Raw genomic sequence first — 125229 nt, 5'->3', positions numbered from 1 at the left:
GCATCAGCTTCCCAGGGTATCTATAACAAGTATCTCACACTGGGTGGCTTCAACAGATAAGAGTTTAGTGTCTCACTGTTCTGGAGCCTAGGAATCTATAGTCAAGGTGTTAGTGGTGATGGTTTCTCTGAGGGAAGAATCTGTTCCAGACCGCTCTCTTTGGCTTGTAGATGGCCGTCTTCTCTCTGTGTCTCTTCATACCATCTTCTCTCAATGCATGTCTGTCCCTGTGTCCAAATCTCCTTTTTTTTTTTTTTTTTTTTAATTTTTTTTTCAACGTTTTTTATTTATTTTTGGGACAGAGAGAGACAGAGCATGAATGGGGGAGGGGCAGAGAGAGAGGGAGACACAGAATCGGAAACAGGCTCCAGGCTCCGAGCCATCAGCCCAGAGCCTGACGCGGGGCTCGAACTCACAGACCGCGAGATCGTGACCTGGCTGAAGTCGGACGCTTAACCGACTGCGCCACCCAGGCGCCCCCAAATCTCCTTTTTTTTAAATAGGACGTCAGTTATATTGGATCAGGGCCCATTCTGATGACCTCATTTTAACTTGATTATTTCTGTAAAGACTCTGTCTCCAGACAAAGTCACTTCTGAGGTACTGACGGTTAGGACTTTAACCTAAAAATGTTGGTGGGACACAATTCAACCCCTAGCACCAACTTATATTCTGATACATTTCAAAGTAAATTTCAGATACCAGTATATAGTCCCCTAAATTCTTCAGCGAGCATATCATAGAGTAGAATTCTATATATTTTATATTTTTAATACAAAATTTACATATAATAAAATGTTCAAATTTTTTAAAAATTTATTTATTTTGAGAGACACAGATGCATGTGGAGGAGGAAGGAAGGGAGGGAGGCAATGAGAGAGAGAGAGAGAGAGAGAGAGAGAGAGAGAGAGAGAATCCCAAGCAGGCTCCGTGCTGCCAGCATAGAGCTCAATGTGGGGCTTGAACCCATGAAGCCACAAGATCATGACCTGAGCTGAAACCTAGAGTCAGATGCTTAACCAACTGAGCCACCCAGGCACCCCAAAATGCTCAAGTCTTAAGTGTACATAGGGAGTTTTGACAAATGTAAACCCTAGTGTAACCGAAACTTCTACAAGATGTAGAACATTACCAACATTCCAGAAAGTTCCCTCATGCCCCTTTCCCTGCCTTCCCTACCCACATAAGTATATTTTAATTTTTAAATATATATTACCAGTTGACTTTCTAAAATGCTGGCAGAAATCTACAGCCCCACCAGTAATGGATTAAATGCCCATCACTCCACTTCCTCAGTTGTTACATTAGTAATAACAAGAGCTAACATTATGGGCTGCCTATTTTGTTCAAGACACCATTCCCAGCTTTATTTTTCTAAATGCTCTTTTCTTTCTCACAACAATCGTGGGAAGCTGTGAGTTTCACTCTCATTTTAAAAATGAAGAGACTTAGGCCCAGAAAGGCTTAAGGTGATACAACTAGTAATTTGGGATTTGAGTCAAGTTATTTTTGAAAATTGATACTCTTTAATCTATATTTTGCCAATCTTTAACTTGAGTTTCCATTACCTAATGAGATTGAAAGTTCATTGGTCCTTTGGATTTTCCCTTCTGTAAATTACCAGTTTCTGTCATTTGCTCATTTTCCTGTTGTGCTTTTGGTCTACTGCATCAGTTTGTAAGACCTCTCTGTATATTAAGGATATTAACTCTATAATATATCATCCTAAATATTATTGTATACTATTTCTTTTCATTTCTCTTATGGTGTCTTTGTCATAAACTAAAAAGAAAAAATTTATATAGCTAAATGGCCCATCTTTTTCTGTGTCCCTATATGACTATTGTGTTTTTAGTATTTTCTTCTAAAGGTTCTGTGTTCCTCTTATAAATCTTATTCCCCAATATTTTACAGTTTTTGCCCCTTTTGGGAATGGGTCTTTTGTTTTCATTTCTGTTTCTCACTGATTTTGTTGAGTACAAAGAAGAGAAAGTGATTTTTATGTATTTTTCTTATTATCTTATATCTAGTCATCATAACAAGTTATCAGTTAAAGAAGTTTTTTTTATTTTTTAAAAATGGAGTCCCTTGGGCCTTTTAGCTATAAAAGCACTGCAATTTCAAACAAGTTGTGTCTCTTCTAATATTTATGTGGGTTATTTAATGGGGGGGGCATAAGCTAATTCTCCCAAATAATATTTAATAATGTTGATCATAGCCTTGCCTTGTTCCTGGGTTTAATGGAAATAGCTTAGAATTTCAGTTTAGCATAAAGTTCACTATTGTTTTAGATATTCTTTTTATGTAGAAAACAATACATAAAATGTATGACATATATGCAAATAATAAAGCATTATAACAAAATGAATACCTGTGAACCCACCAACTACTTAAGAACTACAAAGTGGTTTTGGGATGCCTGGGTGTCTCAGTCGGTTAAGCGTTTGACTTCGGCTCAGGTCATGATCTCACAGTTCGTGAGTTCGAACCCCGCGTCGGGCTCTGTGCTGATAGCTCAGAGCCTGGAGCCTGCTTTAATTCTGTGTCTCCCTGTCTCTCTGCCCCTTCCCTGCTCATGCTGTGTCTCTCTCTGTCTCAAAAATAAATAAACATTAAAAAAATTTAAAAAAAAACTACAAAGTGGTTTTGATTTGTATTTCCCTGTTGAGGAGTGACATTGAGCATCTTTTCATGTGCCTGTTGGCCATCTGGATGTCTTCCTTAGAGAAGTGTCTATTCATGTCTTCTGCCCATTTCTTCACTGGATTATTTGTTTTTCAGGTGTGGAGTTTGGTGAGTTCTTTATAGATTTTGGATACTAGCCCTTTGTCCAATATGTCATTTGCAAATACCTTTTCCCATTCCATCGGTTGCCTTTTAGTTTTGTTGATTGCTTCCTTTGCAGTGCAGAAGCTTTTTATCTTCGTGAGGTCCCAATAGTTCATTTTTGCTTTTAATTCCCTTGCCTTTGGAGATGTGTCAAGTAAGAAATTGCTGCGGCTGAGGTCAGAGAGGTTTTTTCCTGCTTTCTCCTCTAGGGTTTTGATGGTTTCCTGTCTCACATCCAGGTTCTTTATCCATTTTGAATTTATTTTTGTGAATGGTGTAAGAAAGTCATCTAGTTTCATTCTTCTGCATGTTGCTGTCCAGTTCTCCCAGCACCATTTGTTAAGTGCCAGGCACAGTGGCTAAAATGAACAAATCAGGAGACTATAAATGCTGGAGAGGATGTGGAGAAATAGGAACCCTCTTGCACTGTTGGTGGGAATGCAAACTGGTGTGGCCACTCTGGAAAACAGTATGGAGTTTCCTCAAAAAATTAAAAATAGATCTACCCTATGACCCAGCAATAGCACTGCTAGGAATTTACCCAAGGGATACAGGAGTGCTGATGCATAGGGGCACTTGTACCCCAATGGTTACAGCAGCACTTTCAACAATAGCCAAATTATGGAAAGAGCCTAAATGTCCATCAACTGATGAATGGATAAAGAAGTTGTGGTTTATATATACAATGGAATACTACTTGGCAATGAGAAAGAATGAAATATGGCCCTTTGTAGCAACGTGGATGGAACTGGAGAGTGTTATGCTAAGTGAAATAAGTCCTACAGAGAAAGACAGATACCGTATGTTTTCACTCTTATGTGGATCCTGAGAAACGTAACAGGAGACCATGGGAGAGGGGAAGGGGAAAAAAAGTTACAGAGAGGGAAGGAAGCAAACCATAAGAGACTCTTAAAAACTGAGAATAAACTGAGGGTTGATGGGGGGTGGGAGGTAGGGGAAAGTGGGTGATGGGCATTGAGAAGGGCACCTGTTGGGATGAGCACTGGGTGTTGTATGGAAACCAACTTGACAATAAATTTCATATTAAAAAAAAAGAACTACAATGTAACCAATTTTATTTGCTCTGTCTCTTCTCTCTCTGGTAGCCTATCCCCTTCTTCCCCAGCTCCAAAAGATAACTCCTAATTTGGTGTTGCTTTCAGGAAATTACTCATTTAACTATGATTGTATTTCTTTATTCCTTATTATCAATTTAATTAGGAATAGATGTAAATATCTCATGTTTTTTCAGAATCTGTTGTCACAACCACTTGGTTTTTCTCTTCTGATTAATTGAAGCTAAACATTAATAGATTTCTAGATGTCGAACCTGTGTTCATATTCCTGGAATAGTCCCTCCTGAGGACTGTGATGTACTGAGTCTTTTTATACCAGTGAGAAGTTTTATTTGCTATTGTTGCATTTATAACTTTTATGTCTTTCTTTTTTTAATTTATTTTTAATTTTTTAAAATTTACATCCAAGATAGCATATAGTGCAACAATGATTTCAGGAATAGATTTCTTAATTCCCCTTACCCATTTAGCCCATCCCCCCTCCCACAGCCCCTGCAGTAACCTCCTGTCAGTTCTAGCAGTTTTTTGGTGGAATCTTTTTGGTTTTCCAAATAAAGTATCATGTCATCTGTGAAGAGTGAAAGTTTGACCTCCTCCTGGCCAATTTGGATGGCTTTTATTTCTTTGTGCTGTCTGATTGCTGAGGCTAAGACTTCCAATACTATGTTGAATAACAGTGGTGAGAATGGACATCCCTGTCTTGTTCCTGACCTTAGGGGGAAAGCTCTAAGTTTTTCCCCATTGAGGATGATATTAACGTTGGGTCTTTCATATATGGATAGCTTTTATGATCTCAAGGTATGATCCTTCTATCCCTACTTTCTTAAGAGTTTTTATCAAGAAAGGATGCTGTATTTTGTCAAATGCTTTCTCTACATCTCTTGAGAGGATCATGTGGTTCTTGTCCTTTCTTTTATTGATGTGATTAATCACAGTGATTGTTTTGTGGATATTGAACCAGCCCTGCATCCCAGGTATAAATCCCACTTGCTCATGGTGAATAATTGTTTTAACATATTGATGGGTCCCGTTGGCTAATATCTTGTTGAGGATTTTTGCATCCATGTTCATCAGGGAAGTTGGTCTATAGTTCTCCTTTTTAGTTGGGTCTTTGGTTTTGGAATCAAGGTAATTCTGGCTTCGTAGAAAGAGTTTGGAAGTTTTCCTTCCATTTCTATTTCTTGGTACATCTTCAAGAGAATAGGTGTCAACTCTTCCTTAAATGTTTGGTAGAATTCCCTGGAAAGCCATCTGGCCCCAGACTCTTGTTTTTTAGGAGATTTTTTATTACAAATTTGATTTCTTTACTGGTATGGATCTGTTCAAATTCTCTATTTCTTCCTGTTTTGGTTTTGGTAGTGTATATGTTTCTAGGAATTATTCCTTTACTTCCAGATTGCCCATTTTGTTGGCATATAATTGCTCATAATATTCTCTTATTATTGTTTGTGTTTCTGCTGTGTTGGTTGTGATGTCTCCTCTTTCATCCTTGATTTTATTTATTTGGGTATTTTACTTTTTCTTTTTGATCAAACTGGCTAGTGGTTTATCAATTTTGTTAATTCTTTCAAAGATCCAGCTTCTGGTTTCATTGCTCTGTTCTACTGGGTTTTTTTTTTTTTTTTTTTTTTTTTTGGTTACAATAGCATTGATTTCTGCTCTAATCTTTATTATTTCCTGTCTTCTGCTGGTTTTGCATTTTATTTGCTGTTCTTTTTCCAGCTCTTTAAGGTTTAAGGTTAGGTTGTATATCTGAGACTTTTCTTCCTTCTATAGGAAGACCTGGATTGCTGTTTACTTCCCTCTTATGACTACCTTTGCTGTGTCCCAGAGGTTTTGGACTGTGGTGTTATCATTTTCATTGGCTTCCATGTACTTTTTAATTTCCTCTTTAACTTCTTGGTTAGTCCATTCATTCTTTACTAGGATGCTCTTTAGTCTCCAGGTGTTTCCTACCTTTCCAAATTTTTTCTTATGATTGATTTCGAGTTTCATGGTGTTGTGGTCTGAAAATATGCATGGTATGATCTCTATCTTTTTTTACTTGTTGAGGGCTGCCCCAGTATGTGATCTATTCTGGGGAACATTCCATGTACATTGGTGAAGAATGTATATCTGTTGCCTTAGGATGAAATGTTCTGAATATATCTGTTAAGTCCATCTGGTCCAGTGTGTTATTCAAAGCCATTGTTTCCTTGTTGATTTTCTGTTTAGATGATCATTGCATTGCTGTAAGTGGGGAATTGAAGTCTCCTACTATTGTGGTATTATTATCAATGAGTTTCTTTATGTTTGTGATTAATTGATTTATATTTTAGGTGCTCTCACATTTGGAACATAGATGTTTACAATTGTTAGGTGTTCTTGGTGGATAGACCCCTTAATTATGATATAATGCCCTTCTTCATCTCTTGTTACAGACTTTATTTTAAAGTCTAGATTATCTGATATATGTATGGCTACTCCAGCTTTCTTTTGGTGACCATTAGCAAGATAGATAGTTCTCCATCCTTACTTTGAATCTGAAGGTGTCTTTAGGTCTAAATTGGGTCTCTTGTAAACAGCATATAGATGGATCTTGTTTTCTTATCCATTCTGTTACCCTATGTCTTTTGGGTGGAGCATTTAGTCCATTGATGTTTAGAGTGAGTACTTACAGATATGAGTTTATTGCCATTATGTTTCTTGTAGATTTGGAGATTCTGGTGGTGTTCTCTGGTCCTTTCTAGTCTTTGTTGCTTTTTTTCCCCATCTTTTGTCTCCCTCAGAGAGTCCCCCTTAAGATTTCTTGCAGGTCTGGTTTAGTGGTCACAAACTCCTTTAATTTTTGTTTGTCTGGGAAACTTTCAATCTCTGCTTCTATTTTGAATGACAGCCCTGCTGGATAACGAATTCTTGGTTGCAGATTTTTCTGATTCAGCACATTGAATATGTCCTGCCACTTCTTTCTGGCCTGCCATGTTTCTGTGGATAGGTCTGCTGCAAACCTGATCTGTCTTCCCTTGTAGGTTAATTTCCCTTGCTGCTTTCAGGATTCTTTCTTTGCCTGAATATTTTGTGAATTTGACTATGATATGCCTTGTTGATGGTCAGTGTTTGTTGAATCTTATGGGAATCCTCTGTGCTTCCTGGATTTTGAGGTCTGTGTCTTTCCCCAGGTTAGGAAAGTTTTCTGGCATGATTTGCTCACATAACCCTTCTACCCCTTTTTCTCTCTCTTCCTCTTCTGGGGCCCCTATGATTCTGATATTCTTCCTTTTTAACAGGTCACTGGTTTCTCTAACTCTTAAATAGTGCTCTTTTGCCTTAGTCTCCCTCTTTTTTTCTGTTTCATTATTCTCCATAAGTTTGTCCTCTATATTGCAGATTCTCTGTTCTTCCTCATCCATCCTTGCCACCATGGCACCCATTTGAGATTGCAACCCAGTTATAACATTTTTTATTTCATCCTGACTAGCTTTTACTTCTTTTATCTCTGCAGAGAGGGATTCTAATCTATTTTTGACCTCAACTAGTATTATTATTATCATGATTCTAAATTGTGGTTCACACATCTTGTTTGTATCTGTGTTGATTAAGTCCCTGGCTGTTGTTTTCTCCTGCTCTTTCTTTTAGGGTGAATTCCTTCATTTCATCATTTTGAAGGAAGAAAAGGAATTAATAAGGAAAAAAAATTTCAAGTTAAAAAATTAAAAACAACACACACATACACACACACACAAATCAAGTAAATGATGCTAGCTCCTAGGTGTGTTTTGGTCTGGTTATTGAAATGAGCTTGATAGATTAGAGAAAAAAGGGAAGAGAAAAAGAAAAAAAAAAAAGAAAAAGAAGAAAAAGAAAGGAAAACATTTGAAAATTTGTGAAATGTATACAATGAAATAGAATGATGGAAGTAAAATAGAATTTGAAAAGTTTACAAAAAAGAAAAAATATAGTAGAAAAAATAAAGGAAAAATATATACATTTTTTAACATTTATTTATTTCTGAGACAGAGAGAGACAGAGCATGAATGGGGGAGGGTCAGAGAGAGGGAGACACAGAATCTGAAACAGGCTCCAGACTCTGAGCTGTCAGCACAGAGCCCGATGTGGGGCTCGAACTCACGGACCGCGAGATCATGACCTGAGCTGAAGTCAGCCGCTTAACTGACTGAGCCACCCAGGCTTCCCTAAAGGAAAATATTTTTAATAAAAATTGAAAAGAAAAATAAATTTTTTCTCTTTATTCAAGAAAAAGAAAAGAAAGAAAAGAGAAAAAAAGAAAATTGAATAGATGGACCAACGAACAGACTGAATTACAATTGAAATTACATAGTTTTCCCCTAGAAGTCAAACTATGAAGAATTTTATAGTCCGTAAACTAAGCAGGTGGAGAGATCTGTGGTGTTCCTGGAGAGTAAGGTTGCTCAGTTGGGCGGGGCTTAGTGTAATGGCTCTGTCCTCCACTAGATGGCGCTGCTTAGTATACTGGGGTGGATCATTGTGGTGCTTGTAGGTGTGTATGCGCATGCGCGGGAGGTGCAAAAATGGTGTCACCCAGCTACCCAGCCTCCAGTATGGAAACTCTGTGCTCTCCTCCACCAGCAATCACACACCCGTCCTTGGTCTCCAGCTTTCTTCCACTGCCTGCTTTTACACTGTCCGTGACCAAGCCATCAGGTTGCCAGGCGGTCCATCCTTACTGAGTTTTATGTCAGATGCAGCTCTGTGTCCTGACCCCTCACTTCTGAGGGACTGCGGCTTTGACCCATTCTGCCGCTCTGCTGGGGGGTCTCAATGGAGCACTGGCCAGGTGCCGACCTCACCCAGGAACTTTCGCGGGACCATGCTGTTGCTGCTGCTGCCGCTGCCCAGAGACTGCAGTCGGGTGCCAGCCTGCCCCAGAAAAAGTTGACGCGATCGTGTAGCAGCAGCATTTCAGGGATTATGGAAAATCACAACACACACCTGGCACCAGGCTTCAGTTCCGACAACCTTGTTTCAGCACCAGCAAATGTGGTTGTGCTCCCAGGTCCACTGGGGCCTTTGCCTGCGGGCACACAGCCTCTACCCGATGTCCTCCGAGCAGGGAAACCACCTTTCCCCCATGTGGCCTGAAGACCCCAGACTTCACTCTGCTCCTGGGGATTCGCCCTTCTCACCAGACCACCACCAGGTATCGAGCTGCGCCATTTCAGACTGCGTTTCCCTTGTTTATAGTGTCTTCATGGAATTCAAACCCTCTCCTTTCTCCTTTCTCCCTTTTTGGTGGCTGTTTCCACTTTTTCACTTTCTCTCCAGCTGCTTTTGGGGGAAGGTGCTTTTCTCATACTATCTCAGCAAGGAAAAGCGGCTTCCTGCCCTCCGTGGCTTCTGTCTCCCCCAGTTCACCGCTCCGCACCACGTACCTGCTGGGTTCTGTGTTTCAGGTTGTGCAGATTGTTGTGTCAATCCTCAAGTCAGTTTTCTAGGTGTGCAGGATGGTTTAGTGTTGGTCTGGCTGTATTTTATGGACACAAGACAAAAACTTCTATGCTGTTCTCCCATCTTGGCTCCTCCCCCTATGTCTTTCTTTATAAGTGAGATTAGTCAATATTTTAATGTCATACTTTGGTATGAAGTTCAACTAGCTTTATTGGTTCTAAAATAAGTTAGAAAATTTCCACTTTTTCAATGGTCTGGAATATTTAAAATAACATAGAAATGATCAGGTTTTAAATGTTAGATAGAACTTGCCTGTAAACACATCTGGATCTGGAATTGTTTTTAATGGTACATCTTTAGTTGTTTTTCCAATTTGTTATACAATTATTGTCTGTTCAGATTTCCTTTCTCTCTTTCGGCCAGTTTTGGGGTTATTATTTGACTAGAAAAATCATCCACTTCCTTTAGAGTTTCAGCTATGTTGCACATAATATCAACTTACTGTATATATTGTATATCTGTGGTCACTTATATCCTTTTTTCCCTAGTATTGTGTACATTTACTTTTTCTGTTTTGTCCTTAATGAATGATGCAGCAATTCTTTTATTTCATGATTTTTTCCCTCTAAAAACCCCAGGGGCGCCTGGGTGGCTCAGTCAGTTAAGTGTCTGCCTCTTGAGCTGGCTCAGGTCATGATCTCATAGTTTGTGAGTATGAGCCCTGTGTTGGGCTCTGGGATGACAGCACAGAGCCTGCTTGGATTCTCTCTCTCTCCTTCTCTCTCTGCCCCTCCCCTGCTTGCACACACTCTCTCTCAAAATGAAGAAACTTAAAAAAAAAAACGCAGCCTTTTGGCTTCGTTTACTCTTCTAATTTATTTTTGCCGTTCTCTGTTTCATTAATTTAAACATGCATTGTTATTACTTTTTTTAACCTCTTTTGGTTTATTTGTTATATCCAATTTTTTAAGTTGAATACTTACCTAATTTATTTCCAATTTCATTAATAGTAAAAGGGGAAACTTAAGACCCTTAAAATTTCTGTAAGTAGATTTAGCTATGCTGGATACATTTTGATACGTAGTATTTTCTTTTTGATTATTTCCCATTTATAATTTAAATGTAGTCATTATTTAAGAAACTAATGACTGTATCTGAAATTATAAACACATACTTTACTTTCAGTTAGGTGTTACTGCTATTAGGGTTTTATTTGGGAAGGAGGCTATTGTTTATTGTTGATTTTTGGATTTTTAAAGATTCTGGTCAGAGAATATAGCCTATTACAAGCCTTATGTTTTGTAATTTTTAAATTTTTAAAAATATTTATTTTTGAGAGAGACAGTGAGATCGAGAAAGAGAGAAAGAGAGAGAGAAAGAGAGATAGTGTGAGCTGGGTAGGGGCAGAGAGAGAGGGGGACACAGAATCCAAAGCAGGCTCCAGGCTCTGAGCTGTCAGCACAGAGCTCAATGTAAGGCTTAAACTCACCAACCATGAGATCATAACCTGAGCCGAAGTCAGATGCTCAACCACTGAGCCATCCAGGCACCCCATGTTTTGTAATTTATTAAGCTTTGCTCTGTCCCAAATGCATGATGAATTTTTGTGAATGATTTTTTGAAGGTTGAATCAGCCTTGTGTTTTTGCGTTAAACCCTACTTTTTCATGATATACATCTTTCTATAAATTGTTGAATTTGGTGTCTAAATTTTTTGGGAAATGTTTGCATCTGTGTTCAGGAGTGAAATTTGTTTATGATGCTCCTTTCTTTTAATATTTCTGTCAGGTTTGGATATCAAGATTATATGCGAGTTGGGAAGTGTTCATTTTTTTTTTTATTATTCTTTGTGATTTTAAAAAGAGTCAAGTGTTTCTTCCATAAATTGTTGGTCAACTAGCTGATAAACCATCTGGAATGGGGGTTTTGCATGTAGAATTCTTCTTCTACTAATTCAGTTTCTTTAATTCTTACTTAGAATTATTTAGCTTTTCTTCATAATTTATTTAATTGAATTCTATTGATGGAAATGTTAATTGCTTTCAGTTTTCACTATTACAAGGGATGATGCAGTGAACACGTTTCTGCAAGTATTTTGCAAAGATACATATTTTTATAAGATACACTCTTATAAGAGGAATTGCTGGACCACAAAGTATGAACAGTTTTAGCTGTGTTTGGTTTGCTATCAGATCCTCTCCTGAAGAATAGCATTGGAGACAGAAATGCCCTCAGTGTTAGTTATTTATTGTGGGTAGCAAATTACCATAAGACTTGATGGCTAAAAATAATTATAAACACTTACTATCCTCACAGTTTCTGTGAGTCAGAAATTTGGGAATGGCTTAGTTCGGTGGTCCTGACTTGGGATCTCTCAGGAGATGGTCATCAAGATGTTAGTCTGGGCTGTGCATCTGAAGGCTTATGCTGAGTGTGAAGGGTCTACTTCCAAGATGGTGCACTCATATGGCCAACAAGTTGGTGCCAGTGCTTGGTAGAAGACCTCAGTTTCTCCCCCCATTGTGGATTCACCACAGACTGCTTGAATATTGTCACAACATGGCAGCTGAGTTCCCCAGAATGAGCGATGAGAGACAGACAGACAGACAGAGAAGGAAGCAGCAATGCATTTTGAACTGGCTTTAGAAATCACACACCATCTGCCACAGTCTATTCTTTAGAAGCAGGTCACTGATTGATTCTGGCCCACACTGAAGAGAAAGGGAATTAGACTCCACCTTCTGAAGGAACAAGTGTCAAAGAAATTGTGGGCATATTTTAAAACCATTATAGCCTCTCTGTAAGCCTAATTTAAGTGGATTGATCTCCTTGGCATAAGCCTTCAAAAAAATGTTTTTAAGGAGAAGTTCTCAGCCCATCGAAGGCATGGAGGCAAATGGAATCAGCGGGTGAGGGTGTGGAACTGGGCTACAAACTGTCAAGCGCCTGCTGCCCTTAGTGTCCAGTGTCCTCAGTATCCTGGCTACTATCCAGGTTCAAGATGTATGTCTTAATTATGTAAATGGAGCGATTATGCCATCAGGGGCTCTGGTAAGCTAATTACTAAATAAGAAATCGATGCTGAGGTCAAGATTAATGAATCCCAAGGCTCCCAACACTCTGACTGTAATTGCAGTATTGAGGATCTTATTTCCACAAACCATGCCAGGAATCTTGGAGAGAAGAGGGCCCTTCTTGCTGTGACTGATACATTGAAACCCTGTCCAAGCTTCCTCCTCTCATGTATGCCAGGGGCTGGAAACAATCTTTGGCACACCTCTCCCATCCCATGGCCACCTCTGCACTTACCCAGTCAGCCTGTAATAGTTCAGGCTCCCGGGAAGTGGCCATGTGGATTATTATGGCCAGTACCATTGGGGCGGGAGGGGCTTCAGCCAGAGCATCAGTTCTATTGGATGTGACATTTGCATTTGGAGGACTGCGGCAGGACGAGATGGTTTCACTGGGGCCCCTTTCTTTCCAACTCTCTTTTTTGCAGGAGATGTCTGATTGCCCCTGACAACAGACTAGACTGGACAGAGAGGTCCTCTGACCCGAAAGGCCCTGGAGGCACAAGAGCGCCTAGTCTCCTCATTGTCCACCCTTTGCCCTCCCCCACTCCCACATCACAGGGCTCTGGACTCTGTCTCTCTTGCTTTACATGGCTGTTTTCCCTTTAATTCCAAATTGTTTTGTCTTGCCCTCAGCTTTTATCTAGTGCTTGTAAAAGAAATAGCCATGTTTAATCTGGTTCTGCAATTATTATAAAAATACTGTTGAGGACCATGACTGGTACATCTGCAACAAGATGATGAGGGAGATTTGTCTGGTGTCCCAGAATTGTGGCTAAGGTCCAAACCAAAGCAGTGGACAAGAGGCACTGAGGAACCTCTTTGGAATTAAAGAGGGCTGTCCAGGAGCAGAGCCAATGCAATATGACAATGTGGTCAGCAATCAGAGGTTTAGGAAACAGCCTGATACCTTCAACCCACCCCTGTTCCTGAGCCCTGTTCCTGCACTCTTGTTTACACAGGGAGAGGACCAGGGAATGTAGAGGGGTGGCGTCACAGCTGCCAGCCTTCCAGTGTTCATGGTGACGGGCAATTCCCTTGTCTCCCCATTGGAAGACATGTTATCACAGAGACCATTGGTTACTCCTGGGCTAGAGATTTTTGTAAGAGGCCTGTGGAGGTGGTCCATGCCAGCAGAAGGAGAAGGGGGTGTAGAGGGACTACAGAAGGAGAAGGGGGTGTAGAGGGGCCAGAGGAACCCCCTCCCACTTTCACTCAGCCCTTGGAGAATACAGAGGAAGTCCATGGTATTTCCTGTGGCTACACCTGAAGGAGCATAGAATGAGGAGGGTCAGGAGCTGTGGGCTGCCCAGATGATTGTCATAACAAGTGAGGAGAGCCTTGATCCAGAAAGAGTTGAGGGCTATAGTCCCAACTGAAGGGGTACTTCCTCTCCAAGTGGGTCCTTGTATGAGAGGAGACCCAGCATTAATCCAAACCCCCACCCACCTTCCACATGGAGACCACAGCTTCAGTAGGTCCGCTAGCCTCACATGGGACCAGAACCAGGCCAAGATGGGAGATAGCTTCTCACCACCACCAGCCCTCGGCCATGCTGAGATGCCTCCTGCCTCCCCATGCCCCCTTCCTGCCCCTAAAGCCAAGAAAGCTGGACCCAAAAGAGGGAGGAGAAGGAGCAGAGGTGAAGGAAGACTCTCACGCCATTCATTCCACCTTGGGGTCCCTAGAGCCACAGCCTGCCTAGAGTTTAGGGGGTGGGGGAGGAAGGGCTTTGAATGGTTTTAAACAGACTAGACTGAGTTTTTTAATAACTGAAAGTGACAGAACATTCACTTTATGCCCAAAATATCATTAAGTGATGGGGAAAAGGGATTCGACAGTACACAGCAGAAAGCAGTGACTGGAAAAAATTAACTTTCGTGTTTATACCCCACTGAGTTGAGACTCTTCAATAACCCACTGCACATCATTCCAGTCAGTGCTCCCTGAATTAAGCCCTGTGCAGGGAAATTATTCTCAGAACTTTCGTCAAGGCTGTCCAGGGCACGAGGAAAAGCACACACATAACCTATGAAGTCAAGGTAAAATGGGAAGGTCTTTTGAAGGGGAAGTTTGGCAATAGGTGTCATAAGCCTTGAAAAGAGCATACTTCTGGCCCAGCCATTTTATTCTTAGGGATATATTTACTGATTGTTCAGTAACCTTTTATGGATACCAGTAATGAGCGGGGTGCTGTTCCAGGTATGTTGAGCAAGACAGACTGGATCCCCTCCCTCACAGACATTACAACTTGGTGAAAGGGAGAGCTAGGAAACAGGTCTGGCTCCTGCTCTAGCAGAGGGAAGACAGTGGCAGTGGCCACCACAAGAGGGACAGCCAACCCAATCCGTGGTGGTGATGGGGATGGCGGGGTGTTGGGGGAAGTTCATCTGAAGAAGTGATGCCTGAAAGATGAACAGGGATTAGTGAGGCGAGGGCTTGCAGGTGGAGGAAAAATGTTCTAGGGAGTAAGAACGTGCAAGAGGCAGAGAGAGCAGGGGTGCTGAAAACCTAAAGAAGTTCAGTTTGGCCAGAAGAGAAACAGGAACGAGGGGATGATGAGCCTGGGAGGCTGGAAAGGGAGGCGAGGGACTCTAAGGACATAATGCAGGGTGATGACACAGACTCACCGAAGCACCAGCTACGATTATGAGATCTGAGATCTGAAGCTCGGATGTCAAACAATAGCGTCCCGGCAACACCAGTATCCTAAAAACACTGCACAGCTGTAAAAGGGGTGTGGAGGAATATTTATTGGCATGAAAAGATGTTTATATTGTCAAATAAAATCAGGATGGGGCATGTTGGTTGCTCAGTCAGTTAAGCATCTAACTCTTGGTTTCAGCTCAGGTCATGATCTCGAGGTTCACGAGTTTGAGCCCCGCATCAGGCTCTGCACTGACAGTGTGGAGCCTGCTTGGGATTTATCTCTCCCTCTCTCTCTGCCCTTCCCCCAGCTCTCTCTCTCTCTCTTTCCTTCTCTCTCTAAGCAAACATAAAAAAAATAAGTATATAAATTTTGTATAGTATGTGTAATATGGTCTTATTTTTATTTTAAAAATTATACAAACATTCTGTGAAACATGTGTATTAACAGTTACTGGGATTGTAGGTGAATTTCATTCTTCTCTTTTTGCTCAATTGTAGTTTCTCCTATAGTTTATCTGTGTGCAGGAACTGCTACGTGGTAAAGAAGTGAAAGTTATAAGACAGAATCACTTATATGTAAGCTTAAAACATTGAGTGCCAGGAAAATCCTAGTCTCCATGTTTAAAGCATGAAGAAATTATTCCCCAGCCATGCGGCCCCTCCGTCTAAAGTAGACCCTTTCCTTTCTGTCCCTTGAATGCAGCCTGCTGTCTCCTTTCCATTGCCTTGTTCAGGTTGGCCCTTTCACCAAGAATTTCTTCTCCATACCACTTGTGGTCTATCCAAATGCTCCAGATCTGTCACAGCGCAGTTCAGGTGTCCCCTTGGCACAGGGCAACATGTGTACAGACTTTATAACATGTATATGGACTTCAGGTACTGCCCATGGAAACTTCAGGTACTGCCCAGTTGTGACTTCACCACTTCCTAGTTAAGTGATCTCAGAAAATTTACTTAACCTTTAAGAAATTAATTTTTTTTTCAGTGAGATGTTGTAAGGATTACAAAATATTATAATTCAAGTCCCTTAAATTACCAAGCACTACATGTATTCAACAAGCAGTTATGAAGAACCAAGCGTGCCGTTGACATTAAATTAGACATTACCCAAATGCTAGTTTTATTATAACACTCAATTATCAATAATAATCTTCCACGGAACTTAGCAAATAACATTCTGCTTTGTGCTTCTCATGTTTCACCTGTGAGTGTCTCGTTAATTCTTTTTTATTCTGTAAGTTAATTCTTTTGTGTTACCAAATATTTATCAAATTCCCTCTACAAGCCTGGTGGCGATTAACATGATGAGCAGGAACCTGACCTCCTACAGTTTGATGGATGCAATGGGGACCTTTTGAAGGCTTTAAGGAAAGCAGTGATTTGATGGGATTTGTGTCTTTAAACATACCATGTTTTTTCCAATTAGTTGAAACTTTCTTCCCTCCTTTACCTCACTGAGTCTTGCCATTCTTTATGTCTCGAATTGGATGTCACCTCCTCCAGGGACACTTTCCTGACCTCCAACTCTGGGCTTTGTGCCCTCAACATGCACCCTCTGTGCCCCAACCACTTTCATCACACTGGGTTGTAATTGTCTGGTTTCCGGTCCATATGCCCCTAGACCATGAGCTTCATGAGGCCGACAGAGCCCATCCCCACCTTTTCATACTTATATCCACCATGTCCAGCCAGAGCACAGGGTAAGTGCTGAGTAAGGGTTGCAAACATGGCAACCCTGGAAGAGGGATTCAGGGAGGTCATGGGAACAAGCCAGACTACAGTAGGAACAATAGTACGAAGCAAGAACAAAGCATGCGTCCTGGAAACAGTAACGAGAGGCACTTCCTTAGGAAATCTTACTCGAGAAGAGTAGAGCCTAGAAGGGCAATCACTAGAAGAGGACACAGGAGACTGAGGGTTTGTTTTGTTAGATGGGAGAGACTTAAGCGTGTTTAAACACTGATGGAAAGATCCGGAAGGAAGGAGATTAAGATACAGGAGATTGATTTAGTCAAGTATTGCTGCAATCATGCTGCATAATGAACAACCCCCACTCTCCGTGGCTTATGGTGAGAATAAACATTTGTTTGACTCACTCGTGTCTGCATCCCGTTGCAGGTCTGCATATTCGGGTCCACTCCATGTTCTTCCCATCCTCCTTGGGCCACGAGCCGGCCAGAGCACGTTCTCCTCCTGGTGCTAGCAGAGGCAGAGGTGGGGGGCGGGGTGGGGACATGCATGATCTCTTAAAACCTTGGCTCAGAACAGGCATGTTACCACTTCTGCCCACAATCCACTGTCCAAAGTCCACATGGCAACCTCGATCTCGCCATCAATAGGGCAGATATAAACAGTCTATCCATAGTGCACAGTGCAGGCTAGATTGTGAAAGGTGACAAGAAAGTGGAGGCTGAGAGGGCGAGTGTGCTGGCAGCCAGAGGTGCTGATGGAGCCAAAGCTGGGAAGGGGCCCAGGTGCAGAGATGAGAAGGCCAAGTCTGAGTGAATGTTTGCACAGTGGAGCCGTGCAAGCTGCTGACCAGCCCAGGCTGTGGCAGTGAAGGCTGTGGTTGAGAGGAGGTGACCGACACCAGCTATAGCTGAGCCATCCAAGCTCCGGGAGGCAGGTGATGAGAGCACCCAATGTCACAGGAAAACTAGAGACAGAAGGAACTGTGAGGCAGGATGTCTCAGGGTCCTGGAGAAGACAGGAGGACAATGGCGTGGGGACATGGGCTACCAGATGACAGGCAGTGTCTGGGAGCATGGAGAATGCCATCCCCAGCTCCAGACAGAGACATTTCTGGGTTGTGGAAGAAACAACAATTCCAAATGGAGAGCCTGCAGGGAAAGCAGCATTTGGGGAAAGAGCCAAGTTTCTGTTAAGTAGGAAAGAGAAGGGGCGCCTGGGTGGCTCAGTCGGTTAAGTAGGAAAGAGAAGAGCCATTTGGATGACAAGTCTGAGGGAACAGGAAAGTTTGTTTACCATGGTAGCTTCTACAGGAAACTATGGGGATGACTTCGCTGCAGAGGGAGCCCAAGGTAGGGGAGAGGGGAGACCCACCAAGGGTAAAGACAGCATGGAAGTGAAGCATGTCTTTCTGTCTGTCTGCTGGGGAAAGAAGGTGCCACATGTTTCTGAAAAGAGGGCATCCAAAGCCAAGAGAATTTGTTCCTAGGACTCTCATTGTGTGGGAAAAACAATAGATGTCCCTGGAGGATGAGCAGCCCTAACTCATTAGAAAAGCACAAGGCCCTTAAGAAATGTTTAATAGGGGTGTCTGGGGGACTCAGTCAGTTAAGCGTCTGACTTCAGCTCCGGTCATGATCTCACAGTTCGTGGGTTCGAGCCCCACGTCTGGCTCTGTGCTGACAGGTTGGAGCCTAGAGCCTGCTTCGGATTCTGTGTCTCCCTCTCTCTGTGCCCCTCCCCCACTCATGCTCTTTCTCTCTCTGCCTCTGAAAAATAAATAAAACGTTAAAAAAATTAAAAACAAAGAGAAATGCTTAATAAAATGAATAAATGTCAAACAAACAAAGAAGCCAATACTGGATTCATAAGACATCTTCTCCTCTATTAGAAAGGGCAGTGGCTCTAATCTTCTGCTCCAAGCAACGGAAAGGGTCCATTGCCTTCTGTGCCGCAGCAAACTGACCCCTGTTGCTCCCAAAGTTTGGAAATTCTCTGCCCAGAAATGCCAAAACTTTTGGCTATGGGTTTTGATTTCTCATTAACCTTTACAGGGCCTACCTTGATGATTAAATTACACATTTTCTTCACCAGGTCATCTCCAATTAAGACGATAATTAGCTTCCATGTTTTATCAAGTATTTCCCAGCCTGTCTATGAAAAGGAACTTAATGAAAACAATCAGGACATGTAATCACATTAACAAGGGGAAGCCCATGGGGAGGATTTGAAATATCTAACAGTAGACCAGAGAGGAATGGGACTTCACGGTAAACACAGACCCAGTACTGACTGCCACAGATCCAATGGCACTTGAAGGAGAGTATGGGCCAACTGGGAGTTTTCTAAGACTTTGAGCAAACTGGGCGCTTTTTACCTTGGCCGGTGTGTGAACCAGTGTGAGCAGTAGGTCTTGAGAGCATCACGGCCAACAACAGTAACAACTTCCACAACCACTACTATTTGTTGGGTGCTTATGTGTGTAAGGCATTGTACCAGGGGCTCTGTATGCCTTATGCTAATTCATACTTCCTGACCCCTTGGAGGTAAGCATAATGCTCAGCTATATTTTACTGATGAAGCAACTGGAGCTCAAAGAGGGGCAGTGACTTGCCTAAGGTCACGTGGCTGGTCAGGAGCAAAGCTGAGACTTGGATCCCCAAGAAGAGGCGTGCTCCTTCACGTGGCAGAGAGGTTCTGGCTACAGGGGCACCTGCCACAAAAATGGCCTGGACCAAAGGCCACAGCTCCACAGCACATATACTGCCTGTCGCTCTCTCCAGTTCTCTCCATGCCAGACCTCTCTGATTTATCATGATACTCTCTCCCATGGAGTGCAGATGTGGCCTCATCGTCTTCCTTCTCCATAGCACTCCAGGCAGCCACTAAATCAATCCCAAGTGGCAGGTGAGATGGAGTTTCTTTGCCACCCTTGGCATAGATGCTCTGTGAAAACATGAGTGACAAAGCACTGGGCATGGGTTTTGAGGGACCCAGCTTTGAATCCTGGTTCTCTCTATTCCAGCAATTCCAGAGCCCATTTCACCATCTGTGAAATCTGAGGGTTGTGAAGATCAAATGAAACGTCAGCGTGTGAACTGCCATGTCTGTAGCGGGGCAAGGCCCCGGGGAAGAGTTTGCTTCCTTCTTTCACAAGTGGTGATTGACACATTTAGACTTGGATCGGGGCAAAGATGGGTACTTAAAGTCTTAGAAAACTCCCTGGTGGAGAAAGACAATGACAGAGTAACCTGGATCCTAGGGAACACATGAAGAATCTCAAGGTCTAGGGGCAAGGTAACAAGTGACAGATATGTGGAAGGGCAGCCCAGTCAGGTGTAGAGAGACCCCATGGGATTCAGAGGCAAAGAAGCCAATCCTGGAGGCAACTGAGAGCCCCTGGGCCAGGCCCAGCCTAGATCCTATCCAAACCTATACCAGCCAAGGTGGCCTGAGGTGAGGCTTCAATAACCCTGGGATGAAGCATGTGTGCTAGACAAATAGGATGTGTCTTGCTTGGCCTTTTCATTATTTTCCATTTGGGCTGTGTTTGGTTTTCTTCTAGTTTTTTTAAGTGGCAAAATATCAACTTACTCTGTATTGATCAGAGGAGAGAGGGGGCTGTCCATGCTGAAAAGGAAGGTAGTGGGCGTTGAGTGGCCTGGATGCCAAGAGTCCTGAGGGCGATGACCATCTGGGGGAGATTAGGGGAAAGCCATGGAGTTGGAGAAGCCAGATAAGGGGGTGCCTCAAGGGTGTGGAGGGGAGGTGATTGGGGAAACAGTGGTAGACTCCAAGGGCTTCTCCTGCCTTTAATTTCAGTCTCCTGTCAGATTTAAGTAGAGTGCTATATGTCCCTCTTGAGTCTCAGTGTCTTGGTATCTCCTTTACCCCCTCCAGGTCAGACCTTGAGCTGATGAAGGTGGAAGAGGTCTAGAACCCCCAGAGGGAGAGGTTGGCAAGGCAAGGATCCCAGCCCAGAGCACCAGAAAGAAGGAAACCGTGGTTCAGAACTAGGTCCTAGTTTAGGGTGAGTGTGTGAGGCTCTTCTGATGGAAAGGATTGGAGGCTTTCTTGGGCCACCTCAAGTCAGGGTGTACATGTGTGTTTGGGTTGAGGGAAGGAGCGTTATAAAGAACATAGAAATAAAGCAATTAGAAATCTCAACCACATATCCAAGTCTCATGGATACCAAGGAGGGTGTAACAACCAGGCCTTGCATGAAGAGCAGCAGCTAAAGTCATGCTGGAGTTTGCGGAGCCGAGAATTACAAGACTGGGCCAAACCCAAGCAACTCCAGGGTTTTGGATCCTGCACGTCTGCTTCTTTGTGTTTATCTGCTTCTCAGGCTGTGGACCAACCCCCTCACTCTACTCTTATCTTTGGCTTACTTATAATTTAGTTCACTCATAGATGTCACTTACTCATGGTTGCTCGTGGTCCTTGCCTCTCCCAGTCTTCCTCTGTATCAGTTTCTGCCTGCACTGCCAACTGAAAAATTCTCTCTAGACCATGTCCTAGTCTAAATTCCTAATAGAGACAATCTAATTTCTCTAGTGCATCCTAATGGTCTCAGGTGAGAAAGAACTTTTTAAGTCAGGTGATCTCATGTATTGGCTGCCCTGAGTTGTCCCACTATGAGACGAATAGTTTCCCATTGAAGGCAGCCTGTGACGGTATAACTATGCATCTGGTCTGTGTCCTCTTTGTCCATACTGGAAACTCCCAAAGGGCAAGGCCTGGACACTGAGTAGTGCTCCATCTTGAGACTTTGCTCCTCCCTCCTATGTCAGTAAGGATGGTCCCTGAGGACTGGTGGTGGGAGCTGAGTCTAACAGTGGGCATCCAATGGCCCCATGTATGGAGAGCAAAGGGAGGTAAAGCCCTAAGGCCAGGAAGTCTCAGGCAGCGCTAGTCAGCTGAGGTCCACTCCAGTCTTTATTTGTATCTAGGTGTCTAGATAGGGAGACTGGGTACCACTGGATGGCATCTTACCAAATTTCACTTTGTACATTGGCAGAAGGAGACTATCCCTCATATAAGGGACATATAAATAATATGGCATCTTACCAAATTTCACTTTGTACATTGGCAGAAGGAGACTGTCCCTCATATAAATAATATCCTAGAGCCTTTAGGGAGGCAGGAAGCTTCTTCCCTCCACATTGGGTTATACTGCCTTTCAACTGTGCAACTGGTCTGCGTCTAATTTCTGTCCAGATTGCCACACTCTGGTCACCAAGCAGCGCTCAAGCTAAACTAGAATGGTTCCACGCCTCCACTGTGCCCATCCAGTTCCCACAAAGTCTCTGTGAAGTCTGAGAGGGCTGGGTAGCTGGTTATTGCAATGCTGTACCCTTGGCTTGGGAGGTTAATGCAACCAGAGAAAGTAACTAGGTGGAGACACTGGCATGAGCCAGAAGGTACAGTACCTTAGGCTGTGGATTATCTGGGGCTGGTGTTGGAACCTGCAGACCCCTTTTGAGGCCAACCTCACCACAGCTCAGGCCATCCCCTCTGAGGCCTTTTATGGGGCTCTAGGCCAGTTATGTGTCAGGGTCTTTAGTTGTGGGCAACAGAAACAGATCCTGGCTAGTTTAAACAGATCCTGGCTAGTGAGGAACTGAGTGGAGGAGAATGGGGGGCTCCCAGAACAAAAACTAAACTGAGAAGATGAGTGGTCACCAAGGCAGCTTCAGTGACAGAAAGGAGACACAAATGTCTTTTAGCAGGAGCTGTCTGACCAAGGCACCCAAACAGTCACTGCAGGGCACACCGGTCACCCCATGAAGGACTCCTAGAGATCTTACACTGTGAAGTCACAGCCCCAGGGCCAATGTTGAGATGAGAGCGTCCTGGTCACATGCTCATGCCCTGCCTGCCAGGGGATGGGGAGAGGAAAGACCCCTCCTTCAGCCTAGGAGTGAGACCCACGGTTGGTTGGTGGTCACATGGGAGATTCTCTTAAAGGGGGAGCAGGATTAGATGGTGGATAGCCAAAAATGGAGCCAAATTCCTGCACTGCCTTGAAGCTATCCACTTGAATCAGTTTGAACTGCTTTTTCGTGTCCTGAGCACTCCAACCCGTGTAGCGTTGTTTGGTCCTCTGGCGGGGCAGGGGGCAGAGGGGTCTGCCCTTGGTTCTCACGCCTAACTATGACTGGGTTCACCTGTCCCATCTTGCTCTCCACAGCCCCTGCCCTGAAACTTGGATTTGTACTTTGGGTGCCCCTCCAGGCTGAGTCTCAGCAGGAGACAGGCTACACACTCGAATGGGTTAATTTGAGAAGAGTTTAGGAAAGGAGACTGTTACAAAAATGGAGGTGGGGCTAGAGAAAACAGGGAGGATAATGCAGCCTCTCAGAACTAGTGATAATGGGACTCCATTACCACTTGGAGGGACTGAAGGTGCCAAGGGAGGGGGCAGTTACCAGGAGGGAGACAGAGGCAGAGAAAGAGAGAGTTGGGTGACAGACCAGAACACAGATAGTTGAGCTGGGCCTGGAAAGAGCAGTGAGGGGGCAGCGCAGGTCTGTGGGTCAGGGAGCAGTGTGGTCATGGCCTTGGACATGAATGTGGGACGTGTGTCTAACGGGCAATTCCAATGTGTGAGGAAGATGCCTCTGCTTGAAAGTAATCAGCGAAAGGGGTTTCTTCAAATCCATCCCTCAGTTTGGTCCTGCAGCCGAAGGACTGACGTCTACGGTTGTTTCTCTTCCCTCTTCCCGTGATGCCTCCTTCTCTGGAAGAAGGGGAAGGGGCCATTTCATCTTTCTCCAGCCTTATCTAAGGGCTTGCCTTGAATCGCTTCCCAGCAACCCAGCTCTCCCCTGGCTTTCCAAATCTTTGGGCAGATCCACCTGCCATCAGATCTGCCAGAGCCCAGGTGACAGACTTGGGGACCCTCTATGAGACCTTAGAGAGGCACCCCAGTCTTTCCCAATAGCCCCTTTCCCTCCCCCCAGGTGGGCCCCCAAATACTTGGTTTCTATAACTGTAATAATAGTCCTCCCTCTGAAAAACTTACCCGCTATTTATGCCTAATTATCACGCGGCACAATAATGATATATATAACACTTAATGTGTCAGGTTAACTGTGTTCAAAGTCTTGTTTCATTACAACAGCAAACTTGCTTGCTATATCATTAGTATTTAACCTCTCTGGGCCTCGGCTCCCACGTATGTAAAATGAGGGCTATTGATTAGATGAGCGCCTCGCCACCCATCTGGTGCTCAGAACGACTGGTTGGCGGTTTAGAAATACAGAACCCTAACCCCTGCCCCCTGAGTTCTGACCTAGTAGATCAAATCTATATTTTTCTGTTTCCCAGGTGTTTCTATGGTATCCAATTCAAGGACTGACATTTGGGAAACTCTGAAGCAGATAATCTCTGTGACCCTCTCCAAAACTCATTTATTCATTCATTGCTCATAGACTTCAGAGGGGATGCTAGCAGAGATGAGGCAGGACAGAGGCCAGGGACAGATATGGCAGACTTCTAATCCACTCTAACAGAATTAGAATTCATCTCAGAGATGACGGGAAGGCTTCGAGGGGTCTTAAGCAGGAGTGACACAATCAGATCTATGTGTTAGAAACAGCATCTTTGTGCATTGTGAAAAATGGGCTGAAGGTGGGAGGCCGGGAAAAGGCTTTGGTCATAATCTGCCCGAGATGATGATGGTGACCTGGATCAGAATGGTGGCAGCAAGTGGACAGATTTGGGTGGCATTCAGAACGTGGGATGGGCAGGACTCTGATTTCTTTTTTCCTTCACATCTGGGATGTGGGGATTATTGCCTTTTGGCTCTGCAAGGCTTTGCCCTTTCCTAAGCTAGAGAACTCTTCAACCACACACTCTCATTGTGTGGTTCTTGGTCAGCTCAATGACAAGCAGATGCCCCAGATTTTGACTCAAGAGCTGGTGACTCAGAGAAGCAGGGAGAGTGAGTGGAGCATCCATTCTAGAGGCTGCACAAGCTGCCACAACTTTCAGTTTCCAGAAGCAGTGTAACAGAGTGCCAGGGGGATGCCGGTGTCTGAGGCCTGTAGTGGTGGCTATGCCATCTGGTGCCCTGTGTTTACCTGCAATAACAGAGTTCTCACTGTACTGCTGTGTGGGCTTGATTTCAGCTAAAGACCTAACAGCATCTAGCTCTTTTGTTCCCACCTGCTTTACACGCCTGGTTCTCTCATCTCCCCCGTGATTCTGTGAGCTATTATAGTATTTTCGATGAACTCCTTTTCTGCTTAAACTGCCCGAGTTGTTTGTTTCTTACATCCACGCTCCCTGCCTGGTACCCTAACTGTATCAGGAGCAGGGAGGGCACGAGCAGCTGGGTACAGTCCTCAGCCACAGCGAACATATGCAGAGGAGTGGGCTGTGAGCAAGAGAGTCCCAGATGCTGCTGGTTGGCTTAGAGACTAAAAATACCTCGGCTCCTGATTTGCTCACTCTCAACGCAGAAAGCTTGGATTGAGTTTTTCTTCACTATCGAGAGCTTTCTCTGGACTGCACAACTCCACTCAAAACCCGAGCGGTAGCATGGCCCTTGCATTTGCAAACTACTGGAAAACTCTCATCCTGATTTCATTGTCTGCTCCCATCTTCTGGAAGGGAGGAGGCTTTAATGACACTCTCTGGGGGCTCTCCAAAATTAATGATATTCTCAACATCACAAGGTTATTGGAAGGTAAATGAGACTGCTGATGAGAAATATCTACAGAAAAGGCTGAAGAAATCGGAGGCAATACGGATCGTGTTACCCCTATACAACTTCAGAAGTGACACATAGATGGATTGTTTCCTAAGTTCCATCACTTTCCCACCAATCTACCTGATAATTTCCAAGACGTTTGATTTTGTTTTCACGCATATAGCAACTGCAGTAGCTACCGAAACACAAGGTTTCTAGATTTTTTATTGTAGTAAAATATACATCAAATAATTGACCATCTTAATCCTTATGTAGTGTAGTGTGTGTAGGTCAGTGACATTACGTGCACCCATTGTTGTGCAAGCATTTATCCACAGAACTGTTTCACCTCCCCAGTCTGAAATTCTCTACTTCTTAAACACAAACTCCCTATTCACCTTTCCTTCCAGCCCCTGGCAACCACCTTTCCACTCTGACTTCTTTAGGAACCTTATATAAGTGGACTGGGTTGTTTTACTTAGCCTAATACCCTCAAGTTTCATGTTCTTGTAGCCTGTGCCAGGATTGTTCTTACTCCATTTGCAATGCCTCTGAGAACAATGAGGTGGCAATCCTCCTGAGTCAGAGGAGGGGTGGGGCAAAAAGAGAATCAACACACACTTTTTCCACCTTTTTCTCTCCAGGTGCTGAAAACCTGCACTTTGTAGCCAGGCTTGTAAGTCCAGACCACGTTTTCGTTATCCAATTCCCCATTCAGTGGACACTTGGGTTGCTGTATCTTTTGCCCCCTGTGAATAATGCTATGATGAATATGGGTGTACGAGTAAGTGTGTATTTATGACCTCTTCCCATCAAGCAATTAAATACATTTAGAAGATGGATATTTACACTCTAATTTATCTGTTTTGTAATTCTGAAGAATTATACAATAGGCTTTCTTTTTTTAAAATTATTTTTTAATGTTTATTTACTTTTGAGATTGAGAGCGAGTGAGACAGAGACCCAGCAGGGGGAGGGGCAGAGAGTGAGGGGAGATACAGAATCTGAAGCAGGCCCCAGGTTCTGGGCTGTTAGCCCAGAGCCCGACATGGGGCTCGAACTCATGAGCCATGAGATCATGACCCGAGCCAAAGTTAGCCACTTAACTGACTGAGCCACTTGGGTGCCCCATATACAATAGGCTTTCTTAAAGAGGGTTGCACCTGTATTCTTTACTGCTCCAAAATAGGAGGAGGCAAAGAATATCTACGAGCGTCCATTTTACGTGGATGTGGAAAAGCCCCATACAGTCTTCGAGTGAGGAGATCATCCTCTGAGGGTGAATACACATACAGATGTCAACACTCTCGAGTAATTCCCTCTGCTCTCCTGCCATGGTCAGAGAGAGTACCCTGAACCCCTGTCTTTTTAAAAGGGTCATCTCCTGGGGTGCCTGGGTGGCTCAGTCAGTTAAGCATCTAGGTCTTGACTTCAGCTCAGGTCACCATCCCAGGGTCATGGGATCAAGCCCCATGGGATCAAGTTCCGCACTGAGTGTGGAACCTGCTTGGGATTCTCTCTCTCTCTCTCTCTCTCTCTCTCTCTCTCTCTCTCTCTCTCCCTCTCCTCCCTGCTTGTGCTCTCTCTGTCTCTCTGTCTCTGTCTCTCTCTCTCTCTCAATAAATAAATAAATAAATAAATAAATAAATAAATAAATAAAATTATAAAGAAAATAAAAGGATTGTTTCCTTCTTCACCCCTTCCTCAGAAACCCTGACCTCCCTTCACTAGATCACGCTGATATGGGACTATGGCTCTCTCACCAATATCAGTGACCAAGACTTCTGCACCTCTCTAAGGCTTTCAGCACTTCGAGAGAAATAATAAAGTATAAAAAGGATGTGTTTATTTTCTTTTTGCCCCACACCCCCTCTGACCCAGAGGACTGCCACCTTATTGTCCTGACCAAAGAGGGGAGGATGAGAGAAGAAAAAATTATAGGAACTTGAAACAGGGCTCAGTTTTCATCTGTGAAATAGGTTAAGAAATCTAGAATTGGAACACTGGGTGTCTGCATTTCCTCCGGTGCTTCTCTAGCTGAAGTTTTCTGTAAGAGGAGAAAATGGGAAAATGTATCAAGCCCCAGTGTGAATTGGTTGTTCCTACTTAAACTTCATGATAACCCTGCAATACAGATCTCTATCCCCATTTTACAGCTGAGGACCCTGAAGCTCAGAGATACACAGAACGTTCCCAAGGTTTGGGTGTTTGGACATGAGCGAAGTCCCATGTGACTCCAATTCTGCTTTGCTCCTGACCCCCTTTCCCCCTCCCAGTCCCATGACGGCATTTCCTTTATTTTCTGTGGAATAGTTTTCAGAAGAGGGGCTGTGACAGTCTGTGGGTACATCAGAGTTTGACAGAGACCAGTAAGGGACTCTCCTTCTAAGTTCTAGCCATGCCTCATTCTCTACCTCAGAGGTAGCTCTTGGGGCACAGGAGAAAGTTCTAGATTTTCCTCATTCTCTGTCGGCTGGGTCCTTTGTTTCCTCGTTACCGTGGGCCAACAAAACCACCACCATCTTCTACCCTAACACCCGTTAGTAACCATTTGCTTACCACTTTCAACAATAAAGAGGTACAAATAAAGTTTTAGGTAGCACATCAAAAAGAACTTCCTGACTCTGAGGCTCTGGGACATATAGATGGGAAAGTCAAAAAGGCTCTTGTGTCCCCCTTTCCAGGAAAGCTTTAAGGAAAAGGGCCACCCTGCCTGGCCTACTTGGGCCGGGTACAGTTCTGCCCGGAGGCAGGGGAGGCTCGCGATGACCTCCAGAGGGCCCTGGCAGCCTGGGAGGCAGGGGCCCACAGTAAGCTGCCTGCCGCTTGGCCGCAGATGTTTGCTGTCATAAATCACTCAGTGCATCTGTTTGCTGTGCCGCTTGTTTAAAGAGCGAGCCGTTTGCTAATTGAAAACTAAAAGATCCATCCGTGTCACTCACAGCCAGCATGAAATCCACTCAGCCATGCAAGATTGGGGTAAAAGTGGCAGCACAGCGCTACGGGGCCCTTGGGTTGGTGCTCCCCGTGGTGGTCATGTTGCTCCCCTTCTGCCTCCTGAGTGAGCGAGGCTATTCTCCCCACCGCAGAACAGCCAGGGGATATCCATATTACAGTTTGTCTCATACTTCCTCATCTATTATCCTCAATGCTGCCCACAGAGAACGGTATTCGTAGCCCCGATTTAAAGATGGAGAATCTGAGGCTCAGAGATAGCAAACTACATAGCCAAAGTCACACAACTGGTATGTGACAGAGGCAGGACACCAGTCTAGGTCCCCTGACTACTCAGGAGAGGGGTGGCTATCCACTGGGCGGCTCTATCCCTGGACCAATAGAGGTGCTGAGCTGGAAGGCACCAAGTCCTTCCTTAAGTGGATTAAACCTTGGAAAGAATGGCCTAGGGGTAGACCAGGGGGAACACTGAGATTTCAACAATATCTGCAATGTCTCCTTGCTTTAAAAGCAAATACAGCAAAATGTGGGGATTCCTGATGGCTAGACTATCTCCCTATGAAGACTGCAAAGGGATGGGGGCCAGACCAGATGCGCAAGGTAGTGCCAATGCCAAAGGCAGGGAGCAGGGGAGGAGGTGCCATGCGCCTACTTATAGCCTCTCCCCTTCCCCAGTTACCTCCAGAGATGGCTGTATTTGAGAAACGGGCTGGTGTGCACCTCTCAGGTGGGGGACTGGCCCATCCCTGGTTCTCTGTGGTGGAATCTGCAAGGGCACTCCAATTCACTGAGCCTCACTCAGTTCCTCCTAGAGCGATGTAGGTGGGGGTGGGGGGGTTAGATGAGTGCTCAGGTCCTTCTGCGATCATGTGGGTCATTGGAGGAATACAGACTTAATCTTTGTGTGCCCAGAGTGGCTTGGCTCCAGCAGCAATGGACTCTATGCTATGCACAGTTCTGTACCCATGCTGTTCCTCCTGTGGCGTGCTGTGTGGCCTTCTCCCTGGCTGGACCGGGTATTGCTTCTTCAGTGCCAGTCCCCATGAAGTCTCCCTTGTTTGTGCTCCACGCACCTGGTTAAGCCACCGGTGCTGTAGTGCTATGCTATGTTACAGGTGTTTCCTAGAGGTCTCCACTGCCCTGGCAGGACGTGACAACAGGGGCCAGGTTTGATTACTCTTGGAGACCCTGGAATCTGACACAGAGCCTGGCAAACGGAGGACAAACACTTAATTGCCGAAGACTCCACCTCTGTTTGTATTCAAGGGCAAGCGGAACCCGGAGGCCCCCTTTTGAATTTCCTCTTCAGGTCAACTCCAAGCAGGCTTTCCCCTGAAAGGGTCAAGCAACAGAACTGACTACAGGGCTTCCAAGACCAGAGGTCTGTAAACGGAACCTGGACGGCTTCTCCTTACGTGACTCCCTGGATGGGCTGTGCCTCCTCCAACCTTTATCCTCTGACTTCTCAGAGGGAAATAAGCAGACACTGAAGATGCCTGGTCACCGGCGGCCCTGAATATACAGGGTATCATTCACTTTGGGGGTATGGGGAGACCGCGATGGGCAGTCGATCGCTCAGTTCCCGCCTCAGCAACCACCTGCACCAAAGCCTGCAGGGCTGACTGCAACCTCTGCCGGCTCGCTGCTCACAGCAGGCTGGGTCGCACTGAGTCCGCACACCGGCGCGCAGAGTGGCGGGGCGGGGCCTGGCCCAGGGGCGGGGCCCAGGGGCGCCCCGTGGGCCAGGGCGGCCCCGCCCCCCGCCTCCCTCCCGCGCTCCGGTGCTCCCGCGCCGTGAAGCTGTCCAGTCTCAGTGCCGGAACCGGCCGCCTCCCGCGCGCACCGCGCCGCCTCCGCGCCTTGTCCCTGTGCTGCACGCCCGCCCGCGCCCGGCCCCGCCCCGCCCCGCCGCGGCCGGTCCACTGCTCCCCGCGGGCCGGAGCCGGCCAAGCGGCTGCCCGCCGGGGCTCTGAACGGCGCGGCGGGGCCGGGAGCCAGGGACCCGCCGAGGAGAGCGGCGGCCCGGACGGCTGCCGGAGGGGCGGCCGCGCTTGGATGCGGCGGGAGCCGGAAGCCTCGAGCAGCCGGCGCCGTCTCTGCCCCCGGGCGCCCTATGGCTTGAAGGTAAGCGCGCGCACGCTGGAGCGACGGGCGGCCGGGGGCCGAGGCGGGTCGCAGGGAGAGGACGGGGGAGCTCGGAGGGCGGCGCGACTGGGACTAGAAGTTTGTCAGGCCACTCTGGCGCCGTCTGCCTGGGACCGACCCGACTGCGGGCAGGCTCTCCACCGACTCTCCATCAGGCTGCTAGCCCAGGGGGGACAAGAACACAGCGGCTGTCATCCCCTCTGACTCCGTCTTGGCATCCCTTGCACGGCCCGGGCGGGAATCCTCGCTCTGGTCATTAGCGGGCGGTGCGGGGGCAGCCTCCCGCGGAGCGCGGTGAGCCACCCTTGTCGAGCCGGAGCTTCGCAGGGCGGCCGGCTCCCGACGATCTCGGGACGGCACTTTCTGCCCCGCACCCAAGTCCGGGACCCCAGGGCGCGCGGCCAGAGTTTCTGACCTCCAGGGAGAGAGAAGGGTTATTCTTGGCAAGTCTGGATTTGCGCGACCTGAGACTTTTCAGTTTCTAAGGACAAAAGCCAAGGCCGGTTCTGCCCCTCCCCTCCCGCCACCGGTTGTGCCGCTGTCCTTGGTTCTGAATTTACGTTCTTCGCCATCTCTCCGTTTGAGATCCAGTCAAGGAGGGAGGCTGAGCTTTCAGAATCATCCCGACCTGGGAATGGGGGTGACGGTTGGGGCAGTAGTGGAGGGTGACTGTTCGACTCTGGAATGGACCAAGAGCCTCGACAGAGCTGTGTGCGGAGACAAGAGGCAGCTCTAAGAGCCAGACAGAGCAGGTCCCCAACGCTGTCTGCGCGGGCAGCCTGTGAGTGGTTCCTCTTGAAGAGCAGAGGTAAGAGGGTGCGTGTGCGTCTACACAACAGGCTTCGCCATGGATGCAAGTCACAGCACCGCAGCTCCGTAGGGACAGGCCCTTGCTCTCAGCCACAGGGAAGCTGTTTGGGCGAGTGAAGTTTCCCCACCTGGCACCCCACTACTTTATGTGCTGGGGGCTCCCGAAGTTGGTGAGGTACAAGGCACTTTGTGGATCTCTCTCCAGTTCTTTCTGCAGATCCAATCATTTCTGGATTTTGACCAGGATGTAAACCTTTCAGATTAATCCTCACTCTTTCCCAGGAACTAGGTGATCAGTGATTCTTACCCTTCCCCCCCCCCCCGCCCCCCACCATGCAAATATTCTGCTTATCCCTGATTCATCCTGCAGCATTAGGACCACTTGAAAAAGAAATCATTCTTTTCATGTTTCTCTCTGTTGGTGCTGTGTTTGATGAGGGTGGGCAGAGAGAGAGAGGCCTTGGTGAATGTGACCAATTGCAAGAGAACTAGTGGGCTGGTTTTCTGGGTCCCAGCCCCCTGCCTTGGACTTCTTTGCTTAGTGTTCAAGATTCCTGGCATATCTGAGGGGGGTGAGTGGAAAGGATGCCACCTCTGAAATCAGACATCGGGTAGGGAAGATATCTGAGAGGGTTACACATAGATCAGAGCCATGATAACCCCAGCCTTGGTCTCTTGGAGAACACTTTGAGTTCCTTCTACCTTCTTTGCACACCCTGGGGATGAAGGGTGCTTGGAAAATGGGAGATTCTGATTTGTTGTAGAGGTCTGGGGCAGCATTTCTCCAATGGTTGTTCTTTTTTAATGAAGTCCCTGCCTCTGAATCACCTGAAAACCTAGTTAAAAATGGATTTTTTTTGTTCTTCTCTGAAGGGCTGCTGAATGAGAATCTCAAGCTGAGACCCAAGAATGTATATTTTAACAATATTTCTGGGTGATTCATATGTACGCAGGTTAATAAATCATCTCTCGTAAAAGTTCATACTTCTTTGGCTAGAGGGAGCATGATTAGGTCTTTAATTGACCTCTCTGCCTTCTTCAGTTTATCATGTTAAATTCTTCATGGGTGACACTGCTGATGGAGGGTCCATCCCCCAGATTCAATCCTTTTGCTGAAATAAAGGATGCAGCCCAATCTCCTCTCTGCCAGATCCTCCGGGTTTTTCTTTCTAAAACAGATTTTTGGCCTCTAAAAATCACTGATATGGCTTTAGGTTGACCTGTGTAAATAGTAACTGCCCCCTTCTAAGGGCCAACTCATTATGTTGTTCTTACTCTCCCCTTCTGAGGGAATTATTGTCTTTCATTATGCATGTGCTGTGGTCTGCTAACCCAACTGCTCCTGAAATGCCAAGGAGTGATTAGTTCAGCTTAGTAGCACGTCATGTTCCCCAAGGCTGGTAGCCACTCGTGCCCTGCTGGCAGTGACATATTGGCTCTATTGATTTGGTTCTTGTGCTCTATAAGCTAGCAGGCTTGTAGGGGTGAATAAGGCCAGTAGAGATGTTTGTGGGCTAGTCCGTTTTCTACCTTCACCTGAAAGGTTGGATTATTTCTGTCTAGAACATGCAATGATGTAGGGGAATTTGAACTTGAGAGAAACCCTCTGTTCCTCCTCCTACCAGGGGAAACAAAGGGAGCTCATAATCTCATAAAAAAATTTTTTTGGCCTCATATTCACCTGGGATTGATGAAGCTAGACTGGTCTGAGGTCCCTGTTCCATGGGTAAACATGTGTAAGGGGAAAGTCATGTGGACTTGGCATGGAAAGAGCTGTTTTCGTCTTCCCTGCAAGTGAAAATCAGATATTGGTGTCGAGGAAGTAGCATGGCTGTGAAAATAACACAGTTTGTGTGGGGTGGGGTGGGGGTTAAGGATAATGAGACTTCCTTGAGCCAATGCTGCCCCTTCTACTGACTCATATTTTCTGACCTTCCAAATCCCATTTCTCCCTTCCTATGAATCTCCAGCAGTGAAGGTGTTTTAGCCACTGGTAAAGGAGGGGAGAATCAACACTGAGGTTTTATAATGTCAGAATCCCAAGCCATATCTCCCAGAGTCGGGTTGTCACAGTAACCTGAGATTTGAGGTCTTCAAAATATCTTAGCATGGCTGCCTACTCAGTCCGATTTCTGCGAGGACATAGTTACCAGAACTTTAAACACTTAGGTTATTTGGGCTCCTCAGAGGTCATCCTGGCTGCTCTTGACCCCTAAACAGGGTAGCTTTTCTCTTAGTCCAGAAGTATGGTGGGCTGTCTCCAGTTACCAAAGTGCTCCCAGAAGGAGTGGCATAAGCTTTCTAGTTCCAAGCCACCAGGACCGGGCTTGGTAACCAAAGCTTCTCCATTCTACTAGGAGCCTTGCTTAGCAGGAGAGCATCCTGCATCTAGGAGATGCTTGGAAGCTACAGGCAGCAGGAGATGGCACAATGTGGTTCAGATCCTCGGTAGGTACCCTTCCGTGTACATAGCTTCTCTCTCAGCTGAACCCCAGCACCTCATTCCCTCTCACCCCCAGTAGGGACTCTCATGACTCTGAGAGGACTCCAAGATTTGGCTCTAGGGTTCTGTACAAGCTCCAGAATCTCCAGGTCTCCAGGATACTACATGGAACCACCAAAGGTTTGCAGTTTGCTGATTTGCCAGCTCTGGGTGATATTATCTGCAGCCTTTTAAATTACTCTAATAGTGCTAGAATCCAACATGAATACATCCCTGCCTCTCAACTGTCCCTACCACCATTGGCATTGAAGATTTCTTTCTTATTTTTTTTTAAACAATAGAATCATAGTATTTAAATGCATAGGTGTGGAAAATAGCTTGATTATAGTGTCAGTGCATGTGGGTGGAGGAGTAAAACTACGAGATTCACCACTTGGTTTGTTCCCATTTGGGTCCAAAGAAAGGAGCACAACTTGCCCTTCTGGACTGTACATTTCCCCTCTTCTTGTCCTTTTCACCTCAATCTGATAAATGGGTTAAACCAACACCCTTGACAGCTGGGATGCCCCCTGGGAGGGTGCAGCCTCCTCTCTGCCTAGGAGACGTGGGAATGTTTCTCTGCAGAGGAGCAGAGGCTCTTGCTGGCTCCGGCTCCAGTGTACAGGGAGGAGCCAGAGATGACGCACTGGGACCTGGGGACTCCCCCCTCCCCTGGGTGGAAGAGGCCATGGTGCTGCAATGTCCCAATTCAGAGGCCTGGAGGCTGCAGGGGCATCTGAGAGAGTGTGGAGAGGTGTACAGGGATGGGAACCGAGAAGAAGTAAACTCTTCGGGGACCCCCAGAAAAGGCTGATGTTAAATACGTATGTATTAGACATCAGCTTAGTGTGGTTTGCCCAATTTGTTGTAATCTCATGGCACCTGCAGGGGTTTTCATGTTTTCCAGGAGGAGACAGGGGAATTCTTTGCTGTCTACAGTGATGGGTAGGGGAAGGGGGGAGGACCCCTGGCTTTCCCTGGAGCACGCTGAGTGATGTCAGCCTGCTCCCAGACAGAGAATGATAAGTGAATCCAGGCAGACTCAGCCCCCAGGGGTCCATCAATAGGCCCATAGCCAGCCTGGGCAGACGGGCCTTCCAGGGCGCTGTAGGTCGGCACAGCACAGCAGCCACAGCCCCAAGGACACGCCCCTGCAGATGTCTGGGAGCCAAAATGAGTCCTGGGGCCCATCCATTTGTCACCAGCCTCCTTCAAAACGTGCCTGCCCTTCTCATTTCCACCCCTGCCTTGTTGTCATTGTTTGGATTCTAAGTGGCTCAGCAGGGGAAAGGCATTAGAAATGAAATTATTTTTGTTACACGCTGTACAATTGCCTTCTCTCCTTCCTGTTACCCCAGGCAGCAGCATCACTAGCAATTCCCCGGGAACCCTTGGTCTGGGAAAGTGGCTTACTCACAAGCGTCCTTAAAAGGGCTGCTTTTGACCAGTGGTCCTGCTCACCAATCCCTCCGTTGCTGGCCCAATCAGCCTAATGGCTAACGCTTATTGTGCACTTGCTGTGTGCAGGGTACTGTGCTGAGCATTTGACATGTGTTTTTTATTTCTTCTCTTCATCTTGCAACAACTCTGGCCACTGTTATGATCCCCCTTTTTACGGAGGAAGAAGTGTGGGCTTAGAGAGATAAGTTGCTTGCACAAGATCACAGGGCTAATAATGTGCAGGGTGGAGATTCAAGGCCAGACTGTTTGATGCTAAAGTAATCGCCCTCTCTGACCTATGGTCATTGGCATACAGAATAAGGAAGGGAAAATAGGTCTAAGAAGGCACTTTCTTTGATAAACTGAAGTGACAGCAAGCTTTGCATTGGAGACCAGGAAAAGAGGAGGTTGCAGAGGGAGAAGAGTGGATAGAATAAGTTTTTGGGATTTTTAAAGTTGAGGACCGTCCAAGAAGTTGTTCTGTGCCTGGGTCTCGCTCCCTTGGGTCAGGTACACTGGGAATGAATCTCAGCAAGCAATGGGAGCAGAGGAGAGGGGGCAGGAGCAGAAAAAGGGAGAGACACCAGAGCCTTCTCACTCAAGGGAGGGCAGGAGAAGGTGTGGACTCATGGAAGGCCTGGCTTCCCTGGAGAAGCTAGGCTGAAACTGGGATGCCATCATTGCTCATCTGTTTGAGGCGTACCAAACTGTTGCCAGAGGATACAACTCAGGCTGCTGCCTCCCTTTGGCCTTTGGTGTTGTTTTCTCACCATATGGGATGAAAACTTGTCACATCTCCAAGACTAAGCTTGAGTTTAGGGCGAGTGGGGAGGAGTGGGATGGCCTGGGGTCCTACACTCATGAGCGCTGTCGTAAGGACTACTGCTCGGTGCTCTTCTGCTGGACAGAGGCCAAAGAGGCCTGGGTGTTCCTGGACAGGGCAGTTAGTCTGCACATTGGTTTCTTTCCGGACAAAACAAAGGAACTTTTACATGCTGCCTGCTACCTTGGAATTCCTAAGATTCAACAGCACTCCAGGCTCTACTGAAATGACCAGATAATGGGGATCACCTCCCAATAAGCTAAAAGACTTCTAGCCTGTGTAGGTGAACCTCACCATGAATTTTATGAGTGCCACTTAGCAGCATTTGGTCCTTACTTAAGCCCTTAAAACACAGCATGGTTAAGCCTGTGGGCTTAACCTGTGGGTTAAGCCTGTGAGTGAGATTGCCAGAATTTGGATTCCGACTGCAATACTTACTAGCTGTGTTACCTTAGGCAAGTTGGCTGACTGCTGTCAGCTGGGGTTCTCATCTGTACGTGGGGATGTTCATGCTGAGATGGTTGCGTTGCTGTGATTACTTATGGCAGTAGATATAAGACATTGGGAAGAGTCCCTGGCAAAAGTAAGCACAGTGCTCCATAAACGTTAATTGTAATAAGTGTTATTGTAATTATTAAGGAACTGGAAGGGGAGAGTGGCACCTGGGTGGCTCAGTTGATGCAGCCTCCAACTTCATTTCAGGTCACGATCTTGCAGTTCGTGGGTTCAAACCCCACGTCAGGCTCTGTGCTAACAGCTCAGAGCCTGGACCCTGCTTCAGATTCTGTGTCTCCCTCTCTCTTTGCCCTTCCCCACTCATGCCCCCCACCCTCTCAAAAATAAAATAAACATTAAAAAAAGTTTTTTAAATAAGAAAATTTAAAATTAAAAAAAGGAATTGGGGGGGGGCATTTTCAGCTGCTTTCCTTTTGTACTCAGTGAGCACCTGGTTTTACATCTCTGAAATTAAGCATATTTCTAAAGCTTTCACAAAATTCAAGCCTATGTTTCTTTCTTACACTCTCCACTTACCTGCCCCACAATCACTGGCTCTCCCCTGCCAGAAGTTTTTACTCATCTTGAGCAAGAGGAGCTGCACTCACTGGTCCATATGTTATGCTGTGCTCACCACAAGTGCAGCTGTCACCTGTCCTCAGACAACACTGTTACAATACCACTGACCATATTGCCTGTGCTGTACCCTTTGTCCCCACAACTTATTTGTTCCATTACTGGAAGCCTGTGCCTCCCACTCCCCTTCACCCATTCTGCCCATCCCTCCACCCACCTCCCCTCTGGCACCCATCAGTTTATACTTGGTTGGAGCCTTCTTGATTGGTACTGTGACATTGGATGGTGCACTCTGGCAAAGGCCACTTATTATAGAAAATCAAAAATAAGGAGAAAATACTGGTGCACAAGAACACGGAGACTTTTCTTTCTTCTACCCTTGGTTGAGAAGCCCAAAGAACCTCACATTAAGATCCTCAAAGCTACCACAAATACACGGTGTCCATCTTTTGGGGGTCATTAATGGCAGAGGCAAATGTCACCCACGTTTTAGATGAAGGATGGTCCTGCCTGAGAAAGGGATGTAACTCAATAGCTTCTGGCCCTAGGACTCCCTGATCCTGAAAGTTACTCCCTTTCTTTGGCTCTTTTCCTTTTCTGTGAATCCTTCACAGGAGAGGAGTCTTTCCTAATTGATGCATCTATTTCTGGCCAATTAAAAAGGCTTACTATTTAGGGCAGGTAGAGGATTTCAAGGACATCATGGGTGTTTCATTCCCTGGCCATCTTCCTCAGGTCATGGAGTCATTCCTTCTTGGACTCTGAGCTTCCTCAGCTCTTATGTTCATTTATGGCAGGAACAATATGAGAATTGTATTGACAAGCAGGAACTAGCATCTGGGGTCCCAAGCAGAGGATGTCAGGTCCCCTAAAGAAACAATGATATTTCCATACACGTCTTTCCTTGGGGAGTGTATATAACTGAAGGCCTGGATTGCTCTGGATGACTGATGGCACAAAGTCTGCCTTCTCGCCAGTCTTCTTTGGTGAGCTAGAGGGAGGGGGTAGGAAGTGATGAATGCTTTCCATAGATCTGTGTGGTCCTCCATACATTCTGGATCCTTCCTTAGTTACATTCCATCGTGGTCAACCTCCAAGATGGCCCTCAATACCCCCTGTTTTCTGGTATTCATGTTCTTATGTAATCTCCGTCTACATTAAATAGGGAAGACCTGTATACCAATAGGATAATGCCTAAATGGCAGATTGTGACTTCTGAGAATATGTCATAATAGGTATTATGACTTCTACCTTATTCTTTCTTGGATCACTCATCCTGGGGAAAACTATCTGCCATGTCATGAGGACACTCCAGTAGCCCTATGGAATGTTCTGCATGGCAAGGACCTGAGGCCTCCTACCAAGAGCCATGTGAATGAGCCATCTTGGAAGTAGATCTTTTCTCCCCAGATAAGCCTTCAAATAACTGTGGCCACTTCCAAGGTCTTAACTACAACCTTCTGAGAGATCTGAGCTAGAACAACTGAATAGAGCTGCCTGAATTCCTGACCCACAGAAACTCATTCAGATAATCAGTTTTTGTTGTGTTAGGTTGCCAAGTTTGGAGATGATTTATTATATAATAGTAGAAAGCTAATAACACACAATGAAATTATTCTCTGTGAAGTTATTCACAATTTTCTTCCGCAGTGACACAGGAGTCCCTTCACTATCCACGTATAAGATGAATTCTTGTATGGGAGTCAAACGGCCTCTAGTGACCTTCAAGGAGCACCTCTGGTTTTGTTCTGAGATTTCAAAGTCCTCGTGGTTCACACAATACAGTCATGGGCCTCTCAGCCCTCGTCTTACCAGACCAAGCTGTCGATTTCTGTTTTGTCTTCCTGTACTCACTCTTTCCTGAATGTCTTCTGCTGTGGCTGCCATTCCACATGGATTTCAACTTTTCATTCTGTCACTGAACCAAAATTACTGAGCACCTACCGTGTACTAGGCACTCATCTTGGTTGCAAATACATTAATGAAAAAAAAAAAATGAAAAAAGATCCCTGCACTCCTGGAACTTATATTCTAGTGTGAGGAGAAAAATGATACACACTAAATATAAAAAATAAATGAGTGAGTGTGTTAGAAGGCAATAAGTACTTGAGAAAAGAAAAATAAATTGATTAGGGCTCTGGTATATGGCATGTTAAGGGTCTGGAGGAGAGGGAAGTTTGCATGGCCAAATAAGGTGATCGGGATGGATGTCACCGTGAATGTGATACTTGAGGGAAGACTTAAAGAATGTGGGGGAGTGCATTTTGCAGACACCAGAGGGACGAGCATTCAAGGCAGGGATTCATACAGTCTGCATGCATTTTAAAGCCCTTTTAATAGTTGTCTTGTCCCCTATGGAGCAATGGTAATACTTTGGATTTGGAACTCCCTTTTAATTTTCAAAGCCCACGAGGCAATAGTAATATCTTGTATTTGTAAATCACTTTCTCACACCCTATCCCTACTGATCCTTACAACAAGCTACTGAAGTAGCTGTTACATCTCAATTTTGTAGATGTGGCCCCTGCGGCTCAGAGAGGCTAAGCAAAATGTACTCAGGTTCACAGAGTTAGGAAATACTGGAGTTACCGCCTTCGGAAAACTCTTGTGCTCTGTTCTTATGTTGCTGTCCGAATGCTTAATGCTAATCGTTCCATTGTGCATTTCTTTTTTTAATTTCTTTTTATTATTTATTTTTTGAGGGACAGAGAGAGACAAAGCATGAGCAGGGGAGGGGCAGAGAGAGAGGGAGACACAATCCGAAGCAGGCTCCAGGCCCTGAGCTGTCAGCACAGAGCCCAACGCGGGGTTCGAACTCATGAACTGTGAAATGATGACCTGAGCTGAAGTCAGACGCTCAACTGACTGAGCCACCCAGGCGCCCCTTGATTGTGCATTTCTTGTCTTCCCCACTAGCCTGAGAGCTCCTTGAAGCAGGGTCTGCCTCCTGCTCCTCCAGAACCTGTTATAACCCAAAGGGATGCTGAGCCCTTGGTAGCCACTTACTTAAATCGTGGTATGAGTGAGAGGGTGAGAGATGGCCTACTTCCAGGGCCGCACTTACTGGGAGCCCAGCAAGAGTGTCTGGCAGTGTTAACGGGTCAGCAAGATGCTTCACACCTTCTCTCTTTCGTCCTCAACCTGCATTCTCTGTTTACCTTCAGCCATGAGTACTTTATGCTCTGGCTGGAAATTGTTCAGAGTTGTTGCGGGGCACGGAAGTAGGGGGTTATTGACTGGTCGGAACCTGCTTCAGTCAGACACACACACAGAGAAAAAGGTACTGGGCGAGCTGTCAAGGAAACATGACACATATGTTGGTCCAGGTCTGCCCAGAGACCTGAAGACAAGCGGAATGGAATAGTTGTTGAGCTCTGTCTTTGGAGCTCTGGACGGTTTGCTTTGATGCTGAGATTTCGAGTTTGGGGACAAGGTTGGTCCTTAGTTTAATTACCTGAGGCCCTTCAAAAGCAGTAATGGTTTGAACATACATTTCCCCAATTCACATGTAAAACGTGAGATACCCACCGCCTGCCCGTCTAGCTATTCAGTATAATGAAGTGATTCAGAGGTTAAACTTCGAAACCAGAATGATACAGGCTCAGATCTGTGTTCTGCTGGTAACCAGCTCTGTGACCTCAATCAAGTTACTATAACCCCTTTGAGATTCAGGTTTTTCTTCCATGAAATAGGGGTGACTATGGCACTTCATAGGGTTTGTGGGAAGTAAATAAATCACGCATATAAAGTGCTTAGCCTGGTACCTGACACGTGGTAAGCTCTCAATAAACATTCACTTCATTCTCATTATAATAAGTAGGAGGCATTGAAGTGTCCACAGGATCCTTTCCAGTCCGTGCTCCAAATTTCATCTTCTGTCTTCTGGAAGGAAGAAGGACATCATTGCAAGAAATCAGACAAGCTGGGACCTGACTCCTGGAATGTTATTTTTGGAAGAACCCTCAGTATCATGTAACAAGGGAGAATGGCACAGAGCCCCAGGGCCCCTTTGGTCACACTCTGTGGTCACGGACTTCAAGTTAGAGCATGCAGTAGTCAAGGAACCCAAAGAAACTATGGCTGAAGAGCTGGAGTTTGAGCTGAGGACAGTACAGGGTGATGCCAGAGGCATTGCAGAGACCAGACTGTGAACTCTGAAGCCTTGTGAAGACTCTGTCCTGAGGGGATGAAGAAGCCATTGTGAAAGGTTGCCTTTAAGCTGGAGAATAACACAATTGATTCATTTACATTAAAAAAAAAATCAGAGGTTGCATCCCACCCCCTCCCCCTGCCGCTGATGCTACAGAAGCAAGATTGAAAGAAGGGTAACTGGGGTGCCTGGGTGGCTCAGTCAGCTCAGGTTATGACCTCACAGTTTGTGAGTTTGAGTCCTGCATCAAGCCCTGCTTGGGATTCTCTGTTTCTCTGCCCCTCCCCCACTTGTGCTCATGCGTGTGCACTCCCTCCCTCCCTCCCTCTTTCTCTCTCTCTCTCTCTCAAAATAAATAAACTAAAAAAGAAGAAACAAAGAAAGAAATGAAGAAACAAAGAAAGAAAGGTAGCTAGCAGAGTTTTTGGCTGTCCAGGACAGCAATGCTGAAAGCCAAGGTGGGGCAGTGGAGACAAAGACAGGAGTGGTTTGCAAAGTTATTTAAATTTTAACGGAGCTTGGTGATTAACGGGGTATGGAGGATGAGGGGAAGGGAGTAGCCAAGGATGATTTAAAGACAATGAAGCAAGGCAGTTAAGGATATTGGTAAAATGTCTGAATATTGGGACAGAAATCTGAGCCAGGTGGAAAAGGAAGTGCAGACTGGAGGTGGATATGGGGGGGGGGAGGGGCAGGAGGGATTAGAATCAGCGAATTGGTGGTGTTGATGAGGTCAGAGAACTGGCATAGTTGGAGGAATTGAGTGCACGAGCTGGGTCACAGACGGAGATAACAGTTTCTGATTAGAAAGAGGAACAGAGCAGTCCTGGGTGAAGAGAAAGACCAGGATGCAATCAGGGGAACGGGTGATTGAAGTGGTGAGTGTACTTGGGGATGCGGGCATCACGGAGCTGAGAGGCCAAGGTGCCAGAAGCTGATTCTACCCAGGTTAATGTCAGGACTGGGGCTGGAGTGCAGGATGGGGAGCTAGGTGCCAGAGTCTTCGTGAAGTAGGGAAGTGGCCAGAATTCCATCCATCCATGGATGGCCCTGACAGAGACAGGTGGAGGGGTTATAGGTGGGTGGCATGTACCTTAAAGGAGCAGGGTCTTCACAGCAGGGCAGAGTGGGGCTAAGGAGACAGGGAGGGGCCATGCTCTCCGTGGAGGCTGACACAGAACCACCTTTCCCATATCATCACACTGGTATTCCCTTCTGTTACCTCACTAGCTCTGAACTCACTAGATGACATTCCTCTCCTCATCTGCAGAGAATGGAAGAGAAAGAGGAGAAGAAAGGAGAACAGAGGGTGGTGAGTAGGTGTTAAGCTGTGGATAAGAGATGAAAAAGGTGGCCGTTAGGAGGAAGAGAAAAGAAAATGGATCTGTTGACATCTGTTCCTCTGTGCTCACTATACCCTATCCAGCCTTTGAGTATGTTTTCTCTGTCTGAATGCTCCAGCCCTTGACCTTAAATGCTAACTGCTAGTCAATCTTTAAAACTGAGCGCAGGCATCACTTCTTCCAGGGAGCCTTCCATGGCTCCCCCCCCCCCCAGAGTGTCCCATCAGCCTGAGCTAGGGACCCCTCTATATTTCCATAGCAGGAAGTGTAAGGTTTATTACACCATATTGTAATGTTTATAATTGTCTGTTTACTGATCTGTTTCCCCGTTAGATGGTAAATTCCTTGAAGGGGGCAGCGAAGTCCTTACCTCTCCAGGCTTAGGTACCAGCCCATTGAACATAGTGGGACTGTGATCAGGGGAATCTCCTGCCCCTCCACCTACACACAGTAATAAGGCAGGAGACACACTATCTTCTGCTTATCCTTGAAATCCCCTGTATTATTAACTCAGGCTAGACAGTTTCTCCAGCAATTGACATGGACTGGAGAGATCCCAGCATGCCAAGGCTGCCAAGAACATTGGGAGAGATCCCAGCATGCCAAGAACATTAGGGACCCAGACTAACTCTTGGTGTGTGGAGGAGAAAACTGTGCCCAGAGAGGTAAGCAGTGCAATCAGAGTCTGATGGTTGCTTAGCAGCAGACCAGACCAGACCCCGGGTCTGCCAATGACCCAGCCGATTGCCTGCCATAGCAAGCCAGTGCCCTGCGCCGTGCCCAATAGCCAGAGATGATGTCTTCCGCTTTTCGTCCCTTGTCCTTTCCTCTCATTTCTGGGTCCCAAATGGCTGATTTTGTGGCCCTTAGTACTCAGCTCTACTCCATTGCCTGAGAAAAACAGATAAATGAATTGTAAAGCGGGACTGAGTTGGTACTTATATATTTTGAGGGGCTCACAGCTTTGAGGGATGGGGCTGCAGATCCATTAATGTTCCTGTTTCTCATGGAGAAGCAGATTGTAGGCAGGTGGGTTCTCAGTGTATCAAATGACATGCAAAAGCTTTTTGAATGCTATGTTATTGTCATTAAAAATAGCAGAATAGGGTGGACGGATGGCTCCTTTGTCATCAGCGAGATCTTAGACTGGGCAGCAAGGAGGGGCTGGAGAAGGGGTAGTGTCCGTGCTCCACACTGAGCAGGTGCTTGGCAGGTGGTAAGCCGTCAGGAAATACAGGTTGCATGTGTGGATGCACGCATGCATGAACGAACGAATACTGCCCTCTTGCAGAGCAAGCTGTGATTTGCTCACATCACATCCCGCAGGAACTGGAGGAAAACCAGGCGGACAGCCTGGAGAAGCCAAATGTCCACAGCTTTTCTTTCTAAGCAGTTTTGCTTGGCTCCCAAATGTGATAAGAAACGCGTGTGGTGGACGATGGCTGTAAGCCTATGCAGGTTCCCTGAGCCCCAGGGCATGGAGAAGGTCTCCAGAGGGTGGTGGAAGGTGGGGAGAGAGCTCACAGCCTTGTGCCTTAAACATCATGGAGCCCAGGGGGGCCTGAAGAATGCATTCATTTCCTCAGTAACAAAGTACCACAAACTGGGTGTCCCAAACAACAGAGATTTATTCTTTTGTAGTCCTGGAGCCTGGAAGTCCCAGATCAAGATGCCGGCAGGGCCATGCTCCCTGTGAAGGCTCTTGGCTCTCTTCCTGGCCTCTTCCAGCTTCTAGTATTCCTGGTGTTTTGGCTTGTGGAAGCAGAATTCCAATCCCTTCCTCTTGTCTTCACATCATCCTTGTCTCCCCATGTCTCTCTGTGTCCTTGCCTCTTCTTGTAAGGACACAAGCTTTTGGATTTAGGGCCCCCCTATTCTGATATAATTCCATCGAGATCCTTAGTTAGTTACTTTTGCGAAGACCCTGTTTCCAAATTAGGTCAGATTCTGGAGCGCTGGGTGGATGTGGATTTGGGGAGGACACTGTCCAGCTTGCTATGGGGAGCCTCCTGACCCGTGGGTCCATGGAGACATTCTTTGCCTCTTCTAGGCCAAGACCATTTCCCTTCCAGTCACCTGCTGTTGGAACAGCTGCCTAACTGAAGCCTCATCTCCTGAGTTAGAAGGCAAGTAAGGACAAGAAAGAAAGCAATTAGTATGACTGGGATTTCAGGATTAACTGGGATTCGCTGGCCTCCTGGCACCATGGGTAGTAAGGGGGAAGCTAAGGGGAGTTTGGAGGAAGAGAAGGGAGGAAGGGGGCCGCTTCAGGGTTCTAGAAAGGGGAGGCCTGCAGCCTTGGGCTCAGGCCACAGAAGGAGGTGGCTGGGTGCGAATACAAGGTGCCTCGTATAGGGGCACCTGGGTGGCTCAGTCAGTTAAGCATGTGACTCTTAATTTCAGCTCAGGTCATGATCCCAGGGTTGTGAGATTGAACCCCATGTTGGGGCTGCGCTGGGCATGAAGCCTGCTTAAGATTCTTTCTCTCTCTCTCTCTGTCCCTCTGTCCCTCTCTCTTGTTTGTGTCCTCTCTCTCTAAAAAAAGAAAAAATAAATAATAAAATGAATAAAATACAATAATATAAAAACAACAAAGTGCCATGTATGGTCGTAAGGAGCTCAGGGATTTGGAGTTGTTCAGTCAACATTCGTCCCTCGAGCATTTATTAAATGCCTCCTATGTGCTAATGCTCTCATTTCACAAGTGAGAATACAGAGACTCCAGGAGGCCAAGTACTTTCTTCAAGGTTTCTTCGGGGCAGAGCAGGACCGAAATCCAAGTCTTCTCTTGCTCAGTGTACCTCCCACAAAATGGTGTTCTTTAGTCATTACATTCCCGTCCGCTATGGGGGTCCCATGTGAGTAGGAATAAAGTCAGCATCCTGTGTCTGGCCAGGACATCACCATGCACAGGGTGTGTCCCCAGAAGCTTCCTGATGGGTGGAGACGAAGCCCCTGAGTCCAGCTTTGCTGGGGGTGGAGGGAGGGAGGGAGCTCCCTGCAGAGAAGGAGAAGAGCTGGGGTCTCACAGAGCCTAGTGGAGACCTGCTCTGCATTACAAGCCAGAGCATCCCAGGGAACCCCATCACTGGATTTGCCCAGCTGGCCAGTCCTTAAGGACATGGAGATGATAATGGTGCTAGGGAACTTTCTGGGCCCTTCGTAAAGATTAAGGTCTGCAAATATGGAACCTAAAGCCTTGCAGATTCACCTTCTTGTGGTGAACTCACCTTCCTTCCATAGAAGCCAGTGTGACAATGTCAGGAACTGCTTTACCATCTTCCAGTGGGACTGAGACACCTGAGCCTGCCCTTCTGGGCTTTCCAGTGTGGGTGTTGGTCTGTAATGATCTGATCCCCACTAGTCGCTCAGCAATTATGTAAGCCCTGAGAGAAAAGTGAACCCCTGCACTGTGACAGGTTGGGGTGGGGGTCAGGGAAGGAAGTACAGAGGATTTCCAAGGATCTGCTCTCAGCCTAGCTTTGGAACTCAATGTAGGGTTTGGCTTGGGGCCTGCTCCAGCTCCTTGGGCGCCTCGCATGCCAGTGCCTCCCAGCTTGTCTGGCTTTTGTCCGCCCTCCAGGGCATGTCTGTCTTCATGGTGATGTCATAGCCCCAGGAGTCCATGGTCCTGGTGGGGGAGAGGGGACAAGGGGAAGGACAGGAACACCATGCCTCTTCTGAGAAGCAGAGCTCTGAAAGGCCGGGGAGAGTGCCCCCACCAAAGGCTGGCAGTGAGGAGGGGCCAGGGATGCAGGTCCCTAGACATTCTTTCATTTGGAGAAGGAGCCAGGAGCTCTGGCCTTGGAATATCTGTCTTCAGGGGGCTACTGGAGGCTGGCAGCTTGGGGGTCTCCTTAGGTGGAAACCACAGACAGCCCAGCTCGGGGCAGAGCCCAGGTACTCCATGGCCTGGAGAATCCCACCCAGATGGATGTCCCCTCAGTGCTCTCCTTCCTGTTTCATTAGACAGCAGACAGAGGACCTCTCTCCTCCCACTCAGGTGGTGGGAGATCTGACTCAGCCTTGGGGGGTAGGGTGGGGGGGAGGCACCAGTGCCAGCTGGGTGTGGCAGGGTTCTCAGCAAATAGCACCAGCTGCTTCAGATGAGCCAGAATAATGGTTTGTCTTTGCACGCTCACAGTTGAGAGGATCTCTCTCCTCCGTTGGGATAGTCTATCACAACAATCCTGAATGAAGATGGTTAGTTTGAGCTGCCTGTGAGCAGAGTCTTTGAGTGTTGGTCCACCAGATACAGAGACCCAGGAAGACCAAGTAGAAGGGACACAAAAAAGCCAAGAAATAAAAGGCTGAGCCAGAATCCCATGTACTTTTGCCAGACCATGGCAACTGCTCCTTGGGCTTCTTGGAGATTTGGCTACCTGACAATTTTCTGGGCTTTTTTTTTTTTCTTCCCCTTAGCAAACTAGACCCACACATGCCTTTAGAGGGGCCGAGAGAGTCAGGAGTCCTAAGTCCTAGTCTCAGTACCATCACTCTGTGAAGGAAAAACATTATTTTGACATTTGTTACAACAGGAAAGAAGACTTCGTTCAGGACTGTTGTGATAGACTATCCCAGTGGGGAAGAGAGATCTGTCTCATCTCCGAGGGTGCAAAGACAGCTGGGGGTTTATAACCCATGAGCAGGATGAGGGGTCAGTGGATGGAAAATTACAAGAGGAGACATCAAGGATGGGGGGTTCTTGTTAAATCTACTTAATGGGATTCTTGCTGAGGGCAAACCACAGGATCAGGTGTCAAGGGCGGGTGATTCTTTATGACTCCGCAGAATTCCTCCTCAAACTGGGCAAGGCAGGTCCAAGACAGGCCCCAGGACGAGGTCTTATTGAAAGAAGGACTCACAGGAGCCTGACTACAGTTTGGTCAAGCCTAATGGGAGGCCTAGGGATAAGTGACTTCTCTCGCCCTCTGGCTCCTAACTCTAGAATACGGGGTTGGGTTAGGGGCACCTGGGTGGCTCAGTTGATTAAGCATCTGACTCTAGATCTCGGCCTCAGGTCATGATCTCGTGGTTTTTGAGTTCGAGCCCTGCGTCGGGTTCTGAGCTGACAGGGCAGAGCCTGCTTGGGATCCTCTGTCTCCCTGTCTCTCTGTGCCTCCCCCATGCTCTCTCTGTCTCCCTCTCTCAAAATAAATAAATAAACTTAAAAAAATATATGGGGTTGGGTTGGATGAAACCCCTTCTAGTGTGGACAGACCGTGACTACCAACTGCCTGTCTAATCTAACTCCTTCACTCAGAACTTCTTTTGACAGTCACACGGGTTGCTTTCAAACACTTTACAATGAGATGTATTCTTGCAGTAATCCATTTACTCAAGTGAATAATACCTACCATTTAAAAATACTGGCAACACCTAGGGCCTCACATGTATCATCTTTAATGCTTGTGACAGCCATAAAAGGTAGGAATTATTTATTATTCGCATTTTACAGATGAGAAAACTGAGGATCAGAGAGGTTAGGTAAATGCACGCAGGGCCACACAGGTGGTAAGAATGGAAGCTGATATTTGAGCCCAGATGTGTCTGGTAAAACTACCCCCTCGCTGCCTCTGATCCTCGTGAAACTCTCCTCCAGGCAGGGTTTACCGTCTTCCCCTTCATCACAGGTGTTAGGAGACAAAGTTCAACTGAGTATATTTTAAAGATCTTATTGGCTTCATTCAGTGATTCATGAATGGGGCAGCGTCCCATCCAGCAGAGGAAAGGGGCTGGCTTTAAGGAGCTGTACAAAAATGAAAGACTTCTATAGGCGGAGGGGGCTAGACAAGGACGTTCTACTAGCAAAGAGCAGATCGGTTTTGGCAAGGTCACTTGTCTGTAGGGATGGCAAGGGTCTATCAGGCAGATACCTCGCTAGTGCTAATGAGGTGGTACCTGATTGAGTGCTTTCAGAGTCTATTTCTGGGAGAAGCCAAAACTGTAGTTGAGTCTAGATTTTATGACATGGGGCTTAGCATAAGTGACTCTTTTGGGACCTATTGTCTTTTAACACAGTGCATGCCACAGTGTGTGCTAATGACTTCCTCTTTTTCTCCTCCCACCCCACCCCATCCCTGTCCCCAGCATGAGAGGTCAGTTAGGGCATCTTCCTGTCTGAGGTCTTTAAGTACACAGGAGACCCTGGACATCTGTGGAATGAATGTACAAATGAAGGAATACGTATATGCCAAAAATTTGGCACTTGGGAAAATTAGAGATTCTATATATGGTCTACTGTGCTATGTACAATAATGGGCTTTCAGTTAATGCTAATTCAGATGCACGTGGACATACACACAGACACATACAGATCATCAGAGCTTGTTTGTGGTGGTGTAAAACACAACACAGGTTGTGATGGACCAGCACTTTTTTTTTTTTTTTGCAGATCATAACTTATACATGTCCTTTCAAATTAGTGCGTTAATTTGGCTGGCACTTTTGAAGGGAACAGTAAAGCTGCATGCCAGTGCAAGGGTGATCCCTGTGGCATCTCCATCAAAACCCATAAAGGGCCGTGTTTCCATATTAATGAACACCGAGAAGCAGTAAACACAACCTTTTCCTCGTTTTTTTTCCTGGTGATATTCGGAGGCCTACACCTGGCATTCTGTGTCACCCGCGTGGGCCTGAGATTACACTTGATCTTAGCCAAAAGGCCGAGAAGCGATGGGCCTGAGATTACAGACTCGGCAAGGAGATCAAGATGTGGAATAAGGGAATTGGTGAGGGAAGCATATATCAAAATCGAAGGCCTGGAAAATCATTTTATAATGTAAGAAATAACACTCTGCGTGTGTTTCACAGGGATTTGTGTGTTTATGTACAAAGATTGCTAAATACTCAGGTTCAACACCATTTAACTAGCTGAGCCTTGGCTTCAAGCAGTGTTTTTCTCATTGCAGGGCTGGGCTGTATCACCACCCAGCCAGGAGTCCCAAGGGGAGCTAAGAAAGTCTTGCTCTGTCCTTTTGATCCCTGTTAGGCGGTCCTGCCTTCCTCACTACCAGCCACCGCTGCCACTACTGGGCGTAGGAGGGCTCGCAGCTTGGGCGCCCCTCCCCAGCCAATGCTGGTCCTGGCCCGCACGCCCCAGTGAGCAGCGCCCAGAACAAGAGGCTGCTGTTGGGTTCAGCTTCCAGGGCTGGGCAGTAATTGGCGCTGGCTCTAATGAGCGGGACCAAGGTGACTAAGCCTATCAGCAGCTTGGAACTGCTACCTTCAGAGGGACCAGGAGCAGCCTCAAACCAGCAGCCTGGAAAGCTGCTGCAGGGCCAGCACATAATTCCCAAATTAGGTGTTTCCGAGGTTTGGCTTTTATAGTGCAGACTGAGCTCAGAGGGGGATCTGGCAGAGGCTGCAGAAAGCAGCAAAAATCCAAGACTTACAGGGTGATTTCATTCCTAGTCAACACCCCTAGCTTCCCTCTTCCCCCTTTTCATTAAGATGCAAATGGAGCTTTTGACTGGGGAAAGGCCCCCTGTTGTTGTGATCCCGGTTCTGCGGGTGGTGGTGAGGAGTTGGGGGGTGGGCAGAGCAGCCTTGAGGACCCGATTACTGAGTCTGGAGAAGGGGCTGGAGGCCTTGGAGCCAGGGAAGACACAGCTGGTGGAGGCAGGTAGGCTCTACTGTGTGCACGGGGTGACTCGGTAGAAGCAGAAATGCCATCAGTCCTGTAGATTAATCCTCAAGCCTCCTGCCTAGAAATATACAGAAACTCCCAGTCCACTGAGACCAGGGTCATTGTTTTTACTGCCGAGAACTCCCCTTCTTTCTGTTGCCCGGTAGCTTTTGATGATCAAATGAATGCTGATCGAATAAAGCAACCCACTGTGGCCGGCACACGTCCTTCAATCACCCAGACCCATGGGGGGAAGACACACCATCTCCACTTCTCCGACGTGGTGGCCGAGCCTCACAGAGGTGGAGGGAGTGGGCCAAGCAAGTGGCACAGTCAGGACGCAGAAGCAGCTCTGTCTCTTCTTTCCACAGCCCCCTGTTGCTGTCTGCCTCTCCCACTCACATAGAAGCTTCTCAGGAGGGAGCGTGTCCTCCTCACATCACCCCGCAGGGCCTGGCAAAGTGCTGGGCACACAGTAGTTACAGGTGTGTATTTGTTCATTAAAATGAATGCATTCGGGGTAGCTGGGTGGCTCAGTCCGTCAAGCCTCTGACTTGGGCTCAGGTCATGATCTCAGGGTTCATGAGTTCGAGCCCCGTGTCGGGCACTGTGCTGACAGCTCAGAGCCTGGAGCCTGCTTCGGATTCTGTGTCTCCCTCTCTCTCTCTGCCCCTCCCCTGCTTACACTCTCTCTCTCCTTCAAAAATAAATAAACATTAAAAAAAAATTTTTTTTAACTGGAAACGTCTCTGAAACATTCAACAAGTTAAACTGTACCTCAACCCAAAAAATATGTTGGGGTAGTCAGGTATTGGGGGGGAACAATCCTATATCAAATTCACTGTTTTAATAAAATCTCACCTGGGGCGCCTGGGTGGCTCAGTGGGTTAGGTGTTGGACTTAGGCTCAGGTCATGATCTTGAGGTTCATGAGTTCGAGCCCTGTGTTGGGCACTGTGCTGACAGCTCGGAGCCTGGAACCTGCTTCAGATTCTGTGTCTCCCTCTCTCTCTGCCCCTCCCCTGCTCACGCTCTCTCCCTCTCTCTCAAAAATAAACACTAAAAAAAATGAATGCATTCATTTTTAGAGTTCTTACAAAGCTAGTTACCTCCTGTCCTAATTAGCTATGGGTCTCAGTTTCCTCTTGAAAGAATCTTAGATGATGTTCACCTCCAGAGCTGGTTGGATCACATGAGGTCATCCTCTGAGCCAGTGGCTGCTATGGAGGTGGCAGCCTCTTAGGTGATCCTCGTGAAGGTCCATGGTGAGCCCTGTTGCTGTTTCATTCTTTTGTTGAGATGGGAAAGGTGAATTCCATTTGGAACTTCCATTAATTTCTTTTCCTTTTTTTTTTTTTATCGTGGTAAGAAACAACATAAAAGTTAGCATCTTAACCATTTTTAAGTGTACAGTTCAGTAATGTGAAGTATATTCACACTGCTGTGTAACGCATTCCAGAACTTTCTCATTTTGCAACACTGAAGCTCCATACTGATTACACACTGGTTCCCCATTTCCCCAGCGCCTGGCAAATTTCCGGTTCCACTTCCTGTTTCTATGAGTTTGACTACTTGTTATACCTCATGTAAGTGAATCATACAGTGCATTTCTTTTTGTGCCTGGCTTATTTCACTTAAGGTTCATCCACGTTGTAGCATGGGTCAGAACTTCCTGCCTTTTTGAGGCTGAGTAATATTCCATTGTAATTATAGGTCATGTTTCAAAAATCCACTCATCTGCTGATGGACACCTCAGTTGCTTTCACCTCTTGGCTGTTGTGAATAATGTTGCTTATGAATATGAGCATGCAAATATCTCTGAGATCTGCATTTTATTTTTATATTTTTAGAGAGAGAGAGAGAGAGCAAGGGAGGAGAGGGGTAGAGGAAGAGAGAGAGAATCTCAAGCAGGCTCCATGCTCAGTGCAGAGTCCAGTGCGGGGCTCGATCCCACGGCCCTGGGATCATGACTTGAGTCGAAATCAAGAGTCAGATGCTCAAGTGACTGAGCCACCCAGGTGCCCCTCTGAGCTCTGCTTTTAATTCTTCTGGATATAGACCCAAAGTAGGACTGCTGGATCATATGCTAGTTCTATTTTTAATTTTTTGAGGAACCTCCATACTGTTTTCCCACAGTGGTCCCACCCGCCCAGTATTGGGGATGTGTCAGGTTCTCTGGTAATATTAGTTCCCTTCCTCTCCTCACCCCACCAAAGGGACTCGAGGTGATCTGGGTAATAAGAATGTTTACTCAATTCTCCATGTTTATTGAATGAATATATATTGAAATTCTATTAGACACAAAACACTGACCTGGCAACAGAGTATAAGGGCATGGAAGAGGGGGGCGGATTCCATGGGAATCCAGGGAGGGGATTTTTTTTTTTAAGTTTATTTATTTATTTTGAGAGAGAGAGAGAGCATACTAGCAGGGGAGGGGCAGTGAGAGAGAGAGAGAGAGAGAGAGACAGAGAGAGAGAGAGACAGAGAGAGAAGAGACTCCCAAGCAGTCTCCACACTGTTAGCACAGAGCCCATCTAGGGCCTTGAACTAATGAACTGTGAGATCATGACCTGAGCCAAAATCAAGAGCCAGACACTTAACTGACTGAGGCATCCAGGTGCCCCAGGGAGGGGATTTTTTTAGAGAGTGTGACCTAGCCTTGCCTCTAGAGACTCCAGCTTGGTTGGGTGACCCTCTCGTGTGCTGTTAATTCTAACGTGTGACATTTTAATCACCTTTGTACCTGTCTCTCCCACTGCGCTGTGATCTCCGTGAAGATAATGACTGTGTCTTACTTATTTTGGTATCCATGTGGCCTAACACTTGGAAGGTATTCAGTAAATATTTGTTAAATGATTTCAGGAGCTTGAAATCTATCTGAGGAGGCAAAAGTAACACACCTAAAATATTCAGAAAATAATATAATAATAGTCCATCATAATTACAAAACTTCTCATTTGAGGAGAATCCTGTAGCTGAAGACATGTTCAGTTACAAGTTAGCATTTATTGCGTGCTTCTGTTGTGCCAGTTTCTGTTAATTTTTGCAACAACCCAGTAGGGTAGATGCTGTTATTAGCATCATCCCCATTTCAAATGGGAGTAGAATGAGAATGGGTGTTAAGTAGGATTCTGAATATGTTCTATTGATGATATAGTATGTGCGAGCCAGGACACAAACCTGAGACTTGATCCTCACTGTCCATAATGTAGCGAAAGCAGTTATTATTCATATCTTATAGGTGAGAAAACTAGCTGAGAGAGAGGTGGGGGGGGTTAGCTGATGCCCAAAGTCACATAGCTAACAGGATGCAGAGTCAGAATGAAGACCCAGGACTTCTAATTCCTAATATAGTAACTAGCATTATAAGGTATAGTGTGTGGTACTACGCACAGCAAAGGCTCGTTCAGAAAAGGGCAGGTCCTGGGATGCCATGTAGTGGTGAGGGAACCTTCCAGAAGAAGTGTGGCTTGAGTTGACCCCTTGGGGAACCAGGATTGACCTGAATCAGCAGATGTCACACCCCCAATCTTGTCTTCCAACACACACACACACACACACACACACACACACACACACACACAAACACACACATACACACACACACCCCAGTGGCTCTGCCCCCTGCTCCCCCACACGGACAGCAAGGGATGGCTTTTGGACAAACTCACCTCACCTCATGGAGACCACAGGAGAGTCACCTGGCATCAGCCCCTGTTTCTCCTATATATTTGTTAAGCTATTCACATAAAGGATCCACTGGCCCCTGGGCTGCCCAGAAGGCATCAGCGTTTCCTCTGGGCTCCCTCTCTGACTCCTAGAGGGGATGTCCTGCCTCCCATCACTTGGAAGGTGCTGATCTCCCATGTAGAGTCTGGAGTCAGCTGCCTCGCACACTGAGGTTAGTGGTGCAGCCACAAGCAGCCAAGCCCGGAGCCGTGAATCACCATTAGAGGAGGAAGCACCTAGACGCTCCTCTAGGCAGGCTGGCCGGGAGCCAAGTGTGCTGGGCCGGCGGGGAGCTGGATGAGGGGAGAAGCAATGAGACAGCAGAGTTCACTCAGCCTCTTGACCCTTTCCCCTGCTGCTGAATTTTCCTGGGAGGGTTTATTTTTTGAGTCATGTACACCGTTAAGGTAATAATTTTCAAAAGGTTAAAAACATCGTTCTCAAACCATGACATGTCAAAGATTTATTTAAGTCATTAGTGAGGGAACCGGTGGGATGACAAAACCAGGTTCAAAAGAGAAAGGCGAGAAATAGGTAGATTATCGGTGGAAGGAAGAAAGCAGCTAGAATGATTGCTAAACTAGATACAAAGCTTATTCATGTCTTACAGGGCAATGAAGTCGTAAAGTTTGGGACTATCTTCCTTACTGGATGGAAGTCATTGTGTATTCTCAATTTTCTCCCTGTGACATCTCTCTCACAGGGCTGGCTCCCTTACGGACAGTAAACAGTAAATAAAATACACTCCCCTAGAGACTCAGCTGAGCCTTAGATGGCTTTGTGCCTTATTTCCAGGTTTGGGATATATTTTCTTAATAGCTCAAAGGAATCCAGCTCGTCCTGTGCTGTGGGGGTTTTGCCAGGTGCTGAGTATATCTACTCCAATCACACATTTCAGAGCTGGGGAATTAGCCACAGGAGGGGTTCGGGGGACCCATCGGACCCTTTATGAGAAGGACGTGAGCTCAAAACCCCATTGGTCATCTGACTTCCACAGGCCCCTGCTAGGCCTGGTGGGGGCCACAGTAATGTGATGGGGCCCCTGGAACTGTGTCAGGTCAGAGCCCACGTCTGCTAATCCCTGAAAAATCTGATTATTTCCCTTACTTCAGTGCAGAGTCACCCTGGTAAAAGGCTGTAGATCCCTTTGGGGAAGGCTGGGAGAAAAGATTAACAGTATAAAATGTTGGCAGTGTAGCAAGGTTCTTCCCCAAGGGGACACAGCCTCCCCTTCCTTCAAGGCATCTGGGTCTGTAAATTGACTCCAGCCTTAGAACTAAGTGAGGGGTTATGACTCCATTTTTAAAAAAATTTTTTTTAATTTATTTTTGAGAGAGAGAGAGAGCGAGTCCATGAGCAGAAGCGCAGAGAGAGAGGGAGACAGAGAATCCCAAGCAGGCGCCAAGCCCAACACAGAGATCAAACTCATGAACTGTGAGATCATGACCTGAGCCGAAGTCAAGAGTCGGATGTTTAACTGATTGAGCCACCCAGGCACCCCGTGACTCTCCATTTTAATGTTTCAAGTTAGACTTCTGTTCACCTACCTAGAACAACTCTTCCATTTGTACAGATCAAGGAACAATCTGGTTGATGCCTGTCTATTTCTCTTCTAGGGGCACTGTGACCTGATGCCAAGGTCTGTGTGTCACATTTTTCTGACTGCTCCTTTCATTCCGCTGCCCATTAGGGCCCGGAGACATTGTGGGGTTTGAGGAAAGAACCTGTGAGAAAGTGTTGAGACATGAGTTCTGATCCTTCCTTGGCTACTAACTAGCTGAGGGACCTTGGGAAAATTGATAAAGCTCTCTGGGCCTGGGGAGTAATAACCCCACCTTGCTTGGTCAGAGGGCTGTCGGGAGGCCTTTTGAAAACTCTTTGAACTGTGGCTGTTCGTTTCACTTGGTGTCTTAGATGATGTGAGTGCAGGACACTAGCGGGGGCTGACCCACTGATGTGTTTCGGCTCAAACAGTGATGAATTGATTGCCTGCATTTTAAAATAAAGGGACTTCAAGTGAAAATTCAGATTTTAGTCTTGTTTTCAAACACTGGAAGTTCTGGGACATTCTGCACTGGCAACAATGGACTGGGGGGCTCCCTTAAGTGGGGCACGTTCTCCCCAGTGTACCAGCCCCGGACACCCCATCACCCATAAGCATTGCATTTATTGAGGGTGCCCCCGGGTGCTGGGGATACATGCATACATAGAAATGTGAACCATTCATTAACCACATAGTGTGAAGAGTGTACCAAGCAGGGCCAGTGACAGTCTAAGCCGTAGCTCCAGGAACACCTGGTTCTCCCCACACTGGGATGTGCCTCTGCTCGCTAACACCGACCCCAGATCCCCTCCTGCGCTCTCAGCTGTCTCCCTCTGACTGTGAGGTAACTTCACTTCTCTCTGGGTCTCTCCGGCTTCCGTGTTTGGAAGCTTCATGTGGCTTGTCTTAGTATATTCTCTTGCCAGATATTAAGGCTGGTCCTGCTTTCTTCAGCTACTCCTCCAGCTTAAAATCTCAACCTAACCTTCCCCTAGCTCACCCTGCAGACACCATCTTGGTGGGAACCATGCCATGTCCCAATGTCACTCTGCTAGCACAGTGTTTATTCATTCGGCCGGTGTTGCAGAGCACTGACTATGGATGTGCGTTCAGTGGGAGAAACATTATGCTTTTGAAACCCACCTTTGGCCCACTGTGATCTGTTCCTCTTGGAGGGACACCTGCAGTGTCCAGCTTATTTGCACAGCATAGATGCCCACACCCAGTGAGTGCTGAAAACTTCTGGTCTCACCTGTCTGCCTTCCCCAGGGATCTCCGACACTCCCCGCTCTATAATAAAAATGAGTTACGGATGTCATCTTGTCAGACTCTGTGGGAGTGCCAAGGAAAGAGGGCCCACAATCTCATGCAGTCAGGGACAGCCTCTTTTGGGAGGTAGACTGTGCCCCATGCAGGGTTGGTAGGATGTGGACAGCAGGAAATGAGGGCAGGTGGAGAAATGGCGACATTCAAGGATGAGGGAATAGGGATGATAACATATGGTGGGAAGCTGGGGAAGTCCACAGGACAGATCAGCTCCAGCTAGAGTGTAGCCTCCCTGTAGAAGAGTAGCAGGCGTGGTTTAAGAAGGTCAAAGGTAAAGGGCAAAGAGCCTAGGATTTATTCTTAAGGAAAGTCGTTGAAGGAATCCTGAGCAAGGCCATGACAGGAGCCTCAAGCCCTGGCTTTGGGGGATGGGCTTGGAAAGCAGGTGCAGATTGGTTAGGAAGGGGAGGAGAGAAGCCTGGGTTCCAGCTTCCCCCTGTCTCCTCCATCCAGGCTCTGGGCCCGTGGGCCTGTCTCTTTACACAGGGCGAGCTCAGCACAGTTCCCCTGTTGTGGCCAAAGGGAGCTACAGCCCCTGGTCAACGCTCCTCACTCAGGGACAACTCAAATGAAGTCCAAACCCAGGCATATCCAGGAAGCATCACTGGACTTGAGGAAGGCACAGGACAGGCAGCTTTGCCTTTGCCCTTGGGTGGGGATATTTAGCAACACCAGGCCCCTCTGGTTCTGCCTGCCCACCCTGTTCCTTCTCTCTTGGCTGGGGCTGGTGCTGGAGGGGTGATTAATACTGCTGCAAGGGACGTCACGTTACAATTACAGAGACACCAGTGCCTTCTGAGGGGAAGGTGTCGTGGCAGGGACTCCGGGGCTTGTTAGAGAAGGGAGCAGCGCTGAGGAGGTGCCAGGAGTCTCTGCATTTCCAAGAACAGCCAGGGAGCTCCCGCAGCACGTGGGGCACGGTTTCCAGCCCCAGCTCTTCTGGGCTGGGGTCGGGGCTGGAAACACAGTCACTAGCCAGTGGCCTCCAAGGCTGGGCTGCCCCAGGGTGAAGCTAGACCCCTTACCCATGGCTCTGGGCTACCCTCGGGGCCTGGGTGCATGACCGGTCTCATTAGGGCTTGGGAAGGGTGTCAGAAGACATCTGAGTGTTCCTGTCTCAAAGCTCGTTATCCCTGGTGACTCACCCACAACTGTGTCTCCGGGCTCCATCTCAGAGCAACGACGTCTTCCCAGCCTGGAGGTCCTCGGATCATGTTCTCTGTCTCTAGGCTCCACCTCCAGAGACCCCTTGGGATCCTTCTGGGAGGTCTTACCGTCATCTCGACCATAGACATCTGCTTCAACATGCAGTAGCCATAGCAGATGATTGTCCCCAGCCTGACGCGGGGAGGACTCCCTGTGCTGTCCAAGCAAGCTCCTTCCACCACTGGCCCCTCAGCATGGGCAGAACTGGAGATCACATCATCCGGGGTGGGGAGGGCAAAGCCTTGGTGGTCCTCTAGGGCAGCCATATGTATTTATCAGGAAAGGAAACCAAGGCCCAGAGGTGGGAAGTGACTTGCTTGAGGTTACACAGCTGTGAATGCGGGCAGAGCTGGGGACAGAGCTCCTTCCCTACAGGCCCTTGTGTGGTGGGTCACACTCAACCCCAGAGCTCTGCTTCATCCCTGTTGCCCACGGAGCCCGGAGCCCACGTGCTGGAAAGCAAGGTGGACGGTGAGGTCCCTGGCTGACTGGCTCACATGCTCTGAGTGCTGGGAACAGGCAACACCGTCTTTGCTTTGCTTTAATTCTTAGAGGATGGAATGGAAGCATGGAAAAGCAGTAAAGTTTTCTCCCTCTTGTTCTCACAGCTGCTTCCATCCCCCCATGCCGGGCACTCTGTGCAATGGGGATGTGCCAGAAATCGCGAAGTCAATAGGGAACCTGAGGGCACAGGGATGGGAAGGGATTTCATGATTAAAAAACAAAAAACAAAAAACAAAAAAAACACCCCAGCATCACAGTGCCTGTGGGATTGCCAGCGAGGCAGTGGTGGGGAGCAGAACAGGGAGGGGCGAGGTGGTGGGTCCCCTACCCTCAGCCCGAGCGTTGGCCCAGGCACAGGTGGGCGGGGCCTGCTATCTTTGGAGGGTGGAGCACGATTGGGAGGGTTTGGACTTCCTTGGGCTCTGGAATACAGCAGGGTGTCCTGGGGACTCCTCCACAGATCTGTATTTGCTCAGCATTTGCACCTCGGTTTCTTGGGCCAGACCCAGTCTTGCTCCAGTCAAGGCTCCAGTCGAGAGTGGAGGTGGCCACTTAGGGCTTCTGTGATGCCAGCTGGTCTGCAAGTAGCAGGCAGGCAGGCAGATGGGGACATGCGGATGGTTCCCTGCGAACCCCTTCTACTTTGGAAACAGAGAAAATGCCTTCCTTCTGGAGACAGTGCCATTGTCATTGCCACAGACACCTGGTTCCTGAAGGGTGCAAGTGCGACTCCATATCCCAGTAGGGCTTCCTCCAGACTGTGCATTACCAGTGGGTGAGGCCAGCAGCACCTGCCTTTGGGGATGGCAGAAAGAGCGAGGGCTTTGGAAAGCCAGAGAGGCCTGGGTTCGAACCCCAGATCCTCCGTTGACTAGCTGTGTGGTCATGGGGTTTTCCAGCGGAATTACAGGAATTACAGGAACAGGCGGCCCTTTGTTCCAGGAGATGCAGCACAATGTCCGCACGCATTTGCATGATAGGCGCTAGGATTCTTCCTGTGTTCACAACTACCCGCAACTGCCTGCATTGTAAGTGGGGTCACTGTGCTGTCACAAGGCTCGGCAGTGATGTGGGCAGTGGTGTGGGTCAAACGTCTAAGGGTGTCGTGAACGCGGGGGCTCACAGCCCCGTGGGGAAGAGTGGCTCCGTGAGTAGACACAGCCAGGCTCGTGCCCGCTGTGCCACAGCCCCACTGGGTAATGAACCGCCCTCAGCCTCACCCATTCCATCTGCAGTGCAAGCATTAGTAATATTCACCGTTCACGGTTGTTCTAAGAATTAGAAGAAAGGTGTGTGAAGTGCACAACAGTATCCGGTACGCAGCGAATGGTCAATAAACAGCAATACCATTACTGTGAATGACGTTGTCATTGCTGCGGCTGTGAATGAGAGCAGTTCTCTCTGGCACTGGGAGGGGAGGACACAGGGGTGGGATCCAGGGCCCTTCAGCTCAGGAAACAGCTCTGGGGTCTGTAGTCGGATCTGTCATCAGGGACACCTGGAAAGGGGCGAGTGGGCGGGTGGAGCCCAAGACCCCCCCCTTGCTGCCCACGCATGAAACAGAGTCTGTGTGTCCCAGCAGGACTCATGCAGACCCCCGTGGAGAGTGGGTCGGACACAGAAGAAAACTTGCTGGACCCGGAGAGTGGGCAGCTCACTGGAATCACAGACTCAGGCCTCTGGAGGTGCCTCCATGGCTGGCTTTTGCAGCACCTCCATATCCAGCGCTGGCTCTGGGGAAGGGCTGCCCTTGCTTGGAGTCCTGCTTTGCCACCTGCTAGCTGGGCCCCTTTCTGGGCCTCAGAGGAATGGGGATGGTATGCAAATTAAGGAACACAGTGGGTGACTAGGATACCAGAAGTAAACACTAATCGCTGGGCAGATACTAACCTGCCTCTCTTTCTCTGGTGCCTCCTGTCCCTTGCACCAGAAGCTTGAAACATACCTGATGCTCTATCACGCTCCATCCCTGGGTGAGTGGCCAGGGGAGCCTCCTCTTTGCCTGGGAGGAGTTCCAGCATCCTTGCCTGCAGAGGGGAGCCGTGGCCCAGCCCCTTCGCACAGACACCTGGGTACCCTAGGGGCCTCCCACCAGACCATACGGGATGCCTATTTCCCTGGAGATCATTTTCAACTTACAGAAGATGTGCTAAATTAGCTCAGAGAGTCCTGTCTGCCCTTTGCCTGGCTTCCCCTGATGTTAACATCTCAGCTAACCAGAGTACAACTATCAACACTCAGGAAGTAACATTGCTCCAATACTATTAATTAAATAATAGGATTGATTTGCATTTTGCCAGTTCTCCTACTGATGTCCTTTATTTTGGGTCCAGGATCTAATCCAGGATTCCATGTTGAATTTAGTTAATCCTGTGTCCTTAGTCCCTTCCATTCTGGGGTACTTCCTTGCCTTTCTTGGCCTGGAGATTTTTGAAGGCTACTGGTCATGTATTTGTGGAATGCGTGACCCCTGTTTTAAACATTTGTGACGGAGTGGGAGCACAGGGTTCTATAGCTTTGCCTTCAAATGTTTTCACTTTCTTATGTTTCTCCAGACTGCCAGAGCCTTGCTTTTGCCAAAAATTCTGCTGAATTCAATGAAAGATCCCATTCAGCTACAAAAGTGGGAGGCAGTTAACTTGTTTCGTGTGTCACATTAGCCATGTCACCTCCCCTCTGCAAAAGCGTGTCCTCTTTCTGACTCCCACTGTCCATCTTGTGCTCGCCTCTGAGCCTCAGTTGTCGAGCCAGGTGCTTGATGGAGCTGGTCAACTGCACGAGAACTAGGGGTTTGCCCAGTGCCTGTCCCCAGGATCATGTCCTCAGTTCCTGATGGGCGCTGTGTATAAAAGGAGCTCAGCAAACATGGTGATAAGGGAGCAATCCCCATGAGCCCCCATTTGCAGGTGTCCCATGGAGTGCAAAGGGCAGCCGAGCACTTTATGGAAGACCAAAGTGGGGCCACGTAGCCCTCCTGGTAGGCTGACTAAAAACAGACGGGGCACCTGGGCAAAGGGCAGCCGAGCACTTTATGGAAGACCAAGGTGGGGCCACGTAGTCCTCCTGGTAGGCTGACTAAAAACAGACAGGGGCACCTGGGTGGCTTCGTGGTTAAGCATCCGACTTTGGCTCAGGTCACGATCTCACAGTTCGTGAGTTCCAGCCCTGCGTCAGGCTCTGTGCTGACAGCTCGGAACCTGGAGCCTGCTTAGGATTCTGTGTCTTCCTCTCTCTCTCTGTCCCTCCCCCGCTTGTGCACTGTCTCTCTCTCTTTCTCAAAAATAAATAAACATTAAAAAAATTAAAAAATAAAAACAGGCAGACAGAGCTAAGGTACTCACCACACAATACAGTGGAGACCCTCTTGTCTGGTAGGGGTGGGTGACCAGTTGAAGAAATCCATTAAAGACAAGATTCATTTTAACAGTGATACTTCGAACGTTTCATTTCTTTAGAACATTCATATGCATTAATTTACCAAACGTTTGTGTGTATCTTGGGTCTTTTCTCTGCGTACAATCCACCGATTACAGTCTGGCTGCTTCTTATTTGTCTAAGTATTGCCTTAACGTTTTAGCCACAACTTCTAGTATTTTCACTTTTGCTTTTGAATGCAAAGATTTAACCTGTGAAACAATAGAAATGTAGACTTCTAGATTTTCAGAATTTTTAGAGTTATCTCATGCACATAGAACTAGTGAGGATTTTTTTTTTTTTCTAGTGATTTGTCTTTAGCAAAAAATTTCCCCAGTGCATTCCACTTAGTATGGAATCACTACTTTGGTTTTGTATTCATAGTTGTTGTTTGTGAAAGGGTGAGCCAGATGAACGACAATGAGAAGAGGTAGCATGAGCAGGTTTGGGAACAGATCTAAGTGCCTGGTGGGCATGTGGCTCCCCGGGTGTGCCGGGAGGATAGGCAGAGCCCAGCTCCTTGGACTGAGTGTGCTGTGTGCCATGGGCATCAGCAACATCCCTTCCTGAGAAGAGGATTAGACAGTGATGACTACTTCAGTGTCCCCCAAAGTGGGGGACATTGGAGAGGCTTTAGAGTGTGTGATCTTTCATTCCCTCCTACTTACCACTGGTTGAGCTCCTACTCATCCTACTTGCTCCTACTAGCTGCTGGAGGAGCAAAAGAGGAGTAAGACACACACCTTGCCCTAAAAGAGCACAGGGGAGGGGAAGAGACAGACACACCACAAGCACCAAGAAGAACAAATAGTGTGCTGTGAGATTGAAGAGGGATAAACAAGCAAGTCTCCCTGGAGGAAATCACGGGAGACTTCTTGGAGGACGTGGCCTCAGAGATCATAAGCAAGAAAGGAATTTGAAAGCAGAGACCACTGAGCATCATTCTCTTAAAGAAATCAAGATGTTGTTCTCTGAAATGGGAGCTGAAGTTACCAGAGGCAGTGGGGTCCACCTGTCTCCTGTCATCTCCATCCACTGTGGATGGGACAGGATCCTTGGGCCTCCCCTCCATCAATTCCAGTAAATCCTGGAATATTGTTAGAATCATAGATAAGGAAGGAGGGTGGGGATCTGGTCTTCCCCAGGGAGTCTGTCATCTGAAGAGTAAGGAAGGCAGCCAAGACCAGCAGGGCACCTGTCCCAGATCCTCAGCAGCCCTGCCTACCAGGTTGGTGCATGCAGAAAATTCCAGACCTCGCTTTTTACGGGATGTTTTGTTTCATCCTGTGTTGTACGCTCTGGTTGCTGAAGAGATTAGCACTTCCTGGGCCACAAATATAATTAGGAGATCAGTCATAGAAAGGCTGGAGCAAAGGCAACCTTTGGGGAGAGAGATTTGTTTTTATTTTGTCACTTTAAACATCAGCTGGCAGAAAGGACCCCAAGGGAGGCTGTGCTTCAGAAACAGTAGGACAGGGGCCTCCATAGAGAGGGCTGAAGTCTCCGGGCAGGGCTGGCGAGGGTTAGGAAAGAACTCTGCTTTGCTCAAAAGTTACCTGTGTCTCCAGAAGCCTCCCCAACCTTGATAGTGCCCATCTTCCCGCCACCACCAGCCTGGATGGTGAGAATCAAGTAAGAGGACACTGGAGCATCTTTCAGACACAGCCTTTGTAGTTCAGCAATATATAAGCAGCTTTGTTACCCTGGGAACTGTTATAAAACAGGTGACTCAAACTTAAATATATTCTGAGGCTTGGCAGGTAAATATAAATGGACTGAAACTAGCTGAGTGTGGGGCTATAAGGATTGGCGGGGACTGGGGCAAACTTGAGGGCACTGTGCCCCAGCTGGCTGGGGATGGACACAGTGATAGGAGGCAGGGGCCTCTGCCAGTGACTTGGGGCTTTGCCCCGTTCGTGCTGGGGCACTTGGGGTGCCCTCGGGGGTGGGAAAGCACAGGGTGGAGATGTAGCTTCCGTTCTTGGAGTACAGACACAGCCCCTTCCCCATGAGCCGAGCCCTCCTCTGATTGGGGAGGGCCTCTGCCTTCTTCAATCAGTGTGTGCCCCATGTAAAGAGAACTGCCTCTACTTGACCCCAGGCTTTTATTGCCTTGCAAGAATGCTAACCCAGTATTTCCAAAATCTTGTGATTCTTTTTTAAAGAGAAGCTAGAGACCTATTTTATTATAAAATCTCCAAATTTTAAATACTGGCAGTAGACTACAGTTTTTCAATAATGCTCTCTCCATGAGCCCAATGAAACCTATTTGCAGGCTAAATGTGGCCCATAGGCTGCCAGTTTGCAACTTCTGGTATGGAAGGGATTAGCTAACTAGTGCTGAGTCTTTGTTGCTGGGCCAGTGGGGACTTTAGCTAAGTAGCAGGCAGCCTTGCAAATGAGGATTTGCACCAGCCTGCCTTTCCCCCATGCAACAAAATGGATTGATTGCATGTTTTGACCCATCCCAAGCTGTTAACTGGCTTGGGGCTTATGGCATGTGGCTCCTTGTAGGAAGGTATCGAACTCTGTTTCTCAGACACACACTGGCTTACACTTCTTGGATGGTGACTCTGTGTGTGAGAGCACACGATGTGCGGGGGAAAGCCAAGGTGCCTTGGCATCGGCGGGTTATTTGCACGAACCTGGCAGCTCGAGCTGATCCTTGAGAAGAGCTCCCCCCCCCCCCCCCCCGCCCTCCTGCCTCAGTCATCAAAGCTCCCCGTCAGCCTGTGCCTCGGGAGCTGTCACAGCCTCATTACTGCTAATTCATCTTCACTTAGTGCATCAAAAGGCTGATTTATCAAATTGGGTGGGCGCACAGGAAGTTTGATTAGCGACATTATGTTGTTTGCCATGACGGGCTCAGAAAACTTAGCTCATCTGTGTCCCAGGAGTCCCAAGATAAGACTGAAGTGTTTATGTTCTGCCTCAGAAATTCTCAGGATTGGAAGCCAGGGTGGCGGCTCCAGCCAGAGGTATTCCCTTCGTTCCCAATGGCAACTCCTCCTTCCACAGGTGGGTGTCTGGGTCAGAGTTATCCAGAGACCATCTGGGGTGAGCAGGTGCTAGGCTCACCCATCAGTCCTCTGGCTGAGCAGCCCCCCTCTGCCGTCTTTGGGATGGGGGGAGCACTACTGAATTAGGGCCACTTGCCTCTGCTGTTGTCTCCATCGCTGCCCCCGTCAGGCTGCTGAGGCACAAATCCAGAGGATCGGACCTTTCCCACATTCCTGGAGAAAAATGGGACAGGAAGCCTCCCGAAAACATTGTTTCAGGAAGCAGCAGCCCCATAAAGAAAACTAACGGGTGCTTGGCTGCCTCCTGCACATCGCGCACCATCCGTGAGCACCTAGGTAACACGCGGTGTGCATGGCCTCACCGATATCCAGAGGACAGCAGGCGTCGGGCTGTGAAGGCAGCCCCTAGAAGGACAGGTTGAGAGAGAAGGGTTGAGTGGAGATTGCACGCCTACGTCTCTGCTGAGGACACAGATGGGAGAGATGTGCGCACACAAGTTGGGTGACTTCAGGTGAGACGCACATAAGTTGGGTGACTTCAGGTGAGACTCAGGGGAGATACCCTGAGGGCCCCTAGAATCACTCTCCTCCTCCAGCTGACTTCCTATCTTTGAAGATGCAGCTGCAGGTGATGGGGGAAGCTAGTACCTGCCTTTGTTGAGCAGGTTCCACGAAACAGACGGACAGCCGAGTAAAGCAGGGGGCCTGTCTAGCGACCTTGAGGGTCTTGGCCATCTTGGTGAACTGGAGAACTAGCCCTGTGAACTTGCATGGGTCTTTTCACTTTTCTTAGTTTTTTATTCTGTGAAATAGATTAGATTTAAGGTTCCTTACAGGAGTAAAATTCAATTCTGTACATTTTTCCAGGTTGGCCAGCAAGAGAATAGGAACAACTGAGTGCCTCCTCTGGGCCAGAGGGTATGCTTGATGTATCTCACTTAACGTTCAAATAAGCCCACGGGGAAGGTAGTGTCGCCCTGTTTAGAGCTGTTCGCTGCTGCTCTCGGTGCCCACCTGCACCACAGACACTCCTTAACACCGATCAGGCCGGTAGGCTTCCCAGTAGAGGCTAAGGACATACTCAGGACTAAGACAGCTTCTTCCCAGCAGGCCTCACGGACACATCAGAGAGATGGGGCAGACACAGAGCAAAGTAAGTACCAAGAACACCTGCGAATAACAATCAAATGGTACCAACCACCATGGCTTTTTAATGAGATTGTAGGTGTGATCCATTTACAGATGGCCGGGGAAAGGTCTCCACTGATGTGATAATAACACACTAACATTTCTGTAGGACTCTAGAGTTTGCAAGACGCTTTGAAACATATCATTTTATTTGGTTCTTCCACCACTGGCTGAAATTAGCTACGACTGCCCTCGTGATTAAATTATTGCTGGTGATTAAATTGAGGATCAGAGAAGTGACTCATCGGAGGGAACTAGATTATCCTTCCGAATGCCAGATTAGACGAGAGGGTGCAGTGCTGATGGTTGCTCTCCAGTCTACCAGTTCTTATTGTAGGCTGGCCGACCCCCGCCTGCGAGAACAGAGGTGTCTGGTAGCTATTGTAGCCTTAGAATTTACCAGGAAGGTCAAGTAGGCATTGTCTTCTCAGAGGTTCAGAGGGGAGGGTCAAAGTTGCTGTAAATCCACATGGCACATGCTGAGAAGACTTTACCCAAAGTTGCCTGCCAGGCACCCCCGACATTTTATCTCAGGGCTGGTGGGTGGGTACTTCATGTTGGGTATGGCTGGAGTCTCCAGATTTTCAGAGTGTCGGGGGCCACAGAGAAATTGGGGTCTTTTCCCCCTGGGGCCCCTCATCACTGCCCCGGTGTGTGGTCTGGACCTTCACATAGCTCAGCCCTCCCTCTTTGGCAACTGCAGCTGAATCCTAATGCTGCAGTCTATTTAAAAAAAAAAAATTTTTTTTAATGTTTAATTATTTTTGAGAGAGAGAGAGAGAGAGAGTGAGTGGGGTAGAGGCAGAGAGAGAGGGAGACACAGAATATAAAGCAGGCTCCTGGCTCTGAGCTGTCAGCACAGGGCCCAATGCAGGGCTCAAACTCATGAGCTGTGAGATCGTGACCTGGGCTGAAGTCGGATGCTTAACCAACTGAGCCACCGAAGCGCCCCGCCTAAGGCTGCAGTCTTAATGATATTAGCTGCCATTTATTAAGCATCTACCACTTACTGGCCCCTTCATTTGCATTTTCTTAATTAATTTCCCAGCCACTCTAGTGAGGCAGCAGTCATTGTGTCCATTTTGCAGGTGAGAAGACAAAGGTTCAGAATGATTGCATTATCAAGGCCACACTGCTAGCAAGTGTTGGGGGGGTCAGACTGAAAGCCAGATTTGTCTGCCTGTCTGATTAAAAAAAAAAAATAGCAGGCTGCATTTGCTCCTTTTCTTTAATCCTGAGAGAGAAGGAAGCTATTCCTCCTTGTATTCTGGTCATTGCTGCTTGGAAAAGGCTCCAATGTGGGGATGGGGATGGGATGGGGGAAGGGTAGGCAGTGCCCACCGCTGTGGCTGTCCTTCCCGCCTACTTCCGTCGTGTGGGAGAGGAAGTTAGGGCCTCTGTCTGGGACAGCAGCCTGTCACTGTGGCAGGGAAGGTGCCTCTCTGCTCCTTTCTGTGTCTCTGCCCATGGTGCCCTTCCTCTGAGTGAGACGCCAGGAGTCCGAGCAGGGCAGGATGCTGTCCCCGTTGGTGGCTCCACACCCCATGGAATGAAAGGAAACACAAGGGAGGAGCCGGAGGGGTGGGGTTGGACCGGCCTGAAGGCGTGAACCCAGAGGCAGCCCCTGAGCTGACCCCTGTTCTCGGCCACACTGCTCTGCTCTACCTGGAGTTTAGCACGTCCTGTCCCCCTCAGGGCTCACTTCACTGAGCAGGCTGATGCCCTGGAGACTCACTCCCAGAGTGTCATTTTCTGGACGACGTCATTGACTGAGGGCACTCAGGACTCTGAGGAAACTTGCGTGTGGCCTGGACCTCCACCTCCCTGTTTATCAGGCTGTGAGTGGTTCGTGTGGGGCCCTGCAGACCCCAGTCTGAGACCTGACAGCCGGCTGGGGTGCGACCCTGGACATGCCCTTGAAGGAACCCTGTGTGCAGCTAAGATGAAGGTCCCCGTCCTATAGGTGCATCCGGGATCTCGAGCTGAAGATCTCCCCCCACCCCACTCTCAGGGCCACGCTGCCCCAGACTCAACTCATAGAAGGAAGAGTCTGGGTTCTGGAGTCTGTGTTCATGACCCACTTGCGTGAACTTGGGTCAGTTACTCACCCTCTCTGTGCCTGTTTCTTCATCCGAGACACGGAAATAATATCGAATCTCATGGGCTGTTGTGCAGATGAAGTGAAATGATAACGTGCACAGCGCTTCACACAGTGACTAGCGTGGAATAATAGCCGTTCCATTTGTCATTCCCTCTTCTTTTCACATCAATCGTGGACATCATACACTTTCATCGGCGAATGTTTCAGTGTGTATCCCTACAGGATAAGGACTCTACAAAAACTAAGCAGAATGCTACTGCCACGCCTAGAAAGTGTTAGCAGTAATTCCCAAATAGCGTCCAGATCTACTCTTCAAATTTTCAATTGTCTCCTGAATGTCAAGGATCTTTAACAATTGGTTTCTTTGAATCAGGATGCACGTAAGTTCCCCACATTATAATTGGCCGATCCGGCTTTCGAGTTTCTTTTATCACATTTTCCACAAGCTGGATTTTGCTAATTGCATCCCTTCAATTTGCCTTTGAGGTACAGACACGAAGTAGGTATTTGTGCAAGTGAAATCTTGCTGCCCCCGCCCCTTCGCCCCCCATTTAGGAAAGAGCTCCTTTCTCCTTTGTGGAAAAGAAGTGTCCCCACTGTCCCCAGGGCCAGCCTGCTGTGGAAGGATGGGGGACACGGGGAGAGGGGCTTCCCCAGGCTTCCCAGCAGCGTGATGGTGGAGGTCAGCTGCTATTGGGATGCACCCACTCTTTGTTTTCATGAACAGGGGTGTCTTTTCATAAAGCAAAGCAATTTTCTGCCAAAGAGCAAGGACTGTTTTTCCTTCTTCCAGAGCAATAAGGGCCAGGATTTGTCTCCCTCTTGGCTTTCAAGAGCATGTTTTCTCAATTCTTTCCTGAAATTAAAGTAAAGGTCAAGAAGGCTGGTCTGAGACCTGCCCTCCCTCCTCTCAGGCTCCTGCTGGTGAGTCTGGCTAAGCGCGTACCTGCCCCCTGGGCTCTGTGACCCAGCCCTCAGGGCAAGCTCAACTTCCCAATTTGTGTCGTCTGGTGTTGGGGGCGGGGGCGGGAGGACTTGCAAAGGGAGGAAGAGAGAAAGAAGGGGAAAAAAAAAAAAGACACAGTGCCAGCCTGTGGGCTCCCTTCTGAATTTAGATCTGAACAATTTCTAGAGTCTTCCTTCTCCACACTGTGTTCCCTCCCTCGGGGAGGGGGCCCCGGGCCCCACGCCCTCTGCCCTGCTTCCCACCTGCCAGTTTTCTGCTCGGCACGTGCGCGGCCCCAGTGAGCCGCCCCGGCCCTGGCGCAGCGTTGAGCTGCGAGGATTTTTAATCAAAAGGCAGGACACGCACGCACGCAGAGAACAGTACCACCACCACCCGCTTAGCATTACTGGAGTGTTCTCTCCCCACCCCCTCCCCACACTGAGTCACTCCCAGCTAACAGTTAATTAATTTGTGACACTTTGACAGTTTTTGAGGAGACATTTTTACGGAGCCTTCAAAATGCACAGGGATGGGACTGTCAGGCAGAAGCCCTTCCTGCATGCACTGGGTCTTTCCAGACCTTTGCCTGCCTCACCCTACCATAGACCTCGGGGCCCTGGGCCCAGCCCTGAGTGAACCTGGGAGAGGTCTCAAAGCCCTGATGTCCTCCTCTGTCCCAGCCTCTCAGGGCATTCCACACTCCCAGTGACCCCTGGGCAGACCCGGGGCACCTGGCCACCTTGGGAAGAAGAAGAAATGCAGAGTGGACATCCAGGATGAGAGCATGAGGGGTAGGGAGGCCCCAGTCGCGCTCAGCGCTGGTCTCTTTCTACTGTTGGAGAAGGTTCCCACGCGGGGGCCCCTTCCCACAGCTGAGGAGTTGTGTGTGCTCCAGCCTCTCCCCGGGACCCCCCTACAGCTCCTTGGGTGAGCTGTGAATCTCAGCTACACGCAACGTGCTCCCTAGGGATGTTTTATGGCCTCTGGTTAGTGCTGTGTGAGAAATGGCTCCGGTCACCTTGGCCTGCTGGGACTTCACCCCCACCGTGGGGTGCTAATGTAGACACTGCAAACCCCTGCCCCGCCTCCCGCCAGGCCTTCTGGGAGCCCAGAAGTCACCCCACCAGCTGTGTGCATCCCTTCCCACAGAATTCGCGTTATCTCCCCACCTCCCCACACACCTACACTTGCCTTTACACACGTGCATTCTCTTTTTCTTTCAATGGCTTGTAACCCTCTGTGCCCCAGTGACGGCACATCTGGAGGATTCCCTGAACGGACCCCAGCCAGCTGGGCAACCAATGCCAGCTGCCGCCGTGACCCAGACCCAAAGGGCCAGAGAAGGAGTCTAGGGGAGGCTACTGGTACTCCTCGAGAAGGATCCAGGGGAGAAACAACCATCAGGGACTAGAAAAAACCGGCTCCTTCACACTGGGGTGAGGTACCGGATCCCACGGATGCCTCTCAAACATTTACCGAGTGCGCAGTATGGCTGCCTCCATGCTGGAAAGTGAGAAGACCGTGAAGAGACAAGATGAGTGTGATCCTTACACTGGTGGAGCTCACAGGCTGGCAAGAACAGACATTAAACAAATAATTAGATAAGTGACTTAATTATATGGTGATGAGTGCCACCAAGGAGCACGTGTGCTGTGAGCGTCGTATGCGTACGCGAGAGGATGGCTCTGAGCTGGAGCCTCAGAGACGCTTCCCTGGAGAAGGGATTGTCCTGAAGGGGGAGGGGGAGGAGGGGGCCGGCTGGGACTCTGGGGTCTTGAGCCTCTGTGGAAGGACTGGGCCTGGTTAGGGGTTGGGACACTGAAAGCCGGGAGCGGGGAGCAGGTGGTACCTATGCTGCTGGTGGCTTTGTGGCCTTGGTGACGAGAAGTTGAGTGAGCACCAGAGGCCAGCTTCTCTTTGCTGTGAGGTAGGAGGCAACAGGCTGCCTGGCCAGGTTCAGCTCTAGGGAGCAGTGGGGAGGTTCCTGGGTGCTGCTGGGACTTCACTCCCACTGATGATTCTTAGGACTGTGCCCCCCGCCTGGCTCCTGTGAGGCAGTTCCAGACACAGCCAGAGAACAAGAATGAAGAGATTCATCCAAGCTGTTGCACACTTTCTAAGGAGACCTGGGCAATTTTTTCCACAGATGAACAGATCGAAGCCCTATTGCCGAGTGGCTGCTTGGCCCATGCTTTTGCTCCCTCACTGTCCCTGCAGAATTCTGGGTTGGACTAGGGAAGTTTCCAGATCTGGAGGGGGAACAGAGTGGGTGGTGTCAGTGTGTGGCCTACTCACCCTCTCAGGCCCCTGGAGGGCTGGTTTCCCAGATAATCTAGGTCACTTTGTCCAAACCTGGTCCCCTACAGCTGCCCCCAGGTCCTGAGCAGTGGAGGGAGTCCAGGAGGGAATAGGTACTCCGCCCCAGGCCTGAACCCTAGGAATTTATAGGTACAGGACCTTACCTGGGCCCAGGAGGGGAGGATGGGGCAAAACAATGGGCATTTCTTCCCTCGAGAATGACTCTTGGCAGCTGAGCCAGACCCAGCTCTCCCTTCAGTTCTGGGCCTGCCTGGAGGTGACAGCATCCATCACTTTGCTGGCCCTCCGTCCTCATGCCTGGCCATGGAAGGCCAGGGCCCAGAAGGCTCTCCTTGGGGCTGCCTGGCCTAGGGCCCTGGGAATCCAAGGTCCTGCTTCCTCTGCCGCCTGCTGAGACTGCCCTCCTGGGCCCAGTAAGTGAGGGCATTAGTTAAAGACTGTTCTGGTTTCCCTTTGGAGTAGGAGGAGCTGCAGGAGGCCCAGGGGACGTGCCCACCCCCAAGTCTTGGTCTGGACCTTCCTGCAGAGGAGCAGGGGGTGGCTGGAACTGCATCTGGAGGAGGAGGAACCCCTTACCCACTCACTCCCAATTCCCCTCCAGTTCCAGTCGCTCAGGCAAGCTGCTTTTGAAATGCAAATGCAAAGTACCCCCCCCTCACCCCTCCTTTTTCATTGAAATGCTTCAAGTTTCAGAAAAGGGGGAAAATGATGTGTTTAAGACAGCAGTGTCTCACCCGCCATCGAGCCTGATAAGGGATTGTTAAATTTTAATTAGACAATTTGACGCCTTCAAATGCCAAACTTTCTGGGGAGGCAGCGCCCTGGAACCGGGTTGCTTGAGTTTATTCTGCACCAAAGTTTCCTTAGGCCTCATTTCTGGGCCCAGAGCCCCCAGGTTTTGCTGGTGAAAGGACTCAATCTAGAGAGAGGACAGAACCCTCTCCCCTCTCTTCCCAGACCAATCAACTTGCCCCCAGGGTCCCGGGTTACCCCACCAGGCTGAGGACCAAGGGCAACTGTAAGCCCCCAAGTTTTTCCTCAGACAAAAGGTCAGTTTGGGGGGTCAGCCTTGAACTGTGGAATTTTAAAGCAGTTTTCTTCTTCCAAAACGTACTTGCGAGAAGCAGTTTGTATCTGCAGGCTGTGGAGCCTCCCTTCCACAGCCTCCACTCTCTACTCTACTCCCCTGCCCCAGTGCAGCAGATGGTGGGAGTCCGTGGACTGCCAGGGGCAGACTCTTGGGCCAGCTCCGCCCCAGCTATCTGGGCGGTAACTACATTCCTCAACCAGACAGCTAGCTAATTTTCAAATGAAGGCACAAACAGACAATGGTAACATATGTAAAGCCCAAAGGGTAAGTGGCGGAGGCCCCGGAGGCTGGAAATGACCGCTTCATGGTCCTCTTGCCCTGATAACCCCATACACCTCGATTCACTCCAGATATCTCGTTAGGAAGGTCTGCTGTATAGGCTCTGAAGACAGTAACCATCACAGCAGTCTGGGTGCTAAGGAGAACTGACCACCAGGGTGGGCGAATCTGGAAGATCTTCCAGTAGACCGTTGCCCTTCTGAGCTGAGGCAGGACAATGGGGGCTAGAGACAGATGTGGGTCAGGCGTGGCCCGAGGCCTGCGGGCCGCCCACACTGTGGACTCCCCCATGCTCCGGGCTCCTTCCTCTTTCCCACACACCAGGGCAGCTAAGAACAGAAAGCCTAGGAGGCCCCAGAGCACACGGGCGCCTCGTCTGCCAGCATCTGCTGGGAAGGGCAGGGAGCTGCGGTCGTCCCCCCTTGCCGCACAGGGAAGATGAGGGTGACTCTCTGGGGGAGTGGCAGCCTCTCCTTCTGCAGGTGTCTTTGTCAGCTCAGGCTGCCTTAGCAAAGTACCGAAGACTGGGGGGTTTAAACAGCAGAAATTAATTTCCTCATAGTTCTGGAGCCTGGGAGCCTGAGATCAAGATGCCAGCTTGGGTTGGGTTCTGGTGAGAGCTCTCTTCCCGGCTTTACAGATGGCTGCCTTCTCGCTGAGTGTTCACACGGCATGAGGAGGGGCAGCCTGGGGTGTCTCTTCCGATAAGGACCCTGTCCTCATGGTATTTAGACCCCATCTCCAAACACCAAGGCCCCATCTGCAAATGCCATCACCTTGGGGGTTATGGCGTCCACATAGGCATCTGAGAGGCACACAACTCAGTCCGTAGCAGTAGGGTTAAGTCATCCATCCCTGCTCCAGGAGACAGGACTAAGTAGCTAAGTATTGACAGTGACCATGTATGTATTTGGTGCTCACTAAATGCTCCTTGATTGGGGACTGGTTTGGAGATCTTACGCATGAGGCAGGAGCCTCCCAGAGGAGGATGGAGGCAGCGTATGGAGGTTGGTGAGCGAGGTGATCATATTTTCATGACTCCAAATCGATATTCTTGTTCTGACAACAGAAAGTTTTAAACATAATATGGAACTTATTTACCTGGAAAGTCTTACAAGAATAATTTTCCTGGGGTTATACCTTTAGCCATCCCCTTTTTATTATTTTATTTTGTTTTATTTATTTTTTTATTAAAATTTTTTTCTTGTTTATTTATTTTTGAGAGAGAGAGACAGAACACAAGTTGGGGAGGGGCAGACACACACACACACACACACACACACACACACACACACACACAGAATCCAAGGCAGGCTCCAGGCTGTGAGCTGTCAGGACAGAACCCAACATGGGGCTCACACTCACAAACTGTGAGATCATGACCTGAGCTGAAGTCCTATGTTCAACCGACTGAGCCACCCAGGCGCTCCTGTTTTATTTTTATTTTTATTTTTATTTTTATTTTTATTTTATTTTATTTTATTTTATTTTATTTTTTTATTTTGAGAGAGAGAGAGAGCATGAATGGGGGAGAAGGGCAAAGAAAGAGAGAGAAAAAGAGAATCTTAAGCACATTCAGTGCAGAGCTAATGCATGGGGCTTGATCTTACAACCCCAGGATCATGACCTGAGCCGAAATTAAGAGTTGGACACTTGGGGCACCTGGATGGCTCAGTAGGTTAAGCACCTGACTTCACTCAGGTCATGATCTCACAGTGTGTGATTTCGAGCTCTGCATTGGGCTCCATGCTGACAGCTCGGAGCCTGGAACCTGCTTCAGATTCTGTGTCTCCCTGTCTCTCTGCCCCTCACCCGCCCACATTCTCTGTCTCTCTGTCTCTCTCAAAGATAAATAGATATTAAAAAAATTTTATATATATATATATATATATATATATATATATATATATATATATATAAAAGAGTTGGACATTCAACCGATTAAGCCACCCAGGCATCCCCATCCCTTTTTTAAAGAAGAACAAGAAATTTGGACCACCCTGGAAAATCCTAGGTGCCAACTGATATTGAGCTTGGCATTTCCCACCTCCGGGAGCCACAGAGTGGGCACAGACCTCACCTGGCTTCTCTGGAACCAGGACCAGGCCAGAATACCTGGAGCCTCTTCTCCCCACAAAAGCAAAAACTCTGACTTGGATGGAGAGGCTTGAGCACAGGGCAAGGGCAGGTATTTGAGGTGCCCTCTGGGGGCCCCTGGAGTGAGAAAGACCACAGTCTAGCTCTTTGTGCCTTCCTCTGGGACACCACTTGAGCCCTGGGCAGAAGGAAAAGGAGAAGGGAAGGGATGAGGCTGGCGCTGCTGCAGGCAGGCTGCCTGGGGACTGACGGGTTTCCGCAGGCATCCTGAGAATGTGCCAGCAGAGAAATGCCAGGGGGACCCTGTATTTTAACCTTGCTAAGATGCACACCTCCCACCTTCACTTACACCCATTTTAATGTTTCTGAACTCAGCATGCATTTTGCAGTTGGCCCTGTCTTAGAGCTGTATTGGAGTTTGATGGTATTTTTTTTCTTTCCTAGTGGTACGTAAAACAATGGCGCATGTTACATTCAATTCTATCTTAGAGCCTAGGAAATACGGCAGTTGGAATCACGGGCGATAGCAGGTGGGCTGGGAGACCTGGATCTTCCAGGCCAGCTGCTATGTCATCCCAAGTCTTGCTCAGATTTGTCCTGCAACCGTGGCTCAGGAATACTTTGACTTTATTTTCCTTTACTCCCTTCCAAGGGTTGTTTGCTGCACCTTGGAACGCCTCTCCCTTCATCTAGACCCCCCACTTTGCAAGGAGGAGCCATAGGAGGCAGCACTGTGTAACAGCAGGAGCCCAGGGCATCCCCTGACCCTAATGGGCTGCATTTGGACAGTACGGTTGCTTCACCCCCAGGAGCCTCAGGCTCGTTGTCTGAGTGCTTGTTTTTTTTTAATTCCTTTGGTTGGTTTGATTTATTTTTAATTATTGTTAATTTTTAATTTATTTGTTTTTAATTTACATCCAAGTTAGTTAGCATATAGTGCAGCAATGATTTCAGGAGTAGATTCCTTAATGCCCCTTACCCATTTAGCCCATCCTTCCTCCCACAACCCCTCCAGCAACCCTCAGTTTGTTCTCTATATTTAAGAGTCTCTTGTATTTTGTCCTCCTCCCTGTTTTCATATTATATTTGCTTCCCTTCCCTTGTGTTCATCTGTTTTGCATCTTAAATTTCTCATATGATTCAAGTCATATGATATTTGTCTTTCTCTGACTGACGAATTTCACTTAGCATAAGACCCTCCAGTTCCATCCACGTAGTTGCAAATGGCAAGATTTCATTCTTTTTGATTGTCAAATAATACTCCAGTGTGTGTGTGTGTGTGTGTGTGTGTGTGTGTGTGTGTGTATACACACACCATGTCTTCTTTATCCATTCATCCATCAATGGACATTTGGGCTCTTTCCATACTTTGGCTATTGTCTATAGTGCTGCTATAAACATGGGGGTGCACAAGCCCCTTAAAAACAGCATACCTGTATCCCTTGGATAAATACCTAGTAGTGCAATTGCTGGGTCATAAGGTAGTTCTATTTTCAATTTTTTGTGGAACCTCCATACTGTTTTCCAGAGAGGCTGTACCAGTTTGCATTCCCACCAGCAGTGCCAGAGAGATCCTCTTTCTCTACATCCCCGCCAACATCAGGGATGATGTTGCCTGAGTTGTTCATGTTAGCCATTCTGACAGGTTTGAGGTGGTATCTCATTGTGGTTTTGATTTGTATTTCAAATCAAAAATACATGGGAGCATTTTTTGTATTTCAAATCAAAAATACATGGGAGCATTTTTTCATGTGTCGGTTGGCCATCTGGATGTTGTCTTTGGAGAAGTGTCCCTTCATGTCTTTTTGCCCATTTCTTCACTGGATTATTTGTTTTTTGGGTGTTGAGTTTGATAAATTCTTTATACATTTTGGATACTAACCCTTTATCTGATATGTCATTTGCAAATATCTTCTCCCACTCTGTTGGTTGCCTTTTAGTTTTGCCGATTATTTCCTTCACTGTGCAGAAGCTTTTTATTTTGATGATGTCCCAATAGTTCATTTTGCTTTTGTTTCCCTTGCCTCCAGAGATGTGTTGAATAAGTTGCTGTGGCCAAGGTCAAAGAGCTTTTTCTTGCTTTCTCCTTGAGGATTTTGATGGCTTCCTGTCTCACATTTAGGTCTTTCATCCATTTTGAGTCTACTTTTGTGAACGGTGTAAGAAAGTGGTCCAAGTTCATTCTTCTGCACGTCGTTGTCGAGTTTTCCCAGCACCACTTGCTGAAGACACTGTCTTTATTCCATCGGATATTCTTTCCAGCTTTTGTCAAAGATTAGTTAGCCATGTATTTGTGGGTCCATTATTGCGTTCTCTATCCTGTATCATTGATCTGAGTGTTTTTGTGCCAGTACCATACTGTTTGATGATTACAGCTTTGTAATATGTCTTGAAGTCCAGGATTGTGATGCCTCCAGCTTAGTTTTCTTTTTCAAGATTGCTTTGGCTATTTGGGGTCTTTTCTGGTTCCATACAATTTTAGGATTGTTTGTTCTAGCTCCGTGAAGAATGTTGGTGTTATTCTGATAGGGATTGCTCTTGGTTTGATTTTTAAAGCTCACATTCCTTGAGAGTTTACCTGTGCAGGCCACTTATGTATCATCGTAATTAATCCTCACAACAGTAATTGCTAATCCCCAATTTGCAGATGGGAAAACTGAGGCTCAGGAAAGCCACATAATCTGGCCGACACCTTGGAGCAAATAAAGGTGGAGTTGGGATTTGAAACCAGGTGTTTTGGTCCTCAGCCCTATCTTCTACTAGTATCTCTCATGGTAGAGTGCGTCATCAAAAGGGCTAGATTTGCTGATGTCTGAATTTCTGCTCTGCTTGGTGTGGTGTGAGAGTGATTCAGACAGCCCCTGCTTGTGAGAGATGTCGGTCCCAGGCAGGAAGGGTGCTGAGGACACGGCAGGGATGGAACTGGCTCCGGGGGTTGGAAGAAAATCCTGCTCCAAGATATTAATAGGGTCTACAGGCATCTAGGCATTTTCCAGGCTTTCCCATTCTTTCTGTAATGCACTTGTTTCAGCAAAAAAACAAGATATAGAATAAATGCTTGATTAGAAAATTAAATGCATGAAGCCTTCCCAGCTGTAGGTGAAGGGACTCACTCCTGTCCTGCAGAGTAACCAGCACACAGAGGAATGAGTGCTCACCTCTGACCCTGCCCTGACTGGAAATGCTCATGTTTGCCATCTTACTTGTTCTCATGATTTTAAGTCCTGAATGAAAGTCTTCCCCCTCCAGGAAGCCCTCCAGGAGCACCCCAGCCAGGCCCATGTACATATCCTCTGTGATTTCTGAGCATCCACTGCAGCGCCTGGTGGTAGAGTGGGCCCCAGCACCTGTGCACGACCAACTCACTCCCCCAACTACTGGGCCTGCTGACAACGGACAGTTCCAGCTGGGTCCGCCCTCTTAGCAGATGCTCACTTGAAGAGAGATATCTCTCTCCAGGTCACACCTTCTCCCTGGGACAGTCCACGCCCTAGGACATTATGAGAGAGACAGCTCTGCAGGCTTCCTGAGGGCTCTCTGAGGTCACCTGAGACCTTTGATGTGACTGCAAGGCAGCCCAGCTTCTCCCCAGTCCAGCCCTGCCTCCTCCCTTCTCTGCAAGCCTCCATTCTGAGAACATTCCCCAGTAAATTTCCTGCACGCCAGTGTCCTCCTCAAGGTCTTATTTCTTGGGATCCAACATGCAACACCCGTGGTCCTCTTGGGTTGCCTCTCTCTTTTGTCACTTGTTAATGTGGTGGCCTCTCTTTATAGCTACATCTCAAGGGTGGAGGGCTTTTCTTCCCGGCTGGACTCATAGAGCCTTTGATTGAGTTCAGCAACCCAACGTACGACCTGCAGATCCCAGAGAACAAGAGAGTATGCTCTTTTATTTGTTTATTCCACGAAGATGAGGCATGACCAAGATGTGGTGTAGTGCTTAAGATGCTTACACTCCAGTGGGAGGTGTTGGGGGGGAACAGATACACAGAGAGGGTGTGTTCCAGAATAGAACTCAGGAATGATGCTGTGGAACCCCCAAGGGTAAGTGGTCCAGCAGAGAGCAGGAAGCGGGAAGATTCTGAGCTAGCCTTTCTTTGGAGGCCGTGTCAGGTCTGGGCAAGCAGCGGGAGGGGAAGGGAAGTTTTCCAAAGACTTTTCTCATTTGTCAAGGGGGGATAATAGCTGCAGGCCGCGGAGGTTGTTTTGAGGACAAAACTATCAAACAAAACTATCAAATCCTCTACAAGCATATGAAGCCACATCACAGGCTTCATACAGGATTGTACAGAAACAGAAGGCTGGTTGGGTCTAGAGAAGGGGTGGGGTGGGGTAGAAGGGAAGCCGTACAGTCTCCATCAGAGGCCACTGGCCCTACAGAGAGGGACCAGGGAAGTAAGAGGTGGGGCAGAGAGAACCTTCAGGAGCCCTGGGGGAAGTGAGTGGATCTCCACATCTCCAGGCCCCCGAAAGTGCTTGGCACATTGCTTTATGCCTGACAAGCTCAACAGACTCCCAATCTTGTGTGAAAACAAGAGGCAGGAGCAGCTGCCGTTCCTGATGGATACGTGCATATAGCTGTCCCGGGGTGTGCTCCAAATGGGAAGAGGGGCCGATGCCTTTGCAGAGGGCAGCGTCAGTGTGACACAGGGCCTCGGCGCCTCTGAGTTGGAAGATTTTTGCACTGGTGTCATGTCATGTCACCCTACATGGAATTAGGCATTTTGGCTTCCCCAGAGACTCCAGGCTGGTGTGGTGGTGCTGGGGCGGGGGGGGGGGGGGGGGGGGGGGAGGGGGAGGGGGAGGGGTGGGAACATCATCCACACTCCTCTGCTGGGGGCCGGCAGAGCAAGTGTGTCAGATAAGGTTGAGGGGGTAGAGGGGGGCAGACCCTTCTCCAAAGTCCCTTCTGACCTGTTATGGCTGGCGTGCCCTCCTCCCTGATCTGGACATGGTACCACACTCATCCCAAGTGGCATAAACTAGTAGACTTCAAATCCCTTTGGGTAGCCCAGCAACTGGATGTCGTGGCACCTTGGGCAGAGTGCTTTGAGGTACTGATAAGCTTGATTCCATCGTGTAAAACAGGAACACTTTTGTTAGCAGGAGAGTCAGCTATATTATATGTGCATTATGTTCTAATCACAACCAAAACACAGGCTGTCAAGCTCGTCAATGCCTGATGCGTCTCGGGTCTGCCTCTCAGGCTCTCTGCTTCCTGCTCTCAGTGAGCAGCTCCTCAGCCTCCCCAAGCCCAAGGCAGAAATGCTGTTCCCTCTACCCCTTCTCTCTCTGCTTGTCCCGGCCCCTCTCCCATCCCACATCTATCCATTGGATACCGATGCACGGGTCAGCCACTGATTCTGAACACTCCTCTTCTCATCCCTGCCACCTTCATTCAGACAACCATCCTCCCTTCTCCAAATGACAGCCATAGCCTGGCCTCCTCCAAGGCCTCCCGATGCTGCAGCAGCCACTTTACTAAAACACCAGCCCGTGGTCCTTCCTCTGCACCCAACCCCTCAGGGGCTCCCAGTCTTATGAGACAGAATCTGGCCCATGACTGGCCCCCGGGTTTCATTTGCCCCTGCTTCACACCCTACGTTTTTAGCCAAACAGAACTGTTTGTTGTCTGGCACTGTGTTGTGTTCTCTCTAGCTGCAGGGTCTCCCAAACTGTTGCCTGGCTATTTCCTCCTTTGATCGCATCTCAGATGACACCTCCTTCAGGAAGTTCTCAGGCTCTCAGGGCAGGAATGCAGAAACTCCTCATCTCTTCCTCGGGTTCCTACAGCCTCCCAGCTGGTGTGCCGCCACCTGCTTAGCCACACACTTCCATCCTCTGAACAGCGGTTGGAACCTTCTCGCTGGAAGGCGCATCTGATCACGTGGTTCCCACTGCCCTTAGGCTCAAATGTAGCGTGACTTGGAAGGCCTTCTAGGATCTTGCTCTGGCCCCCTCCCCAGTTCAACTCACGGGCTTCAGCTGCCCCGAATGAATCTCTTCCAGCCCTCCACCGGGTGTCTGCTGTCTCGCTCTGTCATTTGCTTATGCTGTTTCTTGTGTCTAGACACTTCCCTGGGCTCCCAGCTCTTCACTTAATGACTTAGCACTTCCTCTGGAAAGTCTTATTTCAATGCTTAAACTAGCTTTTGTGGCCCTCCTGCATTCCATTTCCTAGTGCCCACTGCTTATACATTTAAGTGCTTGATTCATGGGCTGTTGTTTCTTTTAGGATGTGAGCTCGGTAAGGGCGCCCGGGTGGCTCAGTCGGTTAAGCTTCTGACTTCGGCTCAGGTCATGATCTCACAGTTCTTGAGTTCGAGCCCTGTGTCGGGCTTTGTACTGACAGCCCGGAGCCTGGAGCAAGGGCTTTAGATTCTGTGTCTCCCTTTCTCTCTCTGCTGCTCCCCGACTCATGCTCTGACTCTCTCTCTCTCTCTCTCAAAAACAAACATTAAATTTTTTTTAATTTAGAATGTGAGCTGGAGAACCATGTATATTTTGTTCCAGCCCATATTTCTAGCACCACATAGAACAATGCTCAATAAATATTTATAGAATCAAGAAGGAATGAATGTGTATTCCTGTTCCTGCCCCTAGAAGCTGGAACTCCTCACTAACTTGTCTCCAGGAGGTGGTCCATGGGATGTGTTTACTAAGTGTTTGTTGAATAAATAGATGAATGAATGATCAGCTCTTTTCAAGTTCATTTATTTTATTATACTTTTTTAAAAAAAATTATAATTGCTCATTTGTCTTGCCATCTGCAAGAACTTGCCAGCGGAAGAGTGGCAGCAGGCCCAGCGTTTTAAGAAAATCGTTAAAATACAGAACTGAAAATCCCGAGGCTGGAGAATTCTACTAACTGCCAGTGGTTGGCTGTAGCTTCGGAGCTTTCCGTGGGAGGCAGCACGCTCTGGGAGGTCCTCCTGCTCACCCGCCGTGTCCGTTTTTCCTGGCCAGAGCCTGGCCACCCAGTGGCCCCGTTGCCCCGATGGATCCACTGAACCTGTCCTGGTACGATGATGATCTGGAGAGCCAGAACTGGAGCCGGCCCTTCAACGGGTCCGAAGGAAGGACCGGAAAGCCTCACTACAACTACTACGCCACGCTTCTCACCTTGCTCATCTTCGTCATCGTCTTCGGCAACGTGCTGGTCTGCATGGCCGTGTCCCGCGAGAAGGCGCTGCAGACCACCACCAACTACCTGATCGTCAGCCTCGCCGTGGCCGACCTCCTGGTGGCCACGCTCGTCATGCCCTGGGTTGTCTACCTGGAGGTAGGTCTGCCCTCCCCTCCACTGCAGGGGAGCCTGGAGTCCAGGCACTTCCCGACGAATTGCCTGGTGCCTTCTCAGCAGGCCTGGCCTCTCCCTCCACTCCGGGCTCAGTTTTTCCCTTTATGAAATGGGCTTAATGCCTCTTTCACAGTCCCAACTGCCCGTTGGAGAGTGCTTACTAAGGACCAAGTCCTCTATCCATGGCGTTTTCCCGTGTAGCCCTCAGGCCAGCCCTGCGAGGTCACCCCACGACTACCACCATCTCACAGGTGGTGAGCCAGGTGGTCAGAGAAATTCGGTGACTTCTCCGGCATCATGCAGCTGGCAGGTCCCAAGTGGAACTCGGCTTGGCCCCAGGTTGGTTTGTTAGATCATGCTGCAAATGGGAGTGATGGAGGAAGATCCTCAAGGAAGGGAGATGTTCATGCGTCCAGACCCGAAGCTTCCCATTCTTTCTTGTCACTTCGAAAGTGGGGGCTGCTACTCCTTGTGCTCCTTATGCCTCCCCTCTTCCCAGTTCGGTCTAGCACCAATGTCTGGGACCTCCAGGCAGGGTCTGCTGTGGGCTGGGCCACAGCCCCCTGGCTCAGGAAGGACCACATGGTCACCCAGGGCTCGGCCCAGGATGGGGCCCAGCTCTGCACTTCTGAATAGAGAGTGGGCGGCCCCTGCCGTGGTCCAGGCACCTCGCCAGGCATTTCTCAGACACAGACTCAGCAAACAGTCATGCTAATCCTGGGAGTTGATACTTTTCTTCTCAGTTTACAGAAGAGGAAACAGAAGCTTTGAGAAGCTGTCTGTCCTCAGATCGCACAGCAAGGGGAGTAATCAGGGAGCCACTTCCAACAGGCAGACGTAGGAGGGTCTAGGGGCTTGCGTCCTGGATCCTGCCCCTCTCTCGGCCTAGGATTCTGGGGTGGAGTCTGGGAACTGAGCAGCCAGTCAGGAAAGAGCCAACACTAAGGTCACTGCGATCAGTGGGCACTTACCTTCCCATCCTGGGCAAGGTAGGGGGGGATACACCTGTGCTATGGAGGCAAGTCCCTGGCTGGGAGGGTGGGCTTCCACCTTTAAAGGAAAACGTGACATTTTGTAGGCTTGAGCCGAGGTGACACCCAGAAGAGGGAGCTGAGGTGGGGGAGAGGAGGCTGGCCCAGCGTGGCCCCTCTCCTGGTCTCCGCACCCGGGGGCTCCCTGGGCTTCCTCATCATGCTCACAGGATCACACACCCCTGGTTTTCTGTAGCACAGCCCCAACAGGCTGGGACGTCCAAAATGAATGTTAAGGAAAAACCCCGAAGGAAACAAGCAAAATAACATGAAATCTACAGGTGCCACAGGCCAGGGGTCCACTTCCTCCACTACTCACACATCCACGAGACTGTCCAAGCACGTCTTTTCTGAGGGGCCTCTCCCTGAGGAACCCTTCTCAATCCTAAGGCCTCTCCCTTCCTGCTCCCTCTCAAAGGAGGGTCCCAGGCCTCAGACCATCAGGGGAGAATGAGGGGCGAGTGGCAGAGCAAAGAACCTCTCTGTGCCTCACTTTCTTTATCCATATAAAGGAGATAATCACAGTATCTACCTCGTGGCATTGCTTTAGAATCTAATGAGTTAGTTAATGTATGTAAAGGGCTCAGAATGGTACCGCACACTGTAATGAGCAAGATGTAGAAATCAGCTGTGACAGTGGTGCTGAAGATGAACGTGACGGTGGTAGACATCCAGCCCCTGTCCTCATAGCGAGAGCCCTCCCCATGCCCAGGCAGCAAGGCGCCCTCTACCCATAGTAAAGCATGCTCTGCCCGCGGCTCCTCGCAAGGCTTCTGGGCTTCCAGATCTACAGCCTTTCCCCCGACACTCTAGGATAGAGCCACATCTATACACAGGCTGTACTGGGGGTTTCTGAGAATCTGTAAGTCCTGTGAACAGATATATTCAACATAACCAGTTCACCATTATTTTAAGGGGGAAGCGCAGTGGTTTGGGGGGCAGGGTGGAGAACGGTATCACGGAGGGTAGTGCTCTAACTTTCTCATTAATTCCCTTTAAAACAAGAACTGGACAGTGAGCTCGACTTATAGGTTATTGTCCCAGCCATTTTTTGTCCTTAGAGACTGTCCCGAGGGGAGTCTCAGCCTATCCCAACATCCTGTCAGAGTGTTCTTGCAACCCATATGCTCTATCCTTTCTAAGAGATGCTCTTGTTGTCCAGAATTTTCCACCCTGTTCCCTTCCCAGCAATACTAGTGCCTCTCATAGCCTGCCGTGTCAGCACGTGTCTAGCATGCTAGATTGGATTGGATGTGCTTTACTCTTTTTTTAAAAAAATTTTTTTAATGTTTATTTATTTTTGAGAGAGACAGAGACAGAATGCGAGTGGGTTAGGGGCAGAGAAAGAGGGAGACACAGAAGCAGAAGCAGAAGCAGGCTCCAGGCTCTGAGCTGTCAGCACAGAGCTCCACATGGGGCTCGAACTCACGAGCTGTGAGATCATGACCTGAGCTGAAGTCGGACGCCCAACCAACTGAGCCACCCAGTCACCCCCCGTCAATGTACATGGCTGCCAAAAATTTCTCTCGAGTCTTTGAGTCAGCTGCCCCCAGGCCTGTGGAGGAAAGCCCTCCCTTCTTCTGTGATCCAGACAGGCCTTTAGGGGTAGGGATTGAGAGCTCCCTAAAGGCAAGGGCTATGCCAATACTGTTTACCACTGTACCCCAGAGTCTAGGACAGAGTCTGGCCCATAGTAAGTTGCTCATAAGTGTCCGTGGGAAAGATGGAAGGCAGAGGAGAGGGAAGGAGGGAGAGGAAGAGGGCCCTGGTAGCTCAGACCTGGATCCCTAGGGACATAGAAACAGCTCTGAAGTACTCGTCTGGGGGGGGGGCAGGCCTCAAGGTGGAGGGTGGATCAGGTGGGTCTGGGACCCTCCTAGCAGTGCCCTACAGGTAGACTCTATTTATACCCAGAGCTCCTCACCCCCCAATCCAGACCTGACCTGCCATCTTGGGGAGTCCTGTGCTGTGATGTGGGCTCACGTGAGCCTAGAGAAGGCAGCTTCCTTCCTGTCTTCTGGGACCAGCTGCTGTTTCTTCACATCCAACATCAGTGGCTATAGCTCCTGTCACTGAGCTTAGGTGCCAGCATTTGGTTTCACGCCTGAGAGCAGAAAAAAGGGGCAGCACTGGGAATGAGCATGTTCCAATTAGCCTGACGACTGACAGTGCTATGACAGCAGGATAGGAACTGCCCTGCCCCAGGCCCTGGGAGGGGGGCTTTCCTGCTCCTTTTTCTCCTATTGGTAGAGGCCTAGGATGTGTCTCAGGGTTAGGGTCAGGGTGTTCCACACTTCCAAATTTGCCTGGGCCAGCTCGCTGCGTGAGTGTGTGTGCCTGTGCGTTTAAGTGGGTGGTATGGATGTGCATGGGCGTACGGGAAAGTGAGTGTGTGTGCGTGTGTGTCTGTGTGTGTAAGGGGGAGAGGGGTGCAGGAGCGGGCCTCCTCAGTTCCATCATACAAGGATATATGGGTACAGTCGCCCCTCCCCACCCCCTACTGGTGTTTCCAGAGCTTGAGCCCAGGTTTTCCGTCCTGAATTCTCCAGGTGCGACAAAGAGCAGAACTGTCTTCTTTGTCTCAGAGCCATGGTCCTCACTGTTGTCCTTAACAGACACTCGCTGGGCCCCGACTGGGCCACACACCATGCTGGTCCTGAAGGAGCTGCCTGGCTCCCCCAGAAACCTGGGATCAGGGCAGGATCAGAAGCTGAGCGGAATGGCCTTGGGCAAGTCACTGCCCATTTCTGAGGCTCAGTTTCTCCATTGGCAGAATGGGATGCAAGTAGATCACACGGATGTTTTACAGACGAAGGCTCAAAGTTGAGGCACTAGGTGTAAATTGGTCATCATTCTTCTAGTCCGGTTTTTGGCACAAAATGGCCCTATGTGTCTAGCAGGGGAGGGGAGCAGGGACAAGTGCCTCAGACAGCCAGGGGCACGGCTTCCCTTTGCTGCCCCACTTCTCTCCCGGGCCCCAACTGGAGACCCCCACAGCTGCCCTCTGGGCCTGTGGCCCAGTCTGCCCCAGGAGAGCCAAACTATGCGGCCTGAGCTCATCGTCCCTCTTCCGTCCCCCCTTATGGTGCTTTGTCCCCAGGTGGTGGGCGAGTGGAAATTCAGCAGGATTCACTGTGACATCTTTGTCACTCTGGACGTCATGATGTGCACAGCAAGCATCCTGAACCTATGTGCCATCAGCATCGACAGGTGAGCCCAGCCAAGGTGGGAGAGGGGACCCAAGCCACTGGCCTTTCGGGCTGAAGAGGCAGGCTGTGTGCCTGTGAGTCCATGTGTACGTGCACATGCATGTAGGTGCACGTGCATCTGTCTGGGAGAGTCCAGACCACCTCATGCAAGGCCATCGTACAGATGGAGATGCTACCAAGGATACCCAGCAGAGACTGGTAAAGAGGAGAAAGTTCCCAATGTTGACGGCAGCCCTAGGTCTATCGCTTCCTACTTAAGTGACCTTGGGCAGAACGTGCACATTCTCAGAACCCTACCTTGTCTAGAAATCAAGGACGATGACCCCTGTCCAGGTGGGGCCACAGTGTCCAGTTGTGCATTTCCTGTCCAGCACAGGGCAGGCACACGGCCAAGGGGGTCCGGGTTGTGCTCACTTTGTTAAACTATACCCTCGGAGCCTTTCACTGATTTGCACACGCAGGCCACGCGGGCTCCCCTGGCTGGGCTCCCCTGGCAGGATTCTTGGAAGGTGAAATGAGCTACTATATGAGAAGTGCTGGGTCAAGGAGGCGAATGATTTCCACCGTTATTATTTTCTGCTGAATGGGGCTGAATTCTTTCTCCGAGGAGCCTGGCTACCAATCCGTCAACAAACGCTTCCACTTTCTGTGAGCACAGCATGGGTGCAGTTTCAGAGGTGCAAAGACCCAGACCCTGGTCCCTCAAAAACCTTAAAATCCAAGTAGGGACACTGGAGTAATAGATATGGCCCAGGATTACATGATAGCCGGTCAGTCACTAAAGTATCACCAACTACCCTTGCTGTCTGAGCTGGGGCAGGAGAAAGGAGTGATTTAGGGTAGACAGGCAGCTTTCAGGGAATTTCAGACAACTGGAACTCCTCAAGGTGTGGGGTGTCTCTGGTGTGTGCCTGCTGTGGAATGAGTTCCTGGGCCTGTACCCCAGACTCAGGGTCCCCTGCCCCATGACCTTGCAGGTACACAGCCGTGGCCATGCCCATGCTCTACAACACCCGCTACAGCTCCAAGCGCCGAGTCACTGTCATGATCGCCATCGTCTGGGTCCTGTCCTTTACCATCTCCTGCCCACTGCTCTTCGGACTCAACAACACAGGTGAGTCCTGTCTCTGTCTGCCTGGGGTTCCGCTGCCCCCCTTCGCTGCACGGGACCCCGAGAGAGCTGAGCCCCTGGCGCAGACTTAGGGGGATGACCTGTTTGACAGCCTAGGCTGAGACCAGGCTGGGTCTCCCCGGCCAAGCCTGACTCTCAGTTGTACCTGGATGGGCCGGAGAGGAACCATTATGCTTGAGGCATAATGGGGTTGCGTGAAGAGTGGGGGTAATGATTCAGGAGGATGTCTGGCCATTTTCAACTTTGTTTATTTAACTGAAACAGGCCAGACAGCCCCACCAACTGCATGTGTTTGCGTGTGTGTGTGCGCGTGCATATGCACACATGGGGGGGGTGACTACGGGGTCCCATCCCCACCCCACGGTGATGCTGTTTGTGGTGATGAGGCTGCAGTCCAAGCTGGCCCAGCTCTGCACAGACCTGAGTCCTTTGGAGCAAGAGAGGTAGAAATAATAGAAGCTAGCCCACTGCACCTGTCCTGTGTGTCTGACGTAGAGGAAATAGGTGTTGGCCTGCCTGCCTGCCGGCGTGGGCAGAGAGCTTTCTCTCATCAGGCAGGCTCCAGTGAGGCAGGTGCACCTCTGGAGACCCTTACAGGGCAGGACACCAAGAAGCCTTGCAAAGTACCTCTTGTAGGAATTCCAAGAAGTGGGGAATAGGCTTATTCCCTGAGCATATGCTCAGATCAATCTGGAAAGGCCCTGAGATAGAAGTCAGACATCTTCTAGACCAGGAAGGGAACTTGGAAACACATCAGAACACAGGGTTGAGCAAATAGGACCAAGTCACCTTGTCCCTAAAATTGAAAGGTGGTAGACCGCCCCCATGTATACAGCAAGGGTTAAAATAAGGGTTTACTCTTTGACAATAATTCCCTTCTGTTATTTTTTCCAAGCACACTGGCCCTACTCATGTGTTCACGGGCAATAAAACTAATAATGAAATAAGGAGGGAATGTTAATGGGAAAACTCAGAAATAGTCCATGAGAGCTTAGCTTTTTGCTCACAGTTGTGATTTGAAATCTCTGGTTTACGGTGCATGTTCATTTACATCTAGCATTTCCAGGTGGCCTTAGACACCTAGGCGTGCTCTCTGTGACCTCGCTGCTGGAGTCTGGCAGAGGAGGGAAAGGTCTCTTGTGGCGCTGTGGCCCCGTGGGATGCTGACGTCCCCTCTGGGCTCTCCTTCCCCCCACAGACCAGAACGAGTGCATAATCGCCAACCCCGCGTTCGTGGTGTACTCCTCCATCGTCTCCTTCTACGTGCCCTTCATCGTCACCCTGCTGGTCTACATCAAGATCTACATCGTCCTCCGCAGGCGCCGCAAACGGGTCAACACGAAGCGCAGCAGCCGGGCTTTTAGGGCCAACCTGAAGGCCCCGCTCAAGGTCCCCAGATCCCCCACCCCCTCCAATGCCCACACCTCACCATTATCAAGGGAGCTTGCCCAGGCGCAGGTGGAGGCCCAGGGCAGTGCAGTGGGGCGGGGCTTAGGCTGGAGGGGGCTCCACGGACCTGGACCTGGGCAGGGCACAGTCTGAAGGCGTGGACCTCCGTGGGATGACCGAATCTCCAGGAGCCGGATGGAGGCAGGGCAGGTGGTGGACACCATCTGGGAGAAGTCTTTGCTTGGAGATCCTTGTCTGAATGCACCCTCTCCTCTCCTTCCTTTCCCATCACTTGTCCTTCTTTGCTGTGGCCCCTCTCTCTGCCTTTCCTCCCTCTGTGCTTCCCTCCCTCCCCTTTACCTTCCATGCTCCCTGTGCTCCCCTCTGTGTGCACCTCCTCCTTCCTCCCCGCTCTTTCCTCCTCCTCTCCTCCACCTTGCTTCCACTGCCTCCCCCTTATGTCTTGTGAATTCTCCCCTCTGCTCAGCCCTCCCCGTATGGGAAGACAGTATGTGGGCCTGGAAGGAACCAGGATCTTGGGGTTAGACACATCAGGTTCAAGGCCTGGCACTGCCACCTTTTTTGCTGAGTGACCTTGGGCAGGTTGCTTAACTTCTCTGAGCCTCGGTTTCCTCATCTGTTAAATGGGAATCATAATGCCAGCCTCTCAGCGTGGTCTTGAGGATTCAACGTGAGAGGGATATGAATATGTCTAGCATGTGCCAGACCCTTAACAGGTACCCCATTAAAGTCAGGGCCCGTTTGTCCCTCGTCCTGCCCACCTTTTCCCCTCACAGGACCAACTCCTCCTCTGCCCTTCTCTGAGCCCCAGTGCCCAGCCTGACCACCCCACGTCGGGTGTCTGTCCCCAGCCGCCTGCCCGTCATGACCAGTGTACTGGCTCACTCCACAGGGCACCTGCACTCACCCCGAGGATATGAAACTCTGCACCGTTATCATCAAGTCCAATGGGAGTTTCCCAGTGAACAGGAGGAGAGTGGTAAGTGCTCAGGTCAGGGACCAGAGCCAGGTCCTTCCGCCCCTAGGGAAACCCAGCTGCCGTGATTCTCAGAAACCCCACCGGCAGCGCACATCCCAGCCTCCCCCACTTTGCCTCTGAGGCCAGACTCACCATGCACACCTCACAAGCAGGCATGCAGCAAGACGGCTCGATTCTGCAAGGCACAGATAGGCACCCCTAGCGCAAGAAAATGGTTGGGAGAGAGGACTTGGCCGTAATAACATAATTCAAATAAGAAGAGTGGCTGTTACCATTCACTGAACACCCACCGTGTTCCTACTGTCTCATCAAATCCTCACAGCGACCCTGAGAGGTAAGTCTTATTGAGCTTATTGATTTTAACTTTATGGAAGAGGAAACAGAGGCTCAGAGAGGGTAGGTAACTCACCCGAGGCGAAACAGTGAGATAGCGCATATTTGAGCCCAAACCCACATGACTCCGAAGTCCACGCCTCTGCTGCTCTTCCCTCTTGCATGTGCTTCCTTACTACAGGCAGGTTCTGGGGCTGGAGGCTGGGCGTGGAGGGGGTGAGTAGGGGAGCGAGCAGAGCAGCCTTGGGGCTGGTGGGGCAGTGCAGCCCGAAAGTAGAGCCTGGAGACGTGGAAGCACAGCAGACCCCAGGCTCTGCCCAGAGGAAGTAGCAGCAGGATCCCAGCAGCAGATGCCGCAGCCCCAGCTGGGCCAGGGAACCCACCCAGAGCCGCACATGAAGTTCAGGTCAGGTGTCCACAGGAAGCGGGGTCCCCACTGTTCACTTGCACGGCAAGGGTAGGACTCCCTTTATGAGATGGGTGCCAAACGGGCATTCAGGACTGGGATGGGGGCAGCAGCTGAGTTATATCACCACCCCCCCCCCCACCACCGGGTGCAGAGCAAGGCTGCATTTGAGAAGTTCAAGCTGATACTCCACGGTCTGGGGAACCTGGGAGGCCATGAGTGGATGCCCACCAAGGCCGCCAGGTCAGCTTGGCAGGAAGGATTGGGGGGAGACCTGGGGTTAGCCCTTTGGCACGGGGATCAGTCTACAAGGAGAATGTGGTGGGGTGTCTCAGGTCTGCCTTGCGGCCCCTCGATTCAGCCCAGCAGGAAGAACAGGGGTACCCTCTATGCAGTTAGAACATGAGCTCCTGCAGGCAGGCACTGAATGCCAAACCAGTAATGTACTCCCAGCAGCCAGCTCGGTGCCTGGCGCTCACTGGTACTCAGTAAGTGTTGCTCAGTCAATAAGAGAGAAATGCTGGGGGTAATAAGCCCTCACAGATGGTTGTGGGGTTATTGAGGCTGCATAAGTATTGCTCGGGGCCAAGTGCTGGGGATGACCCCGCAGGCAGGGACTGCCCTGCGGCCCAGACCGTCCCAACCTCCCCATGTTCGGCAGAATGACCCTGTGGTGTTTGCGGGAGTCTCTAAAGGAAGAGAGGGCAGGGCCGGGTGGGGCCAGGTGAGGCTGCGTGGCTAATGCCTGTGAACTGGCCTGGCTTTACCCAGAGTTCTCTGCCCCTGTGCAGGAGGCTGCCCGCCGAGCCCAGGAACTAGAGATGGAGATGCTGTCCAGCACCAGCCCCCCCGAGAGGACCCGGTACAGCCCCATACCGCCCAGCCACCACCAGCTGACCCTCCCCGACCCATCCCACCACGGCCTCCACAGCACGGCCGACAGCCCCGCCAAACCAGAGAAGAATGGGCATGCCAAAGACCACCCCAAGATTGCCAAGATCTTTGAGATCCAGTCCATGCCCAATGGCAAAACCCGGACCTCTCTCAAGACCATGAGCCGCAGGAAGCTCTCCCAGCAGAAGGAGAAGAAAGCCACCCAGATGCTCGCCATTGTTCTCGGTGAGTCAGGCTGGCCGACGGCCGCAGCCCGGCTCTGTCCAGCCATCACTGAGGAAAGGACCCATCACCATCACCATGGGTCCGCCCACCAGGATGGGTCCTGTTACCTGCCATCCCCTTCCTAACAATGGCTGGCGGGCCAGGGGACCAGCACTTTCTCAGGTGCAGGCCACTCCCACTGATGTACCCCATTAGGTAGATTCTATAATTATGCTCCTTTTACACATGGGGAAACTGAGGTCTGGAGTGGGTATATAACATGCCCAAGGAAGACCTATGATTTAAACTCAGGGAGTCTGACTTCAGAGTCAGTGAGCTTGGCCAGTCGACCATGGCGACCTCCAGAGCATCATGGTCCTGGGCCAGTCACCATCTCTCTCTGGAGTCCCCTCAGCAGGAGATTGCTTCTCGGGGCTGTTGTGGTGGTCAGATGGTACACAAAGGTGAAAGCATTTTGTAAAGTGCAAAGCAGTATACACAGGGATGTGTTATCAGTATGGTTTGGGTAATGTTGCTATTGTTGAGGAATTGGAAATTCAGTTCACTTCAGCTCAACCAAGACCCTGTGGGACCAGAGCTGTGAACAAGGAAAGGGGCCTGGAGGGGGGAGCCATCTGAATGAGGGCATGGCTCTGTCAGCCAGGCAAGGCTTTCAAATGAAAGTTTCCTAGAAAACCCCAGATGGCGAGTCAAAACACAAGACTGGACATGATGTGATGTGGCTGGTTGGGAACAGGAGGGGCCAATGTGACTGTGCCTTCCCTGCAGCACCCAGGCTATCATGGGGCACCCTTCCAGACCCACCATCCCCTCTGACCTCCGGCCAGTCCTGTGGCGTGAGCGGGACCAGAGTTACTACCCTGCTTTTATGAACGCACGCACAGGGTCACCACAGGTTAAGGGACAGAGCCTTGATCATGTGGCTGGGGGTGACAGAGGAGGGTTGTCGCTGTGCCCTCTGCTCTGGTCCGTGGGGTCTCTCTTCAGTCCTGGGGACTCCCGGGGTGCTTGTGGGGCATTCTGGGCTCATGATGCCACCATGCCGAGAGTCCCGCCAGAGCACGAGGTCCTGAGTCAGATGGACAAAGCAGGCGGGAGGGAGGTTGGTCTAGGTCAGAGCGTCCCAAAGCAGCAATTAGGAAGAGGTACCCCCCAAGGGCTGGGGAAGGCATAGGGAGAGGCTGGCCACTGGTGGGACAGACCTCAATAGACTGGAACTCAGCGGGTCTTGGCTTCATCCCTCATGAACGGGGTGGCCTTGTGTACATCACAGGGCCTGTGGGAGCCTCAGTTTCCCGTCCACCTCACAGGGATGCCAGGAGCCTAAGTGAGATGGGTATCTAGCTCTCCCTTTTGTCCCTCGGGCCCAAACGGTGCATCCCCAACCTGCAGTGACCAAATGTTCCACTTCCGGCCACTGAGGAAGATGTGTTTCTCAGAGATGACCAGAAAGTAGAGTACATATCTCCGTCTGTACTGACTTGTGTCAGAATGTTAACCTCGTGGATTTGCCTTCAAGCCCACTATCCTTCCCTGTGGGGTAGGTGTTATTATACCCATTTGACAGGTGAGGAAAATGAGGCCGAAGGAAGGAAAGTGGCCTTCATTGCAAACGGGTGTCAGAGACGGCTCTAGAATCTGAGGCTGAGCCTCCTCCTGCAGGGCTCCTGGGCCAGGGTCTGTCTTCGTGTGGGCCTTCCCAGCCCGGCCTCTGCCTGCCTGATTGCCGCCCTCTCCCCCAGGCGTGTTCATCATCTGCTGGCTGCCCTTCTTCATCACCCACATCCTGAATATACACTGTGATTGCAACATCCCGCCCGTCCTGTACAGCGCCTTCACGTGGCTGGGCTATGTCAACAGTGCCGTGAACCCCATCATCTACACGACCTTCAACATTGAGTTCCGCAAGGCCTTCATGAAGATCCTGCATTGCTGACCCGCTTCCCGCCTCCCTGCACAGGCCAGCCGGGTCTCCGTTCCTGGGAGCCGTGGATGGGGGTGGTGCAGGGCGGACTCGGCCTTCTCTTTGTCCCCGGCAGGCTCTAGCTTGACTCCACGCCCCTCAGAGCTCGCACACCCTCACTCCGCCAGGGTAGTGCTGGGGAGCCAGGCACGGTGCCAGCCGAAGGGCTGGACCCCTGGCTCAGGGGCGGCTCACAGAGCCCCCCTCCCACCTCTAGGCCATCTCCCCTTGGCACCAAAGACACAGCCGCCTTCTCTGACCTTTCTCTGGGCTTCTGGGGTCACCAGGAACAGGGGCAGGGCTCAGAGGCCGTGCTTTCTGTGGGGTTTGGCCTGGTCTTCGTAGGCCTGTGCTGAAGCGGGCAGTGTGGAGGGATGGACGGTTCCCACCCCACAAGGCCCATGCCTGGGAAGCCAGAGCTCTTGCCAAGGCCCCAGGAAACTCAGTCCTGGGGGACCCATGTAAATACCAGACCACAGGGTGAGCATCAGAGAAGCCCAAGCCAAAAATCTTCATTCACTCCCTTTCCTGCCCAACGGGAGCCTCTGTTTCCACAGCAGTGGCTCCCACCCCACCCCACTGTGCCTCCACAACCCATGTGATTTCCACACCTGCTGAGGGCAGGAACCCTGGGCTTGAAAGGCCCCAGGAAGGTCTGCGGGGAGCGGAACGTCCCCCAAGCCACGCTGCTGCCTCCTAACTGACTCGGTGCGTCCCTTCTCTAGCAACTGTTGGGCCAACCTGTGAGAGGGCAGGGAAGGTGGGCTTGTGGCCGCATCCGGGGTCCGGGGTGGATGTTGGTTCTCTGGGGGACTTCCTCCTGCCACACTCTGCCGCAAAACCACTCTCCTTTGCCTTTTGCCTCTCCTCTCTCCTGCCCCCTTCCCCTTCCACTTTCTCCGCCTTAGAGGAGCCCATGGTGAGGGGGCTGCTGAATACCACTTAGCCTGGGCTGGCCCTGCCCTGAGGGAGGAGGGAGGTTGCAGTTTGTGGGCGGGGCCCTGGGTCCCAGACTCTGTAACATCACTACACATGCTCCAAACTAATAAAACTTTGACAAGAGTCATATGCGAGGCCCCTCGGGTGGAAGGGAACCGGTACCGAACTTTGTCCTCCGCAGCAGGTGTCTGTGCTGGGATCAGAGTTGGGGGAGCCTTCCGCAGCCCCCTTCCACAAAGGGATGACCCTGGCCACAGCCACCAGGGTGGACGCCCGGGGGGGGGGGGTGCGGGGGGGAAAGGAGGTGCTTCAGGAGGACCGGGGAGAAGATATGTGCGCCTGTGTTTTCCCCTTCCCTGTCCCTTGAGCCCAGGAGACCTGAACGCTCTCAGCCCTGCTATTGGCTGGCCCTGAGCCTCAACTGTCAACCAAGATGGGACGGGAGAAAGTTCCCAGTGGGAATCCCAGAGCACACCCAGGGCTCCCCTGATCCCTCTTGTAGGAAGGCCAGGCTGTCCCCACTTCCCACCTCCTCCTCTCCAGGTCCTGGCATCTCTGAAGGACCTCAGCTCTTATGACCCACCACGCAGAGAAGGCTCCATGGAAAAGGTGACCTTTGAGCTGCTGGCTGTGTCCGTGTTTGTGTCAGCCCCTTGCCCTGACTTCTGGCTCACATCAGGACCCCCTTCCTCTGCAGCAAGTTGGGGATGCAGGGAGGGCCTGTGTGACATGACCTAGGTGGTCCCCCTCCTCTTGGCCTCCAGATCAGTCACAGCTCCAAGCTCTCTGGGGCCACAAATTGGCATTGCCCTGAAAACAGAAATTTGGCTTTAAGAAATGAAATATAAATCAACCTGGCAAAGGAGGAATATTCTTACTACCTTGAGAATAACAGCGATGATGACAAACAACGTGCCGGCTCCCACGGGCTCAGGCTCCGGGGAGCTGTCAGGGCATAATTTGCATGCTAAATACAATATTTTTAGCACCAAACTTTGGAGCACTTAACTTGCCCTGAACATTTAATTATGGACTTTGATCTTTTCCCTGAACCTGCTAAGCCCCAGGGGAGGCTCCTGTACCCGGGAGCACCCAGGTCCCAGAAGCTGGGCAAAATGGGCCCCTAGTCCAGCTCAGAGGGTGTCAGTAACCCAGTGACCACCTCCTGGGGAAGGCGTCGGACCCTCAGTGGGGTTAGAGACCCTAGAGACTTCTCTGCTGCCGATGCACACAGAGGTATGCACACAGACACAGTGCACACTCAGCCTATGAAAGATGTTGCCCTGGACGGAAGCTTCAAATCTCATTGCATCATTAGAAACTATAAGGTCACACAGGTTTCTCAGCTGTGGGAATTGGAAGAGATGACAGAGGAGAGAGTAAAAGAGGGTGGAAGGAGGGAGACAGGGAAGGAAGGCAGGGAGGGATGGAGGGAGGGAGGAAGGAAAGAAAGGAAGGAGGGAGGGAGGGAGGGGAGCAGAAGGGAAGGAAGGAAGGAAGGGAGGAAGGGAGGAAGGGAGGAAGAGGGGACAGCAGGTAGCTAGAGAGGGAGGGGAGCCAGGCTCCCAGCAGTCTGGAAAGGGCGCTGATGGGAGGAGAGGGCAAGAGGGCAGGCAGGGGCGGGAGGCGGGGCAGAGGAAAGTTGCCCACAGTTGTCATGAAGCTTCAAGTCTTTCTTCCAGACAGCAGATTGACAGCTGGAGTGGGCAGGGGGAGGGCCGGCTCCGCCCCCTCCCCCCTCAACTCTTCGGGGACAGAGGAATGGGCGTGGGGACCCGAGAGAACTCTGAGGTGGAAGGGGGCGGCCCAGGCTCTGCTTCTCTCCCAGGAGTCCCTGACTACTGCTGCAGTGCTCTGATTTCTCTCCTCCGCCTTCCCTGGGCTTCTGTCTCTATGACTGTCTTTCTCCGAAGCATGACTTTCAACCAAGGGGTCATTTATCTGCCTTTACAGCAGGTGGAGTCTGACCGCCCCCCCCACCCCCAACACCCAGCACCGGGTCAGGCACAGCCAGGCACTTTGCGTGTATGTTCCCTCAGATGTCCCCGTGTGAGTGCAAGTTTTCAAAGTTTCCGGCCCTCTCCCCTTACTCTTCCCCTAGTGGGTTCCGGAGGAGTCCCAGGTGGCCCCTGGCTGGGGAGATGGAAATTGGGAAGGCCGGTAGTGCAAGAGAAACTGCATTTCATCCATCCATCCATCCATCCAGCCGGTGACTTCCTCTGTGGATCTTTCTCGAGCAACCATTGTGCTCCAGGCCCTGAGCAAGGTGCTAGGTGTGCAACAGGAAAAAGGTGGATGTGACCCCTGTTCTTGCAGAGTCTGTGGCCCACAATCACGCAACAGCTGTTAAAGCTGTGTGTCACCCATGACAGAGCCCTGGCTGGGTGTGGAGGCACAGGTCCCATAGATGACAATGATGTGGGGCGCAGCAGCCCTGGTGAGAGTAGGAGGGCTGAGGGCATAGAGCACTGCCTGAATGGTGGGGCAAGAGGCCCTCGAAAGAAGTGACCATCTGTCCTGCTTCCCTGGTGGGCTCAGAACACGGGCAGTCAGTCATCTGCAATCAGGGACACTGACGACCAGCCCGCCTTGGGGGCAGTATGTCCACCTGCCCGGGATCCCTTCCCTGGCCTAGCCCTGTGCCCCACTGCCTCCCTGCCCTCCTGGGCCCCAGGACCCAGGCTATGTTTGTGGCCATTAGCCCCCATCCTATGCAGGGGCCGTGTGGGCTTTGCCCCACGTGCTCCTGTCTTCCTAACCCTGGGCCCCCACCCATGGGATCCCCTGTTAGGCCGCCTCTCTTAAGGAGACTTGTTGCCTTGATGACAGGCTGACCTTTGAATTCAGTGTTCCAAATTTATGTCTGACACTGTCCATTCTGCCTGTTTCCTGACCAGCCCTGAGCAAAGCTGGAGGAAGCTAGTGTGGGACGATTAAAAAAAAAAAAAAATTTAATGTTTATTTATTTTTGAAGGAGAGAGAGACAGAGTGTGAGTGGGGGCAGAGAGAGAGGGAGACACAGAATCGGAAGCAGGCTCCAGGCTCGGAGCTGTCAGCACAGAGCCCGACGCGGGGCTCGAACTCACAAACCGCGAGATCATGACCTGAGCCGAAGTCGGATGCTCAACCTACTAAGCCACCCAGGTGCCCCGAGATGATTTTTAAAAAGGTGGGGAGAGAGGGAAAGAAAAAGCATCTGGGCCCCTGTCTTTTAGGAGGTTGCCCTCCGGTGCCTGTGAACAGCCTGGTAGCCTTTTGGGCTGCAGAGCTAATGAGTGGGGCGGGGGTGGGAGGTGTGTGTGTGCAGGGCAAGGGAGTAGTTTTTATTTATTTTATTTATTTCTTAAAATCTTTATTTTTTTAATGTTTATTTATTTATTTTGAGGGAGGACGAGAATCCCATGCGAGCTCCACACTTAACCCAGAACCCAATGTGGGGCTCAATCTCATGACAGTGAGATAATGACCTGAGGTGAAATCAAGAGTCAGATGCTTAACCACGTAACGGACTAAACCACCCAGGCACCCCAGGGAAGTAGTTTTTAGGGGGGCTGCAGGTCAGAGTCTTGTCATGCATGTGCCTGAGGGTCCTCTCCTGCCAACCCAGTGCCCCTGGCCCTGGGTCTGGAGAGTCCAGGGGAGCGGAAAGCTGGTGGGGACAGAGCAGACCATCTCCGGAAGAGGTGGCTTCCACCCTGGCTTTGTGGGGTTATGCGGTGCAGGGAGAAGAGGTACCTGGTAAGGACAGCTTCCCACCCCCTCTCTCACCCCAGCTCTGCTACTTGCCAAATAAAGCAGGGCTGCTGGGGGGAATCCCCATGTGGAGGCATCTGGAGAGGCCTTTTACTCCTGGTTGGAGCTATGGCAGCTCCAGATCCACAGGAAGTGCCACACGGCCACTGCACTTGCTTGTGGCTTTCTTGCCTCCACCCCTGACTTCTGTCCTGAGACCCAGAGCCTCCCTGCTGCCTTGGATGCACAGTGGAAGTCAGATGCTGCAGGTGAATGAAGGATAGAGGTCAGGCAGGGAGGGAGGTAGACCACTCTGGGCATGGGGAGCGGTGGGGGACTTTGCAGGAGCAAAGTGCATGCACACCTCCCAGATTTTCCTGAGCAGGCCTGACAACACTGTCCTCTTGGTCCCATGAGAGCAGTTTTCCCCCACCAGAGTGTCCCTTCCCCAACCCTATGCACGGCCAAAGGGTCTTTGGAATGCACAGTTCATTGTGATTTTATTCTTCTGCTCAGAAAGGGAGAGCATCTCCCAGCTGCCCCAAGGTCCAAGCTCCGGAATCAGGGTGGGCGTCAGGGTCTCACCACCCCATCTGCTCTTGGGCTGTCTGCACCCCTAGCTTGTTTGCTCGTTCACATTCCCCAGCCTCTGGCGCCCTGGCTCCTTCCACCTCATCTAGGCACCGCCCCGTCTCTGCTGTGTCCTCCCACATATGTGTCTTCTGGAAAGTCCCACTTGGCTTGGTAACTGACTGGATGAGGGACGGGGCCAGATTATAGACTGTGTTGTCTACTAGGCACATGTGGGGCTACTTAAGTTTATTGAACTCAAATGTTTGGTCCCTCGGCTGCACTGGCCACATTTCAAGCGCTCAGAAGCACAGAGGGGAAGGACCTATCCTAACAACCGGTTGCAGATATGGGTTTCCCACCTCCCAGGGCGTGCTGTTGGACAGCACCAGTCTAGAAGGACTCCCAGGTTAAAAGTTCAGGCAAAAACTGACATGGGAAGAGAGTGAAGAATGGACTCGTGGAGGGGAGGGAACGTCCCAGTTTGGGACTTTATGGGGTCTGTAGGACCTCCAAGTAGAGATGCCCAGTAGGAAACTAGGGAGTTCCTATCCTTGGCCACCCCCCAAACTCCCCCAAACAGGATTTGAAATCCAGCTGGAGACTCTCTCCTTGGAAATTTCAAGGGCCTCACTAAAATCCAATTCTAAACATCCCACGAAAACCTCTAGAAGGCAGCTGTGTGGCAGTGGGACTCACCACAGACACTGTGTGATGTGTCTGGCTTGGGTTGACTTGAAAAGCAAGCAGGTGCCGGTAGGCAATGTGAGGGCTGTGGGCCAGAGCTGGTCTGAACCCGCTACGTCTGTTACCTCCTGGAGGCAGGTTGTAGACGAAGCAGGGGTCTGAGAATCTCAGCCTGGACCCCGGGACCATCAGGTTGGTGAGATGCAATGACTCCCAGGGGTAGTCCTGACCGCATGTCCACGGAATCCCTGCCATTATAGGACAGCAGATGCAAAGGCATCAATTATCTGTTCTCTTTCTTCAGGATCTTTCAAGTTCTTTCCAACAGGAGAGCCCCAACACTGCTGTCCCCCTGTGCCTCACTCCTGGACATTCCCAGGGATTGGTCTGAGCTCACCTGGCTTTGAACAGGTAGCCCCCCCCCCACCTTCTCTGGCTCGTGCAGAATCCTAGCGTGGGAGCCAGACAGACCTCAGTGCACAGGGAAGGCAAACAGCATAGAGTCCTCTCCCCTTCCCCCTTCCTGCTCTAGCATGTTCTGGAAAGACAGAACTCCCAGGGGGCATTTTCAGCTACAAGTCTTGCCTAAGGCTCAACCTCAGGAAGAACAAGGAGAATGGACCAGGTGGCTGAGCAGGGAGGAGGAAGATGAACGTTCGAGTGATGCCTACGGTAGTCCTCAGGAGTCCCCACTCCTCCAACTAGCCCAGAAAAGCCCACCACCAGGGGGCTGCCGGTGGATTACTGTCATCATGGTGGTGCTAAGGAGAGGGCACAGGGAGAAATGAGACACCCCCTGGTGTTTGTTCTCAGCCCTGGCTGCTCTCCAGCTTAACCCAGGAGATTCTTGTTTAACCAGGTAGGGCCAGTGTTTAAATAGCTCTTCTACCCCCACACACTTCACCCAGGAGGTTCTAATGCGTAGGTTTGATTTATAGCTACTGTTCTGGGGCACATCCCAGCTCGGTGCTACTCTCAGGGCTCTCCGTGGCGGCCACGGGCTGTGACGTGATGGGGTGAAACATCTAGGGCCCAGGAGGTGGGCCACAGCCCAGAGACACAACACTGCCAGCATGTATGTGGGGTAAGAGGTCTCCTCTGCTCTGCCTCTCACCCTATGCTGACAGCAGGCTGCTGACTGATGGCCCCGCATGCACCCGGCCCCGCACAGAGGTGAGCCTGCCCAGGGGCTGGGGGTTGGAGCTGGCCAGTGGTTGGGGCAGAAGATTCCTTTTCTCTGACAATTACAAAACATCCTTAAATCAAAATTGGAGGGACTGCTCCAGCAGTGCGGAGAGGTGGAGAGGAGTGGGATAGGACTTTAGGGCACCCATTCTTACCCACTCAAGTCCCCCCCACCTTTCTGAGGCTGGCCATTCCCGGCAGAGCCAGAGAGGAAGCAGAGGCTGGGCCCAGTCAACACAAGGGTAGCGTGAGCAGCCCCCGCTCTGCCCCGAAACCTGCCCCACAATGTGTAGGGCAGGCCAGGCCAGCACATGGGCGGCCAGGGTATGGTCACAGGGGACAGTTGTCTGAGCTGCTGTGGCTGGGAGGGAAGTCCCTGCCCCAATAACCCACCCCTCACCATCACCACCTCCTCCAACTCCACACTTCTGGCCCCTCCCTCCTCCCACTGGGTGAGCTTATACACACACCAAGCCCCATACGCACACTACTGGCCCCACGGGTCAGCCCGTCTCCAAAGGGGAGACTCAGATCCACAGCTTTATCGACTTCAGGGTTTGCAATCTGGCCATATAACTAGACAGGGCAAAGGGGAGGTAGGGGAGGCCAGGGACGCACAGAGGATCACACTCATGGGCAGCTGGAGCTGCCCTTCTTCATCCCCGAGACCACGTGGGAGACCCAGGAGCCAGAAGCAGGGCCACCAGGAAGGTGTGGTCTGTGTGGCAACAGGGGGCTGGCTGGGGCTGTAAAGGGCAGGCAGAGATTTCCTCCTGGCTTTTAGCTACAGCCCCTTTTGAAAAGCACGTGCCTGGCTCTCCTGGTCTTGCCAGAGACAGGGGCCAACTAGACAGATACTAGCGAGGAGGGAGCACGCCCCTCTTCTCTTGCGTCCCTTCACCGTCAGAGAGGGTTCCCAGGATGCAGGGGCCCCTGGGAGCTCAGGGGCAAGTGGCAAAAGATGGCAGGAATCTGGGGAAGGAAGAGGGAATTCACTTTGGGGGCTTGAGTCCAGGTTCGGGAGGAGGAAGAGGTGGCCAGGGCCAACTCCCAGCTACGACCCCAGTGTACTTCCCTTCCCTCTGGGGGGGAGACCAGCCTCCTGTTTCCTCTCAAGGCCCCAGGGGCAGGTGGCAAGGACAGGGAAGGGGCCGTGCCAGAAGCCCAGCTTCACCTCCACCAACCCTTCTTCCTCACGGGTAAGGAGGCCCCACGTTGTCTACATTTCTGACTGGGCTCCAGACTCAGCACCGCCCAGGACGGCCAGTGAGGGCTCCTTGCCCTCCAGGAAGGCAGCGATGTTCTGCTTTTGGTTCCGGAGGGCCAGCTGCAGGGGTGTGCAGCCCACCCCGTCCTGGACGTCCAGCTGGGCGCCGGCTTTGACCAGTACTTTGAGGATGGCCATGTTGCCCTTGAGGGCAGCCAGGTGGGCGGGAGTCCAGCCCACCTCGTTGCGGGCACGGACATCGGCATTGTGCTCCAGGAGGTTGACGACGCTCAGGAAGGAGCCCCGCTGGACAGCCAGGTGGAGGGGTGTCCAGCCCGACTGCTCGGGGGCATTGGGGTCAGCCCCGCACCGCAGCAGTGCTAACACCACCCCCTCCTCCCCGTGGCGGGCGGCCAGGTGCAGGGGCGTCCACTTCATGCCCCCAGGAGCCCCCAGGTCTGCATGGCTCTCAGCCAGCAGGTGGATGACCTCCAAGTGGCCCTTGTAGGCTGCTAGATGGAGGGGCGTCCAGCCCTGCTGGGTGGGCAGCTGGAGGCTGGCCCCGTACCGGAGCAGCATCTTGCAGATAAGGTACTTCCCCCTGGCGGCCGCCATGTGCAGTGGGCTGTAGCCACTCCGGTCAAGGGCATCGGGAGCCGCCCCGCTCTTCAGCAGGTGCTGGATGGCCCTCACTTTGCCTCGCTCCACCGCCAGGTGCAGCGGCGTCCTCAGGTTTCTCTGCTGAGCATCCAGCTCAGCCCCCTGGCCTGCCAGCAGCTTGACCAGGCTGACGTGGCCAAAGTAGGCGGCCACGTGGAGAGGGGTCTTGCCCTCGGCCTCATGCAGGTTGGGGTCGGCCTGACGGGAGACCAGAAGCCGTGCCACATTTTCAAAGTTGTTCTGTGCGGCCAGGTGGAGCGGGGTCCAGCCCTCGTGCTCCTGGGCGTCCACGTGGGCCCCGTGGTCCAGGAGCAGGCGGGCGGTGCGGTCGTCTCCATTCTGGGCTGCGAAGTGCAGCGGGGCCCAGCCGTCTTCATCCACCAGGTTGGCATCGGCCCCGTGCTCCAGGAGCAGGGTGCAGAGTTCGGGCTGCTGGTCCTGGGTGGCGATGAGGAGGGGCGTGTAGCCGCAGGCCGTCTGGCAGTCCACGTCGACCTCGTGGGCCAGCAGCAGCCTCACCTGCTCCACGCTGCCCTGCACCACCAGGAAGTGGAGGGGGGAGACTTTGTTCTCGTATGTGCACAGCTCCTCGCCGCTTGGGACGGGGTCCTCGCCGTCCGAGAGCCGCAGAACCCGCTTCAGGTAGTCTCCCCAGTCTGCCGGGAGGAAGATAGGGTTGAAAAATGGGCCTCTGACCTGTCCAGAGGTCATCTCATGCAGCCCCCTGCCTCCTGGAAGTGCCATCCAGGCACAGAGACTCCGGGAGGGAGGGCAGTCTTTCCTGCTATCACAGATCTCTACGCAGCGTCCTCATCCCAGCGAACAGACTCTGGCTGGCCTTCCTGTGAGGACGGGGCAGAGGGAGGCCTGGGGGCAAACCTTGGGTCCACCCTTAGCACCGCCTGACTTTTGCCAATTCCCTGCCACCTCGGGTCTCCAGATCCGGATCCGTAAAGGCGACACAAACTACCATTGTGGGGACAACGTGGGTGGGTAAGAACCTTCAGAGGAGGGCTTGGCACAAAGTAAGTCAATGCAAGTTGAAAACAGGCTCTATGATCTGGACTCCTCCTGAAGCCAATAAGGTTTCCTCCTGCTCCACCCAGAATGTGTTAGGATTAAAAGCAACAATTTTGGGGGCACCCGGGTGGCTCATTTGGTTAAGCATCTGACTCCTGATTTCAACTTAGGTCATGATCTCACGGTTCAAGGGACTGAGCCCCGAGTGGGGCTGCGTGCTGACAGTGCAGAGCCTGCTTGGGATTCCCTCTCCCTCTCTCTCTACCCCTCCCCTCTTATTCTCTCTCTCTCCCTCTCTCTGCCCCTGTCTCTCTCTCTCTCAAAATAAATAAAGAAAGAAAAACTTTAAGAAAAGCAACAATTTCCCAAACAAGCAAACAACAATAACAGTAACAAAAATCCCTTCCCACGGCCCCCACACCCGAGGTTCTGATTTAATCAGTCTAGGTGGCCCAGGCATCAGGGTTTCATGCCCCAGCTAATTCTAACGCGCAGTCAGGGGTGAAAACCAATGTTCTACCTCCAAGCCAGGAAGGGAGGAGTCTGGCTTTGTAAGAACACAGACCTGAAGGGAAGCATAGCCTAAGCCCTGGGGGCAAGTGCATTTCTGGAACACGGAGCCGGGTGCCAAGAAAGGGACACACCAACTCCTGATTTGTGACAATCGGGGGTGAGGGGCAGGGGTAGGTGGGATGGGGAAAAGTTGTAGTTAGATTCCACTTTCCTCTCGGCTGTGAATTTTCTGGGTCCAGTGTGGTACTCTGGACTCACCGTTGTCCGTTAGCTCCTGGCTGACCTCTTCACTGACCTGGAGACAGGGAATCAGAAGACAGGGGGGCAGACGAGGTGAGTGGGGCGGTGCTGGTCTGTACCCTCCTCCACCCCTCCCCTCTCTCTGACCCTCTCCAGCACCCGTGGGGACTCCCATCCCACTCTGTCCTAGGAAGCCCCCCTATGCCATTCCTCCAATAGCTGGACGAACGTCCTGAGCAGGGGAGACCCTGCCAGAAAGAGACCCTGGTCCAGGGTCTTGACTTCCTCTTAGGGCACATGGAGTGCAGGGTGGCTGGCCCTGTGGTTCAGCCAGGAGCCCCCGTGGTTCAGCCAGGAGCCCCCTGCTAGCTCCTGGCTGGTCCCCATGGTAGGGAAGGCACAGGAGAACAGAGTGAGGACACTGAGGCTGTGATGTGAAAGCGGGCAGGGCTCGGATGAACCCACACATGCGAGAGACCGTATGTCCTTCTCAGGGGCTCGGAGCTACAGCCACCACTGTGCAAAGTAGGAAAATCTGTCCCCAAGTGGGCTTCCTGGCGTGGCCAGCAGTGTGGGCTGCGTCTCAGTCCCCATTTGCTCCCACGCGCACATCCCAGGACCTGCCAGAGACACGCCCAGCACTCACGTCCCCGGGCGGGTGCAGAGACAGCTTGCCCGACACCTTCCTGGCCAGGGCCTCACTCTCCGGGTCTGCCACGGGACTCTGCAGCAGGAACAGCAGCATGTCTGTCTCAACTGTGATTTCTGCTCCATGAAGGAGAGAGACAAAAAAAAGCAACGGGCTGGCCAGCCGTCCCTTCTCCATTTTAGACACCCTAACATTCCCGGTGCCCACCCCCCCATCCATTCCTGGACTCATGCAAATTCACACATGCGCACCGGGAGGCAGGAAAGCTGGGTCCCAGCAGAGGCTCCGTGGGGCCACATTTAGCACGTCACGTCACTGACCCTCTGAGGGTCGGCCCTTTTCCATAAAACAAGCGGGCAGGACTCAGTGATGTCTAAGGTGCTCACAGTTACACACGCGTGTGTTTGCACAGTCGCTAAAGGGCTGGGTATCCTCACAGGTCATCCGGGCCCGTGATCTCACGGTCTGGAACACTTTACAAATGGGGATGCTGTACCCTGGAAGGACCAGGCTAACCGGGAAACTCAGAAGCAGCACAGTGAGGCCCAGACCCTCCAGCATGGGTTTTCTTGTCTACCTCCCACGGGGGTGCACGGTCACCCTAAGACTCGGGGCGGCCATCCTCAGCTGCCCTCCTCCTTCCCGGCTCTGTGAGAAAGACTGTGCCCTAGGGCCAAGCACAGCCCTCAGGAGTGGCCCAGGCTCCAGGCATCTCCTCTCCTACCCCCTCCAGCCTCAGCCCTGGCCCCCTCAAGCTCCAGCCCTGCCCGGCTCCCTAGTCCCTTGAGCAGTTTGGGCTGGACGAGAACCTGGAAAGGAGGGCCTCTTCTTGGGGTCCTGATCCCAACAGCGCCTCATCAGGTTCACCATCTGCTGGGCCTCGCTCGGCCATGTATCAGAGACAGACTGCAGGGAGGGCCGCATGCCTGCGGCCACTTGGACGACAATGGTCACCATGTGGAAGCCTGTGAGAGGAAGCCCAGGCTGTGTGCAGGCCGAGAGGTGGGGCTGGAGTGGCTGGGCAGGGTACGGGGGCGGGGGGGCTCCCAGGATCCCCACAGAGTAGTGCACACAGCAAGGGCAACATAAATGCACTGTGAGTCAACAGCTAGGTTGCAGGCCAACTTGAGGTCCAGTTTGAGCTACTGGGTCTCTGGTCCAGCTGTGGCCACCTCCCAGGCCAAGACGGGACAGGCCTCTGATGTCCAGAGGCCTGGTTACAGGCTTTCACTTTTCATTCTGTGAGTTTGCTTGGGTTTCCTGACAGTCTATGTACCTGGCATTAGGTGGCAGCGGTGGGGGCAGGAGAGACAGGAAAGAATACTTTGGAAGCAAAGGAATTAGAGCCAGAAGCGTGGTTTGGGCTGACGTATGCCCTCTTTGTACTGTTACGTGAGTTCTGGAAAGTAGGGCAGGAAGGTAGGAGGGTAAGAGCGAGAATCCGTAAAGAGCACGTGGTTCCCCAACACCAAGCTGCCACCTGCCCTCCCCTGTGAGCCCTCGGCCTCTCCCAGCCCCTTCCAGGACCCCACCCGAGGGTGCCGGCACCGCCTGCTACCTGAATACGGCTTCTTCTGAGTGAGGAGCTCCCAGACGACAATCCCGAAGCTGCAGACAGGGCAAAGCGTGCCCTCAGTGACCTTCTCAGACACCCGTGGTCGCCCTACATGGTGGGCCCCACACGCTCCCATCCAGAGTGCCCCTCCATCCTTCCTCCCCCTTGCCCTGTCATTGTGCCCTTGGGACTGTGGGGGATGGGTCAGGCAGGGTGGTGATAAGCAGTTACCCACCCCCCACCCCCAGAGTGAGCCCAGCCCCCTCTCACCTGTACACATCGTACTTGGGCCCTGGGGCCTTGTTACTTTCCAAGAACATCTCAGGGGGGATGTAGCTGAGGGTGCCCCGCAGAGCTGACCTCTCGATGTACTGCATCCGGGTCGACTGTTCCATCCACTTGGATAGGCCGAAGTCTGAAATCTGGGGGCAAACCACAGGCAGGGATAACGGAGCCACAGCCTCGCCTCCAGAAAACTGCCTTGATCTCTCCCCCTCCTGCAGCCTGCCCTTTCCAGGACGGGGCAGTGGTCAAGAACTTGGGCACCTCTCCCACGTATGACCTGGATGGCCTCAGACAAGTTCCTTACCTTCTCAGAGCCTCAGTTTCCTCATCTATGAACTGGAAATAGCAAGGACACTTAAGTGACAGTGCTCTGACAAGCATTAGATGGAGAAATGTGCCAAGAGCACTTAGAACAGTATCTGGCACACAGCAAGTACTTAGTAGGTGTGGCTGTGATCCAGACGGACTGTGGACAAAGTTGCCGTCTTTGTTCGTCCACTTCCAAGGGCCCGGAAGTATATACACCACGTATATTTATCCCCAGCATGGATTCTATCCACTGGTCCATTCGTATGCCAACTGACCATTCACTGACCACTCAGCCTGCGAACTAAGGATCAGGCAGCAGATAAGAAAGCTGAGACCCCCACGCCTATTACTCCTCTAAGTCCTTACTCAAATAGGGAGGTATAGTCACTAATGAAACAGTTTCACAAATGACTATACACTTAACATTGGGGATAGCACTATGAAGATACAGAGGTACCATGAGGGTATATAGTAACAGGGGCCTGTTGGGATCCATCAGGGAAAACTTGAGGAGGTAATGTTTAAGCAGAAGGCTGAAAGATGAGCATGGCCTGCTAAATAAAGAAGGGAGGAGGGGAACACCGGTCCTGGCAGTAGGGACAGAATGTGCAAAGGTCCTGGGGCAGAAGAGGGTGGCACATTTTAGGAAGTGAAGGCCATCATAACCTTTCTTAGGAATCATCTCATTTACATACATCCCCACCCAAAGCAAAGAATGGGAGGGACAGGGAATATTCTACCCACAGTAGAAACGGAAGACTGAAGTCCAAAGAGGGTTATTGCAGGCATCCTGATACCCAGATCCATGCACCAAACTCTACTGCTCATCCGTCGTTTTAGGTGTCATCCCTGGCTTCAGTATTTGTGCATGAATGGAGCCACTTGAAACTCTCGGCAGGCTAGTCAAGCTGGTAGATAATCTTGCTCACCTGCGGGAGACTCTGGAGTGCAAAGGGGGCAGGGAGGTTGACTGGGGCCTTTACCTTGACATGCATGTTGCTGTCCAGGAGGATGTTGCCTGGTTTGAGGTCCAGGTGGAGCAGAGGTGGCTTAAGGCTGTGGAGAAAGTTCATGGCCAGACTGGTCTCATGGATGATGCGGAACTTGAGCAGCCAGGAGAGGCTGTGCGTGGGCACCATCTTCTCCAGGGAGCCGTTGGCCATGAACTCCATCACAATGCCCAGGGGCTGCCTGCACACCCCGTAGATGGACACGATATGCTGAAACTTGATCTTCTCCATTTTGGCTGCTTCTTCAACGAGGCAGTCCACATCGTGGCTGCGGACACGCGGGGCGTGAGGGATGCAAGGAGATGACCCGTTAATTCCAAGAGCAACGAGTACAGCAACAAACTAGGCTTAGTGCCAGGCTCTGGAGACCCGGAAAAGCCTCGGGAGTTTGCAAGGTAGTGCAGGAGGAAGGTGAGTTCTAGAAGGATGCCTAGCGAGATGCACAGAGTGGGGCCCAGATGGCCGGCAGCAACGGGGCAGGAAAGCGAAGGAGTCTGCAAGCTTAGGGGCAAGTCCGTTCTACAGGGGCGGCCACAAAAAGCCGGCCGGTTACTCTGCCACTTGTCTATATGTTTGTCTCCCCCGGTAGGTCACAAGCCCCTGGAGGACCAACATCACGCCTCATGCTTCTGTTTCAAAATATCATTTGCTGCCATTTTGATTATGAAAATAATACATGTCCTCGCAGGAAATCAAGGGAATACAGAGAACTAGGAAGAAGAAAATTAAATCATCAGTAATCCAAGCTTGTAGAGTTGGCCTCTGTTCATATTTTAACATATACATGTTCAAGGTGTCTCTCTCCTTTTCTCCCTCCCTTTCGCTCCTTCCCCCCCTCCCCTGTCCGCCTCTCCATCACACCATGTGGGGTGCTTTGTGATCCACTTTTCCAGCTAGCACGCACGCACAGTGCCTCCTCCCATAGCCATTCTCCTGAAGCGGGGTCTGCACTGGCTGCTCTGGACTCCGTCTAATGGGTGAACTGCAATTATTCATCTTGCTTCCCCCCCCACAGCACATCGCCACGCATAGCACAATACGTCTTTGTCGAACTGGTAGTCAAGACTTAAGGGAAAGGCCTTACAAAATAAGCATTTGCCGGACCCTCTCGCTCCTCTCGCCCACAGAGTGGTAACTATGCAAATTGTTGGGGATTGTCTGGGGATTGCAGGGATGAGGCTTAGGGAGAAATGACATTTTTAAAAGCCCGGTATTTGCAAAGCGGCGTGGGCACTGCAGGCGGAGGCTGCTGGGAATGTGCGTGCAGGGCGGCCCCGGGAAGCCAGCCAGAGACTGCTGCCCTCCAGGAAACCTACCTGCTCCTCCTCACATCTGGACAGGGTGGCTGGTCCAGCTTTCCTCTGTTCTCGCCTCCACCTCTGCTCTGTTCCAGAGACCTCCCCTCCACCTCTGCTGTACTTATCTGTCTCCTCTTGTCCTTTTGAGTTCCCAGAAACTGAGATACTGGTCGTGGAAAGGAGCAAGCAAGGGATCCGGGGATCTCGCTGCACTGGTTTCACATCCCAGCTTTACTGCTTATTCTCTGCATGACCCTGAGCAAGTAAACTCTCTGGGCCTCAGTTTCTTAACTATGAAATGGGAACAACAGCTTGCACAATTGCCCCGACAGCCCAGACACACAGTCCACGTGTGCTGTGTCTGAGGTTCATCCCCCACCAGCCCCTGTCGCTGGGCGTCTGGTCTCGATTCTTCTTTTTTGAAGCAGGGCTTGAACTCACAGCCCTGGGATCAAGACCTGAGCTGAGAACGAGAATCGGATGCTTAACCAGCAGAGTCACCCAGACGACCCAGGTCTTGATACTTCTCTGAGCAGCTGATGCCAAGGTGTCTGAGCCCAACCTCTGCCCAGTGCTACAGCCTGTGCAGAGCTTCCGGGTCTCGGTTTACCAGCCAGGTCTCTCCCTCTTTTTTTCTCGAAGTCTTCACTTCCTTGGCCGTGTGCCAGCATTGTCCCAGATCCCTCCCCCTTCCCCTGTCCAGTCTCCGACCGGCCCTTCCCTTCTCACTCCACACTGTGTCTCCCAGCCTCGGGATCTCCTGTGGTAGAGGACACAGGGTGTCTGAAGCAGAACCCTGGTTCTCCCGGGCCACCCACCTCTCCCTCTGCCTTCCCTTCAGTGAACGGGGCCTCCAGCCTCCCACCCTCAAAGATCCGACGTCCTCCTCTACCCCTCTTCATCCCTTCCCACGACCAGCCCCTCAACACATCCTGTCAGCTCCACCCTCAAAACAGAGCAACATTCTGTCTACTTCTCACCACCTCTACCCAGTGACATCTTGGCCCAAGCCTCCTAACTGGCCTCCCTGCTTCTTTCTTTTCCTCTGTCATCCACTCTCAACCCAGCAGCCAGAGTAATACTCATAAAATGTCAGTCAGAGCACGTCACCTCTATGCTCAAGACCCTCCATTGGCTTTCTTCTCATTCACAGTAAAGCCAAAGTTCTCACAACGGTCTAGGAAGCTTTGCAAGATCTCCCCCGGGGCATAGCTTGCTGACTCTCCCCACCTCTGTTTCTGCCATCAGGGCCTCTTGCTCCTCCTCCACCATGTAAGCATGTTCCCACCTCAGGACCTTTGCACTTCCTGTTCCCTCTGCTCTAAGACAGCCACATGGCTTGCTACTTCTTTGCTTCAAATCTCTACTCAAATGACACCTAATGAGTAAGGATTTCAAGTCTACATTAAACAGCAATCCACGGGGCGCCTGGGTGGGCTCAGTCAGATAAGCAACTGACTCCTGGTTTCAGCTCCGGGCATGGTCTCACAGTCTGTGAGTTCAAGCCCCGCGACCAGCTCTGCATTGGCATGGAGCCTGTTTGGGATTCTCTCTCTCCCTCTGTCTCTCTGCCCCTCCCCTGCTTGCTCTCTCTCTCTCGCTCGCTCGCTCGCTCGCTCTCAAAATAAATAAAACTTAATTAATTAAGTAATTAACTAACAGCAATACTACTCCAACTCCGGCAATCCTCATGCCTCCACCTCCATACACAGCCCACAAATTAATATTTTTAGATCAAATGTTTTCTTGGGAGATCAGATTATTCAAGCCTCTTTAGGCATTTTAATCAAGAAAATATCAGGTAGTTGTAAGTGCTATAGAAAAAAATTATTTATGTATTATTTACTTACTTATTTTCCATCTTCCCCTAGTTTCCTTTCTTCCTTAGTTTATAAACTCCATGAGGGCAGGGACTTTGTTTTGCTCACTTAGTGCTTAGAGCGAATGAATATCATTCACGCCCCAGCTTCAGTTACAACCTATCATAATGAATGACGCACAAATTTTCATATTGTTAGGTCAGCCCTTCACTTTGAAGTCCACTTGACAATTCTCGTTGGCTGTTTAAAGGCACCTTAAACTCAACCTGTATACAAAACTGAACTCATGAATTTTTTCTGCAAACCTGGGCCTCGTTTCACGTTCCCTTTATTAATTGTCAACCTCATTCAACGGACACCAACCATGTACCAGGCTCCGGGGATAGAGCAGTGAGCAGACACAGACTCAGCTCTCAGGGACCAGACATTCTACTGGACCCTTTGTTCCTCTGGGCAAGCCAGACATCAGATTAGCCTTGACATTCCTCTTCCCCATCCTGCCTCCCATACACAACCCAGCACCAAGTCAAGTGGACGTTTACTTCCTAAATACTGCATAATCCATGCCTGTCTTTCCCTCTGTCACTATGCACAGGGCTGGTCTCCAGTCGCCTCTTGCCTGAATGGTGACAACTAACTGGACCAGCATCCACTCTACCCCTCCAATCCATTCTCCATACTGCAAATTTTTATTAGCTCCTTTCTGTCACACACCCCCGACCTGGCGGCAAACCCTTCAGTGGCTTTCCGCTGCTCCCTCTCTCTCAACTCCAGCCACAACAGCCCTTCCCCCCACCTTCACTTACTATGCCCCGCCTGCCACAGGCCCTTTGCACATTCTGCTGCCTCTTCCTGGAAAGTTTTTTCCTCTTCAACTACTTAACTCACACTCATCCCTCACTCTTCCATTCAACTGTAATTTCCTCAGGGAAGCCTTTTCTGATCCCAAACTCTTCTCATAAGCTCTCAGAACAATAAATCTTTGTTGCTTTTCTCACAACAGCACACTTACATCTACCTGTAGAGTTATTTGGTTAATGTCTCTGTCCCCCCCAGGCTCTAAGCTCCAGGAGAACAAGGCCCTATCTGTTGCACTCATCATTGTATCTCAGGGTCTGGCACAGTGCCTGACACATAGTAGGAGAGCAAGAAACATTTGCCAAGGGAAGGAATGAATGAAGTGGTGTAAAAAGTATCCAGTGACTCCACACGAATCTCCTACGACAGTACTCCACACACAGCAGGCATGAATCGTCATTAAATCCCTTAGCCCTTTCCCCCAGAGAGTTCCCAGAACTTGGAAAGAGAAAGTTATTGACCATGCCTAACAACGCAGTCTTAGGAATGCCATCTCTCTCCTTTTGCCCTTCACTTCAAAGCCCGTAGATGATGTGGACACACCCTAGAAAAATCTGACTGTACTCCAAAGCCAGCAAGAGGGTGTTGAAGGAGGAAGAGGGTCGAGTTGTGGGCTGTCTCACTTTGCCCACATTCGCGAAGCAGGTGGAAAGCCCAGGAATTAGAGAAGGGGCTGGCTTGAGTGGGTGCAACCTGAGGATGTGTCTTGGGGGCTTGCCTGGTGACCACAGAGAACACAACATCCAAATTAGGAGACGCCCCTCCCCAGGCCTTCTAACTGGTGGCCCAGGAGCCTTGGGAGGACAACAGGATTCTCACACTCAGACCTCACATCCTAAGCGTCTCCTTCATGGCTGCACAGGGGACCAGCACACAGCCAGTCCAAGCAAATGTGGTGGGCAGGAGACTGGGATGGGTGGAAGCAGAGAGAAAGAGGAAGGAGAAAAAAGGAGGCATGTGCAGGTGTGGCCACAGTGCGCACAATGAGTCAAGGAGAAGCCAGAAACAAAAGCAAGGTCAGAGACTGCCGCCTTCCCTGCCTGACTCGCCAACAAGCGGCCTGGACAGGCTCTCAGGCCAGAAGGCTGGGCCGTGTCCAGTCCCCACGCCTCCTTGCCTGCACTGGCTGGGCAGAGGCCACACTGACGGCCAGGGGAAGGGAGAGCGTGCATCTCCACGGGTCACTGAGCATCGATCCATGGGCCAAGTGCCACAGACTGACTGTCAGCAGGCCCAGCCCTGCCTGCTGGGAGAATTCGGGGGTGGATCCACGCATGGCAGAGGGCCATCAAGAGTCGTCATCACCACCCTGACACCCAGGAGGAAGGAGGCCCACCAGTCTGGGAGGTCTGATGGGACAAAGGTGTCTTTGGAGGGCAGTTGTGGCTCACCTTTGACCCCTGTGGATTCCACAGATGGGTTTGGCCGTCCAGGCGGTTCAGGTATGGAAACAAAGTGGCTGTGCCTGCGTGGCTCAGGCCACTGGGCAGAGTTTAGAAACGCAGAGGGCGGCGAGCCTCAGCCCCAAGCCCCGCCACCCCTCCCTGGGGAGCCCGCGGGGCCTCCGTTGACCCCCCTTTAAGAAGAGGGGCGGGGCCGGCAGGTACCTGGAGGCCTCGGGCTGGAGGCAGGGGGCACACTTGACGGCGAACTCCGTCCTCCAGCGCCTGTGCCGCACCCGGAACACCTGGCCGAAGCCGCCGCTGGCCACCCGGCGCCAGTCGCCCTCGAAGTCGTCGCGGGTGAAGACGGCGAGGCTGCCCAGACGCTGCTCCACGCCCGCGGCCATGGGGTCTGCGGCCACCGGGCCCCCCCCCCCCCAGGCCGCGCGCTCTCCGCACCGAGGAGGCTCAGCGCCCGGCCTCCCGCCGCTCGGCCCCGGGGGTGGGAACGGATGGGGAGGCGCCGGCGCCAGGAGGGGCCGGTCCGGCCCTGCGAGGGCGGGGACACCCGAACCCGAGCCCTGAGGCCCCAGGCGGCTACGGGCCTGGGCCTGGGCCTGGGAAGAGGGTCCCTCCCCGGGGACACCCCGCCCCCCGCCAGCCCCTCCCCACCCAGGCACCGTTCCTCAGTCTCAGCCTTCCGTTTGGACCCCAGCTCCCGCATGGGGCTGGGGGGAGGTGCGGGGGGAGGAAGGTGTCGGGGAAGCCAGGGAAGAGGGCCCCACTTGATTTCTACCCAGCCCTAAGTGGGAGGTGATTTACTTACTCCCGCTCACCCGTGCCAAGGATTTATGAAGGGTTGAAAACTGTGCCAGGGGTCTCTGCGGATGGGTGTGGGGGCCTGGAACTCACCCCTCCACAGCAAGAATGGAGAAAAAAAGGTCGTAGTGGGGATTTTTCTGGTCTGAGTCTTTCGGCTTGACTGGCTTCATGCAGCCTTTATTGTTGGGTTTTGTTTTGTTTTGTTTTGTCTGTCAACCAGTCACGGTGTGCTAAACGTCACCAAAGAGGGGTCAGCAGGAACAGTGGGGTGAGAGGGCGGGTGTCTGTCTGCAGGGAGCGCCCCTTCCTGGCACTGTATTCTGCACACGCCTTCAGAGGGATTGGCATTAGATTTAGGGTTGACCATGGGGAGGTGGACGCGTTGGCCGAGCTACTGGGGTGGCTTGTTGCCAGGGACCAGGGGTGAGGCTCAGGGAACAGCTGGAGCATGACCCCGGCCCCATCCCTGAGGTGGGACCAGCTCAGAGCGGTGTCAGGGCTGTGGAGAAATCTGGCCCCAGGGCTCAGTGCAGAGACCAGAGGAAGGAGGGGAGAAAATGCACCCGCAGAGGCAAACCTGGCTGGCTGGGAAGATGGGGAGCTTTCCCTGTAGGCAGAGTTACCTTGGTCCGTGTTTAGGGGATACAAGCGAAGAGGCAGGACAGCTTCCCGGGACTGGGCCTGGCGGTTCCTCTGGGTCCTCTGTCCATGGAGTTGTCCCCTCACTTGAGAGACCCACAGAGCAGGGAACATTATAAGTGCTTGAACAGACAAGCAGGTGCATTCCAGGGGCATCCCAGGGCAGGTGCTTCTGGGGGAACTGTCATGGGACAGTGCAGGGTAGGTCACTCCTCCCCTGCGGCTGGGCCACAGGGAACCCCCTGAGTGACCAACCTCAAGTTCAAGGAACCCACCTACCACAGGAGGAAATGCTTTCCTTCTGGCCCAAATCTGTAGAGCCTCTCACCCACGACCACTATGAGACTCCCAGGGAACAGTGGGGATGTGATGGGTGAGTAGAGACACTAGAGGAAGCTTTGCATAACAGTTTCTGTGCAAACCCCACACTGAGTTCTGGCAAGCAGGGTAAGGACAGGAGATGGGCCCAGGGACAGCTGTCAAACAGACCAATGATAGCCACTATTGAGCATTAACTTTGTTCCAGGATCAGCATCAATTTTGGCTACTGTCCATACTTCATAGGTATGATCTTGTTTGAGCCCACAACGTTTGGAGAGGATAATCCACATAGCCCACAAGGTTATGAGAGCAATGTCTTCCTGCTTACAGATGAAGAAACTGTGCTTGAAGACAGTAAGTAGTCAATGGCCATGTAGCTACTAAGTGGAAGTTGACATTCAGAGCCAGGTCCGCTAGGAGAAGCAGTGGGCACAGGAGGAGTAGGAGGGTAGCCCTTTAAGAATACAGGGGGACATAGGGGAATAGAATTGTAGTCTGGAAGAGTGTGCATGGGATGGAATCTGCATCCTGATTAGGACATGGACCCCAAAGATGTCACAGGAAGGCTTGTGACTTGCTTTGGCTGGGGCAGGGCAGGGCACAACTGAACTTACTGCCTCTTGGTTAGCTCTGCCTGCCCCTGACAAGACTCGGAATGTCCCACGGGGAAGCTTGGAGGGTGATGGAGGACATTATTGTCAGGGAGGTCGGGAGATCTTCTGGGTGGGTGAGAATGGAGATTGGGAGGGTGAAAAGCCCGCTGGCCTTGAGAAAGGTCGACTCGGCCCCACATTTCTGCCCTTCAACACCATCTGCTGAGGCCACCAGAGGAAGTACCAGGGTCAAATGGCCTGAACCAGTCGGGGAAATTCCCCCTGGCCCAGGGAGAGCAAGAAACCAGAAGCTGCCAAGCTGTGGGTTCAAGCAACCCTGAGACTTCTGAAGCATCTGGCAAAATAAATATATGCACCTACTCATAGCAACTGGAGTCATTAGACTGGCTTGTGCCTCTCCCTTTATCTTGCTCACAAGGGCCGGGACGAAAGCCCAACACAAAGTCATAAGGGGAGAGGACTTTCCTGAGACTAAGGTCATAGAAGCAAAGAACTTCTAGATCCCTCATTAAGTGGGTTGATCCTTAGGGAGTTGGAAAGGGGCAAAGGAGATCTGGAAGCTGCTTATTTCTTTCTAGAGGTCTGAGTGCAGAAGTCCCTGGGGCCAGCCTGGCTGGGAAGTCTACAACCAGCAGGTAGAGAGGAGAGAGCTGGAGGGAGAGCACCACCTTCAACTGCCTGCTCCTACCGTGAATGGGAATGAACAAGATGGGTATGGTCCGACCATGACACGGACCCCCCAAATGGAGCGGGAAGTATGCTCTAGCCACAAGAATTTTGCCCCCAGATGCTGAGAGTCCTTTCTATTGCCTTCTATCAATGTATTTTATTTTGGCAGATGGGGGACAGAAATTCTCTGGACTTGGAGTTATTATATGAAAAGTGTGTATGAGTGTGTGTGTTTGAGTGTGTGTGTGTGTGTGTGTGTGTGTGTGTGTGTGTGTGTTAGGGGGCCTAAAAATTTTCAGCCTACCACCCCCAGACCGGCGAGCTGATCGAGCAGTTCTGCAATCCTCTGGAAGATGCTGAAATCCAACGTGAGCCTTTCCCCAAACCAGAATGACAAGCTCTTTGCATACAGGGAAGTTCCCCAGTCTGTCCCCATTCTCCACCCTGCAAACATGTCACAGGACACCTGGACAGGTTCTGGCAGGCTCCGAACTCTGTGAGCCTATGTACTGAGGTGAGGGCCAGGCTGGTCAAGATGAAGGAATGTATGTCGGAAGCTGGAACACCCAGCCCAGGAAGCTAGGCTGTCCCAGAAAGGAAGGGATAAAATCCAGCAGTGGGGGCAGGGGTTAAATGCAAGAACTCGTGAGTCACTTAGACCTGCGTTCAAAACCTGGCTTTTTCCCCATCGCTTACCGGCCACTGGCCGTTGGTCAACATTACCAACTCTCTGTGGGTTTTTCCGTCTGTGAAATAGGATGATAATACCTACTTCAAAAGGTCACAGTAAGGATTAACCTTTAAAAACACACCTAAGCGAACACCTGTAGGCAAAAACAAAAATAACAAAATAACAAAACAAAAAAAAAAATCAAACCCAACGCCAAATCCCAAACTTCACACATTATCCAAAAATTAACTCAGAGTGAATCGTGGACTTAACTCTAAAATGTAAAACTATAACATTTTCAGAAAAAAAAATAGATGAAAATCTTCTGGACCTAGGGCTAGGCAGAGAGTTATTAGCCTGAACACCAAAAGCACAATCCATGAAGGAAATGTTGATAAATTGGATTTACACAAAATTAAACACTTTCACTCTGAAAGATCCTGTGAAGAGGGTAAAAAGTCAAGGTATGGGAGAGAAAACATTTACAAACCAGACATTTGACAAAGTGGTAGCTTTCTAGAATGCGTAAAGAATGCCCCCCCTCCCAAACTCAACAGAAATAAAATGACAAGCTATAGAATTAAAAATGAAGGAAAGACATGAACAGACACTTCACTGAAGAGGATAAACAGGTGGCAAATACGTGCATGGAAAGATGTTAGCCTTAAGGAAATGCCAACTGAAACCACAATGAGATATCACTGCACACCCATGAGATTGGCTAATTTCTTTTTATTAGAGAGAGAGAGAGAGACCCTGGGATCATGACCTGAGGTGAGTCAAGAGTTGGGCATTCAATCAACTGGGCCACCCAAGAGCCCCAATTTATTTTTATTTTTTATTTTTCTTTTTTCTTTTCTTTTTCTTTTTTTTTTGGGTTTCTTTTATTTATTTATATTTTCATTTACATCCAAGATAGTTAGCATATAGTGTAACAATGATTTCAGGAGTAGATTCCTTAATGGCCCTTACCATTTAGCACAACCCCCGCCCACAACCCCTCCAGTAACCCTGTGTTTGTTCTCCATAGTTAAGAGTCTCATGTTTTGTCCCCCTTCCTGTTTTTATATTATTTTTGCTTCCCTTCCCTTGTGTTCATCTGTTCTGTGTCTTAAAATCCTCATACGAGTGAAGTCATATAATATTTGTCTTTCTCTGACTGACTAATTTCGTTTAGCATAATACCCACTAGTTCCATCCACATACTTGCAAATGGCAAGATTTCATTCTTTTTGATTGCCAAATAGACGCCCTTGTGTGTGTGTGTGTGTGTGTGTGTATGTATGTGTGTGTATATATACATATATATTATATATATATTATGTTATTATTACATATATTATATATGTAATATATATGTTATATATTATGTATATATATGTATATGTATATATGTATATGTATATATACATATGTCTATGTCTATGTCTACATATGTATATGTATATGTATGTATATGTATATATATGTATATATATATTATATATGTAATATATGTTATATATTATGTTATTACATTATATTATGTATATAATATATATATATACACACACACACACACACAGCATCTTCTTTATCCATTCATCTGTCAATGGACATTTGAACTCTTTCCATACTTTGCTATTGTCAGTAGTGCTGCTATAAACATTGGGGTGCACATGCCCCTTTGAAACAGCATACTTGTAGCCCTTGGATAAATACCTAGTAGTGCAATTGCTGGGTCATAGGGTAGTTCTATTTTTAATTTTTTGAGGAACCTCCATACTGTTTTCCAGAGAGGCTGCACCAGTTTGCATTCCCACCAGCAGTGCCAGAGAGATCCTCTTTCTCTACATCCTCGCCAACATCTGTTGTTGCCTGAGTTGTTGATGTCAGCCATTCTGACAGGTGTGAGGTGGTATCTCATTGTGGTTTTGATTTGTATTTCCCTGATGATGAGTGATGTTGAGCATATTTTCATGTGTCACTTGGCCATCTGGATGTCTTCTTTGGAGAAGCGTCTATTCATGTCTTTTGCCTATTTCTTCACTGGATTATTTGTTTTTTGGGTGTTGAGTTTTATAAGTTCCTTATAGATTTTGGATACTAACCCTTTATCTGATATGTTGTTTGCAAATATCTTCTCCCATTCTGTCAGTTGCCTTTTAGTTCTGCTGATTGTTTTCTTTGCTGTGCAGAAGCTTTTTATTTTGATGAGTTCTCAATAGTTCATTTTTGCTTTTGTTTCCCTTGCCTCTGAAGATGTGTTGAGTAAGAAGTTGCTGCAACCAAGATCTTCTGGGACCCCTATGATTCTGATGTTGTTCCTTTTTAGTGAGTCACTGATTTCTCTAATTGTTAAATTGTGCTCTTTTGCCTTAGTCTCCCTCTTCTTTCCTGCTTCATTTTTCTCCTTAAGTTTGTCCGCTATATCGCTGATTCTCTGTTCTGCCTCATCCATCTTTGCCACCATGGCATCCATTCTAGATTGCAGCTCAGTTTCAGTATTTTTCATTTCATCCTCACTAGCTTTTACTTCTTTTATCTCTACAGAAAGAGATTCTACTATTTTTTACTCCAGCTAGTATTCTGATTATCAGGATTCTAAATTCTGGTTCAGAGATCTTGCTTGTATCTGTGGTGGTTAAGTCCCTGGCTGTCATTTCTTCTTGCTCTTTCTTTTGGGGTGAATTCCTTCATTTCATCATTTTGAAGGGAGAAAAGGAATTAATGAGGTAAAAAAAGAAATTAAAATAAAAAGTTAAATTAAAAAATTAAAATAAAAAAATTAAAAACAACACACACACAAAAGTCAAATAAATGATGCTAGATCCTAGGTGTGTTTTGGTCTGGGTGTTGAAAGGGGCTTGATAGATTAGAGAAAAAAAGGGGAAAGAAAAAAAAGGAAATCGTTTGAAATTTTGAAAAAATGAATACACTGAAATAGAATAAAATGAAATGATGGAAGTAAAATAGAATTTGAAAAAATTACACAAAAGTAAAATATATAGTATAAAAAAGTAAAGAGAAGTATTTTTAATAAAAATTGAAAATAAAAATAAATTTTTTCTCTTTCTGTATTCAAAAATTAGAAACAAAATGAAAAAGAGAAAAAAAAAGAAAACTGGAAAGATGGACCAGTGAACAGACTGAAATACGATTGAAATTTCTTCGTTTTCCCCTAGAAGTCAAACTAGGAAGCGATTTATAGTCCATAAACTAAGCAGGCGGAGAGACTTGTGTTCCTGAAGAGCGAGGTTGGCCCAGTTGGGCGGGGCTTAGTGTAACGGCTCCTTCTCCACTAGATGGCGCTGCTTAGATTACTGAGTCGGATTGTTGTGGCGCTTGTAGGTGCGTATGCGCATGTGCGGGAGCGGTTAAATGGCGTCACCCAGCCGCCCGGTCTGTAGTATCTCAATTCTGTTCTCCCCGGTCAGCAACTGCACGTCCATCCTTTGTCTCCGGCTTCCATTCACTCCCTGTTTTTACACTGTCTGTGACCAAGCGCCAGGCAGCACTTCCCTCCTGAGTTCCGTCTCAGATGCGGCTGTTTTTCCCGACCCCTCACTTCTGAGGGACTGCGGCTTTGACCCGTCCTGCTCCTCAGCTGGAGGGTCTCACCGAGCACTGGCGGGGTGCCGGCCGCACCCAGGATCGTTCACAGGACCGGGCTGCTGCCGATGCCCAGAGACTGCAACCGGGTGCCAGCCCCCCCAGAAAAAGTTCCCGAGATCGTGTAGCAGCAGCGTTTCCGGGATCACGGAAAACCACAACACACACCTGGCACCAGGCTTCACCCTTAACGACCTCGTTCCAGCGCCAGCGAACGTGGTTGTTCTCCCGGGTCCACTGGGACCTCTGCCTGTGGGGGACCCACACAGCCTCTACCCGATGTCCTCCCAGCGGGGGAACTGCCTCTCTCCGTGTGGCCCGAAGAACCCTGGACTCCGCTCTGCTCCTGGGGATTCGCCCTTCCCACCAGAGCACCACCAGGTATGGAGCCGCGCCGTTTCAGCCTCTGCGCTCCCTGTTTTTAGTCCTAATGGAATTTAAACCCTCTCCTTTCTCCCTTTTTGGCTCAGTCCCTGCGGCTGTTTCCACTTTCCCTCCAGCTGCTTTTGTGGGGGTGCTTTTCCCATATACCGCTCCCCCCCACCGGTCTCCGTCCTCTCTCTGAAAACAGAAACAGCTCCCTGCCCTCTGCGGCTTCTGTTCTCCCCCAGTTCAACTCTCCGCGCTGCGTACCTGCTGGGTTCTGTGGTTCAGGTTGTGCACATTGTTGTGTCTTTCCTCAAACCAGTTTTCTAGGTGTGCAGGATGGTTTAGTGTTGATCTGATTGTATTTCATGGATATGAGACACAAAAAACACTTCTGTGCTATTCCACTATCTTGGCTCCTCACCGCCAATTTTTTTTAAAAGTGACGCTACCAAATGCTGGTGAGGATACAGAGAAACTGGGCCATTCATATTTTGGAGGTGGGAATGTAAAATGGTGCAGCCACTTTAGAAAGCAGTTTGGCATTGTTTTATAAAACTAAACATACAACTTAGCATACAACCTAGCAATGGTATTCTTGGGCATCCATCCCAGAGGAATGAAAACATGTTCCCACAAAAACCATAACATGAATATTTATAGCAGATTTATGTGTCATAGCTAGAACTTGGAAACAGCCTGGATGTCCTTTAGCAAGCGAATGTTAAGCTGTGGTGTATGTGTCGCTACCGTGGAGTGGGGAGGCTAGAAAGGGAGCAGGACCACTCAATGCCAATTACAGGAAGAATTGTCAACTGCAGACCCCAAAAGGAGGATCATCAACAGGAAAGAATCATCCATTACAGGTCCCAACAGGGAAAAGAGGGACACTGCATCTCCTAAAAGAAATGGACCATCCCAGCAGCTCAGCCAATGAGAGGCCGTCATCACCCTGTCTTGCTTTCCTCCAGTGGACTTTCACTCAAAACAACCCTTCCCAACCTCTTCCTTCTTCTCCTTAAAATAGTGTTTCCCTCCTTTGTTTGTTGGAGTTGCCTATGACTTTGCAAGTCTTGAATTGTAATTCTCTGCTATACTCAGTTAAACCCATTTTTTGCTGGTAAAATCACTGGCGTTTATTTTTAAGGTTACTGGTATACTACAGAACGCTACTCAGCAATCAAAGGATGCAATTCTCGATTCACATAACTACTTGGATGACTCTCCCAAGAAAAAAGCCAGTCTCAAAAGGTTACATATTATACGAGTCCACTTACATTGCAGTCTCGGAAGGGCAAGTTTATGGAGCTAAAGGACAGATTTGTGGTGGTCAGAAGTGGAGGGCGGGCTGGTTGTGGCCATCTAGGGCAGCATAATAAGGAATCCTTTAAGGAATCCGCTCTAGAGCTTGATGGTGGGCACATGAATTTACACATTTGATAAAATGTGTAGAATGAAACACACACACACACACACACACACACACGAGTGCCTGTAAAACTGGGGAAATGAGAATAAGGTTCACAGATGGTATCACTGTCAATTTCCAAATTGTGATAGTAAGCTGTAGTTACATAAAACGTTACTACTGGGGGAAACTGGGAAAAGGGTATTGGGATCTCAACATTACATGTTACAATTGCATGCTTATCTGTAACTATTTCAAAATAAAAAGTTAAAAAAAAATTTTTTTAATTTACTTATTTATTTTGAGAGAGAGAGAGAGCAAGCGGGGTAGGGGCAGAGAGAGAGAATCCCAAGCAGGTTCTGTACTACCCAATGTGGGGCTCAAACCCACCAACAGTGAGATCATGACTTGAGCCGAAGTCAAGAGCTAGACACTTAACCAACTGAGCCACCCAGGTGCCCCAAAATAAAAAGCTTTTAAAATGCATGTAAAGACCTCTTCCTTCCTTCCTCCTAATTCTCCTTCTCCTTTTTCTCCCGCTTCTTCCCCAGCCCCCTTCTCTTCCCTCCCCCTCCTTCCCCCATCTTTCTTCTCCTCCCCCCCATCCCCCCGCTTCTCCTCGTTCTTTATTTCCAGGCAATATTATATTCTCAGAAGCAAAATCTTTCCAAAACAGGAGAAAGGGACTAATCCAACATTTACCACTGAAAGCCTGACCCCCACGGACATGTAGAAACCCTAAGGAGGGAGAGAAAAGGCCACTGTGTTTCCATGTCTTTGGCAGGAGAGGATCGTGGGAGGAAGCCGACCAGTTCTCTCTAAGACTTGTGGACCAAGAAGAAGCCCCTGTGAAGGGAGAGGGAAAGAACTCCCTTTAGTGAGGACCAGAGAGGGAAAATACGCCCCCAGGCGTCAAACTTGAGAATGGTCAGGGCCCTGTTGTTTATCGAAGGACAGCCAGCCGCCTCCTCCTGAGCTAGAGGGCTGGGCTGGGAGCAACCCCCCCACCCCAAGCAGCTTTCTCAGTGTGGGCACCGGGGAGCTCAGCACACTCCCCCCAGCTGTGTAGGAAAAGGAAAGGCCAAGACCAGACTGATTTCATGTTCTTTGTATTTTGTTTGTTTGTTTTTTCTATTTTCCCTACTACTTAGTAAAGTGTTTCTTTTTTTCTTTTTGTCTGGGGGTGGGGAACTGTCACACTACTTTGCACACACTGAAAGGAACCAAGAAAAAAGTTTGTTCATCATCTGCTTTAGGTAGTTGTGAAGAATGCAACTTTTAAAAGTAAAAAAAAAAAAAAAAAAAAAATCCAACCCAAATATACTGAGCACCTGGACAGGATCTGCGGTCTGTCTCCTCAGAGCTGGGCCTGTGGTTGAGAGCTCATGAAATAGCTGAGGGATGGATGGGTGGACGGATGGACGATGGACGGATGGACAAACTGAATGAATGAATGAGTGAAGGTGAAACTCAGGCTGACTTTCAGCAGTTCCTCCCGCCTCTCTCCAGGGTCTTCTCTAGTCCCAGTGAGCTTCTCCATCCCTTACAGTTTCCACATCCGCCCACAGCCTGTGGCCAAGATGCTAAGAGCTATAGGCAGTCAAACTTCTGGACGTAAGTGTCTGTGACCATCCATGGACTCCTTTTTCCTGGGGGAAATCCTTCAGAGATTCCCGTCCCCACTGCTCTCCTCCCATCAGATCCTTATGATCATTTACTATGCTCTGTGCATGTTTTTATAAATACAGTGTTTTTTTTTTTGTTTGTTTTTTTTTTTTTCTTTCCTGGCAAAGGCTTTTCTGACGAATGAGAAGAAATTGATGGTGAGGCGTTTAGGGACCAAAACAATGATAAGACTTGTCATTTGCGAGTCTTAGCTTTGTGCCCATTCCATCCTCAGTGAGCAGCCTGCATTACCGCCTCTAATCGATCCCCTGAGGTAAGTGCTATTATTATTCCTATTTTTACAAGTGTAGAGGAGCTATGTAACTTGCCTACGGTCATGCAGTAGGTAATTAGACGCCCCAGGACTTGAATCTGGCTTGCCCCTTGCCAAGGCAAATGCTCTTAGCACTGTAACAGGCCTGAAGAGTTTTGATAAAATCAAACATGGACCTAAGACCTAAGTCAGCAGTGGGTGTTCAGTGACACCCCCATCCTCCATCAACCTCTCAGGTGAATGAATGTGAGGGTAGGTGGGCTGGTACTGAAGACCGAGCTTTGAGTAATATCATACTGTCAGGACTTTGCCTGAGGCTAAGAGATATCTTTGGAAGCTGTGCCTGTAGAAAGGTCTGTATT

At 49.9% G+C, this 125229-nt stretch overlaps 3 protein-coding genes and 1 long non-coding RNA gene across 8 annotated transcripts; 3 read left to right on the top strand and 1 right to left on the bottom strand.

Moving 5' to 3' along the window:
• The first annotated feature begins 30429 nt into the window (after nucleotides 1–30429).
• DRD2 (dopamine receptor D2) lies at nucleotides 30430–94942 on the top strand. Of its 4 annotated transcripts, none has more exons than XM_042958839.1 (8): nucleotides 30430–30496; nucleotides 81994–82309; nucleotides 86459–86568; nucleotides 87545–87681; nucleotides 88898–89088; nucleotides 90002–90088; nucleotides 91619–91946; nucleotides 93689–94942. In XM_042958839.1, the coding sequence occupies exons 2-8, from the start codon at nucleotides 82025–82027 to the stop codon at nucleotides 93880–93882; spliced, it is 1332 nt and encodes a 443-aa protein (XP_042814773.1). In that variant the 5' UTR covers nucleotides 30430–30496; nucleotides 81994–82024; the 3' UTR covers nucleotides 93883–94942. The 4 variants fall into 4 exon arrangements, with proteins under 4 accessions (XP_042814773.1, XP_042814775.1, XP_042814774.1 ...); XM_042958840.1 differs by lacking the exon at nucleotides 30430–30496 and adding an exon at nucleotides 30778–31325; XM_042958841.1 differs by lacking the exon at nucleotides 90002–90088.
• Nucleotides 94943–99063: 4121 nt separating this feature from the next.
• Nucleotides 99064–114552, bottom strand: ANKK1 (ankyrin repeat and kinase domain containing 1). Its single transcript, XM_042958925.1, has 9 exons — nucleotides 114526–114552; nucleotides 114054–114460; nucleotides 108444–108738; nucleotides 107137–107288; nucleotides 106870–106919; nucleotides 106121–106276; nucleotides 105309–105427; nucleotides 104681–104717; nucleotides 99064–103545 (listed from the first exon to the last, which is right to left on the bottom strand). The coding sequence occupies exons 1-9, from the start codon at nucleotides 114550–114552 to the stop codon at nucleotides 102242–102244; spliced, it is 2547 nt and encodes an 848-aa protein (XP_042814859.1). The 3' UTR covers nucleotides 99064–102241.
• Nucleotides 114553–114594: 42 nt separating this feature from the next.
• LOC122231283 lies at nucleotides 114595–116979 on the top strand. Its single transcript, XR_006208471.1, has 2 exons — nucleotides 114595–115964; nucleotides 116803–116979. It is a non-coding gene; the product is annotated as an uncharacterized LOC122231283 (long non-coding RNA).
• A 3901-nt stretch (nucleotides 116980–120880) lies between these two features.
• On the top strand, nucleotides 120881–124470 carry LOC122231222 (keratin-associated protein 10-7-like). 2 transcript variants are annotated; one of them, XM_042958692.1, is made up of 2 exons: nucleotides 120881–121535; nucleotides 124438–124470. In XM_042958692.1, exons 1-2 carry the CDS (start codon nucleotides 120924–120926, stop codon nucleotides 124447–124449), a joined length of 624 nt encoding a protein of 207 aa, XP_042814626.1. In that variant the 5' UTR covers nucleotides 120881–120923; the 3' UTR covers nucleotides 124450–124470. The 2 variants fall into 2 exon arrangements, with proteins under 2 accessions (XP_042814626.1, XP_042814625.1); XM_042958691.1 differs by lacking the exon at nucleotides 124438–124470 and adding an exon at nucleotides 122323–123151.
• Nucleotides 124471–125229: the final 759 nt, after the last annotated feature.

Source organism: Panthera tigris, chromosome D1 (assembly GCF_018350195.1).
Source record: "Panthera tigris isolate Pti1 chromosome D1, P.tigris_Pti1_mat1.1, whole genome shotgun sequence".
Classification (NCBI taxonomy): domain Eukaryota; kingdom Metazoa; phylum Chordata; class Mammalia; order Carnivora; family Felidae; genus Panthera; species Panthera tigris.
The sequence above is the reverse complement of the archived record's forward strand: the minus strand, read 5'-3'. Positions and strand labels throughout refer to the sequence as shown.

Excerpts from the sequence above, each read along its gene's own strand:
- DRD2 (XM_042958839.1), top strand. The coding sequence starts at position 82,025 with ATGGATCCACTGAACCTGTCCTGGTACGATGATGATCTGGAGAGCCAG. Across the intron at positions 86,569-87,544 it reads TGTGCCATCAGCATCGACAG|GTACACAGCCGTGGCCATGC; the intron begins GTGAGCCCAGCC and ends ATGACCTTGCAG. Across the intron at positions 89,089-90,001 it reads ACCTGAAGGCCCCGCTCAAG|GGCACCTGCACTCACCCCGA; the intron begins GTCCCCAGATCC and ends CTCACTCCACAG.
- ANKK1 (XM_042958925.1), bottom strand. The coding sequence starts at position 114,552 with ATGCGGGAGCTGGGGTCCAAACGGAAG. Across the intron at positions 106,277-106,869 it reads TCAGAAGAAGCCGTATTCAG|GCTTCCACATGGTGACCATT; the intron begins GTAGCAGGCGGT and ends TTCCTCTCACAG. Across the intron at positions 104,718-105,308 it reads CTCTGCACCCGCCCGGGGAC|GTCAGTGAAGAGGTCAGCCA; the intron begins GTGAGTGCTGGG and ends CCCTGTCTCCAG.
- LOC122231222 (XM_042958691.1), top strand. The coding sequence starts at position 120,924 with ATGGCGTCACCCAGCCGCCCGGTCTGTAGTATCTCAATTCTGTTCTCC. Across the intron at positions 121,536-122,322 it reads TCCCACCAGAGCACCACCAG|GAAGAATTGTCAACTGCAGA; the intron begins GTATGGAGCCGC and ends TGCCAATTACAG.